This window comes from Talpa occidentalis, unplaced genomic scaffold (assembly GCF_014898055.3).
Source record: "Talpa occidentalis isolate TD23 unplaced genomic scaffold, MPIMG_talOcc4v2.1 talOcc4.7, whole genome shotgun sequence".
Lineage (NCBI taxonomy): Eukaryota > Metazoa > Chordata > Mammalia > Eulipotyphla > Talpidae > Talpa > Talpa occidentalis.
The window spans coordinates 122,415,300-122,546,449 of NW_023605083.1; the positions used below are offsets into that span (position 1 = coordinate 122,415,300).

A 131,150-nucleotide genomic window follows, 5' to 3' on the forward strand; every position below is an offset into this window, starting at 1 on the left:
TTTTTTTTTAATTTTCTATTGGGAAATCGTTTCAAGCTTTACAGGAGAGTTGCAAAAACAATACAAAGATCCTGCATATACCCCTTATCCAGATCCACCAGTTGTTGAATTTGGCTCCATTTGTCTCTATCTCAGTGTCTGTCCCTTCCTCTCGCTCTGTCCGTCTGTCTTCCTATATATTCACTTCTCTGGAAAAGAGAGCAAATGGCAACCCCCATGACTTGTAAACTCTTCAGCGTGTACTTCTTAAGAACAAGGGCATTCTCTTGCATCACCACGCAAACTTTTCAATTTGGGGAATTTAACACTGAATGATACTTTTATCTACTCTACTGTCCGTATTTCAGCGTCACAATTTATTGAGCCAGGGTCCTTAGCGTGGCCCTGTGTGGTGTCCAGTGACGGCCAGGGTCACACGTACTCAGTCATCAGGTTCCTTGCGTCTGTGCAGCTCCTTATCCTGTGCATCTCCCACAGCCTGTCTGGGAGGAGAGCTCTGTTTTTGTTTTAATCAAGTCATCTCATGTGGGGTTTGTCTGGTGCTGCCAGATAAAAGGTTTTGGTTACACAGAGTGGGAACATGACATGGTGACTTTGCATTCCCGGGGTGGGATCCTCCATTTTCAGGGGTTCACTGAGCTGTGGAACCTCTAAGGACTAACCTCCCTGAGTTACCTGTAAAAACTTTGATCAGATTTTCAACACAGGGTAAGAAGGGCACTGTTACTTCTGTGTGCTTTTTTATCTCTGCTGACCCGGCTTGGACTCTGCCCCCATCTCTTTCCTTCTCTCCCTCCTGCCACCAAACATGCCCTTGAAATTGAAATTGAAATTCAGTGACTCCTATTGACAGCATTCTTTTTTTGTGTGTAAAGATTTATTTCATTTATTTATGCATATAAGAAATTGGGTGTAGGCCAGAGGTGCGGGGTAGGATGGGGTGAGAGGATTCACCAGAGACAGAGTGGGGAGCAGAACAGGCAGAGCTATTGAAATTCACACTGAGGGGAGCAGTGGGCGAGACAGGCGAGGTCTGCTGCACCATGTGGGTAGCTCCCTTGCTGGCTTGGGGATGGAACTCGTGCTGCAGAGGCTGTGGATAGCTTTATAGTGCTGTGCTTAACCCCTTGTGCCACCAGGGAGGCCCTATTTTCAGTCTTTAGGCAGGTCAGTGATGAGGGCCACCTCTGGGAGGCAGCGGAGCTGAGTGAGCCACCTGGGAATGCTGGGCCTTCCACCTCACTTCTGGAAATCTGGGAGGCCCCTGTATGAGGAGGGCTTTTGTGTTTGAGGCAGACTTTACCAGGGCCTGGAAACAAGAGGAGCCTTAAGGACAGCTTTCCTGCTCAACCCTAATTCTCTCTTCCCTCCTTCCTGCTGTCAAAATGCAGCCCCATTTTCTTTCATTCAATATTTAAGTCCTGTAATGGGAATAAAGAAATGGAAAAGGCAGTCTCTGCCTCGGATAAAGAGAGAGATAGATCATCACCTGCTTTGACAAAGACTTTCAAAGAGGTTTCACTAAAGATCTGAAGACCTGTTAATGCCCTGTTAGTGAGGATGTGGGGAGACAGGTGATCTCATCCATGCCGGAGGCTGCAAATTGGTCCAAACTTTTTAGAGGGCAATTCTGTGAGAAATCTATGCAAAATGTAAAAGTGCATAACCTCTGACCCAGCAATGTCATATTAATATTTGTCTTACAGATAGACACATAACTGAAAACAAGTATATGTACCAGGAGATTTCCTGCAGGCAGCATTGTTTGTAGTGACAAAATAAATATCCACTAGGAGGGGGAGAGTGGAAGAAATTGTGCCACACCCATACGATGGTGTTCTGGAAGACTACACAAACCTTGCACAGGCAGTTATGTTATTAAGTGAAAATAACAAGGTGCCAGACAATGTGAAGAGTGTGGTATCCTTCCTAGCAAACACACACACACACACACACACACACACACACACACACACACACACACAAACACAGTTTGTAATACCCAAAATATCATGGAAAAGATACATTAAAGCTGATGTTCAGCCTCCCTGGTGGCGCAAGTTTTAAGTCTCAGCACTACAAAGCTATTGGCAGCCACTGCAGCACGAGTTCCATCCCTGGCCAGGGAGCTACCCACATGGTGCAGCAGACCTCTCCTGACTCACCCGCTGCTCCTCTCAGCAGTGTATTTTGGTCAGTCTGCCTGTTTTGTTCTTCACTCTGTCTCTGGTGAATCCTTTCCCCCCCTGCACCTCTGGCCTACATGCCATTCTTATACGCATAAATAAATGAAAAAAAAACTTAAAAAAAAAAAAAGGCAACAACTGAGTCATGGGGAGCAGAAGGGAGAGAGGACATTTCCAGGGAACGAATCACCTGAGCTCTGAGTGTCCTCGTGGACTGCATAACCCCTCCATTGGAGGTGGCAAGGTGACAATAGTCCAGAAATGTCACTGCCGCTGTGACTCTGTCTCCATCACTACTGGCCTCGTGCCTCGCCTTGGCTGTCATGCCGCCTGTGCCCAGCAGGGGGAAGCACAGACCCACCAAAGCATTGCTTCCAGGCCTCACCAAGCATCCCTTCTACGATTTCCTCCTCTGTGGACCCTGATGGGAAAGATATTTCCTGCTAAGTCAACCAAATTGATTAAGCAATAATTAAATCTTCTCCTTTTTTGGGGGTAACACACAGTTCTGATCTGAGAGACAAAGGCTTGTTGACCTGATCATTTTCCAGAGAAGAGGTGCTACTTAGCCCAGGCCTTGGGTGGAGGGTGATTGGCAGTGACATGCCCAGGGAGTGAGGGTGCAGGTTGGCAACTAGTGTATCAGGGGCTCCTCTCCCTGCTTGGGTTGTCAGCTGCGGGGCTCAACTCCCCACCTCTCCTACCCCTCAAAGAAGCAGTTTCGGGGCACAAGAAAGCATGAACACCTGGCCCACCGGCTGCCGGGTAGCAGACACTCTCCAGATGTGTTGAGCGTCTGTGCTTGGCTAGGCGCTGAGCAGCTCAGGGCTGGGACACTTCTGTCTGCCACAGAATCTCTGGGAGTGGGCATGGTGTGGGCATGGTGTGGGCACACAGCTGTGCGAAGCTAAGGCTTGCTGGAAAGAGACTGTCCATTGGGAGATCAGGATTTACATTTCTTAAAAAAAAAGAAAAAACGGAGTCCTAGCTAATCTCAAGGGCAAGAACCCAAGAGCAAGACTCCAGGCTGTCTAGGCTGGAAGCTAGTGCAGTGGGCAAGAATGGACCCCCTTCCCAGCGCACCCAAGGTGGATCCTGCTTTGTGTTACTGAGGAGGGGTCCCCTACTGGGACATGAAACTAACGCATGAGATTAACACCCAACCTTGTGACCTTGGCAGAAGAAAGGCTTAAATCAGGTCATTCTGGGGAAGGGGCTGGCTCTTCCCAGGGCCTCCCTTAAGACAGGAGAATTACCTTCCCAGCTCCTGCTTAATCTCGTTTCAGTGGTTCTGATTTTGAGAGGGAGGATAGGAGGAAAAGGAGGCTATAAAGGAAGGGGACACGGATGACCTCTGGCCTGGCTTATGGAAAATCCAGGGCTCATCAATGGGTCCTCCCTTCTCAGTGCCTTGGTAGTGCAGGGAGGGGTCAATTGGGGGTCCTCACACATAAATGGGGAACAAGAGGAGCAACTGAAAGAAAAGGGCTTACATTTAGGCTGCAGAGTGTGGCCAGCCCTGGGGTTCTACACCTTCCTTCCCTGCACCCTCCCCCCCCCCCAGCGCTTACACTCTGATCCAAGCAGGATAAGACCGTGGTGAGGGGCGAAGACAGCGGCTCTAAGCAGTGTAGATTTGGGAGGTGGACAGAGAAGCAGCCGTTTCTGCCACTAAATAGCTGTGTGTTGGTGGGCCAGTCACTAACCCGCCCAGCCTCCTTTTGCAGGTCCTGTGAATGAGGTTACCATACCTGCCTTACCTGCTCATGGTCAGGATGAATGACAGAGACCTCTGCGAGCATTTCTGCAATTGCCAGACAACAGGGACTGTTATTCTCGAAGGCGAGAGGCCACCCTAAGTCTCTGGAGGTGACAGCATCAAGAAGATTGTTCCCCTCCGCGGAGCCAGCTCCTTTCCAGCCTAAATGCCGGTTTTAATCCTCCCAGCCCCAGCCCCCGCTTCTCCTTGAGACGGCTCGAGCTTCCCAGCGCGGAGCCTGCCCTTTTCCTGGGGCTCCCACATTCTCCAACCACAGCGCAGTTGGTCCAGGGTGGGACAGGTCGCGGGTGTCTGCTGGCCTGGTTCTGCGCCCCCTACCCTGCTTTGGGGTTCGCCTTTGCAGATGGTTCTCTCTGGCCCTCAGCTCATCTCTGGGTTAAACACAAGAGGAGAGAAACAAGGGTTGGGGGACCTGGAAGGGGGTTTCCACTTCTCGGTAGGAGACCAGAGAAGGGGACGCAGCCCTTGCGCCCCAACGCCACACGGTCCCGCGTCTCCAAGCCGGGTGCAAATTCTCCACCCGGAGGTTTGTCCCTCCGGTGCCCAGGCCGCGACCCTTTGCAGACCCCGCCAATCCCGGTCTCCCCGAGCGCCGGAGCCTGCGGTTCTAGGACCCGGAGGCGCCGCCGAGCGCGCGGCCGCCGTCTCTGCCTCGCCGGGGTCGCCTCCCGCTCGGGCAGGTGAGGCGGCGCGGGCCGCCCCCTCTGCGGCAGGTGAACCCGGCCGGCAGCCCCTCCCGCGGCGCCATGGCTGCGGCCGACCCCGGGCCGGCGCCCTGCGCCCGGGGCCCGCCCCCTCCCTCCAGCCCGCCCCCCCGGGGCCGGGTGCGCCGCGGCGGCTGCGAAATGCGGTTTGCGCGCACGGGGAGCGGCAGCAGAAGTTAGAGTCGCCGAGGGGGGAGCCCGCGCCGCAGCTTCCTGCCCCGGCCCAGCCCTCCGGCCCCGCGGCTGCAGCCTGACTTCCTCCCCCCGCGCCTGGCCGCCGCCGGCAGCTCCCCCGGCCGCCCCGATGGGACGCCGCGCCCCGGCCCCCGCGCGCCTCTGAGCCCAGCCCGCCGCCCGCGCCGCCCGCCTCGCCCCCCGGGCCGGAGCCTCGCCCCCGGCCCCCCGGAAAGCTGGATTTCCGAGGCTGGAGGCGCCTGACCGGCTGGGTGGGGACCACCATGGGCAACGCGGCCGGCAGCGCGGAGCAGCCCGCGGGCCCCACCGTGCCGTCCCCCAAGCAGCCCGCGACACCCAAGCAGCCCGCGGCACCCAAGCAGCCGATGCCCGCGGCCGGAGAGCTGGAGGAGAGGTTCAACCGGGTGCTGGTGAGTGTGACCCGCCCCGCGCAGGGCGCGGGCGGGGGGCGCGGGGGCTCGGCGCGCGTCCCCGCCCTCGGGGGCTCAGGTGCCGCTTGGAGATCCCCGGCCCGGTGACAGCCCCGCCATGGGTGGGAGTGACTGTGGCTTCTCTCACAGTGACTTAGCACTCTGCACCCCAAACTTTCTTCTGCAATCGCCCAGTTTTCCTCCCCAAGACACCCCCTCCCGCCACGTTCCTGGGTCTAAAGGTCTGAAAAATGTCCTGTGAGGAAGTTGGGAGTGGAGCACGTGAGGGGGGTCCCGGCACCCCCTTCCTCACCGTTCCCAGGCGCAGCCATCGGGCGCCCGCAGGGTCTGGAGCATCCGCCTGCGTCTCGGGGTCAAAGATGGAAGGGGTTACATTTTGACCTCCTGGGAGCTGGAGACCCGCTGGAGGTGCTTGCTCCTGATTTGGTGGTGCCTGGGCTGCTGGGAGCTGCATGTCAGCGCGTGCAGAGGGGTGTCTGCGTTCTTCTATCCCCATCTGCCCCGAGAGATTCCTGGTGGGTCCTTATCTCCAGCATCCACTCCTACCCACTCAAGGGATTCAGGCTAGGAAGGGAGGCTGGGGGTGAGTCGGTCATGCTGGATTGGGGTGGGGTGGGAATCTGGAAGCTCCCTCCTCACTGTCTCCTCCTAGGAACTGGGGAGCCATCAGCTCAGGCTGAGTCTGGAGGCTGTCAGCGTGTTTGGTGATGTGGGGACTCCAGATCAAAGCCAGGGCTCCCTAAGTCTTGGTGGCAGGCAGAAGTTGGGAGGGGAAGAGCCCCTTATTCTCACTTCCTTCTCCTACCTCAGCCTGTCCCAGGCTCCCTCTGTAAGTGATTGTCTGGTGGCCTGTCTGGGATCATCAGCCTTCCTTGCCGGACATGGGTGACAGGCAAACAAGGCTGTGCTTTTCCCCAGAGGCACTTCCCAGGCGGCCACTGCAGGTCTAAGGGTGGGGTCCGAGGGAGGCCAGGCAGCTGAGGGATGCTGGCTGCTGTCAGGCTCAATTCTTCCTCCCTCCACCTCCTTGACATCATTTCCTCTCCCCTGGCCAGTTCTTAGGCCATACTTGCCAGCTCCTCTGCGCGGCCCCTCCTAACAGTTCCTGCAAATCTTGGCTGCTGCCCCCTCCCAAGAGGAAGGCCAAGAGGGTTTTGGAGGCTGTATGGGCTGGGCTGCGCTGGGGTCCGGTGGAACCTCGTGAAGGCACCTTACTTGACCAGGGGACAAGGAGGGACTCTGAGGGATACTCCATACCAGGATGGGCCCTGAATCACCCCCTCTTTCCTCCTGTTCCTTGTTCCCCAAACCCAGGGACTGGCACAGCTGAACTAGTTGAGCAGATGGGGAAGAGGGGAGAATAAGGAGACACAGTCTTTGGGGGCCATCTGGGGAGCCTGGGTTGGTGGTGGATCCCTGGACCCCTGCCAACCTGATGGGGGGGATAGGTCTGTCCCCCCAGTGTGTGCCTGTGGATGGGGGCGGGCAGCTTCTCAGAGTGAGGCCCAGGCCCTGGTGGATGCTCATTTACACCGCTGGTGGGGAAAAGCCGTGTGAATAATTCAGACCAGTGGAAAGTCCAAAAGTCAATCAGTGAGGCTCTGACGCCTGCATGGACTCAATTGCCCTTTTAGACGTCACTCTGGTTTGGGAGCTGGCCCTCCCTCCCACTCGGAGCCCCTTAGCACCCGGTGCAGGGTGGAGGCCCAGAGCTGGGTCTTAGAGGGTGTTGCGGTGGAGAAAGGGGTGGTTAGAAATCTGGGGCAGCAGCTCTCCCTTCCCCTGCCCCCTAGAGGTCCATCTCGCACACCCCCCCCAGCCCCTAGGAGCCCCAGTGTGTTTACACTTCACCTTCTTCCTGGGGAGGGATCGGTCTGTTCCTTGTCCTATTCTAGGCAGAACACACCCAATTCAAGGGCGCTTGGCTAGGAATGGCCTCTAGGAGTCCTGTCCTTAGTGAATGGCTAAGAGAAGAGCCTGCTGGGGTCCCTCAGGGTTCCCATTCTTGTTGGGAGAGGCTAGCCCTCCCTTGGGCCCCATCACATGGCCTCAGGGAGTCTCTTCATTTACTCAGCCTTTTCATCCCTTGTGGGCAGTAGGCTCCCCAAACCCTAAGCCACTCCTCTCCTGCCTCTGGGACCCCTCTTGTGGGTGAGGGGTTCCATCCCCAAGGCTGGCAGCCAGACAGGAGACAGGAGCCAAACAGGGGATGGGCAGCCTTCTCCCATGCCAGGGGGGTAGGAGGATGGGGGCAACCTTTCCAAGGAGGCCATGAGAAAGAGGGGGTGCCCATACTTATAATGGGAGTGGGTGGGGAGGAAGAGCAGGTTGAGCCAGGGTTTTAGGCTGCTGCCTTAGCAACAGTGGAGGAGCAATGGCTGCCCTGGCGACACGTGCCCGCTGCGGTGGTGGGAGAACCCGCCAGCCTGACTGCGCATGCGGCCACGGGTGGGTGTTGCCTGGTCACTTCAGACCTTACCCTGCAGGTTAGCCTTGGGGACGGCAGTGCACACTTTCCAGGCCTCCCAGAAGGTCCATGTTTATGGCAGGGTGTAGGACACCCTTGATGTGACTGGGCAGGGCTGGGCAGAACCTGTAACCTTGGGGCACAGAGATCAAGGAAAAGGTGCCCATGATGTGCCTGAGGCTGAGAGTGATGCTGGCCTCCAAGAGGCCAATGGCTGAGCCAGTGGTTGAGCCATTTGGAGAGGGCTCAGTACCCTGGGATGTCCTTAGCGTGTGCACAAGGATGCGGGCACCTGGCCAGACTACGTGGGGAGGTCAGTACGATTCCAAGAAAGGTGGGGAGTTCTGCTTTCAGCCAGACCCCTTCCCTTCTTAGACTGGTGGTGAAGGGACAGGGTGAGGAGAATGCCTCTCTCTGTCTGCCTGCAACCCTGGTACTGCCTCCTTGGCCTGCTCCCTCCTCTGGGGTGAGACAGAGGGAGTGTGGGGGCATGTATCTTGGGGTCACTCAGGCCCTGTGCTCCCATCTCTGGAATATCTTACTTGGCGGTTCCGAATGGATTATGGCCATGTGGTCAGGTGTAGGGCTGGGCCGAGTCTGTGGGGTGACATTCCCAGCCGGCAGGGCTGGCACGCACTGACCCTGGAGGCCGGGGATGTGGTGGGCATGATTCACAGTGACATCTGGGAGCAGTTGGCAAAGAGCAGGGTGAGATGGGCAGGAGCAGGTGGAGCTGCTTAGGGGCCACCTCTGCATTTTCCCTGGGAACTTGGAGCTCTGGAAGGTGGCCGTCCTGCCTCTGAGTAGGGCAGGAGTTACTTATGGGGTAGAGCAGCTTCCTGGGCCTGGCGGTCATGGAGTTTGGGGTTTGAGTATTGTCGTCGCCCTTTATTACCTGTGTGACCTTGAATGAGTTGGCTCCCGCCTCTGAGCATCAGTATCCTCCTGTGCCCAAGGAGAAGGATATCGGTGTGTGTCAGGCTCTGAGGACTGCTGAGGGCAGTGAATAGTGCTTAGCCCCGGCCCTGGCAGAGCAAGTGCTCCAGGAACACCCATGCTGGGAGGAGCAGTGATGTGGGGGTCATCTGGTCCTCGAAAGAGCCAGACCCTTCCTCTCCCCTCCCTCCCCTCCCTTACCCATACCAGCCAGGTTGCCCCGGAGCCCTCAGGCCAGGGTGCCTCCCTGCCATCATGCAGGTCCAGGTCGGCAGCAGCAGTGGGGCCTAGACTGAAAGCTGCCTGAGGCCGGAAACCACCAACGGGAGGGCCCATCTCTTCTGAAGGGTGGGGCAGCGGTGTGCTAACGGTAGCTGTGTGCACATGGGGAGGGGGTGGGGAGGCCTCCACTTCCCTCTGAGAGAGGTTGTGCTGGTGGGGGGGGTTCCCCAGTGAGTAAGAGCGAAGTATGGGCAACAACAGGAAGTGCAGGGTGCTGGGTGGCAGGAAATGGGGTGGCTGTTCCTGGTTCCTCAGATGGGGGTCTGGGGCCAGGCTGACTGCTGACATGTGGGGACCAGGACCCACATTTCTCATTTCTGTCTTTCCCCCTTTTCCCAAGAAAACTGAGTGTTCTTACCAGCTTGCCACCTGGGTCCCCTTGGACATGCACTTGATCACTCTGTGCCTCAGTTTCTAGTTTGTGAATTGGGCTTATACCTTGAAGTCATGTTGTTGAGGCTCAAATAGGGGAACAGATGTAAAGCACTTAGGATGACGGGTGGAGGGTGCTGGTGGTGGTTATCGTCCTGGTTTGCTTTCCTCAGCCTGGATTCTGGGCGGTGCCTGCGCCGCGCTTCCCGTCCCACTTGTGCTTGTTTCTGCCCTGGGGAGCCTTAAACTCTGATGGAAGAGGCTGTTAGCTTTTTTGAGGTTCTCAGCACCTAAGTCTACAGCTGGGTTACCCTGCATCCCATCTTAAGCCTGGGATTGCTTATAAGAGCTCCAGAAAAATCTATATGCCGGAATTTTAAAAAGTGGATAAAATTGATTGTTTTTGGAGATGCGCTGAGAGTTCTAAAACCAAGGTTGAGGCATGTAGAGGGGGTGGGGGGAGATGGATGGGGAAGTGGGGAGTGGAGGACAGAGCTGGCATCTTGGCCCACGCGCTGTGAAACCCCTGTGGGGCTGGTCTGAGATTGGGGTTGATGTCCAAGTGCAAGGGCATCCTGCGGCTGGGGAGCCCCGCCTCAAGGGGGAGGGTGGGCAGGTGGGCAGGTGTGTTGGGACAGAGACTCTGCCAAACTGATAGTGAAACTAGGGGTGTGGCTGTGTCCGATCCCCGTGGGTCTCCAGGGGCATCTCCCCAGATGTCAGCATTAGGGGGTGGCCTCTAGCCTGGCTGAGGCTAGAGGCCCCTCTGGTACCCAGGAAGGTAGGATCAGGGAGGGAGGAGAATGATCTCCGCACATTCCAACAGGAAGAGTGGGGACCATCTCCTTTTTTGTGGGTACCCCTAAAAGACAAATCTCCCTCTTCCTCTGGCTCAAAGTGTTGAGGGCAGCGGGGAGAAGGTTTAAAGGGGCAATTCACTTTCGGTCAAGCCCTGGAGAGAGGCCTGTTTAATCTGGGTACTTTACATACTTCTGCTCGCCACACCATCCCCCACCTTGGGGTCTGCAGTAGAAGCCTCCCTGCTCCTAGTCTGTGAAATGCCTCTTTAGAGGTTACTAAAGAGTAATATTACGTCAAAACACAAAAGTGGGTGCTTGCAGGAGCTCTGTGAGGCAGGAGGAAGTCCACCCATTCTGTGGAGGAGGAAACAGGCTCACGGAGGCCAAGAAGCTGTAGACCCAGGAAGGCGCAGAGCCTGGGTCTTCTGATCTGGCTGTGGCTCCTCCACATCTCAGCTGCCCCTCCTCCGTCCCCTCACATGAGGCAGGTGTACCCCCACAAACACCCCTTGACTTCCCTGTCATGTCCTGTCCTACGGATCCCCGAGCCCCGTCAGCCAACCTTCCACTTGCCATGCAGCCCAGCCTCATGGTGCCACCTCCTGGCTGAGGCTCTGGGTCTGGGGGTCTGTTCCCATTTTCCAGGACGGCCTCATCCCACCGTGAGTGAGTGGCATTGGCTGGCCCCTCTCCCACTCCCTAAGGTGCCCGTCTCCTCGGTGGGCACAGCCGAGGAGCAGCTGCTAATTAGCGCTCAGCGCTGTCAGAGCTATTTCTGATTTCCGAGCCTAAATTTAGCCCGTCTGGCAGGCTGGCATGTGTGCCCAGGGGGCCTGAGGGGGCCCAAGTGGAGAAGGGGCAAAGGGCGTCCTGCCCCCCACCACTATTGGGACAGGTGTGCTGGCCCCCAGAGGGGTGTCCCCACCCACCCGGGAGCAGCCTGAACCCTCCTGCAGGGGTGGACCAGCGCGCTGGTTCTGGGAGCTCCTGGCTCCAAGCCAGCCAGCTCCCCTCTTACAGGATTCTTAACCTTGGGCAGGTCACTAAACTCATCTGAGCCTGCACCTGTGAGATGGGATAATAGGACACCAGTCATGGTGGCAGGATGGCAGGGGGCCCCTGTGTGTGGGCTCAGAACCACGCCCAGCATGGTGAGCAAAACTGGCTACCACTGCCAGGGGTCATTATTATGACTAGTGGCTGCTTCTAAATGTGCCACTGGGGCCATTCCAGGAGCCAACACAGGTCCCTGGGGTGGGCAGAGGCTCAGAAAGACCACCTATGAAGTGACTGGCTCCTCTTAGACTGAGGTGGGGGCTCAGCCACCACCCCACCCCTCTCCCTGCTTCCCCCTTCCCCCTCAGCCCTACCCAGGCCTCTGTGGGGTGGCAAAGGATTAGGAAGAGACCAGGGAGAGAGAGGGGTGAGAGTGAGGCCCAGCCCCAGAGTCCCTTCCTGGGAGACCCTGGCCTGGTGGGTGCTCTGGCTGTGGCAGGTTGGCCCAGGCACCCCTCACCCCTGCAACAGGACCCAACTCCCACCATGAGACAGCAGCAGTTTCCTCATTCCAGGCTCACTTTCGCAAGGGCAGAGGAATGACGAATCTCCATCCCTGGCGGGCTTGAGCGGGGCCTGGTGGATGGTCAATTTCACCTCTCAAGCAGGCCCAGCAGGAAAGCTTGGGCAACATGGGCCAAGAGCACCCAGCTTCCTGTTGTCTGTGGCTGACCTATGGCAGTGATTTTTGGGGTGAGGTCTGGTCAGAGCCCCAGAACTAGGCCCAGCACCCTAGAGAGGAAGCTGGCTGAGGAATCTGGGGTGGGTGTGGCCCCCTCTCTACTCCAGCTGTGACCTCAGGCCATGTGACTGGGGAGGTGTAGTCTGAGCCTCTAGCTGGAGCTGGGGCTGGTGACTGGGCCTCCTGGACTCCGGATTGGGGCTCTGTGGTACTCCCCTTCCCCAGGGGACACTTAGAGCACTTTTAGGGTAAGAACTGATTATGAGGCCTGACACAGAGTAGACCCTCACTAAACCTAGGGTTCACTGAATTGGGGTGAGCTGGCATCATCTTTTGGCTCTAGGGGTCCAGGGAGGCCCTAGTCTTGGAAGCTTATGGTGATTCCTCACCCCCAGGTGGGACCTCTATGCCTGCTCTGTGGGGGAGAATCTTGATAGAGACACCTCGACTTTTGCAGCCAGGGGAGGGGAACCAAGCAGAGCAAAACTGACTTTTCTCCACTCAGAGGGGAGTCCTGGCCCGGGCGTGGCACCACAACCCTGTGTTGACTGGGGTCCCTTGCTCCCCTGGTGGCTTGCCCTTCCCCAGGAAGCCCTGGTGACACAGGAGCTCCCTCCCCAGCTGGTCCCCACCCAAATGACCCCCTGATCGCAGATGGGAGAATGAGTCTAGAGGTGTCTGAAGTCCCCAGGAAGTTAGGCTGAGCACCCCCACGCCTGTGTCCATGCCAGGTCTGCCAGGAGGCTGTGAGGACAGAGCCCTGTCCCTGGAGTCAGACCCAGCATCCTATAATAATAAAAAAAAAAATAATAAAAGAACAACACAAAAAAGAAAAAAAGCAACAACAAAAAAGAAAGATAAAAACAAAATCAAATCCCAGCATCCCTTCGGGAGAGCTGAGTGGTGGGGCCCGGGGAAAAGTGCACCCCCTCTGGGCCTGGGTTTCTCATTGGCTCAGGCTGCTCGTTGCTGGGGTGAGAGGGACTCGGTTCACGTGGGTGACAGACGTGCCAGGGGCCTGGCCTCTAGGCCTACCAGGGGCCTGGCTTGCTCAGTGGTGCCAGGCTCCCCTCCCCCTCAGGGGGCCCGGACTCGGGGTTTTTACCTGTCATTCCTCTTCCCCAGAACTGCATGAACCTGCCCCCAGACAAGGTCCAGCTGCTGAGACAGTATGACAATGAGAAGAAGTGGGAGCTCATCTGTGACCAGGTGGGTACCAGGCCCTCCCTGCCATCATCAGGCCCCTCTGCCCCCTGGGGCTGGCAGGGGTGGGGCTCCGCCATGCTGCCCTTAGGACTAACACCCAGCCCAGACCGATGGGGAGGTGCTGGGTCATCTGCAGGACTCTGGAACCCCCTGTCTTGCACATGGCTGTCCTCAGGGACCTGAAGAGCTGGCAGGCGCTAGTCCAGGTGTAGCTGAGCATCCGGGAGCAGCCTCTGGTGACCCTCCAGCTCTGGACTGGACAAGAGCAGCACTTCTTCATTTGCCCCCAGGGGAAGAGGGGAGGAAGGGGTGGGCATCCTTGTCCTCCTTTTATGGTGGGTCCAGAAGAGCTGTGGTTACCCAAGCAGCACCCCAAAGCCAACCAGTTCCCCAGTAGTGGAGTGGGAGCTAGAAGCCCTGCCTCCAGTGCCCAGCCTGGGTTTGCGGGTTCCATGGGCCTACTTGGCAGCGCAGCCCTTCCAGCTTCTAGGCTGCTGTCCATGGTAGACGGGAAGCCCCCTCCACCTGCTGGGTGGGGCCTTGGCTGCTGCTGTGGTTTGGTGAGGGAGGAACGCCTATGGCTGAGGCGGCTGGGGGTGGGGCGTTGAGGAGCAGGGAGCCTCCCCTGGGAGTCAGGCCTAGGCCTTCTGCTCCTGCTAATGGAACAGGATGGGATGAGCTGGCTACACAGGAGTCTAGGGGGTAAGGACTGGGCTGTGGGGAGTGGGTGGGGAGCAGCCTCCACAGACTTTGGGGCGGTGGTCAGGGGTCTTTGCCGCTTGGCCTGGCATCTCAGTTTGGGGACTCAAAAGCCGGGGGGAAGTGGAGCTGAAGGGGTTTGAGTTGGGAGGGATGGAGCTCCTTTGGTTAAGGGACTCTGATGTGTGATGTGGCCCCTGACTCTGCGAGTGGCTACTGGAGCCCTGACTGGGACTGGGGCTGAGGAGTTGCTTTAGTGAACACAGGAGGTGAGCACACAACACCAACACTGGGAACTGGAGCCCTGGGGGGGCCTCATCCTGCAGAGGCACTAGGCCCCTTTAAGGCCCCTCCAGAGTGCTCTTCCTTCCTGTGCCCCCAGCTGTGGTCTGGGCTCTGGTCCATGGGGGACTGCAGCCAGCCTGTAGGAGTACCCCCAGCCCCCAGGCTAGGGCGCATGGCTGGACCGACCCCCCCCCAAACCACTCCTGGGCTATGCTAGGGCTGTGGTCAGTGAGGCCATAGTGAGGGGGGAGGCTGGGCCTGGGGTTGGTGTCTTTTAAAGCAGCCTGGTGGATTGTTTCTACCTTTGGCATTTCATGGGGGTCTTCAGACGGTCTGGGACCTCGGATCAGAGCTGAGAATGGGACACTGGGCTGAGAGGGCTGGTCACTTGCCCTGCGGTAGCTCTGGCTGGTTCCCTGCACACCTCTCTCCTTCCACCCAGGAGCGGTTTCAAGTGAAGAACCCCCCCACAGCATATATCCAGAAGCTGAGGAGCTATGTGGACACGGGTGGGGTCAGCCGGAAGGTAGCAGCTGATTGGATGTCCAACCTGGGGGTACACGTTTCCCTCCTTTTCCTCCGTCCTTTCCCCCTACACCTTCAGGGCAGCTGGAGGGACTGAGTACAAGCGTTTCTGCACGCTTCTGTGGCTGTGCGAATGAGTGTGTGTAGATTTATGAGGAAGGCCCGGGCACGCCCTTCTGCAGGCTCCTATGCGTATCCCGGGTGTGCTTACACTGTCCACGTGTGTTATGAGTATAGTGGGTGTGTACCTGCTCCCATGCATCGATGCACAAGTGTGTGCCACGCATATACTTTTGCGTCTGTACATGCATATGTGTGCGTACCCTTGAGTCCGTGTGTGTCCTTGTATGGATGTGTGGGTACCTTATGTCTATGTATCTAGGGTGCTTGTGTATGGATGTGCGTGGTGAGGGTGTCCCCCCCGTCTGTGCATTGCGTGTGTGGCTCCCGCCTGTGCGAGGGCGTGCGTGTGCGCCCTGCCTGTCTGTGCACGGAGGAGTGCTCAAGACTGAGAATGCGTATGCTGCAGGGCAGGTGTGTGGAGGTGGTGGGGGAGGCTGACGTGAAAGGCCAGTTGTGGGGGGAAGGCAGGAGCTGCTGACTACAGCCTTGGGGCTCGGAGGGCCTGTGTGAGAATCGGGCTCCACCCACTAGACTCCCCTATTTTTGGCCCTCAGTTTAAGAGGCGAGTTCAGGAGTCCACACAGGTGCTGCGGGAGCTGGAGATCTCCCTGAGGACCAATCACATTGGGTGAGCCAGGGCTCATGTCTCCCTCTGCGGGGGGGTGGGGGGGGGTGGAGGGGTGGCGCCTAGGACAACTCTTCTCCAGGGAGTCCTGGGGCTTCCCCTTGTTACCCCTCCCTCTCTCCTTTCCTCCCTCCCTCCCTCCCCCAGAGCACCAGCTGTACCCGTGGGCCACTAGGGATTGGGTGTCCTGGACAGCTTCCCTGCCTCCTCCTCTGCCCACCCTCTGCCTGCCCCTTGAGGCATGGCTGGGAGATGGCTCCTGCCTGTACCCACCCCTTGGCATCCCCGAGTATCACTGGGTCTTCTGAGGCTGGTGGATTTCTTCCTGGGGGAAGAGCGCCCCAAGGGCCCTTGCTGTGGTTGTGCTGTGCCCACTCTGGGCAGTTCCTTTTCCAAGCTGGAACTCAGGCCCCTGTGCCCTGCAGGTGGGTGCAGGAGTTCCTCAACGAGGAGAACCGTGGCCTGGATGTGCTCCTCGAGTATCTGGCCTTTGCTCAGTGCTCTGTCACGTAAGCCCCCCACATCTCTCCTGCTGTTCCTCTGGGTTTTGATCCCCCGCTGTGCCTCACTTCACCCCCCTCCTCTGGCCATTGCCAAGCCTGGAACCCTGTGCTTGGGCCTGAGGGCTGTGTCTTCCCAAAGGCTGCCGTGGTCAGGGAGGGTGTGGCCAGCTGGGCCCCGGAGGCTGCTCTTCTGTTCCACTGCTCCCCTCCCCCTCCTCTGCCCAGCACAGCACCAGGAATAAGCCTCCTCCGCCCCCTCATCTCTCCTGCAGATCTGCCTCTCCACATTGTGCCCCAACCCTCTCTGAGCGCCCCGCAACCTCCTCCTACCACCCCCCCCCACTGCAGGTATGACATGGAGAGCACAGACAACGGGACCCCGGGCTCAGAGAAGAGCAAGCCCCTGGAGCAGTCAGTGGAGGACCTCAGCAGGAGCCCTCAGCCAGGGCCAGCACAGCCCAAGAGTCGTCACCTGACCATCAAGTACGTGGGCCCCTAGGAGGTGATGAGTCCTATGGAGAATTCATCCCTAGATCTGAGTCAGCCAGTACCCCCTCCACCGCCCAGCCCCTGGCAGGGGCTGGTGGGGAGCCTGGCATGGAGATCAGAGTAAGGGCCTCAAACAGGGCTGGGAGGCGGGTGTGTTAAGAAGCCTTTGGGGTGGGCATCTAGAAGCGGGAATCTGGTTGGGTCTGGGATAAAGAGGGGGTTTCTGTGCCGGTGGGCCCCCCCTTGTACCCATCTAACCCCCTCTTTTCTCCCGTGCGGCCTCCAGGTGCCCCCCTTCTCCCCGGTACGTAGCCACCTGCATGCATGTCTGGTCGGCTCCCGGGGTGGCGGTGGGGTTGGAAGAGGTGCTGAACTCACACCTGGGCTCAGCTGCTGGGGAGTGGGCAGCCCATCCTCATTTAGGGGGCCTGGGTTGTTGCCTCAGGGTCTTGATGCTGATGAGTCTTGAAGGGAAGCCCAGATTTCTTCTCCCACCTGGTCAGGTCCCCTAGACTTTCAAGTGGTGGGTACACCCCCCAAGTAGGGCCCTGCTGGGAGGTGGGGAGAAGAAAGAAGACAGCTCGGCGCCTTCTATAGAGCCCCAGCTTCCTTCTTGCCCACTTTGGGTCTAGGAGACCAACTTCATTTGAAGCCTCAAACTCTATGATTTTTTTGTTCATTCATTCAACAAACACTTTTTAGCATTTACTATGTGTCAGGCAAGTGGTAGATGCTCAGGAGACTGATTACCCTGCCCCTGGGAGCCCTCAGTAGAGGACAATGACAGGTTGTCACTGGAGGTGTGACTGGAGCTCTGAGAAGGGAGGTGGCCACGGCCTGAGGCATCAGGAAGGCCTCTCAGAAGAGATGGAGCTAGAACTATGTCTTGCAGATGGATATGGGCTCTTTAGGCAACCGGGAAGGGCATTCTAGGTAGAAGGAACAGCATGAGAAAAGACTTGTGGCTTTTTTGAGCAATGAAAAGAGAAGGGCGCTATGGCAGGTAGAAGGAGGTGCAGGGCCTCCCAGGGTTGGAAACAGGATAGAATTGTCGAGGAAGCTGACAGGGAATCACGATTGGGGGTTCTGCAATAATAACAAAACCACATACTTTTGACTGAGATTTATCCAGCACACTCATGGAACACTTGCTATGTGCTCAGTTCAAGGGCCCAACAACCTTATCGGGAAGGTATTATCATAATTGTTCCTATTTTATAAATGAGGAAACTGAGGCACAGGCAATTAAGTAACTAGCCTACTGAGTGGTGAGCTGGGATTAGAACCCACATACTCGAAATTCAGGCCCCCTCTCACCATGGAGGAGAAGGTCCTGCAGCCATGAGCGCCACCTTGTGGACAGCACTTCCATGGCCATTTCCAAGCTAGGCCTGTCCTTTCCCTCTGTGGGCTGTGTACTCACATCCTCCGTTTTAGTGCCAAGTTGCGGATGAGGGTCTTTGCTTTCCTGATTCCCCTCTTTGCCTCCCCCCAGCATGCCAGGCCCTGGCCTATGGGCTGAGGAAGCCTTCCAGCCCTCAGCTGGCCTCTTTGGTTGGGTAGATGGGAAGCAGTGGCTAGAGGTTCCAGATGGGCCCCTGCTTGCTCCGGAGGTCATCTGGGTGGTACAGGGAACAGGAAGCTGGGTTTGGGACTCTGATCCCAGCTGCCTCCCCTCCACCCTGCCCAGGCTGACCCCGGCCCACAGCAGGAAGACCCTGCGGAATTCCCGCATCGTCAGCCAGAAGGACGATGTTCATGTCTGCATCATGTGCTTGCGGGCCATCATGAACTACCAGGTAGCCATGGGCACAGGGACACAGGGAGTCTGGGACCCCGGGGGGAGGGCCTGTCCTCACCAGGGGCCGCCTAAGCTGCTGAAGTTCTCAGACCAACTATCTTGGGCATCTTTGGGGACTGGGGTATTAGCTCAGGGTCTCAAGGTTGACAAGTCTTGAGAGAAGCCTGGATTTCTGTCTCCACCTGACTGAGTCCCCTAGGTACCCTGGGCATGGCTTACGTGTTGACGTAGGCACATCCACCAAGAAGGGCTGGAAGCCAGGTGCACAGGTAGAACAGCTCTGGGTTATTTCCTTTGGAGGGGTGATGATGAAACTAGTCCCCCCTCAGTCCTTTGAGGACTCTCTGTGTCCAAGGTGATGAGTCCTGACATAGATGACTGGATCAAGAAGATGTGGTGGATATATACACAATGGAATATTACTCAGCAATCAAAAAAGATAAACTCATGCCATTCATAGTAACACGGATGGAGCTGGAAGGGATTATGCTCAGTAAAATAAGACAGAAGAAAAAGAAAAATATCAGATGGTTTCACTTATAGGAGGAATGTAGAGGAACTAAATAAGGGATCAGGGAAAAAAAGCAATTATAATAAATTAAAAATCAAAATCAACAGACAACTATATATCAGACATTTTGCAGAGGAGGAGGAGGGGGAAGGATCAAAACAAGGGTGGGAAGAGCACAAGGGACTGTTGTGATGGTGCACGGGTGAATGGGTGGTGGGAATTTCACGGGGTCTATGCCTGCGAGGAGAAAGCATACATTGTACAAAAATGAAAAATAATGTTAAATATATATTAAAAAAATAAAGAGGGGCACCAGGCTTTGGAGATTGAGAACTGGTTGGGTATAAAGACCTTCCTAAGTCTGAGGGCAGCTAGAGACCAGAATGGCCGGCACTAATGCTGGAGCAGCTGGGCTGGGAGGGTGCTGGCAGCCCTGGCAGCTGGCAGCTGACCTCTCCTGTCTTCCCAGTCTGGCTTCAGCCTTGTCATGAACCACCCAGCCTGTGTCAATGAGATTGCTTTGAGTCTCAACAACAAGAACCCCAGGTGAGATCTAGGCCTAATTCTCTCCACATCTAGCTGTTCCTCCTGCTTACCCCCTTTGCCTGCTCTGTCTCCAAGCTCTCCAGGCTGCACTGGCTCACTCCATCCCTGCCTTGAGATCCCCTTCTCATCAGCAGCTCCCTGTCCTCTCCCTATGAGGCCCATGTGCCCCCTTGCTGCAGGGTGTGCCTGTCCTTAAGAGAGTATGTCTTCTCTCTCTCCCCAGAACCAAGGCTCTGGTGCTGGAGCTGCTGGCAGCTGTGTGCCTGGTGCGGGGAGGACATGACATCATCCTTGCGGCCTTTGATCACTTCAAGGAGGTATCAGAGCCCCTTGCCCTCTGCTTGGAGCCCGGTTGCTGAAAATTGTGGCCTCTTTAGGAGGCAGCTGGGGACATCGAATGGACATCTGGGGAGCATCTGGGATGGGAAAGTTCTGAAGGGAAAGTGATACATCAATGGACAAGAGAAACAAGACAGGAGAGATAAACAATAAATAAACAAATTACATTGTTAGAAAATAACAGATGTGGAGGGGAAAAGAGCAGGGTGCTGTGGGGGAGGGGAGGGCTTGCAGTGGGGCCGGCAGCCTGGTTGAGAGGTGAGACTAGTAAAGCTGTTTGGGAAGCAGGGGCTTGGCCTGGGGGCTATTTTGTGTAAGAACAGACCAGGCTGATGGGATTGCAAGTGCAAAGGCCCTGAGGTGGGAATGAGTGGAATGGGAGAGGGGGAGCTATGAGAGATGAGCATCCCCTCCTACTTAGGTGTGTGGGGAGCAGCATCGCTTTGAAAAGCTGATGGAGTATTTCCGGAATGAGGACAGCAATATCGACTTCATGGTGAGCTCGGCCTGCACAGCGCCAGCCTCAGGTGCCAGAGCAGCCAGGGCCTTGGAACTGGCTCCTCTTTGCTCCCGCTGTGCAACAGGACTGAGTGGCTGGTGGGGGAGGAGTGAATGTCAGAGGGGAGAGGTTGGAGGGAGGGGGCACAACTGAATTAGAGTGAGAAATGTGGAGGAAGGGCAACTTGGGATAAATGGGCTTGAAGGCATTGAGAACCCCCCCACCCCCAGAGGATCACAGGCCTGCTCATGTCTCACACCCCTGCCCCAGGTGGCCTGTATGCAATTCATCAACATCGTGGTGCATTCGGTGGAGAACATGAACTTCCGTGTCTTCCTGCAATATGAGTTCACCCACCTGGGCCTGGACCTGTACTTGGAGGTGAGCCCTGCACTCCCCCCAGATTCAACTGTTGCCTCCTGCAGAGTGGGGCTCAATGGTGAGCAGCAGGAGCAGTGCTGGGGTCAGGTCCCCCTGGGTTCAAATCCTGGTTCTGCTACTTCCTAACCCCTGTGAACCTGAGTCTCAGTTTTCCCATCTATTAAATTGGAGAATCATAGAAGTCAGAATGATTCCCAATGCGTAGAGCAGTGCCTGCTGCATAATAGACACCTGGCCCCTGGAGCTGTTATTGCAGGAACTAGAATAGGCTGTAAGTCACCCTGGCTCTGGCTCTGCGAGCACAGCTTCAAGTAGGGGCTTGGACTTGAGCACATAATGGGGAGTGCAAGATATTGGGCCAAAGAGGGAGCTGGCTCATGCTGGTCATGGGGGTTCTTGCTGTGGGGAAGTAGGCAGAGGGGGCTTGGTGCTTCCTGGCCCAGCCTGAGCAGAGAAGCTTCAGCCTTCTTCCTGATTCCTTTGGGAGCCTTCCAGGAAGAGCAGGGCTTCTGGAGGATTTTTGAAAGTCAGCATTAACAAAAGGTAAAAAGCAGGTTGGAGTGATTTATCCATACAATGGAATATTAGTTGGCCATCAAAAGGAAATCAGTACATGTACCTACATGAATGCACCTCAAAATCATTATGCTAAGTGGAAAAAACCTGACACAAAAGGCTACATATTGTATGATTCCTTATACGAAATGTCCAGCATAGGTAAATTCATAGATACAGAAACAGGTGGTTGCCAGAGGCTAGCTGAGTAGAGAATGGGGGAGTGACTATTTTTATGAGTAGAGATTTTCTTTTTGAGTAATGAAAATGGTCTGGAATTAGTAGTGATGGTTACACATCCTTGTGAATATACTAAAAGCTACTGAATTGTACACTTTATAATAGTGAGTTTTATGATATGTGAATTATATCTCAATAAAAAATAAAAAAAATGCAGGCTGGGGCTCAGGCCTCTTCCTCTGGACTCTGGTGGTGAATGGGGACATGTTGGAAAGCCCCCTCACGCAGGGCTTCACCCTTTTCCTTCCATCTGGGAGACAGAAGCTTCGGCTCACGGAGAGTGACAAGCTGCAGGTGCAGATTCAGGCGTACCTGGACAATGTGTTTGATGTGGGCACGCTGCTGGAGGAGACTGAGACCAAGAATGCTGTGCTGGAGCACATGGAGGAGTTGCAGGAGCAGGTGACCCTGGTGAGAGCAGCTCCTGAACTCAGCCCAGCACATAGTAGGCCCACAGGGATCCACACTGGCACCAAGCTCTGGGCCTCAAACACTCATCTTAGGTGTGGATTGGGGGTGGCTATCTGTCTGGTCCCTGAATTGACCTGGATTCAAATCCTGACCTTTGGGGTCTTTCTCAATAAGTGTTGGACCAGCAAGGAGTTGGACCAGTGTGGAAGGCAGGCCCCTTCTTGTCCAGCTCAGACCCGGGGTCTCCCCCGGCCAATGTTTCCTCCTCACCTCTGGCCCTCCACTTCATCAGACCCGGGGTCTCCCCGGACCAATATTTCCCCCCCACCTCTGCCCCTCCACTTCATCAGTGGTTCTTTGCTGTCCCCTCCGGTGAGGGCTGCAGTGCTCTCTCCTTGCCTCACCTACTGGGGTTCAAGAGCCAGGCTCGCCGCCCCCACCCCAGGCTAAGCAAACCCGGAAGCCTCCCCCACCCCTCCAGGCAGGCAAGCCTGATGCCGCCCCCTCACCGGCGGTACCAGTGCCCGGCTGCGGGTGGGAGCTCACCATGTGCCGGTGCCACAGCTGACAGAGAAGCTTCGGGACGCGGAGAACGACTCCATGGCCAAGATCGCGGAGCTGGAAAAGCAGCTAAGCCATGCCCGGAAGGAGCTGGAGACCCTGCGGGTGAGGCTGGGGCGCGGGCCGGGCCCGGGGGAGCGTGGGGTCCCAAGAACAGAGCAGCGGGGGCTTCTAGGCTTGTCACCTCCCTCCACCGCGGCGAGAGGATGGGGGTTCTGTGCCCGCGAGTGGACGGTGACTCGCCCCCTCACCCCACCCGCCCCGGGCTTGCAGGAGCGCTACTGCGAGTCCGCCCTCGCGCTGACCTCCAGGCGTCCCCCCGAGCCCGAGAAGGTGCCTGCCGCGGCGCGGCCCTCCGCCCTGGAGCTCAAGGTGGAGGAGCTGGAGGAGAAGGGGTTAATCCGCATCCTGCGGGGGCCCGGGGACGCCGTCGCCATTGAGATCCTTCCGGTCGCTGTGGCAACTCCCAGCAGCGAAGCCCCGACCCCGGGGGTGTCCACCGGCTCCCCCAGCCCAGGTGCGCGGCGCGTCACGCCCGGCGGGGTGGGGGCCGGGACGCCGCGAGGGCGAGCCGGGGACGTGCCCGCGGGAGCGCGGGGCGGGGGGCGCTGGGCTGGGGCTGGGGGCGTGGCGCGCGCAGGTGCGGGAGCGGGGAGTGGGCCCCGGGCGCAGGCTCGGGGCGGGGAGCGCGACGCGGTCACCTAATCTGAGAAGCTGACCGCGCCCTGCCCTTCCCGGTTCGCTCTCGTCGGGCTCAGATCTCCCACCAGCAGCGGAACCAGTTCCCGGAGCAGCACCCCCACCGCCACCCCCTCTGCCCGGCCTCCCCCCGCAGCAGGAAGCCCCGCCCCTGGCCCCGCCCCTGGCCCCGCCCCTCCCGGGCACCTCGGAGCCCCCGCCCCCACCGCCGCCGCCCGGAGACCAGCCGCCCCCACCCCCGCCGCCACCCCCGCCGCTTGGCACCGAGGGGCCGGTGCCTCCGCCGCCCCCACCTCCTCCAGGAGGTGCCTCTGATGCCCTTGGGGGGGCCGGCCCAGAAATGGGTTCAGGTGAGTGGCCCGCCTAGCGCGGGAGGAGAGCGCGGGAGGGCACCTCCAGCCCCGGGGGGGGGGGGGGGTCCAGGGTCCGTCAGGGCACCTCCCGCCTGCACTGTCGGGCCTCGCTGAGCCTGGGCCCCACCAGATACCCCGCCCCCTGTCACCCCAGTGCTCACGACTCCCTCCCTGTCCCAGGAGTGAAGGCCAAGAAACCCATCCAGACCAAGTTCAGAATGCCTCTCTTAAACTGGGTGGCCCTGAAGCCCAGCCAGATCACAGGCACGGTCTTCACCGAGCTCAATGATGAGAAGGTGCTGCAGGTGAGTGGCCCTGTCTTGCTCCTGGCAGGTGCCAGAGGAGGAGGAGACACACCTGGATGGGGCTGGGCTCTGCGGTGGTCGTCTCCACTCCATTTTACAGATGACCTGGAGGCGGAGGGGTGGGTGTTAAGCCAGACTGGGTTAGTGCATGGAGTAGGCAGAATATCCTGACCACCCTGGAGCCTTCCCCCTCCATCCCTGCGGAGGAGCACATCCCTTCCCAAGTTTGGCCTCTCCTTTCAGTCCCCTTCCCACTTGCCTACAGACAGCCAGGGCCTCAGCTCTTCTAATTCCACTTCTGTTTTTCTAAAAGGGTTGTGTTCTCTGGCCACCAGGCCATTGGACATGCTCTTCCCTTCTGTACTCAGGTGATAATGGCTTGAAGCCTGGGTTCCCTCAGTTGGGTACTGCTCCTCTTCCACCTCAATGCCCCTGCGTGTCTTCCCTGTGTCCCCCGTCAGGGTCCGTAGTCAAGCCGGGTTACTGGTTTGTTTCTCCTGGTCATGGCTGGATGGGTGGCTCTAGCACCAGCACAGCCCTCAGCCAGGAGAGTACCAGAGCCACCTCCTCTCCCTGTGCCCTTAGGAGCTGGACATGAGTGACTTTGAGGAACAGTTCAAGACTAAGTCCCAAGGTCCCAGCCTGGACCTCAGTTCTCTCAAGGTGAAGGCAGCCCAGAAGGCACCCAGCCAGGCCACACTCATTGAGGCCAACCGGGCCAAGAACCTGGCTATCACTCTACGCAAGGGCAACCTGGGCGCCGACCGCATCTGCCAGGCCATCGAGACGTGAGTATCCCTTCCCTGAGCTGGGGGCAGCCCAGGTCCTTGGCCCGACCAGGGTCATCAGGTCTAGTGAGAGTCCAATTATAGGACAGAGTCCACCAGTTTCATACCAAGCCTAGCCAGGGAATAGGTGGGGAAGCGTGTTCCCTTTCAAGCCGGGAAAACTGAGGCCACACTGTGAGCCCATGCCCGGACTCAGACGTTCTCAACCCTTCCTTGCCTGCTTGCCCAGCTATGGGCACTCAGGCCCAGGAGTTGGCAGTGGGGATCCACCACTGATACATGATGGGGACCCTGGGCTTCCCAGCTCCCAACTTCCTTTGACTCTTACTTCTTGTTCCCTGAAGTTGTTGGCAAATAGAGAATGCTGAAGTCCATTTATTCAGTCAAGGAAGGGAGTGGGTAGTCCTGCTCTCAAGAAATGGGGAGTGTGGAGTGATGCCTGACCCCCTTCATGCCCACCAGGTATGACCTTCAAGTCCTTGGCCTGGACTTCCTGGAGCTGCTCACGCGCTTCCTGCCCACTGAGTATGAGCGCAGCCTCATCGCCCGCTTTGAGCGGGAGCAGCGGCCTCTGGAGGAGCTGTCAGAGGAGGACCGCTTCATGCTGCGCTTCAGTCGCATCCCGCGCCTGTCCGAGCGCATGGCCACGCTCACCTTTCTGGGCAACTTCCCGGACACCGTCCAGCTGCTCATGCCGGTGGGCAAGGCTGATGGGATAAGTGGCCTGGGGTGGGGCCTGAGTCTGGAGGCTGCTCCAGATTGGACTCTAAGAGGGCATTTGGGGGTACCTGAGCCTGCTGTGGGGCATCTGGGGGTACCTGAGCTTGCCGTGGGGAATCTGGGGCTGAGCCTGCTATGGGCTCGCCCTCCACTATGCCCCAATTTACCTTGCCTCCTGCATCCCATCCTCAGCAACTGAATGCCATCATTGCAGCCTCCATGTCCATCAAGTCCTCTGACAAACTCCGTCAGATCCTGGAGGTAAGTGCTTAGGGCCAGGGTCTGGGAACAGGGGCCCACCCAAGATTCCTTGCCTGTTCTGGGTTCTGAGGCGGTGGCCCAGGCTCCACCCCATACACCTAGGATGCAACAAATGTGTCCCCACAGCTCATATACATGTGCAGAAGGACAAAGTGGGCTTGGGGGCCATGTCACCCTGCTCTGGGGACTGCTGTGTGATTAGCAGAGTGCCACACCTGTGGCGTCTAGGGGACCACTGGAAATGGCTGTTAGAAACAGAGACCCCACAGCCTAGGAGATGGAAATGGATAAGGTCAGATGTGCTGCTGTGTTAGCTGTGCACGTCACACACACAGGCGTGAACACGCGCCATGGACCCGAGGGGGCCGAGCAAGAGTGCTGTGTGTGGGACTTGCTCTTTGCTACCTTTTCTCCTTGTGCCATTTGTACCTTAGGGGGTTTGCTCAGCCCTGGCATCCTGCTGAGAGCCCCCCTTCTCCCCGCCCCCAGATTGTCCTGGCCTTTGGCAACTACATGAATAGCAGCAAGCGTGGAGCAGCCTATGGCTTCCGGCTCCAGAGTCTGGATGTGGTGAGGGGGATAAGAGGAGTCCCTGACCTGGGGGATGGGGGTGGCTGGTGGCCTGTGGCTGACACTAGGTTCTGTGCAGCTGCTGGAGATGAAGTCGACGGACCGCAAGCAGACCCTGCTGCACTACCTGGTGAAGGTCATTGCTGAGAAGTACCCACAGCTCACAGGCTTCCACAGTGACCTGCACTTCCTGGACAAGGCAGGCTCAGGTATGGGTGGGGGCGCCCAGTCCTTGGGTGCAGGGAGGGACTCACCTTGGGGATGTGGATATGGGTTGAGAGAAAGCAAGAGGCCCCGAGGACATAATTGGATGGAATGCTGCCACTCTGATCCCCTGCCTTTCCCCCTCAGTGTCCCTGGACAGCGTCCTAGGGGACGTGCGGTCCCTGCAGCGAGGCCTGGAGTTGACACAGCGGGAGTTTGTGCGACAGGACGACTGTGTGGTGCTCAAGGAGTTCCTGAGGACCAACTCGCCTACCATGGATAAGATGCTGGCAGACAGCAAGACGGCTCAGGTGGGCTGGGACTGGCCTGTTCTGGAGGTGGAAAGGCTGCGATGGGGGGTGAAGGACTATCTATTTGGGGTTGTATATACAGTCAAAGCCTGGAGGGGCTTGGCCGTAACAGGGAGACCTTGGAGGATGGAATAGGAGTGAGGGGCCACCTGCCTGGAGCAGCAGAGATGTAGTGACAAGTATTGAGGGTGTCCAGAACAGTGGTTGGACTCCGGGGCAGAGGGGGTGGTGGTCTGTGCTGGGGGCTGATAAGCTGTGCCTGCAGGAGGCCTACGAGTCTGTGGTGGAGTACTTCGGAGAGAACCCCAAGACCACGTCTCCCTCCATGTTCTTTTCCCTCTTTAGCCGCTTCGTCAAGGCCTACAAGGTATGTGTGCCTGGTGGGCAAGCTGGGGCCCCTGCAAGGCATTGCAGCCCCTGCATGTGGGCAGTGGGAGGAGTGTGGGTTTTTCTGTCTAGGGGGTGGGATGGGGATGGGAAGGCTCCCCTCTCATGGAGACCCACCTTGACCCCCTCAGAAAGCTGAGCAGGAGGTGGAACAGTGGAAAAAAGAAGCAGCTGCCCAGGAAGCAGGTGCTGACACCCCAGGCAGAGGGGAACCTTCAGCACCCAAGGTAGGTATCTGTCTCTGAGCTTGGCACTGGGTTGCAGGGATGCTTGGTATCCTCATCCCTAAGACCTGGCCCTTTTCCACATGCTCATTTTTATGGACAAGCCTGGCATGAGGCAAGAATGGTGTCCTAGCAGCCTGGGATGGCAATGGGTTCCTCTTGCTTAAGCTAGTTGCTCTTTCAGTGGGGGACCAGGCAGGTGTTCTAGGGTGTGGTGGCATGGGGATGGGGGTGCTGGAACTGGAGCTGTAAACCCTCATCCCTCCTAGTCCCCGCCTAAGGCCCGGCGGCAACAGATGGACCTCATCTCTGAACTGAAACGGAGGCAGCAGAAGGAGCCACTCATTTATGAGAGTGACAGGGATGGGGCCATTGAAGACATCATCACAGGTGAGGGCTTGACCAGGCCTCGCCTGTCCACAGTCTGTCCTGCTACTCTGTCTTCCATCCACACCCCCACTTTGAGGGTCTGGCTGCCTCACTGCCTCTTGCTACTTTTGCTCTCTTTTTCTCCTTTCTCTACCTCCTCCTCCTGCCCCACCCCCCAGTGCTCAAGACAGTGCCCTTCACTGCCCGCACCGGCAAGAGGACGTCCAGGCTCCTCTGTGAGGCCAGCCTGGGAGAGGAGATCCCTCTGTAGCCCCCCAGGTACCTGGATGGCCTGGCCTCTGATCCCAGTGGCTGCCCGCAGCCCTGAAGGAGAGTCATGCTGTGCTCCCCTGCTCCATGCATGAATGGGATGTGCTTGAGGGGGTTGTGGGTAAACCTAAGTAGACCCCCCTCCCACATGCATACAACTTGGGGTCTCTAGGAGGGTGAGCTCGTGCCCTGGAGTGGTGGTCCCAGCCCCGGCAGACTCCTGAAGGGTAAACGTGTCTCCTCTTTACTGCCAGATCTGCGGAACCAGCCCTATATCCGAGCAGATACAGGTCGACGAAGCGCTCGCAGGCGCACCCCAGGACCCCCCCTACAGGTCACCTCCGACCTCTCGCTGTAACAGCTGTTGGCACAGATGGACTCTGTGGGGTGGGGGAGAGAAAGTCAAGGCTCAAAAGTGGTCTTCAGGTAGCATGTGCAGTGTAGCCCTCTCCAGACCCAGGGGTACACTTCACTTCACACCTCCATTTTGCCACTGGGGGGCAGCATTGCTGGCCCCTCCCGACAAGTGTTGCTTGCAGCACTCCTCTCCCCCAGTAGCCATACTTAGCCTCAGGGGGAGCCTGACCTGTAACTTATAAAGTGCATCCTCGAGTCCCCCTCCTCCATGCCCCCCCCCCCCCCGCCATCCACGGAATATCCAGGGATCGTATTTTTTTACAATATTAATAAAGATGTTTCCAAAAGATCTGACTCTGCTCAGTGCCCGCCCCCACCGCGAGCTCTGTTTCGCTCAGCAAACACTTTACTTGTCCAAGTTCTTCATAGAAGGTGCAAACTGGCTGGCGAAGGGGAGAAGGGCAGCTTCTGCACTAGAGTTGGGGGGGGGGGGGGAGAGCCAGCTTCGAGGGGCGCATACTCTAGCGACTGGCCCACAAAGCCTGCGGGAAAGCGAGCAGGTGTGCGGAGGGTCAGGTGGGCAGCTCGGGCGAGGGACGCTGGATGAGCACGGGTCTGCCTTTCTGCCACCCCGCCCCACTTCCAGGCGCCCCCCCCACCGGTGGCGCCCTACCCTAACTCACGTCCCCAGTGATGTCACACGACGTCTCTGCCTGTTCCTCCACAGTCCCTGCCTGCCCGACACATTTCTTGGAGTCCAGCTCCCACCCTTTGCCAGCCCCATCCTTCTACCCCATCAAGTTTGCCCCGCCCCGCTCCATCTGCCCCGCCCCTACCCTCCCGGCCACGCCCACTCTCGCAGCCCCGCCCACACAGCAACCCCGCCCACACTTGCAGCCCCGCCCACCCTCGCAGCCCCGCCCACCCTCGCAGCCCCGCCCTCTGCGCGACCCTGGAGGACCCTGCTTGGTCGCTGCGCCGCGTTCACCTTGGCGGCTCTTGGCCCCCGAGCTTGGGGCGGCTAGGCTGGTATTGTAACAGGGGGGTCCCCAGGAAAGGGGAGGTTCCAGGTTCCCTGCCCCACCCAAATGGAGGGTGGAGCTTAGCAGGGAGAGAAGCTGCTGCAGAGGAGACTGAGGAAGGAAGCAGGATGGAGCCAGGAGACCTGGAGGAGGCGCATGGAGCCTAGAGACACGTGAAGAAACTGCGCTTGTCTTTTGGTCGTGGACTGGGTGACACAGATGTGGGTGAGGCCCGTGGGGAGGTGACCATGGTGGTTTTTATCTTGATTTTGATTTTGCTCTTTTCCTTCCGGGCTTGTCCGGTTGTTTCTGACCCTTTTCTGTGGGTCCCCACTGGAAGATGCTTTAGACTTGGGGCAGGCTTTGGGGCCTTGTTCTGGGCCAGTCCCATTTGGATGGAGTTTTACCCATGAGGGGACGGGTCACTTTGGGTGCTTGATTTAGAAACTAGATTCTTTGCCTTTCCTGTATTGTTTCCTAATTGTACTAAAGTTCCTTCCCACTAAAGTCTCATGTTTTGTGTTGATGCGGCGGATGGCAGAACCCTATATAGAATAGGCAGGTTTGCGGGGTTTGGGCTGCCCCTCTCCCTGCCCTGTAACAGTAGGACTTGGGAAATCTGACTTCTGGGTGCGGCATTTGGTTTCTTGTCCTGTGCTCTGGCCGCATCTTCTCAGCCAGGATAGGTATCTGAGAGTAGGGGCTGCGCACGCCTGCAGTGGGGAAGCGCGCAGGAGGGAAAGGCAAGGCCAGGGCTGAGAGAGCCCGAGGTGAAGGTGGGGGTACCCCTCCTGCGGGCCCCCTCAGCCCCTGGCGCACTGGTTTTGTACAGGTGGTGCAGCGAGCGCACCAGGTTGGCGTTGGAGAGGCCACTGAGGCGCGTGGCCTGGCAGAGGAGGGTGAGGCCCGCTTGAGTGTGCTTGGTGCGCTGTGACTTCAGGCCTGGCTGCTGCCTCTTGGAGTAGTAGCTTGAAGAAGTGGGGCAGTGACCTCAGACACCCCCACCCCCACCCTGTCCTCTCCATATCACGCCTGAGGAAACCAATGCAGGACAGGAAGTCACATGTCTCTGACATGAGGCCAGTTGGGGCTCAGGTAACTGACTCAGAATTCAAGGCTCCCTCCCTGGGGCAGGAACATCATGGGACCCCACAGGGGGCAGGGTTGCTGCCCATATCCTGGGTCCTGAAACTGGGTAGGACTATGCTCATTTCATCACCTCATTCACAGACTTGGAAGGCAGAAAGCCCTGGCTCATCAGCTTGAACAGCATCTCTAAGAACAGGGTCTGCAGACCCTGGGGGTCACTCTCCTTGCTAGTCCTCACCTGACCTGGGGACAGAGAATGTGGGGGATGGTAAGGAGAAGCCCTTCCCTCAGCCCACTCCTGCCTCACCAGCCTTGCCTCTCACCCAGGCACAGAGCCAGGTGGTGGCTGTCAGTGAGGACACCCAGGAAGTCTTTGAAGCTTACGATTCCATCGCCTGTGAAGAGAAAGAGTGGGTGATGTGGGAGCCTGCCCCTGCATACAGACAATATTTGGAGTTGGCCAGCAGGTCTAGCCATTAGAGATCCCAGTCTGCTTTTAGCCAAATGTCCACCCTGGGGGAGAAAGATCTCTTGTCCTGGGGGATCCCCAAATCAGGATGGGGATTAAACAGCAGAAAGTTAGGGGTAGGCATGTTGATCAGGCCAGGCTTCATGGAAAGGGAATTTTAAAATAGAATCAGGCCAGGCTTTTGTGGGCAGGAGAGACATTCTTTGGAACTAGATGTGGGACAGGATGAAAGCAGGGATGGGGGCACCCACCATCCAAGTCTGCCAGCTGCAGAGCCTCACACATCTTCTGCAGGCTTAGCTGGACACCCACGTTCTGCAGGACTGCTTTCATGCTGCACATGTCCACAGTGCCTGTTGGGCCCGAGCTGAACAGTTTGAAGACATCCTGGAACACTGCGGGCGGGGAGGGGGCCAGGCAGAAAGGTGGAGCACGCTCCAGGGAATGCTGAGATCTGCCCCTAGCTCAGATGGGGCTGAGGCCTTGGGTCACTCCAACCCCCTGGGCATTTCAGCTTTGAATGTAAAGAACAATGGCTGCTTGTTAAGAGCCATGCGGTTCTCATGTCCAGTGCACATGTTTGAACGTGTTTGTATGAAAAACATTCGTAACTCATGTCCAAGGCCACACCACCAGGGGGGGCTATGCTGGCTTTGGACAAGAGCAGGCTGGCCCCAGGGCTGTGGTGCTCTGTAGTGCTGCCATCTAGCAGGCACTGAAAATTATCAATAGAATGATTCTGCTTTGAAAGACCCTTGCCAGTATCAGGGCATGGTCCTTGAGGGGCTTTGGGGACCCCTAAATGTAGTAGTTCCTTCTATTCCTACCCTTATGGCCCCAGAACCTGAGCATGGGGAGCTCATTCTTTCTTATGCCCTTTGCTCTTACTCCTCCTGCCATCTATCCATCCATTCACCACCCAAATACCTTCCCACCCACCAATCCATCCTTCCCTACACACACACACACACACACACACACACACACACACACACACACACACCAGTTAGCTCTGGGGTTGTGGAGATGAGTAATTCAGACTGGCATGGAGGGGAGGTTACAATAATGTAATCACTGGCTTCTTGCAGTGACCCCAGCCTCTCAGCTAATAGTTCTGCTCCCACACCCCCTAATTTTCCTCTCTGTTCCCAGCCCTTAGGTCCTTACCTACCCATGCCAGGTTGTCAGAGATAGCAGGTTCTCATCTGCAAAGCTGCCTGGGGGGTAGAGGGAAGAGGTTGGGAAGGCCTTTTTTTTTTTTTTTTAAAGAGGCATGCATTTTATTTATTTGTTTGTTTGTTTGTTTCTTTATACAAGCACTGGGTACAGTCAGAAGTGCGGGAGGGTGAGAGAATTCACCAGAGCCAGAGCGGGGAGCAGAGCAGGCAGAAGGACCGAAGTACACTGCTGAGGGGAGCAGCGGGCAGCAGGAGAGGTCTGCGCGCCACGTGGGACCCTCCTCTGGTGGCTGGGGAGCAGCCGGGGATCGAACCGGCGCCACAGAGGCTGCGGGCGGCTTTGCAACCCAGTGCTCAACCGCTGCGCCACCGGGGAGGCCCTGGAAAGGCCTTTGTACCTGTTGCTGAGACATACCAGGGCCAAGCTGACCTTATCCTAAACCCAGCACCTCAGGCCTGGCCCTCACCTTTGAGACTTAGCACTTGGATCTGGCTGTACTGAACAAGGAACCGCAAGGCTCTTGGACTCCCTTGCTCTTTGGAAGGTCTGCTTAGCCTTTGTGGCTGTGACCGCTGCTGGCCCCATCTGGGTTAGAGCAGTGTGCTGCTGCAGCCTTGTCTTCCTCGTCCTGTTTGCCTGAGCGTCTGCTGGGTCTCTCAGGAGCAGTCTTTGAGGCTTCTGTGGAGGTCTTGAAGGAGGGAAGAGTTTGCCCTCGACCCAGCACATTCAAGTGCCCAGACCCCAGGGACCTGGGACCAGGCCTTGGGCTGCATAGTTCTACTTCCTCCCAGGATCCCCCACCCAGCCTGCACTCATAGTCCTCTTCCAGAGAGTTCTGTGGCAGTAGCGGTGGGCCCACCCCAACCTGGTCACCTGGACATTCTCTGTGCTGATGGGGATCTCCTGGTCTTCTTCTCCCTGCTGCCTGAAAGGCAGAGTCACAGGCTCTGGGGCCGATCATGGGCAGGTGTGCTGTGCACTTGTGTGTGTGGCACCTGAGGCACCTGCTTCCTCTGTGTGCATGTTGTGCAGGTCATCTGATGGCATCTGCATGCACGTGTGCACATGTGCGTGTGTGTACATGTGCCAGTGCGCCATCACACATGGCTTTCCTCTAGTCTGGAGGTACCTCTGATTCAAGGCTGTGGGCCCCAGTGGGCCAGTCCTTGGCTTCATCCTCCCCCACTTTCTGTCCCCCAGGCATCCCTTCCTGGGGCCAGACCTTCCTGAGAGAAGCAGGAAGAACTCCCTTCAGACTTGCAACTCACCTGCCCGGCCCCTCCCCTCACCCAGCTGACTTCTCCTGTGAAGACCCCAGCACATCCTGGCTTCAGGCCCATTTCACCATGTAAGGAACTGCAGCCTGGGCAGGCACTGAGGCTCCCCCAGATTAGTCATGAGTCTTTGCCACTGGCTTAGAAGTGAGGATAGGTGTGAGTGAAATGAAACCACCCTGGGAGTGCACAGGGGCAAAACGGGTGGCAGAGGCCTCCAGGGGAAAGGGGGGACTGAGGCAGCTACAAAATGGGGGTGCCAGCCCTAAAAAATGGAAACCAGGACGCCGCAGCCAGGTGAGCTCGCTGGTCCAAGAGTGCACAAAAAGTCTGAGCCGGGGGCCAGCACTGGAGGCTTTACTGTTTTTTTCTAGTCATTTCTTTGGGGGGTGGTGGGGGATGACACCTTAAAGTGGATTTTCAGCAATAATGGACTCTCTTTCTTGGTTCTCGGCAACGAGCTGCAATGCAAAAAGAAAGAGTGTCACTTTGGGGCCCTTGGGGTGGTCTGGGGGGAGGGTGAGCCCAGACGCCTCTCTGAGGGGGGGGTCTGGGGTAAGAAGACCTTTGACAGGCAGCTGACATTTGTGGTGTCCATCTCCAGGAAGCAAGGGTTCTGGGGAACCCTACCCCCCTCACAGCTTCCCAGCAGGGCAGACACTGGCCTGAGCAATTCCCAGGAGGGTGAGGCCAGTTGCCCTCTGGGTAAGGAGCTTCCTAAGCCTCGGATGACCCTTCTCACTTTGCACCGAGCACTCATTTGCGAGTGCTCACCCTCCATGGTGCCCAGGCCTCCTCCGGCCCTGGCCTCGGCACTGCACCTCAGTCCACTGGAACCTTTTTTCCAGCTGCCTTTATGAGGTCACTGAAGTGGAGACATCACAGGCCACCCCATCCCCTACCCAGACTTTTACCCCACTGTTCCCTACCCCCACTGTGCTCCATGAGGGGTGGGCCCACCATGCATCCTAGCCTAGCCAGCCCCACCCGGGGAGCTGTGAGCCGGCCTGACTTACTCTGGCTTGGTTTCTTGTGGTGGAGGGAACATGGCTGGTGACTGCACAAGCTTCACTTTCCCCTCAAAGGTGGTCCTCATGCCCCCTGGCTTGTTGAAGTCAAAGTAAGGGTAAAGGAAGTTCTTGTTCTCCTGCTTCCATGCTTTCTGCTGCATTATGTCTTCTAGCGGTTTCTCTAGCAGCGCTTGAGTGAGCTTTTCCGCCATCTGGTCTACGGCGGGCTGGGCGGCGCCGTCCCCCGTGGGCTCTGTAGCGGGCTTCTTGGCCTTCTTGGATGGGTCTTGCATCCTGAGCTCCATGTTGGGCAAGTGCTTCTTGTTGGAGGAGGCCATGGCCAGGGAAGTTGCCAGGTTGACTAACTCTGTCAGGCCAATGGCTGGTGACAGCTCAGGGGATAGGGGGCGGCTTCGTGGCTCCCGGGGCTTTGTGGCTGGAACCACTGACTGGGGGCTCGGGGCCTGGAGCTGCTTCTGGGAAGACACGGTGTCCTCGGGGACCCATGACCGGTGGGAGCACCTGGAGGCCTTATCTAGGCTTTTCTTGTCAAAGTGCATGCTGATGGCCCTTTCCACGCTCTCCTGGGAAGCCTGGATGAGCTTGTCTGCCCAGAAGAGGTGCTTGGAGGTCTGTACATGGATGGAATGGTGGTTGGCCGGCATCCGGGCCACCTCTGTGGCGCTCAGGTAGGTGGAATTTGACTTCTCACTGCATGGTCTGAAGGCCTGCTGCCCCAGCTCCTCCATGGAGGGGTGGAGCGACTCCCTCCTGTCGACCTGCGGCTCAGGCTCCGCGGGGCAGCACTCCACCGAGGACCCCGTGTCCAAGGACTCCGTGTCCAGCCCGGGCTGAGGCTGAGGCCCGGGTGTCATTTCCATCTCCGGCTCTGAGTCGAGGTCCAGGCTTGATTTGGAAGTGTGGGCCAGCGCTAGCAATTCTGTCTCCAGCTGAAAAGTTTCAAACTGAAAGCTGAGGAGGCGGGCCCCAGCCCCTGAGGTGGTCTCTGGCACCAGTTCCCTGCCCGCCTCTGCCGCTGTGGCTCGCTTCCTCCCTCACACTTGCCCCCTGTCTGGGGGCCAGGACATGGTGTGGCAGGTGGTGGGCGAATGGTGTGGGCAGCCGACACTAGCCTGGTAGCAGGGCCCGGGGGAGTCCAGGGGAGCTGCGCCTCTGAGAACCTTCCCCTTGCCCACCCCTGCGCCCTTGGCTATTACCTCCATCTCTTCTTCATCTTGTGACAGGTACTGGCTTAAGTCACACCTAACGCAGAAGGAGACCGAGTGGGTGACAGGGCTCCATGGGGGGAGGGGCTGTCTTCAGGAGGGAGGGAGCCCCTGCGGCCTCCAAGGTCACTTGCCTTATGCAAGGCCCCCAGCTCACTCCCTCTCTTGGATGTCCCCATCCCACCAACAATTCCTGAGTATGATTCTCCAGCTGTGGGCTTTAGGAAGCGTGTGGAGAGCTTGCTGAGTTGCCCCCTCCCCCAAAGCACAATCTAGATTGGAGGTGGTGGGGTTCAGGAAGCTTCATTTTTATCAAGGTGAGGTGATGGCAGCTCAGTGGAAATAGTCCCCACAGAAGGGGAAACCCAGAGCAATGCCCTCCCCTCACCCCTTCCCAAGCCCAGCCCAGCAGATCTGAGAGGTGGACGGAACAGTGGAGGGGGTGCTGCCACTTCCACCCTTGCCCTCAGGGCTCAGCCGTGGTGACTCGCTCTCTTTCCCCAGCACCTGCCCTGTTCCGCGGGGACAGTGCTGTCCTCAGAGCATACACCTCTGGGGGTCAGGTCCCATCCACGTCCCTGGGTGTGCCCACCACCCCTCAGTCCTCACCAAGGTCAGGGGCTGGAAGCAGAGTCAGGAGGTCTGGATGAGACCCTTGGCGGGGTGTTTGGAGATGGGCAAGATGGAGGGAGATCCTGGGTTGGGGGGGTACATGAAACCTTGGCAGAGGTGGCAGGGGATAAGGGTTGGTGGCCCTGGGGAGGGAGGGGGGCTATGATGATGGGGCAGGTTCTTACTGTGTCTCCACAACGTTCACGGACTTCTTGCCACAGCAGGGAAACATTGGCACCTGGCAGGGAGGAGGAGGTGAGGGCAGGAGCTGCAGGCAGAACAGTCCTCCCGGGTTCTGCACCAGCCACCTCCTCCCTCCCTCCCCGCCCCCTCACCTCAGCCCCTTTACGACCATCTTCCCATCCTGTCTCTCCTGTCCTCCCTCTCCTGCCGGTGTCACCTCCCCCACCTTCTACAACATGCTTTTTCTCATTGATTCAACACAGAAATTGAGATGCGGTTCGTTTGCCTGAGGCTGCTCCATGGGTCGTTGCTGAGGATTTGAATGCACTTTGACTCCAGAAACTTACTCCCCTGTTCTGCGTTGCTGTCCTAGCCAGGAGCCTTGTTACTATGTGGGGTCCTCACAGCACACCCCAGCTGAGCCTTCCTCAGCTCCCTCCATTCCTGCTCCTCTCCTCCTTTCTCCACTCTCTCTGGCCAGGCTGCAGATTCGCCACACACTCTAACCCTGGCCTCTCCTACCCTGAAATCCCTTCTCTCTCCTTCAGGCTTTTCATCCCATCACAGCTGGGGTCATCCATCCCCAACTCCAGGCCAAGGTTCTCACCCCAGGGCTGGATCTGAGCTGATGCTAACCCCCACCTGGTAGTTGTGATCACCCTCTGCAGAGGAGACCGAGTGACTCCCTGGGCGAGGGGTCCCCAAGTCCCTCCCTGGAGGCTGCTGTCATTTACTGCAGAAGCTTCTTTTTTGTCTTCTGGGCAGTGGGAGGAGGGATCAACCTGACTCATTCTCTGTGCTCCCCAGGTAGTGGATAGGGATGGATGATGGAACCACCACAATAACGGGCAGGCTGGGTGCCCCTGAGCCTCGAGAATGGCAGGAAGTGACAGTCTTGACTGAGAACTGCTCCCAGAGTTGTTTCAAGGATCAGGATGTGCTGTGGCCTCTTCTGGGCAATGTGGAGGCTGGGGAGGCGTGCTCGCTTGGCTTTGGGACTGGTTTGGCCTGACCTGGGGGTCTTGGATCAGGTGGGCAGCTGCCACCTGTTCCCTTGGTTTCCTGTCCCCACTGCTCTCCCTGTCCCAGCTCTGCTGTCCCTGGGCTTCTGACCTCACAGCTGTTTGCTTTGCAGAGTTTCCCTGGGAAATTGAGTCAACACCTTGGCAGTCTTAACCTCTCCTTGAACAGCAACTGGGTGTGGGTAGGAGAGTGTTCTGTGTGAATCTCATAGCAGTATGGTGGACTGGGAACAAAAATCTGAGGTTGACCTCCATGCCCAACTTGGGAGTGTTCTATTAGGGACTCAAGTGATGTTCTGTAGTGTGTGGAATGTCAATTTCCAATTTCTGGTTGCCAGCATGTAGAAATGAATTAATCTTGTATCCTGTAACCATCTTAAAATCTGATTAGTTCTAGTAGCTTTTAAAAACAGATTCCCTAGGATTTTCTACATAAACAATAGTGTGTGTGACTCAAGACAGTTCTACTTCTTTCCCAATCTGGATGTCTCTTGCTTCCTTTTCTTGCCATACTGCATTGAAAACAATCTCTAGTACAATGTTGAATAAAATTGAGAGTGAATCTCTTTGTTTTTGAACTTAGGGGGAAAGCATTCAGTATTTCATCATTACATGACATTGCCTGTGGTTTTTCTCATAGTTTTATTGAGAGGAGGAAGTTCCCCCCCCAAGTCCTAGTTTACTTAGTTTTTAATCAGGAAGGGATGTTGGATTTTGTCTGGTGCTTTTTCTACATTTATTGAAATGATCATATGGTTTCTCTTTTATATTGTTAATATGTATATTACACCAACATATATGGATGTTATATATCATTCTGTTAATAATGTTTATATTATGGTAAAATCTCACATTCCTAGATAAACTTCATTTGGTCATAGTATATTTTATATATTATGTTTTATTTTATATATATTATATTATGTTTTATATGTTATTGAATTTGATTTGCTCAATTAAAATAAAATTTTTAAAAAGATTTATGCATATAAGAGCTGGGGTACAGGCCAGAGGTGTGGGGGTGAGAGGATGCACCAGAGACAGAGTGGGGAGCAGAACAGGCAGATCTACTGAAATACACTGCTGAGGGGAGCAGCGGGCAAGACAGGAGAGGTCTGCTGCGCCATGTGTGGTGTCACCTCCCTGGACGGGGATCGAACTCATGCTGCAATGGCTGGTGATAGCTTGATTGCTCTGAGACTTTAACCCCTGTGCCACCAGGGAGGCCCCTGTTAACTTTTTTAGAACTTGCACATATCAGATATATTGCTATATAACTTTCTTGTAATGTTTTCTTTGTCACATTTTGCTATTAGGTAATTCTGGCCTCACAAAATGAGTTGAGTTATTCTCTCCATGATTTCCTGAAAGAATATGTATAAAATTAATACCATTTTTCCTTTCTTCTTGGTAGAATTCATAAGTGGTGCTTGTCAACCTGGGCCTGGAGTTGCCTTGCAGGAAAGTTGTTAATTACAAATTAAACTTAAAACAAACAAACAGATATGGGGGTATTTAACCTATTTAGTTCTTATTTTTCTATTGTGGTAAAGTACACATAAAATTGTCCATTTTGACCATTTTAAAATATATAGTTCAGCAGCATTAAGTACCTTCATGTGGTCATGCACCCACCACTATTCACCTGTGGGATATCCCTTTCTTTTTGAGTGAACTTTTGGAGTTCATATTTTTCAAAGGAATTTGCGCATTTTATCTAAGTTGTCAAATTTATTGACTAATTAGCTAATAATACTCCCTTATTATCTGTTTCACGTCTGTAAACCCTGCATGATATCACCCCTTCCGTTCCTCATATTTTTTTGTCTTCTTTGTTCCTTGTTCAGTTTAGCTAGGGATTTATCAGTTTTGTTGCACTTCTTGAACCAGTCAGGGATATGTCTGAGTCCTTCCTGCTCACCCTGGGATGGCATCTGCCAGGGAATAGTTCTGCAATCACAGGCTCCTAGTCAGTTTTTTTTTTTTTTTTTTTTTTTAAGATTTATTTATTTTATACAAGAACCGGGGTACAGGTCAGATGCGTGGGAGGGTGAGAGGATTCACCAGAGACAGAGCGGGGAACAGAACAGGCAGACTGATGAAATACACTGCTGAGGGGAGTAGCGGGCAAGACAGGAGAGGTCTGCCACGCCATGTGGGACCCTCGCCTGCCGGCCGGCAGGGATCAAACCAATGCTGCAGAGGCTGCTGACAGCTTCACAGCATGGCATTCAACTGCTTGCACCACCAGGGGAGGCCCTCCTAATCAGTTTTGTATGATTTTACCCTTAAACACATATAGCCAATCATCACCAGACATTTATGGACATTGTCAGCATTTAAGTGACAGATCAGAGCCTCCCCGGTGGCGCAGCGGTTGAGCGCTGGGTTGCGAAGCTGCCCGCGGCCTCTGTGGCGCCGGTTCGATCCCCGGCTGCTCCCCGGCCACCGGAGGAGGGTCCCACAGACCTCTCCTGCCGCCCGCTGCTCCCCTCAGCAGTGTGCTTCGGTTCTTCTGCCTGCTCTGCTCCCTGCTCTGGCTCTGGTGAATTCTCTCACCCTCCCGCGCTTCTGACTGTACCCAGTGCATGTACAAACAAACAGATAAATAAATAAATAAATAAATAAATAAATAAATAAATAAATAAAAATACATGCCTCTTTAAAAAAATGCATACATTGTACAAAGATGAAAAATGATGTAAGAATTATATAAAAAAATAAAATATTTAAGTGACAGATCAAAAGAAGAGGGGCCTCCCTAGTGGCATAAGGGGTTAAGTCTCAGCACTATGAAGCTCTCTGCAGCCATTATAGCATGAGGTCCATCCCTGGCTGGGGAGCTAACCCACATATGGCGCTGCAGACCTCTCCTGTCTCGCCCATTGCTCCCCTCAGCAGTGTATTTCAGTAGATCTGCCTTTTCTTCACCCCACTCTGTCTCTGGTGAATCCTCTCACCCCTGCACCTCTGGCCTGTACCCCAGTTCTTGTATACATAAATAAATCTTTAAAAACAGCAACAAAAGAAGAGATGACTCCAGAGTACCAGAGGTAATTTGGAAAACAGGGAGCTTAAAGAAACACTCTTACAGATAATGCTTTTATGGATGTAATATAGATATTGCACCCAAAACACAAGAATAGGATGCAATTCAATATTTAAAAAGAGTGAGAGAAAAGAAGAACATTTTGGCAAATGAAATAGGAAAATGTAACACATTTTCCTAGAATCATCCAAGAAAATAGAAGTAAAATATCAAGACAATAGAAGAGAAAAGGATCAATAGGAAAACCAGTTGAGGGATAGGAGAGTCAAAAAGAATAGAAACACAGAGAAGAAAAGCAAACTCACAATTTCCTTGAGCTCAAGGATCTAACATTGGCTTAAAGGGGTTCACTGAATGTCCAGCACTCTAAATGGCAAAAGATCTTTGCTATGAATATTCACTGCATCAGGAACAAAGAACATAAATTCTTCTAAAGTGAAAAACCAGTCACCTATGAGAAGAGCATCATATTGGTAGCAGAGTTAGCAACAATGGGTGCCTTTCAAATGAACCCAGAATTTTATATCCAGCCAAATTATCATTTCAGGCATGGAAAGATTCAGAAAATTTAACTTTGCTTTCTCTGGAAATTATTTGAGGATGTGCTAAGCAAAATATAGGTGTAAAACAAGAGAAACGGGAGTGGGGAATAGTAGTAGTGGAGCCATAGAAAAATCCCAGTATGTTAACTATATGGAGGCCAACCCCAGTACACACCTGTTAAGAGGATGGAGGGTCCTTGGCAGCAGATCTCTGAAACAGAGAAAACTTGACAGAATAATTGACTAGATGTAGAGGTTGAAGAAGATGAAGACTATGATAAAATCAAAAAGTACAAGCAAAAGGCAACTGGACGTCCAGGAAAAATATGAGAAAGAGAAAGCAATAGTGGCCCCTTTCCTGTCTCTGTAGTGAACAGTACTGTGTAGTTACCATAATGTAAGTCCTGTTTATTAACTTGCAACCTTCAGAATCAATATATAGATAAAATATGGAAAGCAAAATTGTGGTGAGGGGAAAGAAATTATATTTAACAAGTGAAAGCACAGGTTAGAGTCATAGAAGGAAGGCAAAGAAGAAAGTTGAAGGGAAAGGTAGGTGCTTCAAAATGCTCATCTATGTGGGATATAAAAAGATACTGTCTAATGTTGAGAAAAAGCTGTATATTAAATTTACAAATGTATCAGCAGATCTAAAAGTCATTTTGGGAGGATGGGGGAGGGTGGGGCCATTAGAGCAGGAAGGCGGTGATGTCTAGAACTGATAAACCAAGAGTTTGTAGAGAGAGAAAAAGGAAACTAGGCAGAAAAAAAAAATTCAAATGAAACAAACGTGGTTGCTCTGAGGAGCGAGACTGGAGTTGCGGTGTAGAGAAGTCTTGCTTTAACTGCTGAATAAGCACCTCAAGTTCTATTTAACCACATGCATATATTTCTTGGATGTTACAGAAAATGTTGAGCCTCAGCTGTGAGCCAGCCACAGTGCTAGGGGCTGAGGACACAGTGATGAACAAACCCTGCTGCTGGAAGCTGAAAACAGAGATCTTTAACCCCTATGTCTTTCTAAGGTGATTATTTTTCAGTTTTTTTTTTTTAACTGAAGTAACATGGGATTATAACATTATATAGATTTCAGGTGTGCATCTTCATAAATCAGCATCTGTATTTGATACATTATGCTCACCACTCAAGGTCTAATTTCATCTCCCAACATACATTTGACCCCATTTGTCTGATTCCACCCCGCCCCGCCCCCCGCCAATCTCTTTCTTACTCTCACTTCTGAGCTTTGACTTAAGAGTCCAGTCAGTGATTGCACAGTCTCCCTCAGGGGCAACCTCATCTTCACCTTGCCCAAAATACTACAACTCCTTTGTCATGGCTGAGCCATCTCCTCTCTCTCTGGAATGTGCCTTGTTTTCTGTTGTGATGATGCCCAGGGCTTACCTCTCTCTAGACACCTCTGGACTCCAACTCTTGAACCTCTGTCCTCCTCCTACCCTGCAACTTCAGACTCTGGGTACACAACCTCTTGTTGACCCACAATTAGAGGTGGGCAGGTGTGTGGCTGCTTACTTTGAATCTCTCATCCTCTGCACAGAATGTCTGGCACCCGTGGATGCTCAGCAACAAAGAAGTGAGTCCCTTACCCCTCTCACTTGCCAACCCTGCAGTTTACCCTCCATTTCTCACCTCAGATTCACACCCTGCATGACCAGATTCCAGGTGGCAACCACAGCCTGCCTGTCTGCCTTGTCTGTCTTTTCAATCTCGTGTCTCTTTGACCCGTCATCTTATCACAGAAATAGAAACCTCGGTCATTTGTCATCCACTTAGTCATGAAGGTTCTGACTTTCCTACTTGGGCACTGATCTTGTGTGGATCCCTTTCTGCACCCCCATTGCCTCTGTCCTCATCTCCCAGCTCCAAAGTCAGCACAAACCATGGACCTGCTCCCCACTGGCGCTTTCTGCACAGGCAGCTAGGAGGGCTCTCCTTTCATGCACAAGGAAATTTGCTCATGGTCACACAGCTATGAAGATCAGAGCCATGATCTGAACAGGTCCAATGGGCTCTCAACTCCATCATGTTAACTTCCAATAGGAAGTCTCTTTAGGCCTCTAACTGGACCACTGCAACCATACTCCTTTCCAAGCTGGGCTTCTCAGTGATGCCAGAGTGAATCCACTGAATCACATTGCTTCTGGTCATGTCCAGACACCAAGTGACCTCAAAGATCCTTCATGATCTCTGCCTTCTTTTTACATCTCTTGGTATCCTGGTTCCCTGCCTTTCCTCAAGCCCATGCCACCCATGGAGCATGGCACAGCCTTTTGTGCCTCAGTGCCTTTGCACAGGTTATTTCTAACACCCAGAAAATCTTTTTTGGCAAATTTCTACTCAAGCCTGACAGTCTCACTCAAATCTCCAGTGTTACCCTCTCTGTGACATACCAAGCTGTCTAACCTACCTTGTCATTTTTAGTCAATCATCCAACTCAGGACCTAGCACTACGGCAAACTCAGAAAGGGATGTGTGTGCTGTAAATGTTGAGGGGGTGATTTAAGGCATCTTCATAAACTTGTTACTCCATGGATTTGGGAAAAGGGATAAACTGCTCTCTGGTTGTTAATTCTTGGCACAATTTTTAATACTGTTGCATGTCCTCCTGGGAGAGAGGTAGGGAGACAACCCCATTTTAGTGGGGATCTGAGCGCCCATTGTTAGAAACCTGGGAGACCCAGTACCCTGAGGGGCAAACAGATGTGCTTACTGATACAGAGGAGGGTGCACAGCACAAAGGAGGTGCTCAATAAATGTTTGTTGAAGCAGACTCTCCCCCTATCCCCCCAAGCTCCAAGCAGTGACCCGGGACAGCTGGTTGTGACTTTTGGAGTTATCTAACTTGGGGTAATTCACCAGTCTTCCTGGGCACAAGGCCGCTTCTCTTTCTGTGTGTCCAGAAGCCCTGCAAGAACTCCCCGAATCTGCAGAAGCGCGCAGCAGGTTCCACCTGGGCGCGCAATCAGGGTCCATGCACCCCTCACTCCCGCTGGAATGGTCGGGCCTTGGTCGAAGTGAACTTTCAGGGCACCCCCCTCCACACCCCCAACTCCGCCCCCGGGCTTTGGAGGCAGTGGGAGGGGCCGGGTCCTCCCACCCCCTTCCGAAGCCCAATCCCTCACTGTCACTTTCCTGCACCGCGCGCGTTCCCGCCCCGCTGCGCGCCTGCGCACTCCCACCTGTCACCCCCATGCAGACCGAGGCTCCGTCGGGCGGGCTGGGAGAGGACTGGTGGCTGCTGCCCCTCGGTTTCCAGTGCGCTCTTTGGTGGGGAACCCGGCGGGCGGGGGAGATCGGGGGCTGCTGGCGCCTGTGATGTCGCCGCCTCTGTGACGTCCTGGCCGGCCCTGCCGCGGCCCCCCGCGGGCAGGAAACAGCGCTCTGGGTGGGGCGGTTGTTGGGGCGCCCCTGAAACGGTCCGATCCCACTTCCCAGCGGAGACCCCCTGCCAGGACCCCGCCCTCTGCTCTTGCCCACCAGACCCTGAGGGCCTAGGACGAGGGCAGCCCCTTAAGCCTGAAATCCTCTGCTGGACCAGCCTTTGCTCCTGCCCTGGGTACTCTGGCACAAGGTCGCTGCCCCTTCTGTGTGCCCAGGACTCCTCCAAGAACCGGGAGAATCCGTAGTCTCTACCCCAAGGTGTGCACGTGATTTCATGCATACACACTTGTGCACAGCTTCAGGGAACGTGTCGCCAGATGAGACAGGGCGCTCTGTGTGCCAGGGCCCCATTCTCAGGTGGGCCTTGGCCGAGGAAGCCACTCCTGAGAAGTCAGCCTGACCGGGGCAGGCCTCAGGGAGGAGGTGGCCGGAGGGGCAGGGTGCAGGCTTGGGCAGTGCCCAGACCTCCTCCTCCCCTGGGGCAGTGCTTCCCTGCGGCTGCCCGTGGGGCATCTTGCTTAATTGCTCTGATCCGCTAGTCCACAGCATGGGCTGGGTGCCTGGGGAGGAGTGATGGGAGAGCATCCCCACTCCAGGGCTGAAAACAGTTCTTGCCTGAAATAAGAGGCCGACTCAAGTTCCTGCCGAGAAGGCAAATGGAGGCAGCTGTTAGGAGTTCAGCAAGCCTGGGGAGAGAGGAGACAGCCCAGACCAAGAAACACTTATCACCCCAAACTTTATTGCTCACAAAGAGTTTTCTACAACGAGCTTTGCAGTACCAAGGCCGCAGTTCCTCACTTGCTGGGGGGGGGGGGGAGGGGTGTCTCCCTGGGGAGCAGTATGAACAGCCGGACAGAGGCCATGTGGGGACCAGCTTCTCCTGAGGAGTAATCTCTGGATACTTTCTCACCCCCAGGACTTGAGGCCAGCCAACCTGCAATGATTCACAGTTAATTTAATGCTACATGAGTTCTGATCAGCTCCTCCCAAAGGGGAGGCTCGACCAGGGTAATGGTGAGGGGTTGGGTTGGGAGAATTATACCTGGAGGTTTGTGGGGGGAACGTGTGGAGATAGATCAAAACAAGTCTGTCGCTTAATGGCCTGCTTGTGATCAGGCAGAGCCACCGACCGGCCCTCCTGGAGGGCGGCCATGAAAGTGCTTTGAGGTCATCAGAGTGCAAAGTGCAGCTGGCAGTGTGCAGGGCAAGTGACAGTGTCTCGGGCAGCTGGCAGGGCCTGACGGGGAAGCCGTGGGCAATCCTAGCACCTCTGTCTGCTGCTTTATGTCTATCAGGGCCCCTCCTCAGGTGGCTCCTGTAGGGTCAGCCTCAAGCCACCCCTCATCTTTTCAGATGAAGGTGCTGAGAGCCAGCCAGTTGTGCGGTGGTGGGCCTGCTGCTCTGGGGAAAGGGGCCAGCCACCAATGGGCACGTGCTGGGGGGCTGAGAACCGTTCCACTTGAACAGCCTCCATGGGCTTTGGCTGAAGCCAAATTCAGGTGCTGTCACCACCTGAGAAGTGTGGTGTGCGCTCCCACGGAGACGTCCCTATGTTGATCATCCTTCCCCCTGACATTGTCTGAAGTGTTCCAGATCCCAAGGAGGGAGTTCAGTGCTAGGCACGGGGGTCAGAGGCCCCCCCCCCCACACACACACACTGACTGAAGGGTAGGACTCCTGTACTGGACCTGGGTGTGGGTCCTCTGACAACAACACCCTCACAACTGCCTGGAGGCCCAGGGGCTTGTCATATCCTTGTGACTGGGCCAGAGGCTGCTGCCAGCAAGCAGTCAGGCCATCTTGTCTGGACCAGAGCAGAGAAGGCCCCCTGGGTTTCCCATGGGGAGAGGCCTCCTGCCTCTCCGCTCCTCCTCATGTAGGCACAGGGTATTCTTGGTGGGGTTAGGCAGGACCCAGGTGGGAAAGCCTGGCAAGTGACTTGCTAGCCCCCACTTTGCTGGTGGTAGCCCAGGTCCTTGCGCCGAGGTAGGGGCAGCAGATCCCTGGCAGCAGCCGAGCCTGTGTCTGAGCGGCAGCACGGAACACTGAGAAGGAAGGCTCTTCTGGCAGAGTGGAGCCGGTGGTGGAGCTGGGTTAGGGCCTGTTCTCTAGCTGGCCGTGCTTGACCCTCCAGTTCCAGGAGAAGCTGCCGTCAGGGGCCAGGGTGCACTGCAGGTCGATGCCCGAGTCTGGCACTTCCATGTCATAGCATACAGGCTGCCCATCCTTGGTCACCAGGCTGAAGGCTGCGGCTGGGATCTGGGGACAGAGCCAACCAGTGGACTGAGACAGCGGCGTGGGGCTCAGAAGCTGCCTCAGGGGTAAAGCTCATGGTCTTTCCTGCCAAGCTGGAGGTACCTCCCTTCAGCCAAATAGGCAGTCAGGGGTCATCTATCTGCCTTTGATTCTGCGGGACTTGGAGAGTCTCACTTGGCTCAAGCATGGGTGCTGGGGACCCCTCACCCACCACTGCCTTGAGATCCCGGGGAACATGGAGGCCAACTTTTCTTCCCTAGTTTGCCATCTCTACTTTTTCAAAATCTTCCCCGTGGAAGGCTGGGCCACTGGCTTCTGGGACTCAGCCTGAGGTACGTCCTTGTCCCCTTACCTGGCTGCTGATGCCAGTTGCGATGTCTCCCACCTTGACCCGGTGGAACTCCCGGATGTGCAGGTGCTCACCATTGAGAGACTGTATTTGGACCTTCACACCTAGAAGTCAGGGAAGGTGCCCGTCAGGACAGCACTGTGGCTCTCTGTGGAGCCCTGGGAAGGGGGTAAGGAAGCTTGCTGTGAGGAAGCTGAGAGATGACCTTCGGGAGGGAGTGGCCCTGGTGTCACACACCCTCTCCCCAGCTCTTCCATGCCCGGAATTTCACCTGCACACTGCAAAAAGCTATAGCTGGCTTCTAGGGGAAGTAGTGTTCTAACTTGCACACACAGCAGGAAGGGGCTGGACACAGACTCTTAAATGAGACTGTGGGCATTGCAGATGTGACGTCCCCTGAGCGAGAGTGATCCCGCACTGTGCCCATCACCAGTCTGCCACAGACCCATCTGGCAACAGAACCCGCATAACAGTGCTGGAAACTCAGCTCTCCTCTTGTTGTCTTTCTCCAATTCTGATCTTGACTCCCACGAAGGAGCCAGCACACCAGCTGCTGAGTTGGTGACTGACATGCTCCTGAAGGCCCGTTTCTGTTTCTCCTCAGAGAACATTCAGCTTCTGACTCCAGGCCAGGAGAGACCGGGCCTCTGGGACCTCATCAGCAGCCCCGAGGTCTTCATTGCCGCACCAGGAAGGGCTCCTGGGTGGCCTGAGCCTTTGCTCTACGCTGACTTACATTCTGGGCACCAGGGGCCTTTTGTCCCTCCCCTGTGCCAGGGGAAGGGGGCCATAAACCTCTCAGACTCCCTAGTTCTAGGTGGACTGGGTGCTGTGGGGGCTCTGAGCAGGCGAGTGCTGGACTTTACCATTGAAGTAGCTTGGGGTGTCGGTGGGCCGCCCCCGGGCCAGCACCATGTTCCAGCTGGAGCTTCGAGCCTCCGCCTGGCTGTTCCAGGAGTGCACACCGGAACTTAGGGTGTCCCTTGAGCTCTGAGAGGCCTTTGAGGGATTCTGAAACACAGGGTGGCAGACTCAGGCCCCTGGGCTCAGGGTATCGTCTCAGGCCTGGGCCTCATTTGGGACAGAGAGGCCGGGGGCGCTCCCCTGGGCCTAGGCTGGAGCACGGTGCCACTGGGCTCATGAGGGATAAGTTCATGAGGGGTCCCTGGGCTGGAGGAGGGTGAAGGGTAATTCTAGGGGACCAAAGCCCAAACCTCCTTCTCCCCCACTATCCCTAAAAGCCAAACCATTCCCGAATCCCAAGCCTGCTGAAGATGGATTTCTCACACTGCACGGGTGAGGACCCCTCCGGGGGAAAGGAGTGGCCACACCACCCTCTCTTCACCCAGGACTTGAACACAGCCCATCCCCCTGCTGGCCTGGACGGAGCCCCCTGCTCTGAGTCCTGGAGCCAGGCCCGGCTGACTCACCTTCTCACTGTCGTCTGACAGGGACAAGCTGTCAATGCTGAGGCAAGAGAGAATCTGCTCCTGTTCCTCCAGAGAAAAAGGCTGGGACAGGCTGTTCAGAAATAATTCTGTAGAGAAGAGAAGGTGATGGTGAGAGACGGGGAGGGGTCCGGTTGTGCTGTCAGGGTTCTCCCCGCACACATGGGAGCTGAGCCCTGAGGGAGGGGCTGGGGGAAAACCCGAGCTGGTGAGAAGAGGACAGAGCACAGGCCTTGGCGGGGGCCAGGGGCCGCAGCACCGTGGTCCGTACCTATTTCCAGTTGCTGTAGTTCCTGCTCGGGGAGGGTGGCTCTCCGCTCCAGTGAGCTGGGATTTTTGGCGGCGGCCGGGTCCAGGGAGAACAGTGGCAAGGGTTCCCAAGTCCCAGACTCCTCCTTGCCCCAGTTCAGGCTCGGAGACTTGTTCCGCTCTGGGGGCTTTGGGGGTAGAGGAGGTTGGAGCTGAGGGGCCCCACCTCTTGTGTCTTCAGCTGGCTGGGGCCTCGGGGCCCCTGTGGAGAGCTCCCTCGGCTGGGCACGCAGGGTCTGGTGACAGAGGACTTGGCTTGGTGGTGCTCGGACTTGCTGAGGTGGTGGATGTCTTGGTTCTTTATATTCTCCCCTCCAAGGGCTCCTCAGGCCTCCCACTGCAAAGCAGACGGCACACGTGATGAGCAGGAGCACAGCAGCAGACACTAGGCCGAGCCAGGTGGCCGTGCCTGCACAGAGGAGGCTAGGAGCGCGCTGTGGGGGTGAGGGCGGGCTCACCCCAGGGGCCTGTTTAGGAGGGCAGTGTGTGAGCTGGGCCTCTTCTATGAGATGGCCTCCTGTGATGGGGATTGGACAGCATTTCTTTTATTCCATTTTCCTTCTGAGTAACAGCAGCAAATTAGAAATTACACAATTGGCTTCAGAGAGGGACTTTGCTAATAGTAAAGAGAAGGTTTGAAAACAGTGGGCCTCCCTGGTGGCTCAAGGGTTAAGACGCAACCTATGAGGCTGTCCGCAGCCTCTGCAGCACGAGTTCGATTCCTGGCTGGCCAGGGAGCAACCCACATGGCGCAGCAGACCTCTCCTGACTCGCCCGCTGCTCCCCTCAGCAGTGTACTTTCGTCCATCTGCCTGTTCTGTTCCCTGCTCTGTCTCTGGTGAATCCTCTCCCCCACCCCCACCTCTGGCCTTACTCCAGCCCTTGTGTGCATAAATAAAGAAATCTTTAAAAACAAAAAACAAACAAAAAAAACTAGTTCTGGGGGTACCAACTCGGGGCTCCTGGCTAACCTGGCCTTCCTGACCTTTCTAACCCCTCCTCCCTTCCCCAGTCAGTGCTTCCCCAGGGCTGCCTTTTCTCTGGAGTGGGGTATAGTTCCACCTGGGGCCATCCTTATAACTACAACTTTTGGGGTGGAGGAGCTGTGCAAGGGCTCATCCTGTTTTTATTCCTTTTTCACTTCCATAACCATGGCCTTTCCCCTGCCCAGCCCAGGGTGACATTCCATTGTGTGTGATGTGTTACTTTGGGTTTGGCGGAGTTCTGGCGAAGTACGTGTTATTTTTATCAGTTTTTCGTTTACAAAGAGCCATTGTGTTGCAGGCCTCGCACTGGGGTCACACTATGGTCTGAGACCCAGCTGGCTGTGCCTCGGTGAACATGGAGTTGCTTAAACTTCTGTGGGGTGCTCCATGGGGATCCCTGCCTTTGGCTGCTCCACTCTCCCGGGGTCGGGCACCTGAGTGCACCCAACTCCCTCCCCAAACGCCACCGCAGTGCGAGTTCTCAGGTGTGTCCCCTGTGGCTGTGGCCAGGGTGCTGTCAGCAGTGTGCCCTCAGTGGCCTGGGCCCCAGGTCCTACATGTCTACCCCAGTGCTGCCAGGTACCCACTCTCAGTGCCCCGAGGCCACTGCCCACATCCCCAACACTTGGCATTACCAACTTTCTGGTTTTTCCCACTCAACAACTGTAAAGTGTTGCTGGCTTCACCCCAAATTCTCTGATTATAGCAGGTTTGAGCCCCTCTGTATCACATACTGTAGCCCACCCCCTTCCTCACCTAGATATTCCCGATGGGCCTGATGTTGGAGTCACCCCCATGCTCTGATGGGGAAACTAAGGCACCGAGAGGCCAGAGATCTTGTCCCCTGTCTATGCTCCTTAAGGGGCTGAGCTGGGCTCTCACCGTGCTGCAGTGCCAGGCTGACCGTCCCCCCTAGCTCCAGCGCCGACGCTCGCAGGGCAGGCTCCTTCCGCAGTCCCTCCTGGATGGCCTGGGCTGTGAGAGGTGCACAGGAGGGGGGGATCTCCTGCACAGGTGGAGGCTCGCTGGCAATCTGGGGGTCAAAAGGCAACATGTAAGGCCTGCCTACCCCTTGTTGCTCCTCCCCACTCTCCTCTATACCCGTTACGCAGCCAAAATGGGAGGGTCCTCAAGGGCTGGAGTAGCCTGAGGTAGAGTGAGGGCTAGGCCTTTTCTAATAAAAGGGAAGAAGGGGCTAGGTCGATGCTCCTGACCTCCAGGCCCGGCCTGTCAGGAGGTGGATGGAGGCGGCCCTGGGTGCAGACAGAGAGCACTGACCTGCCAGGAACTCAGGGAGATCCTCCCCAGGGAGATCCCCTTGGCCCCTGGGGCTTGGATGCAAGTATGTCCGTCAGGGCCCCACAATTGCAGCCAGGCCTTCTCCCCTGCTTCTTGCTCCCATGAGCCATGGAGGAGCAGCCACAAGGGAGGCCGCCTTGAGCCCATGGCCTGTGCCCCTGGCCCTGCTGGCGCCCGGGCACTGTCCTGACCTTGAGGCAGAGCGGCCCTCGGAAGTACTGGGTCCACGGGTGGCAGCCATTGAGCATGTGCAGCATCATGCAGCAGCTGCTCCACACGTCCACCTTGGCGTCGCAGGGCTTGCCCATCACCACCTCTGGTGCCATGTGGGTCTCTGTGCCCGGGATGTAGTCCCCTGAGGAGGCAAAGGCAACGCAGAGGAGTCAGCCCCGAACTCTCCCGGGCAGGAGCTGCAGCGATCACCCCGGTCACGTCCTGCCACACCTCAGGCTTGTCTCTGTTAAAGGACTTTAAAGAAAGAGAAAGCCTCCAAACCCTTAGGCCAAACCCTTAAATAACTTCTGGAAAATGGGGATGGGTCTGGTCATTGAAAATGGCAGGAGACTAATTAATGGTATGATGCTCCTGAAACTTTAGTAAGTGGGGAAAAAAGCCTAATGATTGAAAACTTATAAGAATAAAAGGCTGGAAGGATTGATGCCAGATGCTAGCAGTATTTTTTTCTAGTGATTTGTAGTTTTTATTTTTATTTGGCTCTACTTTTGCACAAAAAACTATTGGAACAGAAAAAATACTTTTTTAATAGAAAACCCCACAAAAATTATTTAAAAATGGAGGTGGGTGCTTATGTTCACTTTACAATTTATCAGTACAATTTAGTGAAAAACATGACACATTTCTAAAGGTTTATTTTCCCTTTGGTCAAAATGAAATCATTTTGTGCTTACTGTTATCAATGAAAGAAAGCAGGCCATAAAAGTGTGTGATAATGGTGTAGGATAAGTGAATTGGTCAGGCTTTTTAAGCCACTAGCCGCTGCGGCTATCACTTGGCCCTTGATCGTGTTAACAGAGGGTGCTTGGGAGCGTGGGTGAGGGGCACGAGTACCTGATTGTGGACCTGGAGAATGGGTGTGTGAGCATGCCTAAGTGTGCACACCTGAGCTTAGAGGCAGGGGCTATAAGGGCAGAGTTACTCAGACGGCTCTAGAAGAGGCGAGACCACGAGAGGATGCCACAGAGAGCCCAGAGAAAGAGTAAAGGTTCCTGGGGCCTCCCAGCTCCGCTGCCTGGCCAGAGCCTGCCTCTTTGCATGCCAGCCTCCCTGCCTGGTATACCTCTGAACCTGGTTTCCTGAGAGAGCATTAAAGCCTGAAAGATCCATTGAGGGCTCCAGGATTCTCCTCCGTCTGCCCGAACAGACAGTGAAGCTGCCTGTACTTGCTGGTACAGATGGTCTTTGCGCAGAAAAAAAAAAAAAAAACCACCTGGAAGGAATTACCTAGATTTTCACAATTACCTCTACTTTTACATCAGCTAACCCTTCAGCTTTTCCTTCCCCTTCCGTACCAGTTAACTTTGTAGTTGCCAATTATTTTGTAATAGGCATTAGATATTTTAATAACCAGAGAACTATAAGTTAAAAGAAACATTTCTCAAGCTCCAGAGCCCTGGCCCCTTGGTCAGCTTTCCCATCTGCTTCCAGACACTGCTCTCAGAGGCAAGGGAGAGTTGAGGTCATGGTGGGCCAGGAGCACAGCTGCCATGAGAAGGCCAGATGAGAGGGATGGAGCTGTGGGGGCTCTAAGACAGGAGACCTGGGACCTAGGGCGAGGTGCCCAGCCTTTTCTGTCCTGTCTTTATATAACAGGAACATCAGGAACCAGCACCTGTCAGGCGCTACTGTATTAGCATAACAAAACTTTATAATCTGCTTGTAGGGTAAGGTAAAAAAGTATCAGGTTTTTCTGCCCTCCAGCCATCAGGATGGATCCCTGCGGTCCTGAATGCAAGCCTGATGGTGGGCATCTGGAATAGGGTGTGGGCATGCGTAGATGGGATTCACCTGGGCTGAGACTGGGCTTATAATAAGGGCAGCGTCACGGGGACGCCAGCATAAACAGAACGAAGCAGAACCATGAAAGCAGCAGAGACCACCAGAGAACGCTGGAGAGCCCAGACAGAGTGAAGACTTGCTGGGGCTCGGGAGGCCTGCCAGCCTCCTGGCCCCCAGCACCCCTGCCTGCCGTGTACCTGGTAAATCCCAATAAAAGCCTGAAAAGCCACTGAGGCCTCTCTAGGAACTTTCCTCCTTCCCCCGCCTGCTCGGATCATAGAGATCATGCTCCGTGTCCTGTCCTGCCGCTACAATGCTGTAATCCACAGGGATTGCTGTGGCTGAAATCCATGGTGGCCATAAAGGACTGCCCCCCTCTCACTGGCATCTAGGAAATCGGGAAATTGCAGGAGGAGGCTTACAGCTAGTGCCTAGTAAAGGCTGCTGGCTGCCGCCATCTTGGAGGAACCGTGGGGCTTACCTGTGAGTAAGGACTTCCCCAGGCCGTCCGGTTGAAGGCACATAGCGTGGCCAAAGTCACAGAGGGCTGCACGGCTGCCGTCGCTGGACAGGAGCACATTGTCAGCTGCCAGGCCGCCCCGGGGAAGAAGAGGAACAGGTGAGTCACAGCCCCAGTCCAACCTGGACCTTCAACGAGGTAATATTTTGGCTGACCCTACATGGTGGCTGATGTTTCATTAGTCATGGAAGGAGGAGGAGGTTATCATTTCAGACAAGGGGCAGGCAGCAGGCAGGATCTCTGCGGGTGAGGGGACAGGGGCAAGTTTACACCTGGGGACACTGCCACTCAGTTCTGCTGCTGCCACCCTCCCCCAGCGGTCCCACCCACTGGAAACAACAGGGCCTGGCTGAGGACTTGGAGAACACATGTTCCCTTTCCACTGGCACAGCCATGCCAGCCGGATGTAGGCCCTGCTGCTGGCGATGACCACAGGCCCAGAAGATAAAGGAGAATATCAGGCAGAGGGGCTGAGGAAGGAGCTGCTGGGGTCAGGGCAGAGGGGGCCTGAGCCTCACCTTTGACGTCTCCGTGCAGAATCCTCTGGGTGTGAAGGTATTCCAGCCCTTCCAGGGCCTGGCCCAGGTAGTACAGGGCCCGGTCCTCCGGCAGACAGCCCTTTTGCTTTATGAGCTGGCCCAGTGAGCCACCTAGGAGACCAATGGCCAGTCTTTACAGGGAGCCTTCAAGCAAATCAGGGTCAAGGGCTTTTGAAGGACAGGTGGTAAAAAGCAGACTTTTCCTTCTGATGTTACAGGGTTGAGAGGTTACAAATGAATTGACTGGGGACCAAGGTCAACCTGGGCAAGACTCAGTGAAACCCTTGGCTCTGCATTCTGAGGGAGGTGGGGCCTGGCTCCTTACCTTCTAGCAGTTCCATGAAGATGTTGACCCAAGGGCCCTCCCTCACAGCACCATACAAAGGGACGATTCTGGGCGACTTCAGTCCCGCACATGCCACTAGCTCCTCTGCCCGAAACACATCCACTCGCACCTGCAAAAGCCCAGAGGCAGCAGCGGATCAGGAGGAGGCCCAGGGAGGTTCGGCATCTTGCATAGAGACTAGACTGCTGCTGTTCCCAGTGATGATTCTGAGGCCAGGCGGTGCCTCCCCCCCCCCCCCCCCCCCCCCCCCCCCCGTGTGCCTCACTAGACCCTCAGAGACCAAGCTGTGTGCTGCATGCCCTCAGGATGAGGGGCAAGCCCAGTACTTAAATCCTAACAATGCCATCAGTGCAATAAGGGCCAGAACTTTTTTTTTTTCTCATCGGTTCTAAGGAAAAGATGTTGAATGAAATGACATTATCTGGGGCCTGCTGTGCTTGATTAAAGTTCTGCAGTGCTGACATGGGAAAACAGAATCCCATCAAAACTAGAATCTTATCAGACTCGGGCAAACTGCCCACCCTTAAATCTGCCAAACAGACTAACCACCCCCCCCCACCCCCGCCCGGGCCCAAGTTCCGCGCAACTTCTAGACATGGCCCTCTTGGTTATCAGCATCCACGTCCACTCTTCAGATGCTGGGTTCTGAGAAGCCTGGTGCTGCCAGGGCTCTGGCCCCTCCGCACCTCCTCAGCACTCCCTAACCTCTTAGAGTGATCGGCCTTCCCTCCAAGGACCGAAATAGCCATTCAGGTGAGGCAGTGCTTGTTTTATTCTGTCTGCAGCTGTTTCCCCAGCATCTGGCCAGAGGCTTCTGGGGAGGTGTTTGGCCAAGACCTCTCCTGCTGTGGACTGCTTGGCTTTCTGCAGGGATCAGTACGGCATGGTGGGAAGAAATAGACCTTAGATGGAAACCGCTTGGCCACTTCCAAAGCTGTGTTTCCCATATGTGCATGGTGAGGCCAGTGGTGTCTGATCCCGGTGGAGTGAAGATTTAGAGGGATGAGAACCAGCACTAGGCCCAGCCACCAGTGGGTGCTCAGGAAATGCTAGCTCCCCACCTCCTGAAGTTCAAATCAGAGCAGTTTATTAAACACTTGGGTGTCCTAAGAGACTTGTACCCCCTTTCTGGTTGCTAAGGGTTCTCCAGTTAGCCCCGAGGCATCACCAGGGGGCGCCAGCGGCACCAAAACCCACAGGGAAGAAAGGAGTAGGGACCCACAGCTTGAGGACCCACTGACTTGGCAAATAGGAGCTCTGAGCCTTTGGGGCTTTGGGATTTCTGCCAGCTGGTGGAAATGTCTCTTCTGGTATTTAAATAAGATCTGCTTTGCTTAATCAACTCACAGGAATCTCAGGTGGAACTCGTTCACCAATAGGACTTGTATGAGCCAGTTTCTTTAACCCACTGCACCCCAAGTGTGAGCGGAGGCCCCTGGGGCACTCAGGGTATCAGGTGACAGTGATGACATCTGCAGGACACCCTGCAGCTGAGCTCCAGAGGGTCAGTGTCAACATTAGAGTGTGTTTCTTTCCACGCCTGACGAAACGAAGCTAGGGTGTTTGGAGGTTGCTGTGACAGTACTTGGGGGCGGGGAGAGGGGGTGGCAGGATGTGGAGCAGGAAATGAAAGTTATGGTGTCCAATCTGATGTTAACCTTTGAGAAGTTGGGTGCTGCACCCCCACCCACCGCCGCAGGCATATACCCTATTCCTCCTCATGACTGGAAGAAAAGAGGAGGAAGTTTTTTTCCCACTTAAGTGGTTATTCAAATGGCTACTGAGTTGTTAGAATAAAGATGTGTCCTTTGACCTAAATGCTTAGTGAATGGAGCTGTTAGGGTACTTGTTCTTAGCTTGGGACACCGGGAGAAAAAAATGACTGAGACGCTAAGGGCCGTGAACCAAGAAAGTCTGGGTACCTCTGCTTTAACTTTTAGGAAATCTGTCAGTTCTCTAGAGTGTAAAAGTATTTCCAACCACCCAGACTAAAGGGATGGAGACACTTCAGAAGGTGCTTTAGAAGTTGGGGGGAATGAGTTGAAAGGGTGGTCCTGGGGGAGCCAGAGGCTGTCTGGTTTAGGTGGCTGTGGTCTCGCCGGCCTTTCGTCTCTGGACGACAGGGTCCATCTGGAAGGGGCTGGGCTGTGATGAGAACGGTCACGAGAACTAATTTTAATATCCGCTTCCCACATGGCAGGCACTGCTCAGTTCTTTAGACCCTTTTGTTATTCACATCTCACAACAGCCTCTGAGGTGTATTCTCGTTGCCCCCACCTTACAAATAAGAAGTTGAAGCCTGGGCAAGCCGCTTGCACCAGGTCACTGGGTCTAAAGTTCCCGAGCTGGGATTCTGGTTGGGGGAACCTGACCCCAGGGCTGCCAGCTACCCCGGCTTGCCGAAGGTCTTTCCAGACTAACTAGTTCTTATATCCCAAATGTTTTTCTCCAGACATTCAGGAGCGGGCACACCCAGGTAGCCGCATGCTCAGCAGCCATCTGACTGCCAAATCCACAGGCCACTTCCCTCTGTCAATTGACTGCACAATTGACACGGGGAAGCGGGGGAAGCAGATTTTCCCTCATGAAACTTTCCCCTCTTATTTACTGTGGTATTGTATCCATTTTACTCCATCAGCGAAAACGGGGGTAACAGCAATTCTAGACATTCTTTTAAAGACCTCAGGAACACGGAGTATGTGAGAGTGAGACACAGCCCTGGCTCATGTACCCCAACCACTCTTAGAGGTCCCTCTTATTTCCTCATAACTGTCCAGATATTCTGCCCCCAGTCCTAGCTCCGTTTTCCTTCTAAACACTTGTTCAAGCGGACCTCAACATGTCCCCGGCTGATGGCTGCTTTTGCCGCCTCTGTGCCCATAAACATCCATTCCCCATGACCAGCTGTGCGACTTCAGGTGCGGTCATGGTTGATTTGACCTGGCCAAGGCCATGCTTCCCAGGTCAATGGCAGAGTCAAAGGAGGCTCTTGAACTCCATGTTCCAGCCAGATGTTGAATGGATGGTTTTTAATCCTCCTTGGGCCACAGACCCCTTTTGAAAATCTGATGACATGGACCCATTGCCATAAGAACGTAACGCATACACGCACACACACACACACACACACACACACACACACACACACACACACACACTCACTCACTCACTGTAACACCCAAGTTGCAGGAGTCAGAGCCCTGGATTCACCCACTGGCTGGAAGAACTTCCACACTAGCTGTTACAAAGTGCTAGAGGGCTGTGTATGCACTGACAAGGGAGTCGGGCTGGCCCATGGCATAGAATTAGTGAGGACTTGGTAGAGAATACCTCTAGAACACAAGCTTGTTTTTAGAAAAGAAACAATGACTTCTCTGTAATTGTCAAACAAGTTTAAAGAGATCTCAAAGGGTACTAGGAATGGGGGGCCTTGCTGTCTTGGCTATCATTTGAATTCTTCTCTAATGAGCCTGTATTTGCCAGTAAGAGATCAAACAAAACCTTTAAAGACAAAAAGCAAAAACCCTACTATAAACTACTGGATCTGGGCAAATCAGCATTTGATCTGGGGCCATGGATGTTCTAGAAGGAGGAGTGCTGATGTCATCACATACTAGCTGTCTTGGCTCCTCCCCAGGGGGCATCGGAGGATGCAAGGACTTGCTCTGACCCTCTGGCAGCCTGACCGCTGACCCCTGGCCCAGCCTTTCCAGTCTCTACCCCCTGACGGACCCGTTTCTCAGCTATTCCAGCTGAAAATCCTAAAGGATACCACTGGCACCGATCCTATGCCCTCGAGTGAGAGAAAGGCCGTCTGCCCAACACTGGCAGACGTGTGGGCTGCCAACACGCAGATAACCCCTGAGCTCGTGGAGGGAGGAGCCAGCCCCGGTGGGCTTGGGCCGCAGCTCTGGCGCTGGGAAGTGCTCCCCTGATGTTTGGAGCTTTTCGATGGTCTTGGGGAGGTGAGAAATGGAGTATTTGTTGTCTTCTACTATATTGGGGTTGTTTACCTTGTTGCCTGGGACTCTCCTCAGCAGGGGAACAGCTGAGCAGCCCAGTGACTAAGCACCCCAGCACTGGGTGTTCATCTCCAGGACACTTCACACTCTCTCGCCCTCCTCCCACCACCTCTCAGGAGGGACAGCTGGGCCTTCTCCGGTGGCCCGGGAGGGAGCTGCAGCTGAGGAGGTCAGGCACGTGGCCTTGGCATCCGAGTGGAAGATGACCCAGGCTGGCGAGAACTCAGCAGTGTTTTGGTCAGTGGGGGGTGGTGGGGTGGAGCTTGTTTATCTGACACAGTATATCTGGAGTTTGGGGTAATACCTGCGGATAGTCCCCTCTCTCATCCCCTCACCCAGAGGCCCAAACTCTAGGACTCTAATCCCCTGGCTCACTCCAAGCCAGGGGGGCCAGGCCTATTCGCATCACAGTTTTTCTCCTCGCCCCCTGAAGACACAGGCCCCCAGGACAAGGCTGGTAGTGTCCGTTCTCCACCGGCCCGAGCATGCTGGGCCTGTCTGGTCTGGCTGTTTGGTCGCTTTCCTTTTGGGGATTAGCATGTCCTTGACATAAGCCACTTGAAAACAGTGCATCTTTTAGTTAGCTTCCTTCCCCCTGCGACAGGCCAAAGAATTGGCCTGTGGAGATGCTTCTGATTTCTGGCTTTCAAGGTCTGGGTGCGAGCGCTAAGGCAAGTTTGGGCCCAGGACGAACGAGGTGAGCGGAGTCGGTGTGAGAACAGATGACTGAAGGAGAGCTCTCGCAAGGCCTGTGGCCCGGCTGCTAGACCTGGCTAGCGCGACTGGATGGGAGGCTTAGTTCCAGGTCCAACTATGTGGCTCTGGGCAAGACGCACACCCTCTCTGGTCTCCAGTGGCACATCAGGGAGATACAGGAGTGGGAGAGATGACTCATGCCTCTGCCTCTAGGCAGAATCCCAGGACCTCGCCCCCCACCCCCCTTCCTGAAAGTGGTGCAAAGCCAAAATCTAGCCGAGTCAGACCAGCCTGGCCTTCTGCTAAGTCTCATCTCCTCTCAATGTCTGTCTCCCAGGACCTATTAACTTGGCTGACAAGAGGCAGACCCCAAGCTCAAGCCAGATCTGTCTGACTCCCAAAGCGGCCCCACCATGTGGTGTGGGGGCTCCAGCTCAATGTGAATTTCCACCTTCCAGGTTTTGTCTTGCTCCCAAGGGCCCTGGCATCAGGAGTGGCCCAGGCTGCGGGCACTTACGCTCCCTCTCCTGTACACGCATACCAAGCATGGCTGGCAGGCCAGGGCATGTGATGGAGACGGCTTCCTTCCAGTCCCTGCTGATCCGGGTGGGTACCGACAGCCAGGCCTGTCAGCAAGTCAGACCATGGGTGCCTGGTGACCACCCTTGAGGAAAGCAGAGGGAATGCCACAGACCATCTGCCTGGCTTCCCTCTCCAGCCCCTGGAGCCCAGCATAGCTTTTCCTGCTTCTCAGTTTGGTGTACCTTCTTCACAGCACACTGGAAGCCGGTCTGCTTGTCCTCCATCCTGTGCACCTCTCCAAAAGAGCCGCTGCCCAGGCAGGGCTGGCGCGTGGCCCAGTGGACCTCCTCCCGGTACTCATAATCCACAGGCTTGAGTTTCTGGGGTTGGGAGCAGAGACAGCAGTTTCAGAGCCAGGGCAGTGGCGGGAGGAAGGGTTTCAGCGAGGCAGGCTCTCCTGCTGGTGGGCCCTGCCAGGCTGCTGGGCTGAGCCCTCACCAGCAAAGACCCCTGCGCTCCTCCAGCTGTGAGGCCAGGCTCTGGGCAGCAGGGCCACAGAGGGGATTGACTATAGGAAAAGAGTGGGGGAGAGCTTCCAACGGGCTGTGAGGCCTGCTGATCCTCGTGTTGGAAACCCCCTCCCCAGGTTCGAGGTTGTGGGACAGAAACACAGTCAACAACATCGACAACGACAAATAGAACTCAGGAGCTAAGAGAGTGGGAAAGGCCACTGATAAAGGGGCGGGGTAAAGGGATAAGTAAGGTCCAAGGTGGACGGAACGTGACCCAGAAGTCTGCCTCTGGGAAAGCCATTGACTGCCTGAGTTCTCTGGCAAGAGCACAAGTGCGGGGGGTAAAAAAGGGGTGCCCTGGGGACTTGGGGGCCCAAGGTAACACCTGCAGTGGTGTTTGCTTATTCCTGTTCTCAGCATATCTATTATTCATAGAGGACACACAAACCATTCAGCGATAACAGGGCTGCTACCCAGAAGAATTAAAGGTAGAAACGGCCAAGAAGAATGGAGAGTGAGCCCAGAGGGAGTGGGAGACCCTGCTTTTCATCAGCGAGAAGCACCCTTCTACTCTTATTTGTAATCACAGCACGATAACTTGATAGATACACCCTCCCCCACTGTTGGGGACATGGGCCTCTTCTCCCCAGCAGGTCCTGCTGCTCTCCCCTGGCAGCAGAGGCGACATGTACGCGTGTCTGGGGGGACTACTTACCTCGGTAAGCAGGACTCCCTCGCTCTCCTCAGTTTTGGGGCTGGGCTCCTGGGGTCTAGAGCCCCCTGCCGACCAGGTCTTGGCGAGGCTGGCCAGGCTGCGGGCCTGGCCTGAGCTCACGCTGCCTTGCAGGGCGTGCACGAGGTATTCCTCCACAGAGAACTTCTCACACTTGCCGCGAGGGGGGCTGCTGGGCTTGAGGTGTGGGCCAGGCTGGGGCTGGTGCTGGCTGTCTACACAGGCCAATTTGCTCAGGTGTGGGCCGGGCTGGGGCTGCTGGCTGTCTACACAGGCTAGTTTGCCCAGGAAGAGGGACTCCAGGGGATGCGGTTTCCAGGGCTGCAGAGGGTGGAATGGGAAGGGGTGGGGCAGCCGGCTGTAGGGGAAGGGGTGCGCGGGCTGGGGCAGAGGGCCTGTGTACTGCGGGTGGTGGAGCTTCCACACGTGGTTCAGACATTGCAGGGGGCTGATCAGTTTGTGGAGTTCCGATCGAGGCAGGGCTGGCTTCAGGCCCTCCCCAAGTTTCTTAAAACAGAGTTGGCTGAGGTCTGGCTCCTTCAGAGGCTTGGTGAACTGGGGGTTGTTTCTAACATACGGGGTGCTTAGCGGAGACTCATCTTCCTGTGGGGAAAAAGAGCTTATTAGGATGTGGGCCAGGGTCCGGTCAGCGTGGTGTCTCCAGACGCGGGGAGCGCGGGGAGCGCGGGGAGCACCGGGCGGGGCCGTACCTGCACGGGGACGGTGCAGCTTTCCTGTTCCGGGGTTCTGGGCAGGGGCTTGGCCACGGCCACTCCCGCCTGCGCCAGGGACTTGGAGCTCCTCTTCTTGCGTTTCTTCCGGGCTTTGCTGCGCCGTTTTCCCTTCCAACACACGCGGGCCATCTTGCCTTCGGTTGCGTGCGCCACATTGTTGGGGATCTGATCGAGACTCTCCGACTGGCTGTCAATAGGGGACAGATAATCTGAGAGTGAGGAGGCAAGAAGCTGAAAAGGTGCAGGTAATTGCTGTAGAGTCAGACACACCCAAGGCGGAACCCCAACTGTTAGTCTTTGTGTGAATGCAGGAAAGTCTCTAAACTCCAACAAGCCTCAGTTTCCTTGTTTCTAAAATGGATTTATTTATGCATACAAGAGCTGGGGTGTAGGCCAAAGGTGCGGGGGGTGAGAGGATTCACCAGAGACAGAGTGGGGAGCAGAACAGGCCGACTGACTGGAATACACTGCTAAGGGGAGCAGTGGGCGAGGCAGGAGAGGTCTGCTGCACCATGTGGGTTGCTCCCTGGCCAGCTGGGGAATTGAACTCGTGCTGCAGAGGCTGCGGACAGTTTCATAGGTTGCATCTTAACCCCTTTGCCGGGAGGACCTTTATTTATTTACTTTTGCAATCTTTATTAACTTGTAAAGCAGGGTCAGTATTCTGTTGCGGTTTAAATGAGGTTTAAACCAGACGCCTAGCCGAGGGGCATCTTTCGAGGAGTGGCCATTATCACTAAGGCAAGGGACACCCTCTGCTCTTTTGAGGGTGCAGCAGACACCCAGTCCCCTCACTGCTTTCCCAAAAACGGCCCCTGGAGCTCCCAGGAGAGGCACAAGTGGGAAGGCCACACCCTGCGCAGGCCTTCTCAGCGCTCGGAGCTTGTTTCTGCTGCCTCTGGAAGGAGGGACAGTTGCGTTTGGTCCCCTCAATTGGTTCTTGGGGAGACCTGGTTGCTGTGGGGATGTGAGGAGCCACGGAAACACAGACACCCAGGCAGGGCTGGTACCAGGGATCTAAGTTGGCTCTTGCCCCTGCCAGGTATTCAAGGCACTGGCAACAGAAGTTTCTGAAACAGCCGCTACCAAGTAGCTGTGGAGCAGACTCAGCCTCAGCCCTGTCCCATGGGCTCATCCTCTGGCCCCCACAAAGGAGGCAGACTCACCTCAGTTCTGGAGGGTGGTTAGGGGCTTCTCTCAGGCAGCTGAAAGAAGTGGATGCATCAGAAACCCCCGGGCCTGGGCTAAAAGGCATCAGGGCAGGTAAGGAATCTGACTAACCCCAGCACATCTAGGCTCAAGTGCAGCAGCCGGCCCTCAACCTATTGATCCCGAGCAGGGTCCGTATTCCAGGGCTACAAGCCTGCCTGGTGGGAGAGGGAGGAACTGTTTCCTGCTTCAACTTTTAGTGGCCAAAAATCTTAGGGGACCAGAAGCCTGGGAACAGTCTGAGTCGCCTCTGGCTTCCTTTCTGTGACTTTCGTCTGTGGAGACTCCCCCAGCTGTGGAGTCTCTGCCTGCCCGTTTCCAAAGCCTTTTCCCTCGGGCGTGTCTCACAGGAGAAAAGACACAGCAGGCCTCTCCCGGAGTGGCCCTCTGGTCTCACACCAGTGGGAAAGTGACTCCCATTCCCAGCACCCTCCCTATTGATGGGAAGCCAGGGGGAGCAGCAGGGACTCTGAGAATAAAAATAAAACGTCAAGCAGATGTGGCCAGGAGGCAGTCATCCACAGGCCATGAAAAGCTTTTGAAAAGCTTCTCTGGCTGAGAGAGCAGCTCAGCCAGGAAAGTCTGGGCAGGTTCCAAGAGCTGAACCACAGGTGCTGGAGGAGGGAGCCAGGGTCACTTGGGAACAGTCTGGCCAGGGGCGGGGCGAGGGACCCGATTCAGTTCCGGCCACCCGCTCTAGCTGCCTCCTTACCTGTACTGTTTTGACCCAGCAATGAAAATCCGTTCAGAGAAGGTGGGGCTGAACTCTTGGCTATTCTCACCTTTTAAGTAAAGGAAAAGGGGTTTGATAAAGGAGGAGAGAAACAACAGCATTAGGAATTCAGCACTTAGGAGAGAGACATCTGACAGGAACCCTAGAGGGCCACGCCCCCTCCTTCTGCCCAGAGGGTGGCCCACCACCCTCCAAGGGCAGCTTCTTTGCAGCGTCCGGTCCCACCTGCCCCTCTGGAGGGTCGAGGGCAGAAGGCATGCCTGCACTGTGGGGCTGTAAGGCCGCCCACCTCACCTCACTTACTGTGAGGCTGAAGTCAGATGGTCTCTGCAAGACCCTCAGCTGGTGCCTGGCACACAGAACAGCTCACTAGAAATACGCTGCTGTGTGTTTACAGGTGAGCATATGTGCCTGTGTGTGTTACTACCATTACATCACTCACTCTATCTAAATTTTGATTCTCTCATCTCTCCCCAAAAGCCAGCCAGAAGGGGAAGATGAGTAAATGTGGGGAAGGGCTATCAGGGGCTGTCGGTCTTGCTAGGCTCTTCCCTGGGGAACCTCCTGGGTGGAGGGTGAGTGTGGGCAGAGGACTCTGGGCTCCACTCAGCCTCCTGGGATTCCTCAGCCTCTGGTGGTGGCCACTATGCCGACTCATTTTGACGTATCGTGAGTAGAATCAGAAAGGACCAGAACAAGTCTTGCCCTGCGGTCCCTCCACTGGCTCTGTCAGCTCAAGAGCAGGTGTTCATTCTTTGGGGTGGGGCCACCTCAAGGTGGAAGGGGGTGAAGGGCCTACTGGCCTCACAGGGACTTTCCAGGAGACCTGGCCTTTCCTGTCCTGGGCCTTTCAAGAACAGCTCAGGCTGCTTAAGGCCATAGCAGAACATTGAGAGCTTGCTACCTCTGCAGAGTGCCTCAGACCCACACATTCCTGCCCCCCAACCCAGCTCTCCCCTGCTGCTCTGGTCATGATGGGCCAAAGCATCTCTCTGCGTTCCATGCCCCAGTTCCCATCACAGCGCCCCCTCCACACTGACTTGCACTTTACCTCGCTGTATCTTGGGAGAATCGCTCTTGTGGCCACCCTGACCTCCCTCTTACATAGGGGGACCCCTCACCCGGGTTCCTCTGCCTAGCCCCCTCTGGGCCCACCCAGCTGCCCTCTCCGCCAACGCCCCCACGTGGTGCCTTACATTCGGCCTGGGCGATGATGGAGATGTTGGCCAGCCCTCCCTCGGAGCCTTCCTTGGCTGTGCCTTTGGTAATCACGTCGTTCAGGATCTCCCACTTCCCGCAGAACACGGGGCTCTTCTCCACGGCCTCCAGCTGGTTGACGGCGCTTTCCTTCTTCCCCACGGCCTGCGTCTTCTCCTTGGCTTTGCTGAGCTCCTTCTGCTGCCCGACCGCCGAGCCAGGGGCGCCTGGGCAGGCCATTTCCATCACTGCCATCTCCCAGGCTCACACTCTCCCTGAGAGAGACCAAACCCAGAGCGGGTCAGGAGGGAGGGGAAAGGCAGGGGGTAACATCTCTGCCGCCTTACACCACACCCATTCTCCCAAACTCCTCATGGCAAGAGTCGACCCCTCCCCTGCTCTCCTCGCTCCATGGGGCGAGCCCCAGTTGGACAGCACACCACCATCAACAGACCCTCTCGCCGCGCCCCCTCCGTCCTCCGGGACAGCCTGGCACAAACATCTGGGTTGGTTCTTTCTTGCCTCTAGGAATGATGGCTGTATCTTTTCCTGTTGTGTGTGTGTTGTTTTTTTTTTTTAAAGAGGCATGTATTATTTGTTTGTTTGTTTATACAAGCACTGGGTACAGCCAGAAGCGCGGGAGGGTGAGAGAATTCACCAGAGCCAGAGCGGGGAGCAGAGCAGGCAGAAGGACCGAAGTACACTGCTGAGGGGAGCAGCGGGCGGCAGGAGAGGTCTGCGCGCCATGTGGGACCCTCCTCCGGTGGCCGGGGAGCAGCCGGGGATCGAACCGGCGCCGCAGAGGCCACGGGCAGCCTCACAACCCAGCGCTCAACCGCCTGCGCCACCGGGGAGGCCCCCTGTTGTGTGTTTTATGGTGAACTTTGCTTCCCAAGAACAGGATGGTGGGTCCAAGCCCCCAAACCATTAGTCTCCTCGTTGATGCTGCACAAACCTCGCCTTCTTAGAGGGGTACACTGGCCAGAAGGTTTTTCTCCAAGTCGGGAGGGTGAAGGTATTTTGTTCCCTAGCAGGAGGTAGATAGGTGTGTGTATAGATACAAACATAAATGTATATACTGATAAATTTGTGAGAGAGTGTGTGTATATTTGTATAAAATTTTACGAAGTCTAACAATCAGCACACAAATGGCAGCGCTGGCGCTTGGCTGTTTTCCCAAGATGCATCTGTCTGTGGCTCTCCAGATGGAACTGACAGGCTTCCTTCTCTAAAATCCAAATTGTTGAACATGTCACCCGGTGTCATTTTTCTTCCAGACAACATTAGTGGCAGGGTTGACATTAGAGCCCCCCACAGCAACCTCCGCCTCTGGAAACATGGACAAAGCACGAGGAGTCACCTCAGGGCGGGCTGGTCTGTGCAAACAGCATGGGGCCTGGGGTTGGCATGCAGGAGAACGGCACCCCTCTGAGGTTGTTCTGGGTTGGGAACCTTCCTAAAGACGGGGGCTATGAATTCCCAAAGGGCAGGCCCTTCTCAGGTGCAACCTGCTTCAGACTGAGGAGGCACCCAACGAGACAGGTTTCTCCTCAGTCGCTCATGGCTGGTCTTAGGCGGTTACTGGCAGATGTGGTCTCCCGCTGGACTCCATACACCCGGCCCAGGATCACGCCTCAGTCTGCTGCTGGGGCAGAAAGGCAGATCACGGGAAGCCAAACCTGTAGCTCTCTGGCCTTTTGCCCTATCCAGCTGGAAGCAGTGGGAAGCTGGGAAACACCAGTTCTGACTAACCTGCCTCCCCAGGAATGCCACGGGAGACGGTGCCAGCGGCAGGGGGCAGGGTAAGGTAGGCTGGCCTTGTGGGTCACCACTGATTTGATCCTTACAGTTCCACCTGCCAGGACCTCCTGGCTTTGAACTCTGACAGCTCCAGCTTTAAGCAGGGGTGCCCAGATTTGGTTCTGCACACTGGGTGCTGAGGGGGCTGGGCGGGCAGTCTCATGTCACCTGATGATGTGAAGTCTAGGGGGCCGCTAACTTCAACCAGGTGACAGTCCTCCAAGCCAGGCTATGTTAACTGTCCTTTCATCCTACCTGCACCTGCTCAACCCCTTCCACCTCCAAGAAGGAATCCATCTGGGGCCTAGGGTAGCTTCGACCTCTCTCAGCCTTGGTACCAGGGGAGCTTGAGATCTTAAAAATCTAAGATCTTCCAAACCTAAAAGCATTAGAGATATGTGAAGAGAGACCTCAACCTTACTTTTTAACCTCCTCATTTTCAACTTGGAGAAACAGACGCCTGACTGGGCGGAGGCTGCCTGAGGTCTTCCAGCCTGCACGTGGCACACAGGGCCAGGCCCCAGACCCCAGGCTGCGCTGCATACTCCCCAAGGGGACTGCGCTCCAGGCAAACACAGGGGCAAAAAACGTGGTCCTCCCTGGTCAGAGGGCTCCAGTGGGCAAAGGTGGCCACTGTGGGGGGAGCACAGCGGCGCACAGACAAGACCACTGGTGCTGTCTGAATGAGGGAAGCAAAGGTCAACATCCAGAGACACAAGGACCCTGAGCACCGATGGGGTCCCATCTGATGAGCAGGACATGAGGTCAAGTGCTCAGAGGTTGTTCCAAGGGCACCCAGATGTTCAGATGTAGCTGTTCTCGGGTCACACAGTCTATCTGGGCCTGACATGGCTCATCCTGAGCAAGCGCTCCCCTGGAGAGCCTGCAGGGCACTCCCTCATTCCCGAAGCTGTCCTTCCATCTTGACCGTTAGGTGGCCTGCTGCCAGAGGCCCGGTCCCCCCTCCCTGAGCTGGCCAGACTCCCTGGCCTTGGAGGAGGAGGTGAGGTCGCGGTGTGGACCTTCTCTGCAGCTCTCTGATGACTCACCTAACAGCCTGGCGGACAGAGGGGAACAAGGAGGCTGCTGAGGACCTAATGGGCAGCTGGCATCTGAGCTTGTGAAGGACATAAGGAACACGGCTATCCTCACCTCCCAGGGAGAGCCTCTCCCATGACCTCTCCCATGCCTGGCTGTCCTGGGCCATGTGACCATGACTCAGACCCTCGCCCACAGTTCCAGAGGCTCTTCGTGGGATACTCTGGCCCGACAGCAGCTCTCCTCCACAGCGCACGCTTGCTCTCTCCTTTCTAGAGGAGTCCTTTTCATCTGAAAGACGGGGCTCTACAGGGAGCCTGAGACTGCTGCCAGTGGCTTTCCCAGCCCTGGGATTTGGTCCTGGGCCTGTCACCCCAGCTCACAGCCCATTGCTCTGCTCCTTCTTTCACCTGTAGCTCGTGGGGAGTGAGGACCAAGTGGGTGTCAGCTGTGTCCGTACCCTTGAAGGCAAGTCTAGACCCTGCTCCGTTACTCAGGCTGGACTCTCCCCAGCTCCACTGAGATCTGCATGCCCTGCGCCCCTCTGTTCTCTGGGTCAGATCTGCTTGGGCAGAGTGGCGATAGCCAAATCCACTCAACTACAAGGCCATGAAAACATGAAGGGAAGAAAGTGAGTTCGTGCAATGCTCTTTTTAGAGCCTGCTGTATGTCCATGGCCTGTTCTCTCCTCTGTGCTGTCCTGATGACCCCCGGAGAAGTCTGGGGGTACGGATGACTGTGATGGTACCAGATGAACCTTGGGCATTATCTGCAAGGCATGCCCTCTGTGGACGAGACTCCTGGGCTCTGAACTTAAAACTCAGTTCTGTGAACCCCAGAAACAATTGCATTATTCTGGAGAAGAGGGCCATAGCTTTCATCACCTTCTCCAAAGGTCTCACTTCCCCCAGAAGTTCGTGGTAGTCTCCTCAGGAGGTCCAGGCCAGGGCTGAATTAGGCTTCTCTCTTCCCATCGAGGAAGAGCTGGTTAACACAGGACATTCCAACTTGATAGCAAGTTAGAATAACCAGAGGAGTTCTTAAAATGCACTCACTCCAGACCTACTGAGTCAGTCACTGGGCGGCAGGCCCAGAATCCACTTCCAACAAGTTCTCCGGCTGATTCCACAGCCAAAGGGCCAGGGACCGCCGTTTGACCCCTCTCCCAACTGTAAGTCCAATATGGCAGACACTGGCCACATGGGGCTATTGACATTCAAATCAACTCAAATACAAATTTAAAATCAGTTCCTTAGTTACACTAACAACCACACTGCACAGTACAGAGCGAACATTTCCATTATTACTTCAGAAAGTTCTATGGGATGGCTCTGGTCTAAGGATGTGACAGCAATGTTTTCTCCCACTGTGAAATTTCTGTTTCTGAGATTCTGGGACGGGAGTGGGGTTAACTGGACAGTACAAAAACAATGTTTTATATTTTGATCTTTAGTGATGATAACCTTTTAAAAGTGTATCTTATTTCAGTTTTTGTAAGTACAGTAAAAACACAGACTAGGAGCCAGAATATAGGGGTTCTAGCCTCGGCGATGTATTTTTTTAAAGCAGGAGGACCATTTTTGTGAAATGTAATCATACCTCATTTCTTAACATATGAAAGAGCTCGAAGCATGCAACTGACATGCAATTCTCACTAGAAAACAGCTGCTTGGCTAAGGAAGCTGTGCAAGGGCCTGACAGGCTGAGCTTCCCTTTATCCAGTGCGGCTCTCTGGAATGCTAGGTCTCTGAGGAAGGGAGTAGGAAAACCAGTGGCCTGGGAAATCTATGGAGGATCCTTCTAGTTTCCAAAACACACCTGACTTGTCAGGATTACTCGAGGGCTAGGTGACTCCAATTCAGAATGACACTTGTCATTATTGACTAAGCATCTACCATTATTAATTTCATTTCCAGGGGTGAAGACTAGACTCAGAGGTCAGGGTGGGGTGCAAACCCATGCTGTTGCCCCCCAAGCCTGCGTGCCACACTTTGAGGCCCCCAAGTTGTTCTGGGGACTGGATGAGGCAGAACCCGTGAAACACGCATCAGTTTGCCTGACCAACAGGAGATGCTGAATGAAGTTCATTCCCTGGCCCTTCACCTGGCTCACCCATGCCACCCCCGGGACAAGGGGCTTTACCCAAGGCACTCAACCCTGAACTGGGTTCTCTGGACATAAAAGGGAAAGAAAAATCTCTGTCTTAGAGGCTTATCTTGAAAATGTCCACTGAGGGTTAGGGCAGACAAAGGCAAACCCCTCTCCTTACTCTTTCATTTGGAAATAGAAAATTATCCTCTGAATGCCCATGGAGGGACATATAGCAGAAGTAGAATGACTCAACTTCCTTAATATTAGTTGAGAATCAATCTTATTCTGAAGCTTCCTCTTTCCAGCCTACACCGAGGAAGTGGACAGTCCCTTGAGGAGCTTACATTCTACTGGAGGAAAGAGGCCAGTCGCCAGAAAATGACAACACAACACAGTTGTGCAATGCTAGAGGCAGACACACAGCAGATGTGATGGAGACAGTGGGGGGGACCTAGCCCAGCCTGATGGGTGTCAGGAAAAGCTTCTGAAAGACTTCAGAGGCTCTGCAGACCTCTCCCGTCTCGCCCGCTGCTCCCCTCAGCAATGTATTTCAGTCAGTCTGCCTCTTCTGCTCCCCCCTCTGTCTCTGGTAAGTCCTCTCACTGCCCCCCTCTCACACCTCTGGTCTGTACCCCAGCTCTTGTATGCATAAATAAATAACTCTTTAAAAAAAAAAGAAAAGGGCCTCCCTGGTGGCGCAAGAGGTTAAGCACTGCACTATGAAGCAATCCACAGCCTCTGCAGCACGAGTTCCATCCCTGGCTGGCCAGGGAGCGACCCACATGGCGAGGCAGACCTCTTCTGTCTTGCCTGCTGCTCCCCTCAGCAGTGTATTTCAGTCGATATGCCTTTTCTGCTCCCCACTCTGTCTCTGGTGAATCCTCTCAGCCCCGCCCCCAGCACCTCTGGCCTGTACCCCAGCTCTTATATGCATAAACAAGTCTGTGAAAAAAAAAAATAGGGTAAAGGTGAGCAGAGCAGGAACTGCCCAAGAACAGAGAGAGGGAATTCCAGGTGGGTGGTGGCAAATGTTTAGCACAGCGGTGAGCCCACACTGGACCCACAAGGGGTCTCAGCTGCCAAGGGGCAAAGCTTACTTTGGGGAGCTGCAGGAGATAAGCCTACAGATAGCAGAGATGTGTGTGGTTCGCCCTGATACACCCGCATGGGTTAAACTCTCAGAGAGTAGAAATCGGGTAGAATTGCAGATAGAGGAACCTATATGGCTGGGCAGATGGTGGTTGCTGGGCATTTAATGAAAACCCTCCTGGCCTGGGCTTCATTCTTTCCCTCAGGCCGAGAGACCGTGCGGGCAACGGGCCCTAGAGTGAGGCATCTGAGGGAGAGGGTGCATTCTGAGTGAAACTCAGCTGTGAGACCCCCAAAACCCGCCTCAATGGCCTGCTTGAGATCTGCTTCCCAGGAGAGCAATTTCTGTGGAAACATTTCCCATTAAGGAGGCCATGAAATGTGAAAGCCCATGAATCATTAAAATCTTACAGATCAATTATCAAAAAGAAACCTGCCAGGCCCACAAAAACTCAGCGTCGCCACCAATTCCATGGATCAAACTGCTGGGTAAATACAATGGATGGACTAAAATTTATGATGGCCCACAATCCCCACCGTGTGCCTGTCAAGGTTGGTGAGCCCCACACAGACAGAAATGCTGCTGTCTACAGGCCCCTTTGGAGATTCAAGGCAATTTACATCACATCTCTTCTGTGAGCCTGGGTCTTGCCTACTTCAGCTTTGCCCTGAACCCCACCCATCCCACAGTGATGCTGAGCTAATCTTATAATAGCGTGTCTTCAAGTTCAAAGACATCTGTTGGCTACTCACAGCTTACGGGCCCAGACCCAACTCTGTGGTCCACGCTGTCTGACCACTGTTTCCCTAAACACAGGGTTTTGACTCTGGCCAGAGTGATTGTACTGTGCTCCGCCAGTTCCGCAGACCTGCAGGTCGCTGTGTGCTTGTCCCCGTGGGGCCCCAGAACACAGGCTTCTCCCCCAACTCCAGGAGTACCCCTCCTGCCCCCAGCTCCAGTGCCCAGAACTGCCAGCCTCCTCCGACTACACAGCACCTGGCCTCCTCAGTGGCCTCCCCCTCCGCAACTGGCCTCCATGTCCCTTTAGCTATCAAACAATTAATAAATGACATAGATGGAAGAACTCTGCAAACAAGAAAGCCTTCTGCCAAGAGAATACGGCCATTTCTTGTGGCCCCACTCCGAACTGCGCTCTAGATATGGAGCGAATAGAGAGACAGAAAAAGATGCAAAAATAAAGGTGTTCAGGGTAATTTTACAATAGTGAAAAACTGGAACAAAGAAAAAGTCTCACTGTAGGAGGAGGGAAATTATGAAATCAATCATGGAACATCCATTGAGAATGTTGACAAATAATTTTCAACCAAATGGAAAAGTGGTTATGGGATCCAGTGTTCACAGGAAAAGGACAGAGACCTGTGCCTGAGGGACTGTCCACCCGCAGGCCTCAGGCCTCCAGTCACGCAGCGGGGCTTCTCTTGGTATCATTTTAACATTCTTTCTACTTTTTTCCTTTTTCCATAACTTTTATTTCCAGTGAGCAAGCATACCTTTTCTCAGTTTTCATCAGTTTTCATTAACAGGTAGTGTTTCCAAGTGGTTAAAAAATAAAAAAAACACTGAGAAAACATACAGTGAAAAGTGTAAGTCCTTCCCACCCTGCCCCCACTCCTCTGAGGGGATCCCCGCCACCAGTTTCTCATGCACCTCCGAGGAGTAGGACTTCTAGGGTGAAAACAAGCTCTAACTAAGAAGGCGTGTTTGTGCGTGGGGTTTAACAAATGTGTGTCAGCTGCCCCCACCCCCACCTCCCTGACGCCGCCCAGGACGTCTGCGCCTGGTCAGTGAGTTTGGGCAGCAAGGCCGCTAAAACTGAAGGCCGGAGTGGGGCAAGCTCGGCCCTCCTGGTTTTGGTTTTTATTTCAGTCCCTTTCTTGTTCTCCCCTGGGGACTGTGGTTTTTATCAGCAGTGACTCAAGTGGTAGGAAGGTGCTCAGAGATGACTGTCGCTGCCCTCAACGCGGTGGCCACTGCTTCCCTGATTTTGCGTGTGATCATCCAGTGACAGGGATGCAGCGGCCCCAGCCAGCGCTGGGGTCAGCACGCTGTGGCACAGCGGCGGGGAGAGAGTGTGAGGCACAGCAGAACAGGGCCTGGGAGCAAACCGCGGGCCCCTCCTTCGCCGCCTATGTCAGGGGGTGGGATCTGAGCTGCTCCCAGTCCCGGAAACCTAAACCAGGCAAGTTTTTCTGGCTAAGCTCCCCTACTTTATGTAATATCTCGTCCTGCCTTTCTTTTTTTCAGGGCGGGGGCGGGGGTGGTGGTGGTGGTGGTGGTGGTGGTGGTGGTGGTAATCTTTATTTTGTTTTCAAATGCAAAAGTAATACTTTGTTCATTGTAAACATTTAGACAGCACAAAAGTATGTAAAGAAAAAAAGATAATCCCCAGGCCACGCTTAACTTCCCACAACCTAAGACACATTTGAGGTGTTGCTGCGGAGCAGGCTACACAAGTTGGTGTAATTCCTTCTTCCATTGCAGAGTTGGGGATTATTTAAAAAATAAGCCTGGAATTCTACCTACACGAAATTCTACAAATAAGGCTAGATGGTAAATTCCTGGAATTGGAACTTCTGGGCACTCTTTCCCTCGTGTGCTCCCTTCTCTCCTGTTTCTGTGTGTCACGGAAGCAGGCAGCATCTGTCAGTCCAGGACAGGTGATTCCCAAACACTCTGTTAGTTATTTACTAGAAAGATCACACCCTTGCTCTCAAGGCACTAAGTATCTAGGAGGAGAACGGGTTGCTCACAATGGCAAAGGGACCACAAAGTCATCTTGGACCAGAAGGGCCCGCTGGGTCATTTATGCCAACAGATCACTTCATGATCCTGAGAGACGGCGGTCAGATCACATAACCTTGGTGTCAAAGAATGGCCTTGGGGTCAAAGAATGGCCTTGGGGTCAAAGGCTCTGAGTTTGAATCATAGTCTTCAACGCTCTGGTGGGTGACCATGGAGACTTGGAGGTGTGCCACCCACAAAACAAGGACTCTCAAACATCCACCCCAGGATTTTGCAGGACAATTAAAGGCAAGAAAGAATGTTTAAATGCCCATGACACTGCCTGGCAAGGGGGAAGGGGAGTGCTCTGTTAGCAGAACTTCCAGAGTGATGGAAACCATTCCAAGCTGCTAAGGTGCACAGTCCTTCCTATGACTGCAAGTGCCAGTCTTTTGAAAGTCCTCTCCTTTGCAGAGCTGAACTGCACCTGCCATAGCTGCTAGCCAGCAGCCCTGACAGCAGAAGGAAGATTGGGAACAAGGTGAGGGGCAAGGAAAAAAAAATCCCAAGAGCAGAGGGGCAGAGTGGGGAGCAAGAAAAGGATGACCCAGGAGGGAGGGTGTCCTTTGAAGGATATTCTGCACATGCCATCTAGCTCCTCTCCGCTGCCAGCTCTGAGTAGATGCGGAATGACCTGTGGTGCCTGGTGAAGTTGAAAGGAATTGCCCTGTGGCCATCTCTGGGTTGCTTTGCATAGTGACACATAGTTACATGCTGGCTGTCCATGGAATAAAAGTAATAATGGCAGCTATTACTGTTTATTTATTAGGCACTATAGGCATTCCTTCTTTTTAACATTCCTTAAAATTAATTTTTTTATTGCAGTAACATTGTCTTAGAACATTGTATGAGTTTTAGGTGTACACAGTTGAGAATTTAAATGTGTGATTTATTTTTAAAGATTTATTTATTTATGCATATAAATAAATAAGCTGGGGTACAGGCCAGAGGTGCTGGGGGCGGAGGTGAGGGGATTCACCAGAGACAGAGCAGGGAGCAGAACAGGCAGACTGACTGAAATACACTGCTGAGGGGAGCAGTGGGCGAGGCAGGAGAGGTCTGCCTCACCATGTGGGTTGCTCCCTGGCTGGCCGGGGATCGAACTCGTGCTGCAGAGGCTGCGGATTGCTTCATAGTGCGGTGCTTAACCCCTTGCGCCACCAGGGAGGCCCTAAATGTGTGGTGTTTTATCTGTTATGCAATGGACCTCATCCTAAGCCATGCGAGCCTGGCGAGCCTCGAACCTTCACAGGGATATGGCTAAATTTTGACCAATGTGCAAACTGTTCAGCTTCATATGGGGGTTCAGAAAAATTACTGTGGTGTCTTATAGATGAACTGTAGGGAGGGCTACAACCTGCAAAGTTGATGCTAGAGAAAGACCCCGCAGATGTATACAAGTCCTCACAATAACAGCGAACAAGGCGCTAGTATTTCCTTTACACGGAGGAAGAAACAAGACTCAGCAGGTCAAGTAATTTCCCAAGGTCACACTGCAAGGGAGTGGCGAGGCAGGATTTGCAGATGGGACTCTTTTATGTCAAAGCCCATACTCTTGACCATCACACTATATCCACTTTCAAATGATCTAAGGTTTAAAAATTGGGACCCAAAGTCAGAAGCTGCACAAGCCAAAGATTTGTTAGTGAGAAGCCCAAGGGCTGACCCAGGAGGAAGCACCTCAGTTAGGAATTATGAACACAATCAGTCTATATTCTGGAAGAAGCAACTGTGAAATGGTACCCGGGAGCTGAGACTCTAAGAGGGATGTATGCCAGATCTGTTTTCCGTAGCCCACCTGTGCTCAGCAGAGCTGGTCTCATGCCAGGGACTGACTCTACCACAAGTTAAAACTCGTCATTCATTTTACAAAGCCTGGCCCCAGGCTCGTTGGGCCTATTTCACTTTTTTTTTTTTTTTTTTAGTTTTTAAAGATTTGTTTTTATTTATTTATGCATACAGGAACTGGGGGGTAGGCCAGAGGTGCGGGGATAGAGTGGTGAGAGGATTCACCAGAGATAGAGTGGGGAACAGAGCAGACAGACTGAAATTGCTGAGGGGAGCAGCAGGCGAGACAGGAGAGGTCTGCTGCGCCATGTGGGTAGCTCCCTGGCTGGGGATCGAACGCATACCACAGTGGCTGGTGATAGCTTGATAGTGCTGAGACTTTAACTGCTGGGCCACCAGGGAGGCCCTTTTCGTTCTTATATAGTAAAATCTTAAACATCAGCTGCTATCTTCACAAATATGGTCAGTACTATGTCTCCAGGCTCCTGATACTTAGGGCTGTATTAGCTTTAAAAGTGCTATAATGGGGCCTACCCAGTGGCACAGCAGGTTGAGCACCATGCTGTGAAGTTGTCCACAGCCTCTGCAGTGCGGGTTTGATTCCCAGCTGGCCAGGGAGCAACCCACATGGCACGGCAGACCTCTCCTGCCTCGCCGGCTGCTACCCTCAGCAGTGTCTTTGGTCCGCCTGCCTGTTCTGCTTCCCACTCTGTCTCTGGTGAATCCTCTCACCCTCCTGCACCTTTGACTGTACCCCAGTTCTTATATAAATAAATAAATCTTTAAAAAAAAACCCACAAAACTACAAAAAAAACTTTAAAAGTGCTATAATGGCATTTTTACAAAAATATTTATGCATACAAGAACTGGGGTACAGTTCTTGGGAGGTGAGAGGATTCACCAGAGACAGAGTGGGGAACAGAACAGGCAGATTGAACAAAATACAATTCTGAGGGGAGCAGCGGGCGAGTCAGGAGAGGTCTGCGGCACCATGTGGGCAGCTCCCTGGCCGGCCGGGGATTGCACTCATGCTGCAGAGGCTGCAGTTAGCTTCATAAGTGACGTCTTAACCCCTGCGCCACCAGGGATGCCCCTATAATAGCATTTTCAATATGACCTTTGGATCTCGTACATGAAAGGAGCAAACAAAAGAGATGCTACCTATTATTGACCCCCAGAGACCAGCATGGGGTCTCTATGCAGGAGAACAAGGGAGGGATGCAGTATTGATGAAAAAGTCCAACCTGGTGCATGCTTCATTTTATCCAGCGAGCAGTCAAGAATTTTTAATGTATGTTATGTAAAAAATGTCAAGTGTCACTGAAACCTGTAGGTTGGGATACTTTGAGTAACTGAATATTCTGATTAAGTGGGAGTGGCAATGTATACAGCTCAATAATAACCCATTTCCAGAGATTACAGTGCCAGAAACTGCCCTTGACACTAAACTCATGTCAAACACAACCAGCTTTCTTTGATGAGTCAAAGTGCACTTCTGGATCTTGCCAAGCCTTGAAGTCATCATTACAAGCAATGTTTGCTTACAAAATCCAGTTCTCCTTATTTAACCTTTTGGACTGGATTCTGAGCAAGGAGTAGGTCCCCAGGTGATGGGTGAATCGCTGAAATACAACCACATCCCTTCTCTCACTGCGAGGGACTTGGGTTTCCACAAGGAGGCACCTGCGTCAAGCAAGGTCTACCTGTATTCAGACGCTGCTTCCCTGTGAGGGAGGAGGCTTGAAGTTCATTGCATTCACTGGTGACTGGCTCTGAAATTGAGGAACTAGTTTGAGGAACTTCAGAATAAACAAGAAACCCAAACAACCTGGCTTTCCACAGAAGGCTTCCAATGTGTGGGGGTAGGTGAACGGAAGCACGTGGTACCTTCCCCTCCATGGCAGTGGAGGCCTGACTGTGGCCTCCTTTCAGTGCTGCCCTACACACCCTTGACTGACTGGCCCGAGCGACCAGCTTGAAGACATGAGCAGTGGGGGAGGAGGGGCATTTATTTTACAGGCCACACTCTGGAGCTCCCCAGCAGAGTGGCCGTGTGACAGGTATATGTGGAGGACCTCAGCCCTATTCCTCACTAAGAGCGGGAAGCCATGCCACAGCCAGTGGCTCCGTCATCCTCTCTCAGGCCAGTAGGGCCTGGAAAGAGGAGTGAGGAGTCCAGTCAAAACTTTCACTCAACAACCACTCAGGCAGTGGCTGCCAGCTCCAGTGCTGGTGAGAATGGATGCCACCATGACCAGGACAGACCAGGTCCTCTCTGGTGAAGCTTTCGCCCGCGCAGTCCTTCCTGGAATGTGGAGAAGCACTGTCAGGGTCAGGCCTCGGGCCACCCGCCTGATTCTGCCTCAGAGCAGCTCCAAGCCCGAGGGATGTGCAGCCGCTGACCTCTCTATCCAGGCTGCAAGGCCAGGATCGGTTGAGCACGTCTTTAGCAGCCGGCTACGCATCCTCTGCTTCTGCTCTCTACTATATTTGCTCACATTTCCACTGACAGTACCCACACCCCGAAAAAACACTTCTTTCCTCTTGAGTGCAGAAGTTTCCACATTGTTCCCAAGTGGCACAAAGTTCCCAACTAAGTACAATGCTGAGGGTGTTGCCCCCGAGACCCCAGCAGCAAGGCGGGTAAGGCTCCTCCCCTCCAGCAGCTCTGTCAGCGATGGTGCAGGGTCAAGCTGGAAAAACAGGGCTCCTGGGTCGGGGTTCTTCTTGGCCCTCTCCAGCTCCCACAGTCGTGCCTCACCACGCAGCACCTGCCACGCGTCTGCTTCTAGGCCCATCTGGCCCTGCCACGGTGAGCTCCTCCAGGCCAGTCCCTTGGCTGTGCCTATTTCTATGTCCCAGCACCTAGCGGCACCTAACACATCTGGTGGGCCTGGCAAGCGCCACTGAGTGAAAGAATGACTGACACAGTCCTGAGGAATTCAGGAGCCCTGCGGGCACCCAGAGCCTGGCTGGCTGGGATGAGTGTCCAGACTGCCCAGTCACCGGGGAGTGGCTGGGACCAGCCAGCTCCCTGCACGAGGGGTCACAGCACGGTGGCTGTCTTCTGACTGGACTTCAGCAAGAAGGGGACATGCAAGCTGGCTACTGAGCCACCCTGTCAGCCCCTTTCTTAAATGCTGACCTAGAGACCCAATTCTTTCTAATTTTTCTGAAGGTGCCTTTCTGAACTGGGCTGAGATCTGCCTCAGAATACACCTAGGCTGAGATCTGCCTGCACTTGCTAGGTGGGAGGGGGCACACACCTTCTCACATCCGTCCTAGGCTCTTCCTGGCTGTCAAGGTGCAGCATCCTCCCCTTCCGCCCCACTAACTTCCTGAGCCAAAGGAGTCCATTTCCAATCTTCATTGGCAACAGCATCACATTGGAGCAAAGTTCCCCCCATTCCTTCTAATCCTTCCAGCAATCTCTGGTCTCAGGCAGTACAAGGAAGGGCCGTGCTAGCAGAAGGTGGCGGTGGGTCTCGGATACAGCAGCTCTTTACCTGTGCAGGGGCCACTGTCCAGCAATGACTGTGCCCACAAGGAAGAGCCTCTGCACTGAGAGGCGCTGACGGATCCAGCTGGGAGGACGCTGTCTACACTGGCTCTCTGGCTACCCGTGTGCCACGGGCACCACGCCTCCCCTTCACAGGAAAAAGAAGCAAAAAGTGTCCTGGTGGCCCGTGGGTCGGTACCCTCACAGTCAATCGTGAGTCGTCACTGAACGCCCACTCTGGGTGAGATAATGCTTGGTGAGGTAGGAAAGTGCCCTAAAGGTACAGGTGACCTTCGAGACTCCCAGGTAAGCCTGCCCAAACTGTCTTATCAACCTTGATCTCCTTTGGGTTACATGAACCTCGTAGTACAAGACAGTGTCAGCTAGTTTTCCGTATTCTTTCTCTCGGCCCCAGAGCAGCTGCTGGGCTAGCTTCACCCTTCCACAGGAAGGCTGAGGGTGCCGGGGTTGGGGTGTAAATTGAAGAGGGTGCCGGGGTTGGGGTGTGAATTGAAAAACACAGTACCTGTTCCAGGAGCAGTTTCTTTGTTCTGAGGCAGCACAGCTCAGTGAAAAGAGTCTGGACCTTACTTTAGCCATGTGGCCTCGGACAATTCGCTCGGCTTTTCTGAAGCCCATTTTCTCTTTTTTAAAATAAGGGGTATGCGCAAATGGCAGTGAATATTTCCAGTCTATAACTCTAGGGGTTCGTTCTCAACAGAATGGTGAAGGTCTGAGGTCCCTGCGCCGTGCCTGCCGGAAGCGACTGCAGTCTGGGCTGGATTAACGGGGTGTGGGCAGGCGCTGGGTAACTAGTCACTAGTCGCTGGTATTACGAGGTAGTACCAGTTCTCCCCCTGCAGCTTCAAAAGGGTGAAGCCCACCTTGCGGGCGATCCTGAACAATGCTTCCGCGTCCCTGGCCCACAGCCCTGGTTGAGAGCGGGGTCTGAACAAACTTGCCTTGACGGACACCTGCTCACGGCTTCAGTGGTGACAGGGTCAGCAGAAGCCGTAGCAACCAGGCCGGCAGGACCGGCCCTCGGCCGCTTTGTTTTAAGCCCCAACACTGGCCCTCGAAGGGTGGGTGATGGGAGGTGGTGGCAGGCTCGGATTCCAGAGTTTTCGGAAATCTGGGTTTAATGTAGCCTTCCCATCCCTGGAGTCTTCACAGCCTCCAACTCAGGTGGTGAGAGGGAAGGCGGCGAGAAAAGCTTCCCCATAAGGTCGTGCACACCAAAGTACAGCCTGGAGCTCTCTGCTCTTTGCCAAGGGATTTCCCAGCTCCGCGGGTCAGAGCTCCCCTCTGCTTCTTTGCTGACTGTCACTGGAAACGGGCCATTTTCCACCTCAAGGCGGCTGGACTCTGGAGCCCGGGACACTGCTGATCTGGGCGCTGTGCCTGTTCATACGAGACCCTCCTCACCCGGGGCTCCATCTCTTGTCAGCTTCTCATCCGCTTCCTCAGCCCTGCCTCCCAAGGCCTTGGGCCGAAATGAAACGAGAGAGGCCTTGGCAGAAGGCTTCTCCATAAGGTCTCAAGATTTCCTCTGCGACTGAGCTGGGGAATAAATGTCCTGTCACCTACACCCCTGCATGGTGACTCACCTTCCAGAGAAAGTGCCCTGCTCACCTAAGCAAAGCTGCCTGGAAAATGACTAAGGCACCTATCAAATGCAGTCTGTGGGGCCAAGTGGTTACTGAGCCGGGTCCAGACGCACTGCTCTCACCTCCAGCCTAAAGTCAAGTGTGGAGCTGCCACTCCGGGCCTGCTGGTTTCATTTTCATCTGAACATGAGGCTTGACATCCGGTGATCTATTTTTTCTAAAAACTAGGTTCACTTTAGAAATGACTCTTTGGCCATTAGGACAGCTTCCCCAAGAGAAAACAGAATGTTATTTAAAGGGAACGTCAGCCTGGTGGGAGCCTGTATTATTGTTTTGTATGAAGAAGGGGAAAACAAGAATTTAAAATCTAATATGAAACTGCTTTTTTTTCTTGTGTGATTTAAAGGGAAACCTGCGCGTTCCTGACTGCCGCTGGGCCCCCCCGCCGTGGCCTTGTGCTGGCGAGGGGCTGACAGAGACATATGCAGAAGAGGGAGGGCACGTGGTAGAGAGAAGCTCACCCCACAGAACCAGACTTCCCCTCCTAGGCCCCCCAAAAGAACAAGTCCTTGTTGACCTACATGCTACACAGTATTTTCCTTTTTTTTCACCATCAGGGTTAAGGATGGGACCCAGCTGACTCATGGGAGGCAAGAGGGAGCCTAGAAGGGCCTGGCTCAGAGTCCAGGAGGGCCAAGGGTGCCCATAGCTTAGGGTTGCCAACTCTGACCCTCTGGGCGAAGCCTGGGCCTTTTAGGCTCACGAGTGTGGGGAGAGCAGTATTTAGTGTAAGAGAAGGCAAATGTGCCGCTTCAAACCTCCAGACAGTAGGAAATGCCCTTACTGGGCGGCCCACTAAGACAATGACTCTGCCCTAGCAGGCAGTCTGGCCCTTCCTAACAGCATCTTACAGAAGACAGGTCTGGTCAGCGTGGTCACTGGCAATATAGCACAACTGCTGTCACCAGCACCGGCATCAGCATGGACAACCCGATGACGACATTTGCAGCCACATCTGCTCTGTGGCTTATTCTGTGCCAGGCAGAGCTCAGCCCTTTACCTGCAGTCTCTCACTTTCTACTCAAAAGAACCCCATGAAATTTCTGATCCCATTTACACATCACAAGGTAGACAGTGGCAGACGTGGACCTGATCCAGGGCTGTCTGCCTTGGCAATCAAAGCCCCTCCATGGCCTTGCTCTACTGTGTTGGGCAAGTCACTCGCCCAGTCTGCCTTAATTTCTGCATCTTCTGTATGATGGGGATGAGCAGACTGACCAGAGGCTTGCATCCAGAGGCTATGCAAGTCAAGTCATCTTTCAACTCTTTAGGAAGAATTATGAGTAATCAATACCAATCATTCATTGTTCATAACACTTATTCGAATGAATTAATAATTAACATGAATAGATAAAGCAGCTACCCTGGTTTAGTTACACTCAAAATCGACATGTTTTGGAAAAAAAGACCCAACTTATCCTTTCATGAGTAGGTTAGAACAAGCCGTGGGCTGGATGTCAAGGAACGTGGGTTTAGATTCTGGGCATAACACTGATTCCCCGAGTAATCTCGTCCACTTTATTTCTCCTTAACAGTTTTACTTTCCTGATCTTTTCCTGTCTTTAATGAATATTGTGAGAAAATACAAAAGAAACCATAATAAGGCTATAAAGTGCCATCACTCAATGCAATTTCAAGGGATCGCTCAGGAGGATGGGGTTAAAGGAGGCAAAACAGCAAGAAGGAAAGAGGATCTTTTAAACTAGATGCAAAGCAGGGCTCACAGGCCACTCTGGTAAAAGGACTTTACTCTGCATTGTTACTCAGGGTCTAGACAAACTCAGAACTAAAGACCTCCACAGCCAACATGCTTCAAAGAATCACTCACCCCAACTGAAATGTTCTACCACACAATCTGCCCCATGTTTGGCCTTCTATTTCAAATCTGGTTTCAACATTTCAGTCAGCAACACCAAGGACACGCAAAGTCTTTGCACGTGCCTCATACATGCTCGCCCGGCCCCTGGAAGGTGCTCCCCCCACTCCTTTCCCTTCCTGGGGCCCTCAGTGTGCACAGCCCAGAGGGCTGGCTTATCCCTCCCGCGGCTCAAATCCACTGACATGGAATTTTCCCCCTTCCCGCCAATTTCACCCTGGTATCATCAAAAGTGCCCCCAGGGCTCAGATATTTCCAGTTTAACTGAAATACTAAAATGGGGCAAACAGGAAGCATCAGACACAACTGCGGTAGTGACTTATTAATCACGAAAGCAGAATTTTAGTTGCATTTTAACCTTTTGCCAGGAAAAAAAAAAAAAAGTGCAGCCTTGCGATGATGGAAGCCCTTGGTGGCGGCATGCTGCTCTATGTGGTGAACTCACTTATACTTTTGATTTAGGACTGAATTAGGTTTTCAGAATTCTCAACTAGCCTCCCAGAAAGAACTCCGGTCAAGCCCACCAATGTGAATCTGTCAGATTTTCATGGAGGCGAGGCGCGCAGGCCTGTTGGGCCTGTCCACTGAGACAGGAAAAAAAATAGGAAATGAAAAATGACTCCACAGGTCAAAGTGGCAGGACACTTTCAAGAGGGTGCCAAATCAGAGAAAACAACCCTGGATGAAGCTTTTACCTTGTTCACATCTCTACAGATCTCTCATCACACCCCGGCCAGGGACAAACGGTTATCATGGACCAAAAAAATCACAACAGTTGCCTAGAGCTGGACAGCCAATCAGGGCAAGGCTACCTCTCACCATTAAATGATTTACAAACACTCCAAGCAGATCACAAAGGAGTCAGTGTTCAGCAGGAGAACTAAAATGAGGAACCAAACCTCCATCTGTTGAGGCGAAACAGCCAACCAGACATTTTTTTGTTTAATAGACGAAGGCTCAGTTGGCAGGGTCTCTGTCTGCGGTGCCGCTCCCACAAACCCTAACAGACAATACCAGGGGCAAAAAAACCCCTTCAGAACGGCTCCTTGTAACCTGAAAATAGTCAGAAGATGATCTAAAGGATAACAGACTGCTCACAGCGGTCTGATTTCACAAGAGTGCTGGAACACACACCTGGCTACTTACTGCTAACATTCAAGTCCAAGATTATTCCTTTTATTTTGAAATCTTTGAGAAGTTCACCACATCCTTCAAAATAAATGAGGATGCCCTGAAGGTGTCTGAAGAGCTCTGAGGTCTGATATCACTGCACCAAAGGAACTGATTTTGACATGACTTTCAGAAGCATCCTGGGTACATCCAAACACATCCTAAGCGAGACAAACACTTGTCCTCTTTCATTAGGAGTGCAAATGCCACACCAAATACTTTCCCCTCCTTCCAGCATCTAAGTCGCAGAGTGTGGTCCAGAGTAAGACGCATGAAGAAAATTCCCCACCCTGAATCCTAGCATGAAGACTCCCCACCAACCCCCACGCCGCAGGTGCTTCAGCTATAAAACTGGAAAGTACGATCTATCTTACCACACCGACATGTGAAGGAAAAAGGTTACAGGTATGAAGATACCAAGTAAAAAACACATCACTAATGTTAAGATACTATCTCCCTCTAATCTTTCAGAAAGACTGTTTGCAGTCAAGGGGTTTTCAACATTTTTCCTGGAATAAACTTGAGGCTGTTATTCTGTACTAAGCCCTCCCTTTCACCATTTCACCATTTAATTTCACTTGCTTTTAAAGTCTTTCACCGAGTCACTGATGTTCATGGTCTCCATTAAACACAAATAATCTCGTCTCTAGATCACAGATTTCTGTACCTTTCCTCCCTTCCCCACACATTCCCCAGCCCACCCTTTAGGACTGAGAGCAACATTTAAACCTCAATTAGGAAAGAAAACTTTTCCTGCAGTTACCCATCGCCAAGGAGGCTCCTGGGCAGGTGGGACTCTGTCCTGTCCAAGCGTTCTTTCTGCTCGGTGCCCGGTGGCTGCGGGATGCCGGAGCCACCATGGGCTTCCAAGGTGGGAGGCATATCTAAGCCGGCAGATATTGTCCTGAGTGGAGGGACAGAATGACAGGGGAATGACAGGGGACAGAATGGCAGGGGAAGCAGGAGGATGCTGTGAATGGCCAGCTCTGCCCGCTGGGTGTCGAGGGCAGGCTCCTTCTCTCCATGTCGGGGAGCGTGACCCCAAAACTTCCCAGGGAAGGCTAAAAGGTTCCCCTGTCAGGACAGATGGGAGGGCGAAGGGACGGGGCGCGCTTGTGCAGAGGCACCTTGCGCCCCGGGCGCGCCCGCCTCCTGGGGGCACTCGGGGAGCGGGGGAGGCGGGGCAGGCCGGGCGGAGGAGCGGCTGAGCGCAGCGGAATGGGGTACTGGGGAAGGGGAAGCAGGAGCCCTTGCGCGCGCTCCGGGCGCGCGTGTGGCCTGCAGGGGTGCGGGGCGAAAACAGCACGCGACGGCGGCCCCGGCCGCGCACGCGGGGGCGTCCCCGCCGCCAGCCCCCCGGGCCCGGGCCCGCGCGCGAGCGGGTCCGACCAGCCCCGCCGCCGACCCCCGCCATTCCCGGGCGCCCGCCAGGCCGCAGCCCCACGCCGGGCTGAGGGGCGATCCCGCCTCGCCGCCCCCTCAGCGACCTGTTCCGGGCCCCGGGGTGCGCCCCGTCACCTACCGGCCGAGCGCCGATCTCCCCAAGAAGCGAGTGCGGCGCTCCCCTCGCCCTCGATCTCCCGCTGCCGGTGGCCGACCGCGGCTCTCGGGACTCACGGTCGCCCCGCCTCGGCCTCGGCCCCGCCCCGCCCCCGGGCCCGCCCCACCCCGCCCCGCCCCGCCCCGCCCCGCCCCGGGCCCGCCCCTCGCCGGCCGCCCGCCGCCCCCGGGGCCACGCCTCCCCCCGCGGCTGCAACTTTGTCTCGCTTCGCGCCTCCGTGCCTTGGCCGCCCCTCGACCCTGGGCCCCGCCCCCTCCGGGCTGACCAATGAGGCGGCGCGCCGCGGCGTCCCGCCTCCAGCCGCGATTGGCTAACGAGGCCCGGTTTCCAGAAATGGGCACTATTTCCGGGCAATGTTTATAGAGAAGAGATTGCTGGGCGGACTCCGTGACCGAAGGCGGAGGCGGCACGGGCGCTGATGTAACCGCACATGCGCACTGGGCTTCTGGCCGTCTTTTTACGGGTTGCGTGCTTGTTGGGGTTACGGGAAGGAAGGGCGAGTGTGCGCATGCGTGGGCCCTTAGCCTCGGACCTCGGTTACCTTGGCGACGGCAGGGCGCTCTCCCTCCTGGGTCTGCGTCTGCTTCCTCCCCACTCCAGGCCTTTGCTGCGGAGACAGGCGCGGGGATGAGCGGGGAGACGAGGAGAGCAGTTAGAAACCCTCTTATAACCCCTTGCCGAGTGCCCAGCGCGGCAGAGTCCCCGAGGACGAGTAAGGCAGCTTCTAGTGCCTGCCCTCCAGAAACTTGGGGAGCCAAGGGGCTACGGGGATCTAGCCTGAGTGTTGAAATCAAGGTCTGATGAGAGGTTGCTCATGGCTGCAGCCCCCGAGAAGCAAGGTGGTGTGAGAGCCGCGCAAACATCTCCTTGCTGGGTTTACAGGTTGCAGAGCCAGAAAGAAGACAGCTTTCCCTGTGCGACAGAGCACCCTGGGTCTCCGCGTGCACCATGGTGTCAGCAGTGCTTGTTTTTGAAGGGGTGTTCAGGGGAGGGATGGATATGTTTTCTAATTTTGCTTATTTGTATTTTGCTTATTTGTGTTTCCACAGTGAGCTTAAATTTTATTTGTAATCAAGGGAAAAAAACCCAAACATCTTTTAAAGTTTGCAAGATAAAAGATATGCCCCTTTTGGGGGACCCCACCACCATCTGGCAGGTGTGGTAACTTGTGCTAGTGGAGGGGGTCGGCAAGCCTCCTCCAAGGTTGCCTTGAACAAAGGCCCGGCCTCCTTCTGCTCAGAACAACTTTTCAGAGGGTGCTTGGTAGCCCAAATCCTATTTCTGGAAAATTACACCCTACAGACATCTCTATTTTGGAGGCATAGGGAACTCCATTTACTAGGGGTGAGGGGGAGTTGTCTCCAACTCAACACTCAAGGGCCTCACTCACTCACTTAGGTTGTAGATCTGTTTTGTTTGGCTGACCCAATGGTTTTATAAATTTGAATCTGAATACCCTACAGCAGAGCTGGCAGGTCTTCACAGCCCCCTGTTGTCTTATACCTGACAGTTTAACCTTATGTCATCTGTCTGGCCCCTGAAGCATTTGACATTATGGCCCCTGCCCTGATAAAGCCTGAGCTTTGGAACTGGACAAGGATTGGCACATAAACTGGTGCTGCCACTGGCTGGCATGGGAGATAGTGGGCAAAAGAGAAGTACCCCCTAAAGCTCCTTCCACCCCAGGGCTTTTCGTTCAGTGACTCATGCAGAGGCGGGGCTTGGCTAGCTGTTGGGTTACAGGTCAGTATCAGTAAGCTTGAATACACTTCTTGCTTCTCCTACCACCTGTTTGCCTCTGGGCACACCACTTCTCAGGAAAGATGTGGGCACAAGCCCAGAGTCTGCAGGCGCTCCCTGGCTTGTCTTCGCCTTCTGCCTCTTTCACCATTTCCTTCTTCAGCACACCCAGTGCCCACATAATTTACCCAGCTTCTCTTGACATTACCCTGGTCCTGGTTCTCAGGACCTGGCTCTCTCTACAAGATGATATCTTTAAGTCTATCCACTAACACTATTGTGTATTCATGGGAGAGAGTTACCTGTGTTGACCCAAAGCTGTGACTCTCCCGGAAGAATTTCACACTAGGTTGCAGGGGAGGAACAAACCACTTAAGATTAGTGAGGAAGGTATAGGGGCCTAGACGTTTTTAGCTAATTTTCTCACACTTTTCCAGCCCTACAGTGTGTGGGGTGAGGTGTGAACACAATGCCCTCTCTGTGAGCACAGTGGGGTCTGAGCCTTGAAATGCTTCACCTTCCGGAGGAGGGCTTCAGGGCAAAATTACTTCCTCTTGGCCCAGCCAGCTAAGTCACAGCAACCTGGGAAGGCTTTTAGCCCTGAGTCACTTGTGCAGCCACACTTCTGCTTTAAATAAAATAAGTCGACATTTACAGTGTGACTCACAACTAGAGCACCCAAGCATTTCCATATCCCAGGTTCTCAGCTCCCAAGCATTTCTATATCCCACCTTAACGGTTCAAGTGTGGACATCAAAGAGTAGGTCTGTGCTTTTCCAAAGAGATTTTGAGAGCTTACAGAAAATAAACTAGACACCTGTGTGTTTTGTGTGTATAACCTCACTGACCATCCCAGAATTTCTCAACAGAGCCATGGGCAATTGGGTTGGATAATTCTTTGTTGTGGTGGGGAGGGGGCTGTCATATGCATTGAGAACCCTTGCAGTGTAATCCCACAGAATAGGAATGATTATTATTATCCCATTACACAGATGAGCCAACTGAGGGGTGGCTCAGAGAGAAGTCATTTAGCCAAGGGCACTTTGTTCTAAGAGAAGACCTGGGATTCAAACCAGGTATGACCCCAGAGCCCCTGCCCTCCTGCATGCAGCACTCTGCAAAAACATTTTGGGTGTCAGTTCTGCAGAAGAGTGATGAAGAACGGGTGAATTTTGTGCAGCAGTGAGAGGATGCTATTTTTGGATCATTTTCCTTTCCTATTTGCTTTGAATGAAAGGAAATGGTATTCTGGTTTTTATTGCTTTAGTCAGCACAGTTCATGGCATCCAACTTTGTCTAGTGAATCATCTGTTGTCTGTGGATCTCAACCCCCAAATTCCTTTGTGACCCTGAAGTTACACTTGAGAACTCAGATGTGAGGCTGAGATAGAGATGACTGGTGACTGGCTGGTGGACATTCCTGGAAGAGAGCCAACTTTACTTTCTCCGTGGGTCCTGTCAGAAGCTGCAGCTCTAGTACAGTCACCGGCCCCCAGCTAGGACTTGCTTCTCACTGCCACTCAGCCCAGAGGCTTTTGGAGGGGCGGTGGAGATAGGAGAGGGAGTGTGATGCAGGCAGTTGTGTGATAGAGCTAGCGCCCTTCTCTGCGATCATTGACCTCATGCTGGGCATGATGGGAGTATTGACACCAAGGAAACTGACACGCAATGTAAGTCAGAGCTGCCCACTGTCAAGCTTGTTAAATAACTATCAGCACACCATTTCAGGCTGGTTCTAAACTCTGCTTCCCCCACCAATACTGAGCCCCTTGAGGAGACAGGAGGGGCATGGCACAGCACAGAGTTATTAGGGAAGAGGAGGAAGAGGAGATGTCTTGGTGTGGGTCCAGAAAATAGGTGCCGATCTCTACAGAGGATGGAGCTCTCTGGTGGGCAGGGGGTCTTTGTGCAAAATGGCCTTACCAAGGGCAGGTTCTGGACACAGGTCCTTTTTGAGACTCCCGGTGACTTTGGAACCAACTTGGGGAACACTGCATTGAGACTTGACTCAAATTCTTCTCACTTCCTGATTGGTTATCCCCTCCTAACTCACTCCTGCCTGCAGTCTCCCCTCATTCCATCCTCTAGTGGGTTTAAGCTGCCAAAGAGATCACTTAGGTCATCTGTTCTACTCTCAACATCCCAGCCTCTCCTGCTTTTCAGTTCCACCCCTTTAGCTTCTTCCTCTCAGCTTCCAAACATGATCAAGTCTCCCCAACCTAAGACCAGACATATTAACAACAATAACCACAACAAAACACAAGACCTCCCTGTGCTGGCTTTCCCCCCACACGGTTGGCTCAACCATCTTTGCCCTTTCCACTCCCAGACTTCTCGACACTCCCGGTGTCTGCTTCATCTCCTGTATATCCCCTGACACTGCCCACCACCCTTTCTCTCCAGGGACAGCTATTAGTTGCCTCCTACTCAGATGACCTCACTTGGGCTCATCTGTGATGCTCTGAGCACCTGCAGTGTCAGGCCCTGGGGAGGCAGCATGGAACCTCAGAGAAGTCCCTGCCCTTAGGGAGCTTCCAATCCAGGGAATGGGCAGACCTTGAACAAGCACTGACAGCTGAGGACCTCCTCCGGGGATGAAAGTGACGAGAGGGGAGTGTTCTGTATCAGACAGGGCCCCACCGGGGAAGCAGAACTCGCTCTGAGTCTTTAAGCATGGAATTGAAGGCAAGGAACCAGTTCCAGAGAGGATGGAAGAGCTGAGAAGCCCAGCAGGAGATGGCGAGGTAGCCAAGAATGACCATAGGGAAAGCAGAGTAAGCAGTGGGCGGAGCCAGGGTCACTGGGGAAAAATCCGGCCTGCAGAGCAAACATAACCACTTTCACCGGCACCACTGAGGCCCGAGAGGAATGGGGATTCTCCTTCCACCTTCCACCTTCCACCCACTAGTCTCCTGCCAGCACCTCTCCACCTAGGAGCCTGCAGGGGTGAGACATCTGCATACAGAGTCCAGCAGAGAGGATGAGGACCAGATGGGAGAGCCCAGGGCCCAGGGCCCAGGGCCGGCACAGGTGTGGGGCGGGAGAGCCAAAAGGGAGACTAACTTAGCAGAAGGGGCTCAGAGAAAGCTTTCCTGAAGAACTAAGCTGAGACCTAAAAGGTCTAAAGGGCAGTTAGAGGGGGAAATGTTCCCAGAAATCACTGGCATTATGAAAAGACATTTTATTTAGAGCAAGATAGAATCACGATTGCCTCCCCCTTTATGAAGATCCTTCACCCAATTGTTCCAGGTGATCAGCGTGCATGATGATGGCACATCAGAATCACCCCATTACATTGCTTTAGGGTTTACTCCTAGTGTTGTGCACTCTGTTAGAGTATCTTACAGAGTATTTTCACTGCTCTCAAAATCCTCTGTGCTTTGCCTATTCATTCCTTCCTTCCCCACCAACTCCTGGCAACCACTGATCTTTTTACTGTCTCCATAGTAATAAATAAATAAATTGTGATACATCCAGACAGCAAACTATTATTCAGCACCAAAAAGAAATGAGTTAGCAAGCCATGAAAAGATATGGGGAAAATCAAACACAGGTCACTAAGTGAAAAAAATCAATCTGAAATGCCTCCATACTGTATGATTCCAGATATACAACATTCTGGAAAAGGCAAAACTTTGGAGACAGTGAAAATATCACTGGCATTTTTGGCCAATTTTCTTTCTGAGACTTTGGAGATACTGTGCTTTCCATGTTTGCTTCCTTCTCCGGTTCTTAAAGATTGAGGCACTCCCCAAATTTTATCCCTAAGCTCCCCACTTCTCTATACTTCCTCCCTTGGACTTCTCATCCACTCTTTTTTTTTTTTTTTCCTTCTCTTTTTTTTTTTTTTCCCTCATCCACTCTTGACTTCATTTAATCATTCAAAAAACATTAATTGTGTGCCAGGCACTTGACTAGGCCCTGGTGAGAGAGAAAAATGCGTCATGAGGCCTGGCTCAAGTAGGAGACACAGACCGGGTTGCAATACAACATGGAGGGTAGAAGGAAGCCCTGGAGAGCTGAGGACTCATAGAAGACATCAAAGAAGGTTTCCTGGGAGAGGGGATATTTAAACCAATTACTGCCAGTACACTAGCAGTAAGTAAGGTCAATTAGATAGGAAGAACATTCTGGCAGAAGGAATAACATGTGCAAAGAAATGGAGGAAGGGAACATGACAATACTCTTTTGGGGAACTGGGTATAGGTGAGAAGAGAGAGATGCAGCTGGCCCTGCAGGCTGTGAGTGGATAGTGCAGAGCCATATAGGCCATACCTAGTAGGCAGGGCCAGGGAGAAGACCAATAACATTTCTAGAATGGAATTCTAGAGACCTTGCTCTCTCTCCAGTGTGAAAGGGTTGGGGGTAGGGTGTATGCTACAATTGGGGGCCTTGCAGTCAACCAGGTAAGAGATTATAGGGACTGGTGTAGGACATTGTAGGGAGGTGGGAAGCCAGGATAGATGAGCAAAATACAGAGAGATTCTTTCCTGAGAAACTGAGTGGGATAATGGGGTGTGGAAGGAGGGTGGAAGGGGTGATCTGGAACAAGGCTGCTGAGGTCAGGAGTCCTAGGGAGAAAGAGGGCCTGGGAAGAAGAGGAATGTCAACTTCGGACATAGTGCAGACGTAGGTATGCCTGACCTCCTTGACTGTTGCTTCTAAAGTAACCACTTTAGCTCTGACCTTGATCTTGAGCTCCAAACCAGAATTGCCAGGATCCCAGAGAGCATTTTCATCTGCTAGTCGCCTAGCATCTCCAGCTCTACCTAGCCCCCGAACCCTGTCCTGGCCCACCGCTCCCTGCTGATGACACCACCACCAGCCCCATCACATCCTCTTGCTCTCTCCCCCAAGGACGTTGTCTTTCTCTGTGGCACCTTTTGTGTCTGCCCCCCTCTGCCTCCCCTTTCTTCTGTAGCCCTTGTGATGGCTCACTGGTTCTCTTGCTTCCTTTCCTTCCCAACTTTTCCTACTCTCTGTTCTGACTCCCTTGCTCGAAACATTCAGTGGCTCCCCATTGCCTGCTGGTAAAGGGCCAGCTTGCTGTCTGCCTCTAAGTGTCCTCACAGTCCAGCGCCCACTTGCCTTTTTTCCACTATCTTTTCATAGCTTCCCTGCGGATACCCTACTTCATAATTCGCCTTTGCCTCCAACCACCCTATGTGTTGGGCATCTAGTCCAAGGACTGTCCTGAAATGCACCCCTCTGATTATCAGGCCAAGAACCTGATTTGGCTCCCTATTGTCAACCACTTCAGAAGCCTGTTCCCAGTGGCTTCTCAGGTGCTGTCTTAGATGCCTAAACTTACTCCCCCACTGTTCCCCCAAATATGTCTCATGTTCAACTTCAACTCTAGGCTAGAAATGTGAAAGATAGAAAAATACATTATCTTATCCCTGTGTTCCCTTATCTGCTGGGGTTGATAAGCTGTGCTCAATAAGAGCTAACAATGCGGCTGAGCGCTGCGCTGTGAAGCTGTCCGCAGCCTCTGCAGCACCGGTTCGATCCCAACCGGCTGGCGAGGGTCCCACATGGTGCTGCAGACCTCTCCTGTCGCACCCGCTGCTCCCCTCAGCGGTGTATTTTGTCAGTCTGCCTGTTCTGCTCCCTGCTCTGTCTCTGGTGAATCCTCTCACCCTCCCGCGCCTCTGGCCTGTACCCCGGTTCTTGTATAAATAAATTTTTTAAAAAAATCTTTTTTTTAAAAAAAAAGATTAAAAAAAAACATATTTTTAGCTCATGGGTTAGCCTGTCTATTTGTGTTTATAATCAGAATTCTAATTCCTCTGTTTGAAATGTGTTCCCAGGCTCCCTTGCAGCCAGGGTGGTCATGTGACCATATTCTGGCTGGTCCATGGATGTCTCTGGGTGAGGCTTCTGTGGAAACTTGCTAAAGAGGGCAACCCAGCTGGCACAAGCCCTTTTATCTTTTGCCCTTTACATTATCATCCTCTCTAGTCTGGAATGCCAACATACTGCCAGGAGGTGAGGCAGCCAGCGTGTGAGCATAAGAATGAGAAACTCGTTCCCTGCTGGCAGAGCAGAAAGTGACATGAGCTCAGTCCCGAAGGAAGCATCACAGCCAGGCACTGCTCACCTTCAGCTTCTGGCCTCACAACTGAGCCATTGTTTGGGGGCTAAGAATTATCTGCAGTTCCTACTGGTAGAGTGAGATATGTAAAATGGATCTATCTTGAGAATTCCCAACTGGGAAAAATTGCCTGGGATTGAAATCACACAGTGTCAAAAGCTTCCATATGTGATGTATTAAGCTGATGCTTATTAGGGATTGTGTAACACCTGAGATGGTAAAGAAAGACAGGTCTGTAGCCCAGGTCAGTTGAGAGAACCACTCCTGTTTTCTAAGAAAGGGAACCTCGCCTGGGAAAATCTGTGGATGGAGGTTAGTGATTTCATGGGCTGAAGAGAATGCAGGAAATGTCAGTCAAGGACTACGTGACTACAGAACCGATGGGCCGATCAGGACCAAGATATGTTTTACCCAATTAAGATAAAGATGCTCAATTTAGGTGGAGGGAAAACCCAGGTGTTAAGATCCAGAGATAGAGCAGACTTCAGTCTGTGCAGGGAGTGCTTTCAGAGAGGCTGCTCTGGCGTCCAGTGTGGAGGGGGTGGTCCCTGTGGTAGACCCCAGAGGGGCCGCAGTCCCCACGCCCAGGGACACTGGGTCTCCTGCCGGGAAGCTGGTTCTCTAAGTTGAAAAGAACTGGAAAGAGAACCAGCTTCCCCGCAGGAGATCCAGTGTCCCTTCTTGAAGAGTTGATGAATGCACTTTGTACGCATTTCAAGAGTGTGTTTTTTCCATCTCTTGTCCTGGTCCCCCTCTTTGGAAGCAGCCACTTGCACCAGTTTCTTATATATTTTATGCACCTGCAGACACATACACTCATACAGCCTATTTTAGAAGACTTAGTGGAAGCACGCTACACACAACTGTTTGGCACCTTGCTTATTTCGTGTTACTTATTAATGAGTTCCATGTGGGACATACCAAGCTACCTCATTCTTAAACACTGCACCCTACTCCACAGTACGACTGGCGCGTAATTTACCTGCTTCCTTATTTAGGGACTTACCTGTCTCCAGCCATTTTCTATTGACATAAGAATTGTTGCACTAAGTATGCTTGTACTACCTATTTCACTTTGCATGTGAATGAACCTGTGCATTCAACAAATCCTTACTGAGCACCAGGTTAGCGCCAGACAGTGGGGGTGGGGCCGTGGGCACAGCAGACAGTCCTTGTGACACGGAACTGGCAGTCTCTAGTGGACAGTGGCCACAGCATAAGCCCCTAGAAATTGGTCACACTTTCTGTCCATCCTAGGTAAGAAGAGAGTCTCAGTTTGGTGAGAAAGTCTCCTTTATTCCCAATACATCCTTACCCCCTCTCTCTAACATTTATTAATCTCTTTGTGTCGGAGAATGTAAGTGTGGATGAGAGTATTTGGCAGGTCACAGAGCCTCGCTAGAGTTGAATAATGAATGTTTGAATAAGACTAATGTTTGGCTGGATTTGTTTTTACACAGCAGATGATACCGATGGTCCATTTACAGTCAAAGTGTGAAAGTTCCTCTCAAAATATGAAAGTTCCTCTCAAAATAAGTTGCAGAAGAAGGTGAGTCCATTTAGAGAAGAATGTTAAGTAAATAATAACAAAGGTGGAATTCAGATGTGAAAAAAACCCACGAAGGTGATATTCAAATCACTGAGGTTAGGAAATCACTGATGTAAACAAAGCAGAGAAAAGGCGAGGCTCCTTCTCACTGCATTTGATGTTTATTTTTGTATCCTCATTCATCTTTGGTGATGAAATGGTCTCGCCTCCGTGTCTCTTTCTAGGGGCCTTATTTATCACATATTATTTGCTTGGTCATTTTTCTACTTAGATTTTACTAAGTGTCTGGTCATGAAGTTTTTTTGCCTTTTTTTTTTTTTAATGAACTTATCGATTTGTGTTTGCTCAGAAAAATCTTTTTCACTTGAATTCCCCGGATGCCCAGGCCTCTTTGTCATTCTTGGCTCCGGCGCTACGTGGAGACGCCCCGGCCAGCGGCATTCGTGCAGCTCCCTTAGTCAGATTTTCAGATACTGGCTGAGGCTTGCTCAGTAATTCTCTTAAAATATCAGATGATGAAACAACCAAATCCAAGCAGGCAAGGAGTTTCCTCGGGCAGATCTGAAAGCCAGAACCTTCTGAACAATACCCACAACCACCAGTGGGCCTGTAATCACCCACAGCTCGTTAGCTAAAGACACAAACAATTAGCTTGGTGGTTGCAAATATAAACAAGCGCGAGATTCACAAATGTGCTCTTTATGCCAAGTAGGTGGTGGTGGATCTCTAGCAGCTTCGGGCAGCTTTCCCTGTGGTCGAGGGAGGGTGGTGCTTCAAGGCGACAGGATCCTTTGTGGTGGGAGGTATGAGGGGCCAAGGTCGAATGGAGGGGTGAGGGGTGAGGTGAGGGCCCGCAGAAGGAGCAGTGGGAAGCTTGGAAGAGGAGAAGCAACGAAAAGTAAAGACATACATTAGTGGTTAAATCCTTGAGCTGTGAAATGTGGTGGCATTACCACTGATATTTTTTTTTTCAAAGATTTACTTATTTATGTATACAAGAACTGGGGTACAGGCCAGAGGTGCGGGAGGGTGAGAGGATTCACCAGAGACAGAGTGGGGAGCAGAACAGGCAGAGCTACTGAAATACACTGCTGAGGGGAGCAGTGGGGGAGGCAGGAGAGGTCTGCCGAGCCATGTGGGTAGCTCCCTGGCTGGGGATTGAACTCGTGTTGCAGTGGCTGTGGGTAGCTTCATAGTGCTGAGACTTAACCCCTGCACCACGAGGGAGGGCCTACCATGTATTAGGCACTGGGTTCATCCTGTCCTAAGTACTAGCTCAGAGGTTTTCAAACTTTTTGGCTCACTCTCGCACATTTTTGAGGACTGGGGAAGAGCAGTTGTTTCTGTGGATTGTCTCTACTGGGGTGATGGTAAGTGTTTAACAACTGGTTCTCTGGGGAAATCCCAATTGGTAGTATTTGCCAATTTCCACCCTGCAAATACTTCCACTGTGGCCAGTTTCCAGATCCCACGACATAACTGAATGTAAGGTGGGCAGAGGTGTGCTTAGCCACACTCCCAAGCCTGTGGTGGCTGCCTCCGGTTCACAGCTGGAATATTTATCAATATTTAGGGTGTTGGATGTTAAAACTGAGTTTTAAAAATATCATTCACCACCTATCATCATCTCCCAGGCCGGGCTAGACACCCCATGCTCCCTCACAGCCAGGGTTCACTGAGTCTTACAGATGGCCCCCTCCTCTGTGCTTCCTCACATTCTCTCTTTCATCTGCCCACACAGCACTTTATCCATGGTGTGGTGACGTCTTTAATTGTCCCCTCTGGACTGTGCTCTGTGTGGGCGGAAGCCACATCTACCTTGATTACAGCTGTCTCTTCAGTATCTGGAGCCAGTGCTGGAAAACCTTTGCTGGAGAAAGCATGCATAGATAAATGCGTAGACATTTCACATGTTGACAGGATGCGGTCCTCCCTACCTTGGGGTTCTCTCCTGCTTCGGGCGTGGGACGGGTGGGGGAGGGGAGGCCTAGGTGCATTTGTACCTACTTGCCCAAGTCTGTTGCAGCATCACAATCACAGGGCAGATCACACTGAATAAAAAAGCCCCCTTTGAAATTCTCCAGGGCAGTTCAGATCACTGCCCTTTCGCCTGGAATCCCTTCTACTCAATCTTCCCAGCCCTTGGCACTCAGACTCTCAGCTTAGCCTTCTCTCCAGATAGTCTTCATCTAGAAAATTCAGCACGCCCCTCCTGTGCTGCTGGGGGTGGGATGGGGGAATGCTCTGACTTTTCCCTTCATCCCCTGGGCTTTGGATGTTACCAGCAAGCAACCCACTTATGTTTTTCTAGAACAGTTAAAAGCTGCTCGTCTCATCACCTACAAAAAGGCTCACAAGATGAAGTTGTTTTTGTTCCAGTGGCCACTTGATGCCTCATTAATGGCTGCACTTCCGGAGCCTGGTGACCAGGAGACGCAGCCTGGCAGTTGGGAACGGTGAGATGGAGGCGCGTCCCTGTGCTGGAGCCCGGCAGCTTCCTCTTTCGCTCTCTCCACGGTCCTTTCCAGCAGTGACATTCTAGGATTCTCAGAAGCTGCTGAGGGAGAAGTGTAATGATGGGGGAGGCAGGGGGCCGCTGCAGAGACAATGAAGCAGGATTCTGCCTGGAAGGTCATGGGGTCCCGAGCTCCAGCACCAGAGACCTTTAAGAAAAATTGAAAAGGAACTGAGAACACCACCAGGAGTCTGCTCAGCCTGGAGTTCCTGGAATCCTGCTTTGTGTGTGAGCTTCCCGCGGCAGCCACGGCCTCTTCTGACTAACAGGAGATGATAATAGGAAGTCGGAGGGCACGTGGAGAGCTCCCCTGGGCACGGCCTGCTCTGCAACTGGCTCCGGGTTTCCTCCGGAGCCAACCTGGCTTTCCCGAGAATCTGGCCCACGAGGACGGATGCCTGCCTGCCTGCTGGGCCAGAGCCTGAGCAGGTCTGCAGTCAGCCTCTCTTCCCACCCACCACCTTGCTCTCTGCCCACCTGGTCTGGAACAGGTAGTCAGACTGAGGCTGTGGTCTAGAAAGGAACCTCTGACCCTAGAGCCATTTTGCAGTAGCTGTCATCTTGGAAAGCGCTGTGCGTGGCCTGAGCCCTAGACTGATGCATTTCTGTAGCGGGAGGAGGGCACCAGAGCAGCAGTGGGGGCGGCATGAGGTGGCTTCCCAGATCCAGCTGGGATCTGAGCCATTCCAGGTTGCAGGCAACCCCAAAGATCCCTTTTCCTCCCTCCACTCAACCCCCTTGCAGGCAAACACTTGCTGAAATAAAAACTGAGGGGGATCTGGGGCACTTGCTCTTCACTCTGTACCACAGTGGTCATTCACACACCTGTCAGCCCCTCTCCCTGCTGGGCAGCGCTCACCTCTGGTGCCCAGAATCCTTCCACTAGGAAGGACTCAAAGGTTTTGCATGAACACATGAATGAATGAATGAGCATGAACTATCATGGGGGGTGTCATGGGGTGAGGCAGATACACCAAGAAGAGCTTTGTAAAACCAAAGGCAGATGGGGTGCTGGATGCACTGTCTTGCTGCTACTTACGGTATCTTAGGGGTTCTGAGCCACTTCCTCCTTCTCTCCCCTCCCCTCCTCACTACTCTGGTCTCTAAATGCTACTCTGGTCTCTAAATGCTCAGCTAGGAAGTTTATTCATCCATTCAACAAATACTTATTGAGTGCCTGCTGTGACAAGCCCAGGGCTTGGCATGATCTGAAGGTGACACACACTATCCCTGCCCCCTGGCGTTGCCAGCTTCATGTCATAAATAAGCAATTACCAAGAGCTGTGGCAAGTTCTGTGGCCAAGTAGGTCTCAGAGCTAGCGTGACCGTCTTATTTATCAGCCTCATCGGGATGCTTTTGACAGTAAAAATGATGGTTGCATCTGAGTTCCCCAGAAAGCACTTTCTCACATGGGGATTAGCCTTCAGAAACTTTATTGGGAGAAACTTTACTGGGGTTGCCGTGGGGATCAACACCCTGGAGAGGAAGGGTCACATCAGGCACAGGGAGAAGCCAAGGTGGGAGGCAGTCTCAAAGGAGGCCTCAGCCATCCCCAGGAGGAGCCCAGTGTTAAGGGGGTGTCATCTCTAGGGGGCCAGGGGCCAGTCATCAGTGATTGGATACTGGCTGACTTGGGAGGGAGGGGTGACCTGGGTGCGGCTTTTTCTTCAGGTAAGGACATCTCTCAAGGGGGATGACCGCTGGAGGCATCTTCTAGCAATTCCCAACAACTGGGGATATGGGTGGCGCCTCGTAGCTTCTGCCTCGGGGGCCCAGACAATAGCTGCAAACCAGAATGTCTCAGGTGCTGGGGTGTCCCCGGGAGCCTCTGTCCATGCAGGAGGCCATGAGCTCATGGGCTGAAAGACATGGGGCCTCTTCAGTGTGTTGCTGCTTCCTGCGCTCTGCTCCTTTCTCTCACCTGCTCCCTTACTTCTTAGGCCCCTTCATGGCCTTGGCAAGCCTATTTCACACGCATCCTCTCATTCACTCCCTACATATCAGGTCTTTTCATTTGCCATGAAGTGGGTATGATTATTCTCCCCCCACACCCAAACTGTCAGGAAGCCCTTGACTGTTCCTCCACCACAGAGCCCTGACCGCTCACTCGCTCCATCTTTGCCACCTCCACCCCAGGCGGACCACCCCCACCTTGCTCCCAGCTGCTGACGTGCTTATTTTGCTCTGGAACTAAGGTGGTCAGTGGCTTGGAGCCACCTAAGAGACGGGCCACGTGAACACCACCGAGGAAACAGCACAACGGAAAGAGCCGCTGGTGAGCACCCGCCCTCAGAAACTTCCAGGAAGTCGAAGCCAGGATATCTGATCTGAAAAGTCAGCACTTGACCTGAAAGTCGAGGCTGTTCCCCGTTGAGAAGGCGCTGTTATTATTGACCCCTTAACACCAGCCCCACCGGGCTGATGGCCGCAGGGGTGCTTGCAAGGTCTTCTCTGCTCCCATCTCAGCAGGACTTGGGTCCTCTTGGCAGGTGCGCCGGTGCCACAGGGCCCCCCACTTTTCACAGATGAGTAGATTGAAGCCCAGGACGTCAGAGAGGACGAGGTGGCCTGGTGGAGGTCTGTGGGGGCTTTCTGGGGAGACAGGGGACCTTTGGGCAGGGGGGAAGGGTGCTGGGTGCCCAGTGAGGCCTGCTGCCCGCCCCTCCTCCCGCAGCCCCCGAGCTCATCAGCGCTGCCGGATCTGTTGGCCCATATCTGATCCTCGTGGTTCTTGCCAGCAGTGGCCTGACCTCGTCCACTTGGAGAAAAACAGGAAGCTGGACTCTGCCAGGAATCAGAACACACCCTTCCTCGGCCCTGCGCTGTGAGGACACTATCCTGGTGGGGGGCCGGGGCAGGACGCTGGACAGGTAGGGGCTCTGCAGGCCAAGCCAGGGCCAAGGGGACACTGGGCAGGGCAAGTCAGGGGGCGGAACTCCTGGCCGTCCTCTCCCATGTGGGGGCAGAATTAGGGCTACCAGGCCACTGGGCCTTCAAGGGCGCCCTCCCCTCTAGAATACCACAAAGGATGTGTTCGTATAAAGATGAACGTCATCCAAGCTGGATCCAGGATCATATAGTCATTAGTGTTTGATTCCACTTATCTTTGGTTTCTGAAAAAAAAAGGAAAACATTTTCTCGGACCCCTGAAGGTATCGTGGGCCCTGTGCCTCAGACCGCCCGCACCCCGCATCTCACCAGTCCTTACCACCACCCCACAGAGAGTGTGCTGGAGTACACGTGTGTACTGGAGAGTGTACATGGAGAGGACACTGGCCATCAGCGAGGTGAGGCACCTTGTTCAAGGTCACATAGCTGGCAGAGACAGAGGGGATAAGACGAAATCTGTCAGACGGAATCTGTCAAACTGCCCTCATTTGTTCCTGTTAAATATGAGACCCCAAGGTGTTCACACCAACCAGTGTGTGTGTGTGTGTGGCTGTTGTGACAAGGCAGGTGGCGTGGATTGATGTGGAAGGGCTTAGGACCTTGCTGGGATGTGCTGACGGGGGGTGTGGATAGAGCAGGTTGAATCCCCCACAGGGGTCCCTCGAGTTCTTGCCCTGCGCTGGACAATTCCTCGATGCTCTTGATCCAGATGCCCCCACCCGCCTCCCCGTGTGCTTACTGACAGCCGGGCCAGCTGCCTGCTGGGTGTGGAGCAGGGAAGAGTGTGCCGTGAGAGCATGGACGCTGTTTCATACTAGAGATTAGCAGCATCTTAAATTCTTGTTACTGGAAACTAATTTGCCATCTTCAAATATATAGAATTTCATAGGTAGAAAGTAGCGAGAAGCTGATATTCAGGTTCAATTTCATAAAGCGGATGGAGGCCGAGGTGAGCCGCTCCCGTGACAGCTGTTGAAGCACAAAGCTGTCGCCAGCGCCGTGCGCAGAGAATTCTTTTCAAAAACCTTGAAGGAGAGTCTGAATTTCCAGCCGGCTGGGATGGTTTAGGTTAGGGTTTCCTTTTCTATGATGTTTCTGATTCAAATCTCCCAGATCCTCTGACTGGGTTGGCCACTTTGGTCTCGCTATTTCCTAAGAATCTGAGCGGGGGACGGATGACAAAAGTGCAAGTGAAGTCCTCGGTCCTCAGCCATGGACTCTGTGGGCGCTCTCCTGGCCAGAGGGAGATGAGAATGGGGTCACCCAGCTGGGAGGTGCTGCTGACCTGACAATGTGATTCCACGGCTTGGGGGTGATCTCTTAATGACCCAAATCTGATTCTGTCACTGCTTTGCTTGAAGCCCTCGGGGCCTTCTCTGGCTTCTGCCAGAGTTGGGGGGCTGGGCAGCTCCCTGCCCACTAGAGGCAGGCTGGCTTCTTCCCCAGGTTTCTCTTCCCCCAACTGTGGCTAAGCAGGTCCGGGTCACTCCTCATGCCAGTTCCCCCTGGCCTCCTGCACTGACATCCAGAAACGGGTCCTTTCTGTGGACCAGGAATGGAGACGAGTCTTTGAATCTAGTCTGTCCGACCCCTGGGTTGTAAGCTCTGGGCAGGTGGGGCCCGGTCTTGTCCTGCTCCCCTTGTTACACCCAGCACCCAGGAAATATTTGTTGAAACCGCTATTGTATTTAACCACACAGTATTAACCCACCCAGTAATTCCTTCAACAAACATTTATTGGGAGGCAGATTTCGGAATCCCACCCACCTGGGTTCAAGTTCACCTTGGCGAGTCTCTCCACCTGTCTCAGATTTGTCACCTTCAAAGTTGGGGTGAAAGGGGTCTCCCTGGTGGCGCAAGGGGTTAAGCACTGCACTATGAAGCAATCCGCAGCCTCTGCAGCATGAGTTCGATTCCCGGCCAGGGAGCAATACAAGTGGCGCAGCAGACCTCTCCTGTCTAGTCCGCTGCTCCCCTCAGCAGTGTGTTTTAGTCAGTCTGCCTGTTATGTTTCCCACTCTGTCTCTGGTGAGTCATCTCACAACCCCCCCATCTCTGGCCTGTACCCCAGCTCTGGTATGCATAAATAAATCTTTCAAAAAAAGGAACATTTCACTAGAAAGCTGCTTAATAGGAAGGTCTTCCAGAAGCCACCTGCACAATTTTCTACCGAACCAGGAAATACTTCCCTCGTGTTGGTGTATTGTGTTGGGGTTGACAATGATTCATAAACATCTGAAACTTGGGGAAAAAAATAAAAAAGTAAAAATGCAAAAACTGGGATGGTTGAAATGGGTAAAGAGTACAAACAGGGTCAAACAGTACAAACTTCTAGTTATAAGATAAATAGTTAAGGGGATGTAATGAATGGCCAGCTTGGTGACTATAGTTAATAATAGGGTGTTGCATATGTGAAAGTTACTAACAAGACCTTAAACATCCTTATTACAAGAAAAAAAAAGTTTTGTGGCTTTGCCTGGTAGCAGAGAGCAGCTAGATTTACTGTGATCATTTGTAGCATATGCAAATAGCAGGTCATTATGTTGCACTCCTGAAACTAATATGTTATTTGACAATTATGCCTCAATAAAAAATGCAAAAACTGTGCATTCCAAGAAATGAGAAGATACTATGTAATCATGAGGTATTGCAAAGAAAATATAATTATATACTCTAAAATAATAGAATAATGGTCATAGCTCAAAGTTACTGGGTGTTTTCTAGGTGCTGGACATGGTCCAAAGCCTGACAAGTATTGTCTCATTCAAGCCTTAAACTAACCCCATGAGGTAGGTTATAAAATTATCTTCCCTTTATAGAGGAGGAAACAGAGACCCCAAGTGACTTGCCCAAGACCACACAGCTTTATCTACAGAAACGGTGAACATTCATCGCGACCCCAGCTCGCCCACCCCTGTTCTGACTGCAAGTGATTTAGAATGGTTTTATTGCCATGATTCCCAAATTTGACTGTTGAAATTAAAGGGGAATTTGAAAAAAACCCGAGTGCCTTTATTTGACTGTTCAGATGTATTTCATCATACAATTCTCTTAACTTTTTAATGTGGTTTGAAAATGTTTATAATAAAAGACAAAAATATGTGAATGAAAAAAGTCTGAATGCCCATGTTCCACGCGGGCATTCTGAAGTAACTGATCTGCGGCGTGGCCTTTAAAATGGCCCTAGTGATTCTTCTGTTCTGCAAGGGTGAGGAGGCCGCCTTGTTCCAGATCTGCCCTCAGGGACCTCCTATCTTCTCGCCACTTTCTTCTCACCCCTCCCCCAGTCTGGGTCTCAGTTTCCCCCCTGTGAAAAGACATTCCTTTGAAAGGCAGCATCCTGCAGTGAGGGCCAACACTATGTCCCTAAGAACCGGGCTTCCAGTAATCCCAAAGCCTGCAGATCTATGCAGATTCCCTGGACTCCAGCTTCCCAGCTTTCTGAAGTTTATCTGTTTAACACAATCGAGTTATTATAAGGCTTAATTCCCAGAAGACATCACTGAAGTTATGAAGCAACTCTTGGTAAACTTATGAGGTGTTGACAAGCAGAGGTCATGGGGGGCCAGCTTTTTATTGCATGGGCTAGAATCTTCTATAATCAGCTGGAGGCTTATCTGTAGCTAGATGTTGCCTAAGAGAGTGAAAATGTTTCCTCTCTTGAGCAGGTCAATGTGGAGTCAGCATAAATTTTATACACAAGTTATTTAAAGGGAAGCCTATTCTTATTCTCGTGGTCACCGATTAATTGAAGAGGTTTTATAGTTCTTGGAATAAAGAAGAAATGGAAATTCTAAAGAAGAGATTAAAAAAAAACTTATAAAACTATTTAAATGAGACACAGAAGTGAGTAGGTGGAAGTAGGGGAATGTTCTGGGACCAGCCTGAAGGGTGGGCCCAGAAACGTATGCCTGGACAATCTCGGCCTCCAGAGTTTTTTTCCATGTCAGGGCCCAATCAGGTCATGATGATCACATGAATCAAAACCATTTAGTGCCAGCCCAATCAGGCTCAAGCCCAATTTGTTTCAATGTTAGAACTTGCACATTTGAGGTCAAGTTCTGTTGGACAGAGAGAGGAAGGGTATTCGGGAAAGGACAGACTTTTTCCAGAAACTCTCTGGCACCCGGCCCCCTCCCTTCCCCCATTCAGATTTGGGAGCACATCCAAAGTGAGACTCCATCATGAGGACAATTCAGATGCCCTGGGGAAGTTTTCTAGATGAAGTCCATTCAATCACCTCAAAATGTACATTGGCTGAGTCTCCTTGTACTTAGCACTGGGTTAGAGGCTCAAGTAGGAGTTGAGAGATAAGTAAACTTGGCATTATCACTGTGCTTTCCCCGTGAGAGAGTCCAACAATTCTATTCAGGTTGCAAGTTCAGAAATGAGGAAGACCTTCCCTTAAGCTGGAGGGCCTTCACAGTTCATGGGGCTGGGACTGGGGGTGGGGGCAGTCTTAACTACCCTGCTGCCCCAGGGCTGGATCCCACTGGACACACCCTGATTCATGGCCCTGCTCACAGTGACCATTCAGCTCCCTCCATATTACTATATCCCTCTAATCCTCCCCACTGCCCAGTGGACTCTCTCATCACCCCGGCCTCCAAGTAACAATTTACCTGGATGACTGATTTTGCTCTGGAAGCAAGTGCCTAATTCATCTCAGGGAGGCCCTAACGAACTCTGCCCAAGAGAATTAAAATCACGCAAAAACTTGTGAGTGTTCATAGCAATATTATTCACAATAGCCAAAAAGTGGAAACAACCCAAATGTCTATAAACTGATGAATGGTTAAATAAACTGTGGTATGTCCATACAATGAAATAGAATTCAACAATAAAAAGGAATGAAAACTTTGTAGATAGTCGCTGCAGTTTCCTGCTTCCACTGAGCTTGGGCTGAACCCAGAACCAGGTCCCCCTCCCCAGCTGTTAGCTCAGAGTCAGGCCATTGCCAGCTGTTCACAGTACTTGGGATAGACCCTTGAAGTTGCTCCAGCGCCACTGCTGCCACCACACATCCCTTGCAGGTGCACCAGAACTACTGCCAGGACTCGGAGGCCGCCATCAACTGCCAGATCAACCTGGAGCTCCGTATCTCCTATGTCTACTTGTCCATGTCTTATTACTTTGACCATGACAATGTGGCTTTGAAGAACTTTGCCAAATATTTTCTTTACCAATCCCACGAGGAGAGGGAACAAGTGGAGAAACTGACGAAGCTGCCAGACCAAATTGGTGGCTGGATTTCAAGAGATCTGACCATGATGACTGGGAGAATGGAGTGTGCATTGCCCTGGGGAAAAAGTGGGAATCAGTCACTACTGGACCTGCACAAACTGGCCACTGACAAAATGACCCCCATTTGTGTGACTTCCTGCAGACACATTGCCTGAATGAGTAGGTGAAATCCATCAAAGAGCTGGTGACCACGTAACCAACTTATAAAAGGTGAAGGCACTTGAATCTGGCCTGGCAGAGTGTCTCTTTGACAACCTGGGTGAGAGTGACCAGAGCTGAGCTAACCCTTAGATGGGCTCCCCATAGCCAAGGGGGTGACTCCTCTGATCACCAAGGCAGTGCATGTATGTTGGGGTTACCTTTACCTTTTCTATAAGTTTTTTTTTTTTTTAATAGAGGCATGTTATTTATTTATTTGTTTGTTTTGTTTATACAGGCACTGGGTACAGTCAGAAGCGCGGGAGGGTGAGAGAATTCACCAGAGCCAGAGCGGGGAGCAGAGCAGGCAGAAGGACCCAAGGACACTGCTGAGGGGAGCAGCGGGCGGCAGGAGAGGTCTGCGTGCCATGTGGGACCCTCCTCCGGTGGCCGGGGAGCAGCCGGGGATCGAACCGGCGCCGCAGAGGCCGTGGGCAGCTTTGCAACCCAGCGCTCAACCGCTGCGCCACCGGGGAGGCCCCCTTTTCTGTAAGTTGTACTAAGACATCTACTTAAATCTTTTCTTGGTACCATTCCTTCAAATAAAGTAATTTGCTGGGCATAAAAAGTAGTAAATAGCTAAAATTAAAAGGAATGAAGTACTGATACAACATGGATGAATTCTGTAAGCAGATGCTAAGTGACTGGAGCCACTAAATAAATATTTTTATTTAGTTAATTTTTATTTAAAAAGTCACCTATCGTATCGCTCCACTGCGATGAAATCTTCAGGATAAATGAATCTGTAGAGACAGAAAGTAGGTTAGTGGTTGCTTAGGGCTGGGGTGAGGGTAGAAGGATAGGGAACAACTACTAAAGGGCACAGGGTTTCTTTTTGAGGTGTTGAAGAGGTTCTAAAACTGCTTGTGGTGATGATTGCACAAGTCTGTGAATAGACTAAAAACCATTGAATTGTCCACTTCAAATGGGCAAATGGCATGGTATGCAAATCACATCTCAATAAAGCTGTTCCAGAAAGAAAAGAAACTTAGAAGTGGGACTGCAGTTGCTGCCTCTGACCGGCAAAGCTTAGCTACCCAGACACAAACAGAACGAAACCCAACTCCAGTCATTACTTACAGCCTCTCACTTCCTCTTTCTTCCTCAGTTTGTTTTCCCTGCGGGGCCCATCCCACGCATGACCAAGCTGTTTGATGGAGCAGAGGTGCCCTGGCTGCAGACCCCAGGCTGCTGCCCGCCAGGCCCTCCGTTTTCTATGTTGATGCCACTGGTTCATTTTCAAGATGGCGTTTACCCCAAGAAACATTTACTTAGGAGCTATATTCCGTGAAGCACTTGGAAGAAAAGTAAGATAGTCATTATCCTCAGGTTACTTACATCCGGGAAGGAGAAGATTTGCTTATTTAGGAATCACTGTGAATATAAGAGAAAAACAGAAAATACCAATGGCTTCAACAACGTAGAACTTAATTTCTTTCACATGGAGATCGGCTGTCCGGGGCTCGTACTATCGTTCTCTGAGGCCATTGGAAACCCATGCTCTTTAGGTCTCTCTGCTTTGTTCCAGCCCTTGATTCCCCATCCCAGGCCTCACTTCCTGGACCAAGATGGCCGCCGACGCGGGATGAAGGATGGATGGGAATTGAGGCAGAGTGCAGAGAAGTGGCGTAGCAGGGGCTGTGCGAGTTGAATCCACAGAGGAATGTGAGAAGATGGGGAGAGGCGAAGCGAGTGAAATGATCTGACTCAGAAGGAGAAATCAGTAGTGAAGGAGGGAGGAGAACACCGCTGGAGTCAGCTTCTCGAGAAGGCGAGAGAAGATGGCGTCGGCGGTGAGTGTGGCGCAAACAGCCTTGGAAAGCAGCGGGGACACTCTGTCACAAGGAGAACACGGAGGTAAGGGCACCCCTGAGAGATCGCGCCTGTTTTGTAATTTTGAACTCCTCTCCTTCCTCCTTTCTTTCGACCAGCCTTTATCGGGCATCTTCCACGCACCACGGCACTTTCTAGGGGCTGAGGTGACAGCAGTGAGTACACCGACTCAAAGATCTCCCCTGAAGGGGCGGACGTTCTCCAGGGTGGGGCGAGTTCCTGGGGAAAAAAAAAAAAGAATCAAGAGATTTTATTGCTGTTAGGTGGTGAATGCCATGGGAAGGAAGGGAGGACGGGCCTGTGAGGGGCTGTGGAGGAAGAGGGTGACCGCGTCGGAGATGTCCACAATGTTGGTGCTGGAAGGAAGAACTGAAGGGTGATGTCTCAGTGTGGGAGGCCTGGAAGCAAGACGTTAGAGGCGAGACAAGATCTAGAATGTGCTGTGAGGGGTGGGACGCTGAGCGCTGAGTTGGTGTGGAGGAAAAGGCCTTTGGAGGTAAGGAGGTCCTGTAACTGAGAGGCCAGGGATTGAAGGGTCATCCATATGGACAGTGTCCCAGAATGTTGACAGGTGTGGAGTGGAGGAGAGACTGTGCCTGGAACTAAAGTTGACAGGTTAGGAGACAGATAGATGCACTGGAGAGGGCATGGAGTGGTTTAGCCAGTTGGTGTGAACTTCAAAGGAACTAGTTTTTGAGGAAGGAAGAGAAATAATTTGGAAGAAGCAACGGGGAGCAAGGAAAACACCTTCCCACCCCTACCTCCTGACTCTGAGCTACTTGGAATATGAGAGAAAAAATAGCTTCCTCTTGAGCAGGAGGAGATGTCCCAGAGGGTAGTTTGGTTTCCAGTGGACCAAGGAGATGGGGAGAAATTTCCAGAAGAGCAGGAGATAGGGTGGAGTGGGAGTTCCAGAGAGCCTGGAGGAGGGTCAGAAGGGTGAGGGGAGGGGATGGGCAGCTTGGGATGCGCGTTGGATCACTAGTGACTTCCTTGCGTGGATGAAGGGAGCGAGGATGTGGGGCTGATGGATTAGTCACAACGATCCCTTGGGGGTGGTGGGATGGTGCAGACTGCTGATAAAGATTTATTTATTTTGTTTGTTTTTCTAAAACATTTTTAATGATAATTTTCAAACACACAGAAAATGTATAAGAATTGCACATAACACTCATATATCTACCATCTAGATTTTAAAGTTAACATTTTGCTATTTGCTAAATCATTTATCTGTGCATCTCTCTCCATCCATCCACCCACCCATTCATCCATTGACCTACACATTCAACCATCCATCCTTCGAGCCATCCACCCATCCACTCACCTATCCACCTCTCTTTCATCTTTTTATTTTCTTTGAATCATTTCAAAAGAAGTTGCAGACATCAGTCTATTTTACCCTTAAACACTTGAGGGTGTATGTAATAAAATAATCAAATTGTTTATCTTTTTAAGATAAAATTTATATACAAGAAATGCACAGATTTATTGCTACATTAGGCAACTTTTGACAAATGCCAGAACCTATACAACCCAGCCCCCTTCAAGATATAGCACATTACCATCACCCCAGAATGTCCCCCATGATCCTTCCCAGGTAAGTAGTGATTTTTTTTTAAATAAATCTTTTTAAATTTTTATTTATTTATTTTAGATTTATTTATTTACTTATACAAGCACTGGGTACAGTCAGAAGCATGGGAGGGTGAGAGAATGCACCAGAGCCAGAGTGGGGAGCAGAGCAGGCAGAAGGACTGAAGTACACTGCTGAGGGGAGCAGCGGGCGGCAGGAGTGGTCTGCGCGCCATGCGGGACCCTCCTCCAGTGGCTGGGGAGCAGCCGGGGATCGAACCAGTGCCGCAGAGGCCACGGACAGCCTCACAACCCAGCGCTCAACCGCTGCGCCACCAGCGAGGCCCAGGTAAGTAGTGATTTTTTTCATCATAGATTAGTTTTACCTGTTCTGGAACTTCATACAAATGAAGTCATGTTGCATGTACACTGATATGTCTAGCTTCTTTCTCTCAATACAATGGGAGAGTCATTTGTGAATTTGCATGTATTTGTAGATAGTTCATTTCTATTGCTAACCTCCCATTATGTGATTATACCAGAAAATTACTGGTTATTCTTTGATAACCTGGAGCTGTTTCTAGTGATTGAATAAAGTGGCTGTTGACACTCTTGTGGGATCTTTGTGGCCATCTCCTTTCAATTCTCTTAGGTAAAAGCCTAAAAGAGGAATTACTGCATCAGGGGTAGACGTTGCATTTTAAAACTACCATCTTTATCCAAAGTGATTCCGTGTTCTTACTAACAGTGTGTGAGAACTCTAATTGTACCACATCCTTGCCAACATTTGATGTCGTCAGTCTTTAATTTTAGCTGTTCCTGTAGGTGTGTGTTGGCATCTCGTTGTGGTTTAATTTCGTGTGTTTCTAATGACTAATGATATTAAGCACTTTTTCATGTATTTCTTGCCATCTACTCATCTTCTTTTGTGATGTTTTTATTCAAATCCTTTGTCTAGTGAAAAAAAGTAGATTTTTAATCTTTTTTATTTATTGAGTTCTTTATATGTACAGCATGTGAGTTTAAAAAATATATTTAAAATATATATTTAAAAAATATATATTTTAAAGATTTATTTTTATTTATGCATACAAGAACTGGAGTGTACGCCAGAGGTGCAGGGGGCCAGGTGAGAGGATTCATCAGAGACAGAGCGGGGAGCGGAACAGGGGATTGACTGAAATATACTGCTGAAGGGAGCAGTGAGCGAGACAGGAGAGGTCTGCTGTGCCATATGTGGGTTGGCTCCCTGGCCAGGGATCGAACTCATGTCTCAGTGGCTGGTGATAACTTGATAGTGCTGAAACTTTAAGCCCTGGGCTACCAGGGAGGCCCTTGGTCAGGTATATTTTGCATCAGTCTGAGACTGTCATGTTGTTAATGATGTATTTTGATAAGCAGAAATTTTCATTTTGGTAAAATCTCACTTATCAATATTTTAAAGATAGTTATTACTTTTTGTGATGTTTTAAGATAACTTTATCTACCCCAACTCTCAAAGATATCATCCTATGGTTTCTTCTAGAAACTTTATAGCTTTAGTTTTTGATTGAGGTCTGTGATCCAGCTCAATAACTTTTTCTGAATGGTGTAAAGAGAAGTTGACGTTTATTTCAATATGAATATTCAGTTGTTCTAGCACCATTTGTTGTAAAGACTTTCCTTTCCCCCTTGGGTTGCTTTGGTGATTTTATTTAAATCATTTCTGGGAACTCTATTCTATTCTATTGATCTGTTTGTCCTCATGATCGTGCCTCAGTGTCTCCATTATCGTCAGTCTTATAGTCAGTCATGGAGTCAGATGGGGTAAATTTTCCCTCTAGGTGGAGGCTAAAACACCTGGGATTGACCCTGCTTGAAAAAATACCACAGCTCCTGGGCTAGCTTCCTGCCCTTCCCCTCTGATGGGGCAGCCTTCATGGCTTCTCTAGTCCCATTGCCTCACGTTGCCCCACCCAGTCAGACAGCCAGCTGCCCACACTTCTCCAAGGGCCAAAACTTCCAACTCATGCGCTGAGGAAAGATTGTCAAGAAGCAGAAAACTGGACAAGCCAAGACACCACCAGTCTGGGCCCTGTCCCTGTTTCATCGGGAGGGGTGTGTGAGGGCAAGAAGTCATAGGACTTGCCCTGTTGCTTGGCAAAAGGGCTATTGGGAACGGGTGGAGTGGCACTGGCAATGCCAGGGTGGGGGCTGTCACCCCTCTGTGCCCTCCCCCACAAAGCCCCTTTAAAAAAAGGTGAACGTCCCACATGTTAGGACAGTGCTAGTTGCTGTGACATGTGAGCCCCAAGCAGATGGTGTTTCCTTCTCACGTGCCAACTCAGAGCAGCTGCTCCAGCTTTGCAGGCGACTCTTGTCCATGCAGGGACGACGGGACAAGGCTTTTGGCCCCCTGAGGCCCTCCATCCCTGGCCCAACCGTCCTCCTTGGTACCCATGTAATGGGAGGCAGATGGAGCACATTCCATTGGCAAGAGCTGGTCTCTGGGCCGCACTGAGGCGCAAGGGAGCAAGTTGCTCAGCAACTGTGTCCTAGTGACAGCCCGACATGGCGAAAGAGCTTGGATCTTGCCGCTACTGCCTCGGAGCCTCACTTGGTTTTAACAGCCTCGTGATCTTTTCAAACTGTAGAGGACTGTGCCAGGGTTGTTCCCCCAGCCCTGCCCACCCTGGCTTCCCATGGCTTCCTCTGGCTCTGAAGACTCTCCCTCATGCACCAAGTCCCCTTCCTTCCCCACACTTCCCTAAATCTGCCTCCTTCTAGCTTTTCAGGCACCTCAATATACACACAGGCATCTCCCATTCCCTGGCCACCCAGTTTGCCATAAGCATGAGTGGGAGCAACATTTGGGGGCATATCTCCCCTCTCTCACCTCTCACCTGCTTGTAAGGCTGGGGATTCCTTCACTTGAGGCCCTGGAACGCCTCCCCCACCAGCACCAAGGTTTCAGGACACGTGCCCCGAGAGAGGGCAGAATTCCCCCCTCTCCGGTTCTCCTAGAAGAGGGGGAAGGAGACCAGCTGTAGAAGGGGGGGACTCTGGATCTGACACCAGCTTTGCCTTTATAATCGTATGTTGAGCATTTTTTAGTGCTTTCTAAACAAACTAAGACTAACCCATGGAGCCCACCTATCAGTGCGTGCCACGTGCCTGGCACGGCTAAGCACTTTAAAAAAAAAAAAAAATTATTTATTTATTTATACAAGCACTGGGTATAGTCAGAAGCGCGGGAGGGTGAGAGAATTCACCAGAGCCAGAGCGGGGAGCAGAGCAGGCAGAAGGACCGAAGTACACTGCTGAGGGGAGCAGCGGGCGGCAGGAGAGGTCTTCGCGCCATGTGGGACCCTCGCTGGCGGCCGGGGATTGAACCGGTGCTGCAGAGGCTGCCGGCAGCTTTGCAACCCAGCGCTCAACCGCTGTGCCACCGGGGAGGCCCGCTAAGCACTTTTTATGAGCATCATCTAATTAATCTTCCCAACCATCTAACGAGGCAGAGACTTTTCTTTTACCCCCATGTTGCAGATGAGGAAATCCAGGCCCGGAGACACGAACTCTCCTTGGCTCACGGGTAGAAGAGCTTGGGTTTGGCCCCAGGATTCAACTACAGTCTGCTCTTTGCTCCGTGCTCTTGCTCTTCTTCCCTGGGGTACCCAGTGCGGATTGCTCACTGAATAGCCCTGTTCTCCCCCGCGCTCCCAGCCCCTGCAGCCAGGTGGGGACCATAGGACTAACGTTGATCATCGGGCTGTGAATAGAAGGGACTGTGTTGTTTTTGGGCCAACGCATTTGTGTGCTGGGTCGACCCTTCCGTTCTCTTTACTGGTGACTTTGGAGGCCCTGGCTTGACCTGGCGCTGCTGGAAGGAAGCAGCCTGGATGACCGGTCATGGCACAATGTACAACTGACCCGCAGAGTTGCCCCGCCTGACCAGCTTTGTGTGAACACGAAATACACCTTCGTGGTATAAAGCCACTGAAGCTTGGACATTAGTTTTTTCTTTTTTTTTTAATTTTTAAAAGATTTATTTATTTATGCATACAAGAACTGGGGTGTAAGCCAGAGGTGTGGGGTGTGTGTGAGAGGATTCAGAAGTGCATGGGGGTGAGAGGATTCACCAGAGCCAGAGTGGGGAACAGAACAGGCAGATCCACTGAAACACACTGCTGAGGGGAGCAGGGGGTGAGACAGGAGAGGTCTGCTGTGCCATGTGGGTAGCTCCCTGGCCAACCAGGGATTGAACTCATGCTGCAGTGGCTGGCGTAGCTTGATAGCATTGTCTTAACACCTGTGCCATCAGGGAGGCCTCTCGGACATTAATTTGTTACCTCAGCATACCGCTGCCTCTCCTGACAGATTCACCAGAGCAGGACACCAAATACCACCATTCCACCCAGCTGGCTACGGGCCACAGCCCTTAGACGCTTTGCTTTGTGAATGGCCTAGAGCCCCGAGTGAGCGCGAACTGAGGTTCTGCCCAAGACAGCGGCCAGAAGCAGGCAGCAGAATATGGAGGGACCTCCTGAGCCCCTGGGATGTCCAGGTCTGGCTTCTTGCTCGCTTTCCTTCTCCACGGGCAGCAGGCTTCTCCCTGCTGCTGGCTCCAAGCTGCTCACCTCTGGCACACCCTCTGCCTCCACACCCAGTAGACAGCTGCAGAAGCGGAGCCCTGGTGCCCCCAGCTCCTTCCAGATGCCCACGAGGTGCAGAGTCTTTCAGCTTCAGAACCAACTGGATCCAGGTCCTTAAACTTGCTGCGTGAAAGTTCCCTGCCTCTGTGTCTCTCTCTTTTGGCTTCATTCTTTTTTTTTTTTTAAAAAAAGATTTATTTATTTGTTTATACATGCACTGGGTAAAGTCGGAAGCGCGGGAGGGTGAGAGAATTCACCAGAGCCAGGGCGGGGAGCAGAGCAGGCAGAAGGACCGAAGTACACTGCTGAGGGGAGCAGCGGGCGGCAGGAGAGGTCTGCGCGCCTTGTGGGACCCTCCTCTGGTGGCCGGGGAGCAGCTGGGGATCAAACCCGCGCTGCAGAGGCTGCGGGCAGCTCCGCAACCCAGCGCTCAACCGCTGCGCCACCGGGGAGGCCCTCTTTTGGCTTCATTCTTACAGACGTTCATACTCCTAGGACTGGAGCTTGTTCTTACCAGCACCCTCTGAAGGAAAGGGCCCATCTCCTGGGCACACTAGAAAGGACCTGATTTAACTACTTTGACTGGGTCACAGTCCCCTCCCCAACAACCTCTGTAATATTTGGGGTGACAGTGGGGGTGGTTGGTGGAAGACGTGATGCTCTGACTGCTAGGCCTCCGTCATGCCCTTCTCTGGATCCTGGCCAAAGGCAGAGTCTGAGTACCTTGGCCTCCCCACCTCTGGGTTCAGCCTCCTCCTCCCCAGTCGTCAGCTGAGATGAGGGATGGGCAGTGGAGCCCACTGTGTGGGACCCTCAGCTTCCACAGTGTCCATTTCCTGCCCGTTCTCCTGTCCTGCCTTGAATTCGATTTGCTCTGCAGCTGTCCTGGCTCCAGGCAAAGGGGCACCCTTAATTCCCCTAAATGCGTCCCTTGCCCTGGAGGCTCCCCCCCAACGTGTGTCACCAGGAAGCATTTTCAAGAACTCAGAGGAAAACCAGCTGAAGGCCGAGTGTGTACAGGTTCTCAGCCTCCCAAGTGCGAGGTCACAGACAAGTCAAAGGGGTGACTACGGAGTTAGTCACACCTGCATTTGAATTCGCGGGAGAGCCGCCTCCTCTTCTGCATCACGGAGTGGAGGGGCTCCACTTCACAGGGCTGCTGGGAGGACTAAGTGGGGCCCCGTATGTCATACACGGGCCCAGGAGCGTCTGCAATCAGTGGTGACGGTGATGATGAAGACGATGCAGGAGATGAAACAGCCAGGAGGGAGGCAGTGAGCAGCAGGCTTACCTGTTGGCCTGCTCTGAGCTTACCTGTGTGTATGGCCGTGTGCTCAGGCTGGGCAGGTGCTGGGAGGCCAGACAGAGCGCAGGGGCCGAAGCTGCACAGTCCCAAACCTCGCTCCTGGATGCTGAGCTCGCCTGGCGCTGCTGGACTCAGGGAACCGCCACAGCAACTCACCATGTCCTCCATCGTGGAGCGACCTGGAGTTAGGGGACCACAGACACCAGGACATGCCCGAGGGTGCCGGGGAGTCAGACTGCCCACACTGCCCCTAGGGGGCCCCCTCTGAGCCTCAGTTTCTCCCATCAGTTAGGGAGTCCTGGTGGAGTTCTTTGGGAGCCAGGGGCTGTCAAAGAAGCAGGATTTTAACAGATTTATACAAACTCAGGTGGTTAGGGCCTCCCTGATGTGTTAAAGTCTCAGCATTATCACCATGATGGTCCACCTCGAGGGCTTGAGTTCCATCCCTGACCAGGGAGGTGGCCCACATGGCGCAGCAGACCTCTCCTGTCTCGCCCACTGCTCCCCTCAGCAGTGTGTTTCAGTCGATCTGCCTGTTCTGCTCCCTACTCTGCCTCTGGTGAATCCTCTCTCACCCCTTGCACCTCTGGCCTATACCCCAGATCTTGTATGCATAAATAAATAAAAATAAAATCTTAAAAAAAACCCAAAACTGTAAATGACGTGAAGGAACTTCTAGGGTAATGGAAGTGCTCTAAAAGTTGGTGATCGAAGTTGTACAACTCTATACCTCTACTAAGAATCACTGGGCGGGGCCTCCCCAGTGGCGCAGCGGTTGAGCGCTGGGTTGCGAAGCTGCCCGCAGCTTCTGCAGCGCCAGTTCGATCCCCGGCTGCTCCCCGGCCACCGGAGGAGGGTCCCACATGGCGCGCAGACCTCTCCTGCCGCCCGCTGCTCCCCTCAGCAGTGTACTTCGGTCCTTCTGCCTGCTCTGCTCCCCGCTCTGGCTCTGGTGAATTCTCTCACCCTCCCGCGCTTCTGACTGTACCCAGTGCTTGTATAAATAAATAAATAAATCTTTAAAAAAAAAAAAAAAAGAATCACTGGGCGGTACACGTCTAGTGGATGTGTTGTATCTCAGTTATATCTCAATAAAGCTGTTTTTAAATAAACAAAGCAAGGATGCTAAGCACTGTTTACAGAAAGGCCTCCGAGATGCTTTGCTGAATGGAATGAACAACACATGGTGTCTGCTGATGTTTGGATTTTTTTAAAGAGGCATGTGTCTGTGTACTTTCATACGTGTATTTACACATCTATATGTATATGTGTACACATGGATTTGCTTGTACACGCCTGAACTCTCTGGAAGGACACACAGCACTAGGTGAAGTTAGGAGTTTGGGGTGAAGGAATTGGGTGCCTGTTGGACAGGAGAGGCTGACTTCCCTGCCTTTACGTTCTTCTTTATTTTCTTTTTAATTGTGGTAAAATGCACCTAAGTGCCCATCTTCACCTATTTCATGTGAGCAGTAATGTTGAATACATTGTTGGACAACCATCACCGCCGTCCATCTCGGGAACTCATTTCATCGTCCTGAGTTCAAATTCTATACTCATCACCAATGGGTTCTCCATCTCCTCTTCCCCCAGCCCCGGCAACCACCTTCTCCTTTCTGTGTGAATCCCACTGTTCCAGGTACCTCGAGTGTGTGAGCGGAGTCACACATTTACTTTTTTTGTCACTGACTTCTTTCACTTAGTGAAATGTCCTCAAGGGTCACTACGTTGTAGCATTTTCTGGCAGTTCCTTCCTTTTTCAAGGCTGAGTAATATTCCAGTGTATGTATGTTTTCCCACTCATCTCTCCATGGACAACTTTGCTTTCCAATTATGAATAATGTTGCATGAATATGGGTACACCAGTATCTCCTGGAGATCCCTTTTATACTTTTATTTATTGTTATTTATTTATTTATTTTAAAGATGTATTTATTTATGCATACAAAAACTGGGGTGTAAGTCAAAGGTGTCGGGGGGTGAGAAGATTCATCAGAGAGAGTAGGGAACAGAACAGGCAGGGCTACTGAAGTACACTACTGAGGGGAGCAGCGGGCGAGGCGGGAGAGGTCCGTTGCACCATGTGGGTAGCTCCCTGGCCTCCCGGGGATCAGAACTTGCACTGGAGATAGTTTGATAGCCCTGTCTTTAACCCCTGCGCCACCAGGGAGGCCCTATCTTCATACTTTTAAATGATGTATTTTAAAGCATATACTTGAAAAGATTCAATTAAAATTTAAAAGGATGAAATACAAATAAATAGAAGTGGAAATTGTACTATTCTTGCCACATCCTCATCAGAGGCCCCTCTGCAGCACTTGAGTCTCCAAAGGATGTTTGTCCCCAGGTCAGAGCAGGGGACAAAAGTGGCATGTTCCCTCATCTCTCCCTCTCTCCCCACCTTGCTCAGTGGTGGTCAGATCTGGGGGCCCAGCAGGGGCCGAGCAGGGAGGGTCTTGCTTAGTCACAGGCAAAGGCTCAGCGCCTCCATGCCCTTGCCTGCCCGCTGCCACCCACCTCCTGCAGGGCGATTGGCCAGGCCACATTCCTGCTGCCGGCTGGGGGTGACTCACAACCCAGGCAGCCTGGGAACGCCCGCCTGGCCTGATCCAGGGGCCTCGCACCCGCTGGGCTTCCTATTTGGAAACTCCATAGACACCTCGCTTCCACTTCAATCAGCCCATCTTCTCCCTGGCCCCCAGCAGGGCGGGAGTGGAGGGTGTGCCCGCTTGGGACACGCACCCTCTCGGTACAGGGCTTTACAGATGCAGATGCAGAGAACAGATGCAGGTGTCCTGCTCTCCCCCAATTCCTAAAAGCCTAAAATCCTAACATATAGAATGGCAAAACCTGGCTTGAATCAATAGGAGACAAGTTGTAGTCTTTATCCTGCTGAATGTTGTGCGGGTGAGCTTAGCTGCAGAAATGCACGTGTCTGGGGACAGGATGCTGTTCCAGGCCCCCTGCAGGTGCAGTCTGTCACAGAGTCCCAGCACTGAGCCTCCTTTCCAAAACTATGGGTCTGGGCCTCCCTGGTGGCACAAGGGCTTGGGATGTGGCCTATGAGGCTGTCCCACTGCAGCATGAGTTTGACCCCTGGCCAGGGAGCTGCCCACATGGCACAGCAGACCTCTCCTGACTCGCCCACTGCTCCCCTCAGCAGTGTATTCCAGTCAGTCTGCCTGTTCTGTTCCCCACTCTGTCTCTGGTGAATCCTCTCACCCCTACTCCCACACCTCTGGCCTGTGCCCCAGCTCTTGTATGCATGGATAAATAAATCCAAAAAAAAAAAAGCATAGAGAGAACTCTACTATTAAAAAAAATAAAGAAACTATGGGTCTAAGTTATGACCATTTTTTGGACAGAATCAAGGGTCTGGGGGATCAGCCGCAGCTGGAATAGGCCTAAGACTGGAATGGTTCTAAGACTAAGTTGGTCTCTCTTGTTCATCTGCCAACCATAAAACTCTCCACCCACTGTCCCAGCCCCTCTCATCCCTCCTCTGGGGCACTGTCCTTATCCACCCCAGTCAAACCTATTGTCCTTCTTGCGAATGACCTTTCCCTCTTGGGTGCCTGAGCCCAGTCCAGGGCCTGTCACTACGGCGGCTCCTGTTGGGAGGCCAGAGGCACAGTGGCCGAGCGGGCTGACGCCGGGCTCCGACTGCTCAGGCCCCAGCCTCGGTTTGGCCACTTTGAGCTGTGTGGCCTCAGGCAGCCTGCTGACCCGCTGTGCCTCAGCCCCTCCTCCGGGGAGAGGGTGTAATGATGGTGTGAGGATTGGAGAGTGTGGCCTGCAGAGGGCTGCCAGATAAAATGAGGAACGCCCGCCCGTACTGTTGGGAGATACTTATGCTAAAAATTGGTACTTACCTGACATTCTAGTTTAACTGGGTGTCCTGTGTTTTAATCTGCTAAGTCTGGCAACTTCAGCCCGGCACAGACCAGTGTATGTGAACTGGCATATTAATACTAAATGTTGAGTGACCTGGAAGGCTTTTCATTACAGTATTTGCTTGTGCCTAATCTAGCCCACTGGATAAAAAGCTCTCATATCTTCGTTCGTTCATTCCTTCCTTCCGTTAGCTGTTTCCTGGTCACCTCCTATACGCACGTCCCAGTTCCCAACCTTGGGGACAGAGCAGTGAACCAGACCTGGCCCTGCCCTCACAGAGCTTCCAGGCTGGCAAGGAAGATGGAGATTCAACACCACGTGCCCCAAATAATTAACAGCTGCTGTGACCAGGAGGGAGGCGAAGGCCTGACTGCAGGGATCAGCTACGCGGGCGCCTGGACTGTCTGGGGTGGCCGGTCTCAGCCTCATCCTTTCCCACCGCCTCCCTCACACTTGCCCTCAGCAGGGCCGCTGTGTCCAGCGGTGTTTCCACAGCGGTGCTGGCCCACCCGCAGCCCCTCATACTCCCCCCATCCTCCCTGAGGGCGAGCGGGTAGCGGGGTGGGGAGCCCAGCTGGGGGGAGACAGCCTGACAGTGAGGTGGGCAGCTCTTGTCTTAGGGACCTCGCCTTCCTGTGTGCTTATCCCACCAGCAGACTTGGGGTGAGGAGCAGAGAGAAGGGGTGGGGGGTGGATGATCCTTCGAGGCCGGGCCATCAGCGGGTAATGTGCGGGGAGGAGAGGACCTTATGGATCAGCTGACCTGACATTTGCTGGATGAGGAAACTGAGTACAAGAGGGAAGTGACTTCTGAAGGTCACACAGATCTTTCTTGGTGCCACCGAAACGCAAGCTGACTCCCAGGCCCCAGTCCCTGCCCCACCCCTCCCCCACCGCTGGCTTAAAGGAGAAGGGCCTGTGAGTTCACCGCCCTTCCCCCACTGGGAATCCCCACAGGGGGTCACCTGGGAGCCCACATCTCTCCATCTCCCACATCCCCCAGGCAAGTTTCAGGCCCTGGCAGGGGGCCCAGGCCCAGAGCAGGGGAGTCACTCAGAGTCAATCTTAACAACAAATGATAAAGTTAGCCTTGAAAAAGTTTCACTTCCCAAGTTTCATTGTGGCAGCTACAATCCGGGCAGCAGGATCTGACACCCCTAAGGCTCCCTCAGCAGCTCCTTGCAAAAACCCTGAAGGTTAGCCGGTGGCCTGCTCATGCTCACCCAGCAGGGCCTCGTCCTCCTTCCTCCCCTGCCTTCGGTACTGATTCAGGCCCCGGCCCTGGAGGAGGGACCCCCTGAGCTCACACGCCCCCAGCCCTCAGAACCACTCACCCGGCCTGGCGGTCCCCGGCCATCTGAGTCACCAGGCCGGGCTGGACGTCCCTGAGGGGCAGGGTGCGGCTTTCACTCCTCACTGTCCCCTTCCATGTCCACAGTGACTACTCTGGTGAGGAACCCCCCCTTGCTTTCCAGGTGCCCTGACACCTCACACGGGATGTGGCCTAGTGTAGACCAGCCACGAGAAAGCTCGAGCTCACCCCTGACGCCCCCGCTCTCAGCCGTGTGGGCAGTTCTTGTGTCCATACTTTGTCCCGCACCCAGCCCGTCGGGTCTATCTCTGTCTTCTCTCGCTAAAGCTGAGCCACCCTTGTAGAGGATGGTGACTGCAGGGTGTGATGGACGTCGTGTGATAGGACTTCCAAGGCTGGGTCTTTGGGGTAATTCAGCTTCCTTCACGTTCTCCAGGACACTTGCCTTTGGAGCCTGAGCTGCCGTGTAAACTGGCCGCCATGTTATGAGGAAGCCCAGCGCACGTGTGGGGGTCTGGCCGCCGTCCCAGCCCAGGCCGGTGCTGACGACCAACATTAGCTGCAGGCAGTGAGGAGAGTTGCGCTGGGGATGGATGGGCTGAGGTGCCTGCCGGGGTGCTGGGAGCATCTCAGTCTGGACCCGCCAACAGGTGGAACCTAGACTGACCCCAGATCTGGCTCACAGGTCCAGAAACTCTGTGTCAAGTTCTCCACAGATGAATGGGTCCAGGGTGCCAGGCCCCTGCCCCATGTGGGCTCACAATAATGAGGGAACCTGGCTCTGGGGTTTAGCATGCACCTTCCCTGGGGGTTCCAGCCTGGGCTGAGTGCTCGCAGTGGCAGTGGCTGCCAGGGCTGCGATCTAGCTCTCCCCAGTGGCACGGGGGCTCCATGAAGGCAGGGGCTCACGGGAGTTTGTCTGTGGTGCAGTCCGCGGCGCCCAGCACTTAGAACAGTGCCTGACTCACGGCAGGTGCTCGATAAGCGGTCAAGTGGATGGATGGATGGATGGGGCCTGCTCCCTCTGTGGAATGGGCTCCATGACACCACTCATCAGGGGTGTGGGTAGGTGACTTGAGAAGCTGGGCTGGTGCTTACACCCCTTGCGTTAGTGACGCTCGAGGGGCTCACTGGGGTCGTTACCATTGTCAGTTGCCAGGGCCACGCGGTTGGAGTCCCTCTCCCACCACGGGCCTTCTTCCGTATGCCCTTGGCTTAGGTGCCAAGTCCAATCCTTATTTGGGTTTCTTATTCTCCAAGCAGAGGCGGCGCCCCCTTGAAGCTCCCATAGCTCCCCATGAGTACCCCCATCCCAGCACTGGCACATTGAGCGCTTAAGGGTCTGTGAAATCCCAGGGGCGGGAGACTGGGCCTCACCCCTGTATCCCGGCTCTAGCCCCAGCCCCACAAGTGCTGGGGAAGGCTAATGAGGGCGCTGAGCCGGTCAGAGCTTCCCTAAGACACCTGGAATCTTCCACTCGTCAGACTTTGGCCTGAAACACCGCAGCCTCCTTCCGTCACCCAGTGAGATTACTGTTCTGTAGCAATCAAGATGGTGGATCCCAGGGCCAGCTCCTTCTCCTTTCCCTCCCAGAGGGGGAGCCCCGTGAGAGCCCATCAGGACGGAGGCTGTGGTTGAGCCAGAGGGCCCAGGTCCCACCTGCTCGCCAGGGTAAGGGCGCCGTGGCCCTGGGGGAGGCACCTGCTTTCTCCACAGCAAACACAGCAGGGAGGCCGTGGGGGGCCTGGTGACCAATCCAGGGGCCCCCCAGGCTCCCCACCAACCCTCCTCGTGGTTGAAGAGCGTTTCTGTGCCGTTAGGCAGCGCCTCTCTGGTGCCCACGGAGGTTATCTGCAAAGGAGCAGGGGTAAGGAGACGGCCTGCCCGCCTGTGTCAGATACTTCAGATAGTTGCACCTGGGTTTGCTTAGCTTGGAGGCCTCAGGCTGGGCCTGGACCCTCCCCATCCCCTCTTCCCCCCTCGTCCCCCAGTGAGGGGAGGAGGGAAGGGACTGGGGGAGCCTGTGCTGTTGGCTTGGAAGGAGAGCAGGGCTAGGAGACTCCTGGTGGCTGGGTGGGGGTTTGAGGCAGTTCTCCAAAAGCTGGTTAACACCTCATTCTCCTTGGGATCCTCCCTCCCTCCATAGTGCCTTGTGCCCCCATAGCCCAAGGCCTCCACTCCCTTCTCTACTCGCCCTTTCCTGGCCGGGGCCCTTCTACCTCAGCTCCATGGCGGGGCGTCCAGTGTGGCCTCGGCCTAGCCACCTCCCTGTCCAGGGGGTTCTCTCTCTCTCTTCTTTGACAGCTCTTTCTGGGGGCCTTGGGGTTCTCAGAGTGTCCCCCTATGTCCTGGCCCTGCTGGAGACTTCCCAGCAGATCTTTCCAGAGGAAGCTCCTCAGAGGCAGGAGGTGGAGGTGGGTGCCCCCTCTTTTCCCTGTGAACTTCCAACCATCCCACCCCTTCCTCCTCACCCCCTGGCTCCTTTGAACACACCCCCACTGGCTCCACCACCCACGCCCTGCCAGTGCAGGCCTCCTCCCCTCTCGGCCTGCTGTTGGGGCCCCCCTCCTGACACCCCCAGCATCTTCACTGAGCCGACACCCTGACCTCCAGGCCTCCTGACCTCTCTCCACTCTGCCCAGCTGCCCACTCGCGGGGGCCACCCCCTCGATCTGGGCCTCATTGCTGACCACACTACCCCCCCATTTCCACCCTGACAGCCCCTCTTATCCTGCCAGCTTACCTTCTTTCAGGCAGGTGCCTTCTCTTATGCCCAGCCGGGCCTCTTCCACTTCCTCCCCGGCCACCGCCCTGTGCCTTTCCCTTCTCCTTCCCGCCTCGGTCCACCGTTTGATTAGTCTCGGAAAACAGCCCCGTCTCTGCGCCCTGCTGCCCTGGTCACTCTTGCCCGCAGAGCCTCCCTGAGCTGAAGCTGGTGCTCCACCTTCCCCGCCAGCCGCCCCCTGCGGCAGGGGCCACCCCACTGCGGGTCCTGCCCGGGGTGCCTCGAGGGCCGCGGGCCCTGGGCTAGCCTGGGAAGGGTTCCATTGCCCTGGTGACCATGGACAGAACTGATTAGGGGTGGGGGGTGCCAAAAAGAAAGGATACAGAAGGACTTAGAAATTTCTGCCTGGAGCAGTAGGGCCTGCAGGGGGCTTGTTTTCTGGGGTGGGGAAAGATGGGGAGAAACAGGTTTGGAAGGAAAGCAAGGCCTCCTGGAGCCGACGCTGAGTTTTACTCCCCACGGATGTTAAATGATGCAGCTCTTCCACCTCTGCTGCCTCGGGGGCCCTTCCTCCTCTGCTGCTTTGGGGGCCGTGTGAAAACACCAACCAGAATGCATCAGCTTATCCCTTAAAACTTCGCTGCAGCCCTGTCTCCCTGTAGAATTACTTCCAATCTCTGGAAGCCCTTGACAACCTGGCTGCAGGCTGCTGCTTCTGATGGTCCCTTCTGTTCTCCACTTCAGCCCCATCGAACATTCCAGATACAGGGGACGCTGTCTTCTGCTCCTCTAATGTCCCGAGTGCTGCCCACCCCAGGGCCTTGGCACCTGCTGTGCATGGCCTGCGGGCTCTGTCCCTGCAGAGCCCTCTCGGACATGTGGGTCCCAGAGCCTTCCTGGGTCAGAATCCGGGGCAGCCCCACCAGTTGGCCCAGGTCACTCCTGTCCCATCTCCTGTTTGGCCTTTCACTGAACTTGTCAAATTCTCAGATGACTGGGTTGTTGGTTCATGTATTTGTCCTTCCCCACCTGCCCGATGAGGGGCCTTGTCTGTCTCATTCTCGTACATTCCTGGCACCTGGCCCCTACTAAGCTCTCGATAGGCATTTGTTAAAGGTGTGAGCAGATGGATGGATGGAGGGGTTCCTTCCTTCTGGGGTTGCTGTGAGCGCGCGTTGTGACGTGGGTGGGAAGTCACTCTGGACACCGACCCAGGGAGCACACAGTGGCTGTTCGGCCCCAGAAGCACACCTGGCGCGTGCTGGGGCCTCCGTCTGCGCTGGTGAATGAAGTCACGAAGCTCCGGGAAGGGGTAGGTTGTGAAGGAGGTGGAGACAGTGAGTAGTGGGACCCCATAGACGGGAGGGGTCTCTGCTGCCTGCCCTGTCTGTCTCTCCCGCCATGTCCCTGTCCCTCGCCAGTCCCTGCTGTCCCAGCTGCATCTCACACCCCGTTTCCCACCCCAGCCCTGTGCTCACAAATACCTTCTAGAAGGTCTCCAGAAAGGCCAGCTTCACTCGCCCCACAGCGTAGCTCAGCTATTACCCGATGCCTTCATGGGTGGTGACTGAACACTCGTTCTATGCCCATCACTGTCCCAGACACACGGGCCTTAGAGAAACCAAAGAGAAGGCATGGGTGCCCTGCCCTTGCGGAGCTTACACTCCAGTCGGGGGGACAGAGAACAAACTGGTCCAACATCCAAACATTAGCCTCCTCCAGGAAGTCCTCCCTGACCTCCCCAGCCCACGTGCAGTGCCTCGGGCTCCCCTCAGACCCTGCAAAGGTGAGGCTGGCAGGATCACGCTGCTGTGTCAGTGCCTGCGTACCGGGAAAGCTTGGGGTGCAGAGTTGGGGTGAGTTGGCATGCCAGTGGGGGCCAGATCTTGGAGGGCTGTGAAGGTTCAAATGGGGTTCTGTAACGCTCGTCTTGCTAAGGGATCTGTCCCGATTTTCCAAACCATGAAGGGGACCATGGACTCGGTCACATGTGGAGTCACCTCTACCTCCATTAACCCCCTCTGCCCCTGCCCTGCCGATGACTCGTGGGTATTTAAAGCCAAGTGTCCCTGTCCCACCCCCAGGCGCCTGCAGGAGCCTGCTGAGCTACTAAGAGGTTAAGTAGAAGTTGGAGGCGCTTTCATGGGTGACCTATCCATATAGGGTGGAGAAGGGAACTGGGATGACTTGGGGACATCCCTAACCTTTGAGGCTGACGTCATGGTGATAACCACTCACCCACAACGCATCTCGTGGTGCTGGTTCTCTGTCGAGGTGGATGAGGTCCCTGAGGCAGGCCTGCGTTCCTGGCCTCAGGAGCGGGCGAAAGGAACCTGCTGCCAGGAGACTGCGCCGTAGCTGCATCAACTGTGGTGGCTTTGCCAAGGACACATTGGGGCTCTTCCTAGAGGCGGGTGCCCACCGCTAGGGGAACAGCGAACCATGTAAACCTGTGTTCATGAGGGGGATGGTGCCGAGGGGAGGAGGCCCCTGAGCAGGCAGAGAAGCAAAGGCAGATGGACGGGCATTCCTGGGGAACAGTGTGCGCAGACACCTGGGGTGCCAAAGGGTGTCAAATAGTGGGGCTTGTGGAGGGGGCAGCAGGAGGCAGGGTGGGCCCCCTTTGGGTTCCCAGCTCACCCATGTGCCCAGAGTTGAACCACATCTTTCCACCCATCAAGCCCACAACCCCCAGGGTGAGAGGCAGACGAAGCTCAGGGAGGCTCATTAGCTTGCCCAAAGGCCACCGTCAGTGGTGGAGCTCCGGGTCAAACTCAGCTTCCTCAGATCCCCAAACCTGCGCCCCTCACCACCCTGAGCTGCCTCAGCACGTGACGCAGGCCCCAAGGAGCCAGGGGTGCCAAGTGGACTTGGCACAAGAGTGCAAAGTTCACCTATTTTCCCATATAGGGCGAGCCGGGAGCCTGCCAGCTGCGCTTCACCTTCAAGAGGACCGTCGTGCCCTCAGACTTTCATTTTCTTAATGCTTGTCTTTAAACATTTCACTTTTAAAAACTTGAAGTTGGGCCTTCCCGGTGGCGCAGTGGGTTGAGCACAGCGCTGTGAAGCTGTCCACAGGCTCCGTGGCGCCGGTTCGATTCCCACCCGGCCCGGGGAGATTCCCACATGGCGCGACAGATCTCTCTTGTCTCACCCGCTGCTCCCCTCAGCAGTGTATTTCGGTCCTTCTGCCTGTTCTGCTCCCCGCCCTGGCTCTGGTGGATTCTCTCACCCTCCCGCGCCTCTGGCCTGTACCCCAGTGCTTGAATAAATAAATAAATCTTAAAAAAATAAATAAAAACTTGAAGTCATTCTTGATGTACAACACGCAGATGAAGGAGCACACACGTCAGCTAACGTCCATGCATGTAAAACCCAGCCATTTTCTCCCCAGATCGAAAGCAGAATATTAAATGTCCTCAGGGTAGCCACTCCCTGAGTTGGCACAGATGAGCTTTATAGGAAGAGCCATAAGCCTGTTCTTTTCTGTGTCTGGCTCAACCTTTGTCTAGTTTGATTCATTCATTCTCATTTTTTGACACTGTTCCAGGACGTGAGCCTCCCAGTGTGTTTCTCTGTTCTGCTCCTGACGTATAGAGAGTTTTCAGCCTCTGGCTGCCCTGGCTGGGGCTGCCGTGAGCATTCTGTGCGTGACTCTGGCTGAATGCATGTGCTCGTTTCTGTTGGAATCACACCCAGGAGTCAAATTCCTGGGCTGGAGGGGGGTGTGGGTTGGCCCAGCAGATATGGCCTGTTTCCCAAAGTAGTTGTTACAATCTACTTCCTCCCCACTGGCCAAGGAGAGCCCCGATGGCTCCTGCTCTTTGCCAACATTCGATACTGAAAGTCTTTTTTCATTTTTGTCCTGGTGGGTGTGCTGGGATATCAAACGATGGCTTTAATTCACATCTCTCTGATGACCCACGCAGCTGAGTGCTTCTCCTGTGTTTATCAGCCACATATATACGCTCCTCTGATGAAGCAGGGACGCCTCCCCCATTTTCCACTTGATTTCTTATTTCTACTGATTTCTCTTATGGATAGGGGTGAGTTCTTTATATACTCGGAGTGTTCGTCCTTTGAGAGCTGTGTGATCTGCACCATCTTTTCCCAAGGATATGTATTTTATAGATCGTTATTAGTGTCACTAAAAAACTCTATCAGCGACCCCAAGAGTGGGTCACCAGGACAAAACTAACATTAAAGGAAGACGATGTTATTACGGCATAGCTAGATCGCTTGTGACTCGCAGGGGGGCTGGGGTCCCCAAAAACAAAAGTTAAAGACATTCTCGAGCCATGTGGAGGCGCTCCTCAGTGTCTTCAGAAGGCTGGAAAGAAGCCGCTCCGGAGAGGGTGGAGAGAAACGACTTTCTCCTCAGCGAGTCCATGTGATTTATCCCCGCTGCTCCCTTGAACCTCCTTTAACTAGGCCATCTGCTGCCTGCTGTGAGGTCTACACTGTGGGAAACACCACTGGAGGGGATGTGGATGCGATGAGGGTTTGAAGTAGCAAAATTGTTGGGGTGGCAACATGGGTAAAGGCAAGAATAGAGGGGAGCGGCCCGAGTTAGGAGTGGCTGAGGAGGCCGGGCGGTGTGGCGGATCTAAATTAGGGGTGTGCCAGGGCTTGGGGTGGGTGTGGCTACTGGGGAGATAAGAGGTAGAATTTGGGCAGTGTGGAGATGCGGGAGCCTAAGGACGTGCCTGGGTGACGGGGAGGGGAGAGCGAGCGGAGACCAGAGGCCAGCTCGGAAGGGAGGCGGCGGCCTCAAACGGACCGCGTTCCCAGGGCCTCTGCCCCAGGGAGACTCTCCCGCCCATTCATCCGTCTCACAAATATTTACAGAGCGGGCCCAGGTGCCAGGGTGCAGCCTCAGTCGGACAGACGGGGTTCTTGCGCCCAAAGAACTTCATGTTTGTAGGGAAGAAAGACCATGGGGAGGAGAGATAAGGACGGGCGGGGTGCGCGGGGCTCAGGGCTCTGGGCTGCGGGGCCTGGCGAGGGCCTGGCGAGGTGAGCTTGCCTAGGGAGGGGCAGAGTGAGCCCAGCGGGGGTGGGGGGGGTGAAGGGGGAGGTGGAAGGCCGGGATTAGAGGCAACAGGGGAAGGAGCACCCACAGAAAAAGCCTGCCAGGAGGGGTCAGGAGGGCGGAAGTGGGTCATAGAAACAGGGTTTCAAAGATGTGTCAACTGATGAGCCCATTCATTTACTCAAATATGCTTGACCCCCTTCCTTCCCAGTGCCAGTTCTGGGGAGTCAGAGGTGAAGTCGACATTTTGGGGGGAGGCAGGTGTGTAAACTACAAATCACTAGGCAGGGCTGCCTGAGGAAGAGCTCGTTACGGAAGCACACATGACGTATGTTGGACGGGAATGCATACGTCCCTCTATGCGAGGCAGCAGGGAAGGCTTCCTGGAGGAGGGGGCATGGAGCTAAAGGATGGGGCAAAGGCCAGTGACAGAGAGGAAATGGAAGAAAGGGCGTGAGCCCGAGTGTGGAGGTGGGGAGCTGCTTGTCGCATTTTGGTAGCCTGGTGCCCGCAAGCCCTGGGGGGTGGCGCAAGCAGAGGGCCTGATGAGCCTGGGTGGGCCGAGATCACGCAAGAGCGCCAGCTGGACTCAGAAGGCAACTGTCCCGCCGTGGGTTTGGGGGAGAGTGCCTGCAGGCAGCAGCCGGGCCTGGGGCTCTGGCAGGAGCTTCCTCTCCCGGCTCCCAGAGGCTAGCGGGGCCACACACAGTGAAGTGTCCACTGCGGGCCCTGAGCGCGGGTGGCCAGGCGCCAGAGGCTCTTGCGGGGAGCACTGGGAGAGGGAGCTGGAGCCGGGGCAGAAGGGCGAGCACGTGCGCTAGGCTCTAAGGAGAAGGGGGCAGGGAACCCGGGGCAGTTGTCGGGGAAGGGTGGACAGGGCAGTGGTGTCCTGGGCCCAGAGGGCAGCCGTGGGGGCAGAGGAGCAGGCCCCTTGCCCTCCACGCACGCCGGCCTGCTCTCTCTGGGCCAGGCCACCCCTTTCTCCTCACCCGCTACCTGTCGTCAGCCTCCTCCCCCCGCTGGACTGAACTTGCGGGCTGGGGACTGGAGGGGGAAACCCAAGGTTCTTCTGGTCACGCATGCCCTGGAGCCCCTGCCAAGGGGTCACTGTTGAGGCCCGCCCTTTGGGCAAAAGACCTCTGGTGCCCCCTACTGGCACCTCTGCTTCAGTGATCCCAATCCTCCTCTGTTGCCCTCCGGGACCCACTGGGCCTCAAGGCCCTCCAGGGCCAGTTTCAGGGGCAGGGAGGGGGTGCAGCGCTCCCCAGGATGTGGATCTGGTTTGCGATATTTACCTGGCCGCCAGCGCCTCCTGACTGGCCTCCGTCCTCCAGAGGACCCTTTGGAAACCCGTGGAATGCTACTCCGCAGTGAGAGGTCCCACCACCCACACTCCCGAGCATGCGCCTCCGGGGCGCTCTTCTGAGTGCAAAAGCCAGCCTGGCAGTGACATCCTCTATGAGTCCATTTATGTAACCGTCTCTGCAATTTTAGAGACAGGGAGCAGGCCAGGGTGCTGGGCGACAGGAGCGGGGAGGGAGGAGCCACACTGGAGATTTCTTTGAAGAGGATGAACTGCGCCTGGGTGACGGCGGCGGCTCCCTCCGTGAGTCCGTGCGTCTGGCCGCACGGCGTGGGGCTGTCCGCAGACACAGAGAGAGGAGCGCGTGCAGAAGCCGGTGGCGCTGGGTGAGGTCTGTAGTGTGGACAGCGGGTAGGAGCTTCCCTCTGCTGGGGGGCGCAGGTGATGGGCACAGGGGAGCTCTCGCTACTACTTACGTGACTTCTGTGAGTCCAGAAGTCCCGCCAAATAAAACACTCGTGGAAAGAAACGCAAGCACCCCTGTCGTGTCACCCGCGAGGTCATCTCCACCTGCTGGCGCCCGGTGGGCAGGGGAGGATGAAGGAAAGGAAATCTGCCACCCCTGTGAGGCTGGCAATAGACTGTCCCCACTTGGAGGGCACAGGGTGGACCTCCCAGCCCCGGTTCTTGTTAATCCCAATGGGAACCTCCCGTGTGGACTGGAAGGGGCCCTGTTCCGCCTCTGGCCCCAGATGGACAAGGTACGCAGCCCTTAGCGCTGCTCAGACTCAGTCTTGAAAAGAGGCTGCTCTGGACCTCTGGGAACAAAGGGGTCACGGCCCCAGTGCAGTCCTACTACGTGTTCTGCCACCGGGGGGCTTCTTCCAAGATGCGTCTGGGTCTGCTCCTGCCGGCCCCACCCCAGGTGGCAGCTCACTGCAGGACCAGCTCTGAGGCATGAATGAAGGCAAGGATGTTCCGCAGCAGGGGCTGGGCCACCGTGTTGCCCGCCTCTCCTGTTATAATCTCAAGAAGCCTCTGGTGTGAGCACGCTCTCTTTAGGACAAGTGCGCTGAGGGGAACAACTTGCCCAAAGTCACGGGACAGGAAATGGCAGCGCTGGCCTTGGAACACCACCTCCTGTCTTTAAGCGCTGGCTCACCAAGAAGTATTTACTGTGCCCTTTTATGTTAGATGCCAGGCACTGTGCTAGACGCTGGCATACAAAGGTGAGCAAGAATAGCCTCCCCACCCTTCTGGAAGCTGTAGTATCGTGGGGTGGGGAGCGGGCAGCAATAAATGATCATGGTATATGGCTGTAAAACGACAAGCTGAGATAGAGGTGTCTGGGTCTCTGATGTCACGCAACAAAGTTGACCTTGCCAGGCATACAGAGGCGCTGCCTGGGGAAGGGTTACCTGAGCAGGATGCTCAGAGATGACTAAGCAAAGGGAAATGAGAATTGCCGGCAGGGGCCGCACATGCAAAGGTCCTGCGGCAGAAGGGAACATGGCACATTTGCGAAACTGGTGGTGGTGGGGGGTGGTCAGTGTAACCACAGTGCAGAAATGAAACAGCAACTAAGGCAGAGACCCACCACGTATTTGCCGAATGTTTACTCTGGCTGGACTCTGTTCTCAGAAGCTCAGAAGCATCATTTCGTGTAATATTCACAGCTACTCTGTCAAGGGTAGTTTCCAGCTGAGGAACCTGGGACACAGAGGAAGGAATCAGTTACCCAGACACACCTGGCAGGGAGGTAGACTTTGGATCCAGGAGCCTGGCTCCAGGGCCTTTGCTTCGAATCACTGAGCTGTGTGCTTCATGTGGGAAGCTGAGGGGTGGTCAGACGCGGAGTCAGACAGCCCTGCAGGCCATGTTAAAGCTGGTGGTCTCTTCCTTCGATGAGTGGAAAGGCTTTTAAGCAGGGTGATCGTATAATCAGGGTTGTGTTTCAAAATGACAACAGAGCGGGCCTCCCCGGTGGTGCAGCGATTGAGCGCTGGGTTGCGAAGCTGCCTGCAGCCTCTGCAGTGCTGGTTCGATTCCCGGCCACCGGGCAAGGGTCCCACATGGCGCGCAGACCTCTCCTGCCGCCCGCTGCTCCCCTCAGCAGTGTACTTCGGTCCTTCTGCCTGCTCTGCTCCCTGCTCTGGCTCTGGTGAATTCTCTCACCCTCCCGCGCTTCTCACTGTACCCAGCGCTTGTATCAATCAATAAATAAATCTTAAAAAAACAAAAACAGAATGACAACAGATGGGGCGGGGGCAAAGAGGATTCAGGAAGGAGGGGCCTGGGAGGCTGCGTGGTCCAGGCAGGAGGTGTTAGACCGGGTGGGGTCCTGGTGATAGAGAAGAGAGTAAACAGGACTTGGACATAGATGGGGTAGAAGGGTGGAGAGAGATGGGGAGCTGCA

At 53.9% G+C, this 131,150-nt stretch overlaps 3 protein-coding genes, 2 long non-coding RNA genes and 1 pseudogene across 12 annotated transcripts; 3 read left to right on the forward strand and 3 right to left on the reverse strand.

The window, feature by feature from the left end:
* Positions 1-5,128: 5,128 nt before the first annotated feature.
* On the forward strand, positions 5,129-28,337 carry FMNL1 (formin like 1). 2 transcript variants are annotated; one of them, XM_054689107.1, is made up of 26 exons: positions 5,129-5,275; positions 13,017-13,100; positions 14,524-14,637; positions 15,284-15,357; positions 15,780-15,863; positions 16,206-16,340; positions 18,037-18,145; positions 19,128-19,204; positions 19,428-19,521; positions 19,965-20,039; positions 20,313-20,423; positions 21,480-21,629; positions 22,194-22,295; positions 22,464-22,707; positions 22,949-23,239; positions 23,423-23,547; positions 24,133-24,335; positions 24,798-25,032; positions 25,248-25,316; positions 25,806-25,886; positions 25,966-26,095; positions 26,238-26,401; positions 26,667-26,768; positions 26,920-27,015; positions 27,282-27,402; positions 27,906-28,337. In XM_054689107.1, the coding sequence occupies exons 1-26, from the start codon at positions 5,129-5,131 to the stop codon at positions 28,007-28,009; spliced, it is 3,321 nt and encodes a 1,106-aa protein (XP_054545082.1). In that variant the 3' UTR covers positions 28,010-28,337. The 2 variants fall into 2 exon arrangements, with proteins under 2 accessions (XP_054545082.1, XP_054545083.1); XM_054689108.1 differs by lacking the exon at positions 27,906-28,337 and adding an exon at positions 27,561-27,713.
* A 5,028-nt stretch (positions 28,338-33,365) lies between these two features.
* Positions 33,366-44,013, reverse strand: SPATA32 (spermatogenesis associated 32). 3 transcript variants are annotated; one of them, XM_054689109.1, is made up of 5 exons: positions 43,886-44,013; positions 36,075-36,127; positions 35,269-35,314; positions 34,058-35,001; positions 33,366-33,502 (listed from the first exon to the last, which is right to left on the reverse strand). In XM_054689109.1, exons 2-5 carry the CDS (start codon positions 36,119-36,121, stop codon positions 33,412-33,414), a joined length of 1,128 nt encoding a protein of 375 aa, XP_054545084.1. In that variant the 5' UTR covers positions 36,122-36,127; positions 43,886-44,013; the 3' UTR covers positions 33,366-33,411. The 3 variants fall into 3 exon arrangements, with proteins under 3 accessions (XP_054545084.1, XP_037349403.1, XP_054545085.1); XM_037493506.2 differs by lacking the exon at positions 43,886-44,013 and adding an exon at positions 42,336-42,435; XM_054689110.1 differs by lacking the exon at positions 43,886-44,013 and adding an exon at positions 40,861-40,911.
* A 68-nt stretch (positions 44,014-44,081) lies between these two features.
* Positions 44,082-48,260, forward strand: LOC119230451 (uncharacterized). Of its 4 annotated transcripts, XR_008549456.1 has the most exons (6): positions 44,082-44,345; positions 45,004-45,095; positions 46,326-46,408; positions 46,604-46,675; positions 47,297-47,988; positions 48,144-48,260. It is a non-coding gene; the product is annotated as an uncharacterized LOC119230451 (long non-coding RNA). The 4 variants fall into 4 exon arrangements; XR_008549457.1 differs by lacking the exon at positions 48,144-48,260 and having other exon boundaries at positions 45,004-45,101; positions 47,297-48,108; XR_005121761.2 differs by lacking the exon at positions 48,144-48,260 and having other exon boundaries at positions 46,222-46,408; positions 47,297-48,108.
* MAP3K14 (mitogen-activated protein kinase kinase kinase 14) lies at positions 45,309-84,930 on the reverse strand. 2 transcript variants are annotated; one of them, XM_037491611.2, is made up of 16 exons: positions 84,857-84,930; positions 64,513-64,788; positions 63,296-63,365; positions 61,351-61,561; positions 60,623-61,243; positions 59,638-59,775; positions 54,135-54,264; positions 53,789-53,920; positions 53,232-53,336; positions 50,926-51,089; positions 50,318-50,468; positions 48,412-48,786; positions 48,123-48,229; positions 47,559-47,703; positions 46,696-46,796; positions 45,309-46,346 (listed from the first exon to the last, which is right to left on the reverse strand). In XM_037491611.2, exons 2-16 carry the CDS (start codon positions 64,766-64,768, stop codon positions 46,182-46,184), a joined length of 2,871 nt encoding a protein of 956 aa, XP_037347508.1. In that variant the 5' UTR covers positions 64,769-64,788; positions 84,857-84,930; the 3' UTR covers positions 45,309-46,181. The 2 variants fall into 2 exon arrangements, with proteins under 2 accessions (XP_037347508.1, XP_037347507.1); XM_037491610.2 differs by lacking the exon at positions 84,857-84,930 and having other exon boundaries at positions 64,513-65,069.
* Positions 84,931-90,579: 5,649 nt separating this feature from the next.
* Positions 90,580-105,206, forward strand: LOC119231605 (ferritin heavy chain-like; annotated as a pseudogene).
* Positions 105,207-105,826: 620 nt separating this feature from the next.
* Positions 105,827-107,052, reverse strand: LOC129144833 (uncharacterized). Its single transcript, XR_008549546.1, has 3 exons — positions 106,530-107,052; positions 106,206-106,420; positions 105,827-105,868 (listed from the first exon to the last, which is right to left on the reverse strand). It is a non-coding gene; the product is annotated as an uncharacterized LOC129144833 (long non-coding RNA).
* Positions 107,053-131,150: the final 24,098 nt, after the last annotated feature.

Excerpts from the sequence above, each read along its gene's own strand:
- FMNL1 (XM_054689107.1), top strand. The coding sequence starts at position 5,129 with ATGGGCAACGCGGCCGGCAGCGCGGAGCAGCCCGCGGGCCCCACCGTG. Across the intron at positions 15,864-16,205 it reads TTTGCTCAGTGCTCTGTCAC|GTATGACATGGAGAGCACAG; the intron begins GTAAGCCCCCCA and ends CCCCCACTGCAG. Across the intron at positions 25,317-25,805 it reads AACTCCGTCAGATCCTGGAG|ATTGTCCTGGCCTTTGGCAA; the intron begins GTAAGTGCTTAG and ends CCCCGCCCCCAG.
- SPATA32 (XM_054689109.1), bottom strand. The coding sequence starts at position 36,121 with ATGTTTCCCTGCTGTGGCAAGAAGTCCGTGAACGTTGTGGAGACACA. Across the intron at positions 35,002-35,268 it reads AAGATGAAGAAGAGATGGAG|CTGGAGACAGAATTGCTAGC; the intron begins GTAATAGCCAAG and ends GAAACTTTTCAG. Across the intron at positions 33,503-34,057 it reads CCACAAGAAACCAAGCCAGA|CTCGTTGCCGAGAACCAAGA; the intron begins GTAAGTCAGGCC and ends TTTGCATTGCAG.
- MAP3K14 (XM_037491611.2), bottom strand. The coding sequence starts at position 64,768 with ATGGCAGTGATGGAAATGGCCTGCCCAGGCGCCCCTGGCTCGGCGGTC. Across the intron at positions 59,776-60,622 it reads AGGGAGTCCTGCTTACCGAG|AAACTCAAGCCTGTGGATTA; the intron begins GTAAGTAGTCCC and ends TCCCAACCCCAG. Across the intron at positions 47,704-48,122 it reads TGTCAGACGACAGTGAGAAG|AATCCCTCAAAGGCCTCTCA; the intron begins GTGAGTCAGCCG and ends CCTGTGTTTCAG.